This window comes from Hordeum vulgare, chromosome 5H (assembly GCF_904849725.1).
Source record: "Hordeum vulgare subsp. vulgare chromosome 5H, MorexV3_pseudomolecules_assembly, whole genome shotgun sequence".
NCBI lineage: Eukaryota > Viridiplantae > Streptophyta > Magnoliopsida > Poales > Poaceae > Hordeum > Hordeum vulgare.
Window position 1 is genome coordinate 576655054 of NC_058522.1, and position 132482 is coordinate 576787535.

At 45.7% G+C, this 132482-nt stretch overlaps 8 protein-coding genes, 9 non-coding genes and 2 pseudogenes across 19 annotated transcripts; 11 read left to right on the plus strand and 8 right to left on the minus strand.

The window, feature by feature from the left end:
• Positions 1 to 4122: 4122 nt before the first annotated feature.
• On the minus strand, positions 4123 to 4194 carry TRNAC-GCA. The gene has a single exon. It is a non-coding gene; the product is annotated as a tRNA-Cys (tRNA).
• Positions 4195 to 13647: 9453 nt separating this feature from the next.
• Positions 13648 to 13719, minus strand: TRNAC-GCA. Its single transcript has one exon. It is a non-coding gene; the product is annotated as a tRNA-Cys (tRNA).
• Positions 13720 to 16130: 2411 nt separating this feature from the next.
• Positions 16131 to 18718, plus strand: LOC123395045 (putative receptor protein kinase ZmPK1). Its single transcript, XM_045089963.1, has one exon. The coding sequence runs from the start codon at positions 16181 to 16183 to the stop codon at positions 18617 to 18619; it is 2439 nt and encodes an 812-aa protein (XP_044945898.1). The 5' UTR covers positions 16131 to 16180; the 3' UTR covers positions 18620 to 18718.
• A 1479-nt stretch (positions 18719 to 20197) lies between these two features.
• LOC123397395 lies at positions 20198 to 22933 on the minus strand (annotated as a pseudogene).
• A 14687-nt stretch (positions 22934 to 37620) lies between these two features.
• Positions 37621 to 40059, minus strand: LOC123397396 (serine/threonine-protein kinase SAPK4-like). Its single transcript, XM_045091954.1, has 6 exons — positions 39935 to 40059; positions 39800 to 39863; positions 39383 to 39484; positions 39226 to 39279; positions 38983 to 39065; positions 37621 to 37780 (listed from the first exon to the last, which is right to left on the minus strand). The coding sequence occupies exons 1-6, from the start codon at positions 40057 to 40059 to the stop codon at positions 37621 to 37623; spliced, it is 588 nt and encodes a 195-aa protein (XP_044947889.1).
• Positions 40060 to 43635: 3576 nt separating this feature from the next.
• Positions 43636 to 50469, plus strand: LOC123395046 (probable ion channel CASTOR). Of its 2 annotated transcripts, none has more exons than XM_045089964.1 (12): positions 43636 to 44064; positions 44158 to 44229; positions 44312 to 44929; positions 45478 to 45660; positions 45836 to 45895; positions 45966 to 46169; positions 46656 to 46904; positions 47768 to 47866; positions 48638 to 48832; positions 48948 to 49040; positions 49239 to 49505; positions 49855 to 50469. In XM_045089964.1, the coding sequence occupies exons 1-12, from the start codon at positions 43651 to 43653 to the stop codon at positions 50071 to 50073; spliced, it is 2673 nt and encodes an 890-aa protein (XP_044945899.1). In that variant the 5' UTR covers positions 43636 to 43650; the 3' UTR covers positions 50074 to 50469. The 2 variants fall into 2 exon arrangements, with proteins under 2 accessions (XP_044945899.1, XP_044945900.1); XM_045089965.1 differs by lacking the exon at positions 47768 to 47866 and adding an exon at positions 47617 to 47715 and having other exon boundaries at positions 44035 to 44064.
• Positions 50470 to 55186: 4717 nt separating this feature from the next.
• On the plus strand, positions 55187 to 59524 carry LOC123395047 (protein FAR1-RELATED SEQUENCE 6-like). Its single transcript, XM_045089966.1, has 6 exons — positions 55187 to 57518; positions 57604 to 57714; positions 57813 to 57917; positions 58015 to 58083; positions 58190 to 58251; positions 59191 to 59524. The coding sequence occupies exons 1-5, from the start codon at positions 55377 to 55379 to the stop codon at positions 58223 to 58225; spliced, it is 2463 nt and encodes an 820-aa protein (XP_044945901.1). The 5' UTR covers positions 55187 to 55376; the 3' UTR covers positions 58226 to 58251; positions 59191 to 59524.
• Positions 59525 to 74488: 14964 nt separating this feature from the next.
• LOC123400477 lies at positions 74489 to 74591 on the minus strand. Its single transcript, XR_006610740.1, has one exon. It is a non-coding gene; the product is annotated as a U6 spliceosomal RNA (small nuclear RNA).
• A 3417-nt stretch (positions 74592 to 78008) lies between these two features.
• Positions 78009 to 79896, plus strand: LOC123395049 (probable thiol methyltransferase 2). The gene is made up of 7 exons (XM_045089969.1): positions 78009 to 78342; positions 78434 to 78570; positions 78679 to 78863; positions 78950 to 79049; positions 79184 to 79230; positions 79310 to 79388; positions 79597 to 79896. Exons 1-7 carry the CDS (start codon positions 78207 to 78209, stop codon positions 79654 to 79656), a joined length of 744 nt encoding a protein of 247 aa, XP_044945904.1. The 5' UTR covers positions 78009 to 78206; the 3' UTR covers positions 79657 to 79896.
• Positions 78906 to 84310, minus strand: LOC123395048 (poly(ADP-ribose) glycohydrolase 1-like). 2 transcript variants are annotated; one of them, XM_045089968.1, is made up of 10 exons: positions 83773 to 84310; positions 83462 to 83666; positions 82347 to 82451; positions 81843 to 81961; positions 81556 to 81699; positions 81346 to 81415; positions 80866 to 81003; positions 80656 to 80718; positions 80039 to 80217; positions 78906 to 79046 (listed from the first exon to the last, which is right to left on the minus strand). In XM_045089968.1, exons 1-9 carry the CDS (start codon positions 84294 to 84296, stop codon positions 80053 to 80055), a joined length of 1533 nt encoding a protein of 510 aa, XP_044945903.1. In that variant the 5' UTR covers positions 84297 to 84310; the 3' UTR covers positions 78906 to 79046; positions 80039 to 80052. The 2 variants fall into 2 exon arrangements, with proteins under 2 accessions (XP_044945903.1, XP_044945902.1); XM_045089967.1 differs by lacking the exon at positions 78906 to 79046 and having other exon boundaries at positions 79775 to 80217.
• Positions 84311 to 84502: 192 nt separating this feature from the next.
• Positions 84503 to 87565, plus strand: LOC123395052 (pentatricopeptide repeat-containing protein At2g27610-like). Its single transcript, XM_045089971.1, has 3 exons — positions 84503 to 86651; positions 87099 to 87179; positions 87264 to 87565. The coding sequence occupies exon 1, from the start codon at positions 84538 to 84540 to the stop codon at positions 86617 to 86619; it is 2082 nt and encodes a 693-aa protein (XP_044945906.1). The 5' UTR covers positions 84503 to 84537; the 3' UTR covers positions 86620 to 86651; positions 87099 to 87179; positions 87264 to 87565.
• Positions 87566 to 87705: 140 nt separating this feature from the next.
• Positions 87706 to 88400, minus strand: LOC123397397 (annotated as a pseudogene).
• Positions 88401 to 89166: 766 nt separating this feature from the next.
• On the minus strand, positions 89167 to 91805 carry LOC123395051 (putative receptor protein kinase ZmPK1). Its single transcript, XM_045089970.1, is given in 2 exon segments — positions 89167 to 91204; positions 91206 to 91805. Coding segments are annotated over 2 exon segments (2403 nt in total). The 5' UTR covers positions 91760 to 91805; the 3' UTR covers positions 89167 to 89355.
• Positions 91806 to 92737: 932 nt separating this feature from the next.
• Positions 92738 to 92809, plus strand: TRNAC-GCA. The gene has a single exon. It is a non-coding gene; the product is annotated as a tRNA-Cys (tRNA).
• Positions 92810 to 94327: 1518 nt separating this feature from the next.
• TRNAC-GCA lies at positions 94328 to 94399 on the plus strand. The gene has a single exon. It is a non-coding gene; the product is annotated as a tRNA-Cys (tRNA).
• An 863-nt stretch (positions 94400 to 95262) lies between these two features.
• On the plus strand, positions 95263 to 95334 carry TRNAC-GCA. Its single transcript has one exon. It is a non-coding gene; the product is annotated as a tRNA-Cys (tRNA).
• An 864-nt stretch (positions 95335 to 96198) lies between these two features.
• Positions 96199 to 96270, plus strand: TRNAC-GCA. Its single transcript has one exon. It is a non-coding gene; the product is annotated as a tRNA-Cys (tRNA).
• An 862-nt stretch (positions 96271 to 97132) lies between these two features.
• On the plus strand, positions 97133 to 97204 carry TRNAC-GCA. Its single transcript has one exon. It is a non-coding gene; the product is annotated as a tRNA-Cys (tRNA).
• Positions 97205 to 98068: 864 nt separating this feature from the next.
• Positions 98069 to 98139, plus strand: TRNAC-GCA. Its single transcript has one exon. It is a non-coding gene; the product is annotated as a tRNA-Cys (tRNA).
• The last annotated feature ends 34343 nt before the right edge of the window (positions 98140 to 132482 follow it).

The following is a 132482-nucleotide window of genomic DNA, read 5'->3' on the forward strand; positions in this document are numbered from 1 at the left end:
CATTTGCTCATGGATTGCGAGTTCCAGCTTCTATGTAAGATGTTGTTTCCGGGTTATGCCATTCTTAGATTCTTTGGAAGGGGCCTAATTGGAGAAATGTCCTTCTGCATATGTAAAAATGTGTATATCTGTCTATCACGCTCCCCAGAATATACAACACGTGATTACATTAATTTTGAAGTAATTGACAACTATTTCAATAGCGGTGACCATCTATTGTAATAACGATAGTTCTCACGAACAAGAATCAACATGACAAGAAATGCATAACAAATGCAAGAAATATTAGGATAGTGGTGTCCATCTAATGTAAGCATAACAGTTCTCACTTAGAAGAAATGACATCACAAAAAATGCAAAATGAATGAAAAGGGAGGTATTGAGAACTATTTGAATAGAGGTGACCATCTAATGTAAGCATAATAGTTCTCACAAAGAAGAATCGACATGACAAAAATTTGCATAACGGTTGAAAAAAGAATAAAGCTAGATATTGTTAAAACTTGAAAGTGAATACTTGTGATGTAAATGTGACTTGTTGATTTGCAGACAATTGCTCTAACAACAGCAAAATGTGATATGGACCTGTTGTTGTGGTTGTCGTTCGTCATACATATATTGGGTGCTAACGGACTCTTGTCATATTCGAGTCACTTGTTGCGTGTTTTCACTCATATGACTTATAATGTATTGTGTTGCAATCTGCTTGGAAAAATAGTTTCAAATATATGTGTTATCTCTCGTTGCATCTCTTTCCTTTTGCTAACATGATTTTTATTCTGAGTTCTTAGTGATTGCATTTTTATATTTTTCATTAGGCAAACAAAATATTCGAAACCTGCTGATCAACTAGAGCCAGATATTTTCCCTCCCACAATTGATGTCCGAGAGCTATCATTTAAGGACATGAAAGAAAATACCGATAATTTTGGATCGAGTTCTGTGACTGGTGAAGGTTCATACAGACACTGGGCTTGCAATCAAGTTCCAAGTAAACAATCTCGCCCCCTATCCACGTAGACATTGATACCTCCCGCAATCTTGAGGCGATCCTAGGATGCACTGTAGCCGCCTTCCCTCAATCCTAGGTAGGCTTGCCCTTGTCTACTGCCAAGCTAAACATATCTACCTTCTCTTTTCTTATAGACAAAATTGATCTCACGTTGGTGTGTTGGGGGGGGGCTTCATGCTCTGCGTGGCACGTAGGGTCATTCTAGTTCGCGGGGCTCTCCGTGCCCTGCCTATCAATGCTATGAGCGTGTCGCTGCCTGTTGGGACGCTACATCAAATTGACAAACGTTGTCGGGCTTTCTTCTGGCCAGGCAAGATACAACTACGGGAGGGCAATGCAAAGTTGCTTGGGACCTTGTGTGTGCACCATTTTCAAATGGGGGTTTAGGTTTTTCCTCATTGCAGCAAATGAATGTGTGCCTTCTTCTCACACTTGTCTAAACTGCATGATTCTAACGCCGTGTCGGCCTCAACCTACATTGTTAGCAAGTATGGCTGGTCCCCTACGCATACCTAGGCTCGGGTGATACAGCCACAATGCTAGTATGGCACGACAACATAAAACATTTGGACTTCTTCAGATCCATCACCTTGGTTGAACTCAGAAATGGAGCTACCACTTCCTTCTAGAGTGAACTTTGGATTGCCAACCACCAAAGTACTCTCGCTTGCCAATTTCCACTCCAACATGCAACCGACGTCTATTGCTAAGGTGCTGGACTCGCTAGAACCGAACCTCGATCTTACACCCAGACTATCCCATGTGGCAAAAAATGAGCCGGCTAACTATAGTATTATGGCTTCAACTAACTTGGATTTGCAGGTTCCAAATGACATGGTCAGCAGGCGGGAGGGCAAGGCCCTTTCCACGAGTTTGGCTTACAAAGCAATCTGGCATAGCCACCCGACATACCCGATGGCGGTTGCAATATGGAAAAATTATGCACCACCCAACAAGTGCCAAATTTTCATTTGGCTCACACAGAAAGATCGTGTATTCACCAATGAGAGAGATTGCGCAGATCAATCGCTTCCACTCATGCTTGTCGATTATGTGGTGTGTGCGAGAGCATTACACATCTCCATTTTTGTTGCGCCTTGCTCTGCCCATTCTGGGATGTGGATAGCCTCTATGGCGGGGCACCCACCAGCCTACAAGACGTCTGGTTGCAGGCCACGACGGACAAAGTTTGTTCTATAGTTATAATCGCAATCTTCTGGAATACGGAAGCGTCGCGATGCCAAGGTCTTTTGTCATGAGACACTTCACATCCGCTACATTGCTAAGGTGGTGGTTAGCGACCTGAATCTTTGGTCTCAACGATGCAAGAATCCCCAGCATCAAGCGCTACTCCAAGACTGAAGCTCGATGTTGTCACACCTTGCCGCGAGATTGTAACCCTAATGTACACTATTGTTCTTCCCTTTTTCATGACTTGTCTCTCCAACCCCCCTATAAACTGCATCCTAGTAGAAACAGGGCTTTCGTCCTAGCCCCGATTGAGCAATAGTTCGAACGACTAGGAACGGACGGGCGACACTATCATCTTTAGTCCCGGTTGATGTGGGACTTTTAGTCCCGGTTGATGAGGGTTGACCCTTTAGTCCCGGTTGATAACACTAACCCGGACTAAAGGGTCTACCTTTAGTCCCGGTTGATAACACCAACCTGGACTAAAAGTGCTCCATAGGCTAGTTCAAAAGGAAAGCATCACATCCCAAGTCACATGTTCTGTGTAGGTGGGGTGGTAAGCTGCGTAGGGCAATACATATGAGGTCTTGAGTTTGAATCCCTCGAGTTGTATTGGTGGGAGGCATTGTTTTTTAGCCTGGAGTACCTTTACTCCCAGTTGTGACAAACGGAACTAAAGGATCATGCCTTTAGTCCCGAATCCATAGTCCCGCTTGGAAAAACCGGGACTAAAGGGGGTTGGGAACCGGGACTGTATGCCCTTTTTCTATTAGTGAAAGGTTCATAGTGACGAGTATATCATGCTACCATGGATGATGGCAGACAAGCAGCTATTAACAAATTTGATGCATCTGAAAATGAGCCTAGCGATGAATTCTTCAAACAGATGAACATGTGTTGCATATTCAGTTTATTTAATCTTACCTATCTGAATGTTATACCTCGTGTATTGATGATAGTACCAAACCAAAGGAATTAAGCTCTATAGTTTTATATTTTACTAGTAAAAGGGCCCGTGCGTTGCAACGGAAAAAAGAATACCACACACTTTTAATTAACAAAAGGTGGTCTATAATTTGAGCATTTGTAGCTATGATCCAAACAAAGACGATCTTAGCCTACAAAAACATAGTTCAAGATTCCACGGGTCTTTTATTTAAATACGCCTTGGATGTAGATTTAATACGTACAAAGAAATGGTCAAGTGATCTTCAATTTCGTCTCTAATCCTGATTTTGCTGAGTAGTTCAAGATTCCACGGGTCTTTTATTTAAATACGCCTTGAATATAGATTTAATACGTACAAAGAAATGGTCAAGTGATCTTCAATTTCGTCTCTAATCCTGATTTTGCTGAGATGTTCATCCATAATCCAAATTAGTGCCGGTATGAAAGAAAGACGGGTAATGCATTATTGATTAAGATTGCATCCTAGATAATATTTTTAAAATTGTTAACAGGTAAAATAACATTATATTCAGATTCTACATATTTTTCTAATCAAAGTTCATATATAACATGTTAAATTTGGAGTTACGGTTTGGAAGATATGAGTATTTAAAAAAAACATTTAATATGTACTACGGGTTTAATGTTAAAAACATTAATGAATTTTTCATAAAATAGCATGACGGACTAAAAATACCTATTTCCTTTATTAATAGGTATAGATAACTTCAGGTCTCACTTGTATCAGGGCATTCATGTTTCGTGCAGCCAACAAATAAACACTTCAGCATAGTTGTGGGAACCTGCTGACCAACATGACAATTCTCTCAAAGAAAAATGGAGATGCCAAAAAATTAATAACTGACAAAAGAATAAAGCTAGATATGGTAAAAAAGAGGAGTAAATACTTGGGAATAGAGTGTGAGAGGACAAGATAGTAGATGTAGGTAGGAAATAAAAATTTAAAAAATAGGGCCCAACCGGGTTCGAACCGGTGACCTATTGATCTGCAGTCAATTGCTCTACCACTGAGCTATGGACCCTTTGTTGTTTTTTTGTTTTATTTCCGGTATATGTAAAACCATGAGCAAGCTGGATGCTAATGGCCTGGTGTCGTATTCTACTTTTTCTGTTGCACATTTTCACTCATAAGTCTTAACGTATTCTGTTGCAATGTATTTGGAAAATGATTTCAAATTTATGTGTTACTGCTCGTCTCGTCTTGTCTTTTTTGCTGACGTGATTTTTGTTCTGAGTACTTAGTGATTGCATTTTTATGTTTTTCACCAGGCTAACATAAATCTTTGAAACCTGCTCCAGATATTTCCCCTCCCACAGGTGATGTTCTAGAATTTTCATCTGAGGACTTAAAACAGAAGACCAACAATTTTTGGAGGTAATTCTCCGATTGGTGAAGATTTACTCGTACGAGTATATCATGCTATACAATGGACGAAGGCATGCAAGTGTCTGTTAAAAAGTTGCTACGGAACTGCGGTGCACCACCGAAGGTCTATATCTTCACCTGGAAACTCTCCCGAAGGATGAACCTGGCTCGCTTGTGTGGCTCTTAGAACATATCCAATAGGCGTCTAAAAACAGCCCCGCACACTAAAAATCGTCCTTTTTGAACGTCGAACATACTCCAAACAGATGTTGTAAAATAGAAAAAAATAGTGCCTGCGTAAAAATAAAACTTTTTGGATATGTATTAAAAAACGCTATCATGTGCTGCATATTTGAGACGTCGGAACGTGCGCTTTATAATTTACACTGTGTATCTTTTTAGGAACGCATTTTTGGACATGTGGAAAAACAATATTGCCCCCGTCGCGCTAAAAGTATTACAGTCACACGGTGCGTCTGTTGAAGATGTTCTTACAAAACCTAAATAGTAATACTCAACACATGCTCCTCCTCCTTATGGTGTTATGGCAGGTTTGGGCCTTTGGCACGTCCGCAACAAGATCACCCATGACGAGCCATTGATACATGTTGAAGTGTCCAAGAGGTTCCTACTGTTGGAATTATGCCCTAGAGATAATAATAAATATAGTTATTATTATAATTCCTGTATCAAGATAATTGTTTATTATCCATGCTATAATTGTATTGAATGAAGACTCATTTACATGTGTGGATACATAGACAAAACACTATCCCTAGCAAGCCTCTAGTTGGCTAGCCAGTTGATCAAAGATAGTCAGTGTCTTCTGATTATGAACAAGGTGTTGTTGCTTGATAATTGGATCACGTCATTAGGAGAATCACGTGATGGACTAGACCCAAACTAATAGATGTAGCATGTTGATCGTGTCATTTTGTTGCTACTGTTTTCTGCGTGTCAAGTATTTATTCCTATGACCATGAGATCATATAACTCACTAAGACCGGAGAAATACTTTGTGTGTATCAAACGTCGCAACGTAATTGGGTGACTATAAAGATGCTCTACAGGTATCTCCGAAGGTGTTCGTTGAGTTAGTATGGATCAAGACTGGGATTTGTCACTCCGTGTGACGGAGAGGTATCTCGGGGCCCACTCGGTAATACAACATCACACATAAGCCTTGCAAGCAATGTGACGATGTAAGTTGCGGGATCTTGTATTCGGAACAAGTAAAGAGACTTGCCGGTAAACGAGATTGAAATAGGTATGCGGATACTGACGATCGAATCTCGGGCAAGTAACATACCAAGGACAAAGTGAATGACATACGGGATTATATGAATCCTTGGCACTGAGGTTCAAACGATAAGATCTTCGTAGAATATGTAGGATCCAATATGGGCATCCAGGTTCTGCTATTGGATATTGACCGAGGAGTCTCTCGGGTCATGTCTACATAGTTCTCGAACCCGCAGGGTCTGCACACTTAAGGTTCGACGTTGTTTTATGCGTATTTGAGTTATATGGTTGGTTACCGAATGTTGTTCGGAGTCCCGGATGAGATCACGGACGTCACGAGGGTTTCCGGAATGGTCCGGAAACGAAGATTGATATATAGGATGACCTCATTTGATTACCGGAAGGTTTTCGGAGTTACCGGGAATGACGAATGGGTTCCGGGAGTTCACCGGGGGGGGGGGGGGGGGGGAACCCACCCCGAGGAAGCCCATAGGCCTTGAGGGTGGCGCACCAGCCGGTGGGACATCCCAAAAAGGGCCTTATGCGCATTGGAAGAAAAATCAAAGAGAAAAGAAAAAAAAGAGGAGGTGGGAAAGGAAAGGGGGACTCCACCCACCAAACCAAGTAGGACTCGGTTTGGGGGGGAGTCCTTCCCCCCTTTGGCTCGGCCGACCCCCTTGGGACTCCTTGAGCCCCAAGGCAAGGTCCCCTCTCTCCCACCTATATATACGGAGGTTTTAGGGCTGATTTGAGACGGCTTTTCCACGGCAGCCCGACCACATACCTCCACGGTTTTTCCTCTAGATCGCGTTTCTGCGGAGCTCGGGCGGAGCCCTGCTGACACGAGATCATCACCAACCTCCGGAGCGCCGTCACGCTGCCGGAGAACTCTTCTACCTCTTCGTCTCTCTTGCTGGATCAAGAAGGCCGAGATCATCGTCGAGCTGTACGTGTGCTGAACGCGGAGGTGTCGTCCGTTCGGTACTAGATCGTGGGACTGATCGCGGGATTGTTCGTGGGGCGGATCGAGGGACGTGAGGACGTTCCACTACATCAACCGCGTTCACTAACGCTTCTGCTGTACGGTCTACAAGGGTACGTAGATCACTCATCCCCTCTCGTAGATGGACATCACCATGATAGGTCTTCGTGCGCGTAGGAAATTTTTTGTTTCCCATGCGACGTTCCCCAACAGTGGCATCATGAGCTAGGTTAATGCGTAGATGTCTTCTCGAGTAGAACACAAAAGTTTTTGTGGGCGGTGATGTGCGTTTTGCTGCCCTCCTTAGTCTTTTCTTGATTCCGCGGTATTGTTGGATTGAAGCGGCTTGGACCAACATTACTCGTACGCTTACGAGAGACTGGTTTCATCGCTACGAGTAACCCCGTTGCTCAAAGATGACTGGCAAGTGTCGGTTTCTCCAACTTTAGTTGAATCGGATTTGACCGAGGAGGTCCTTGGATGAGGTTAAATAGCAACTCATATATCTCCGTTGTGGTGTTTGCGTTAGTAAGATGCGATCCTACTAGATACCCATGATCACCACGTAAAACATGCAACAACAAAATTAGAGGACGTCTAACTTGTTTTTGCAGGGTATGCTTGTGATGTGATATGGCCAACGATGTGATGTGATATATTGGATGTATGAGATGATCATGTTGTAATAGATAATATCGACTTGCACGTCGATGGTACGGCAACCGGCAGGAGCCATAGGGTTGTCTTTATACTAATGTTTGTGCTTGCAGATGCGTTTACTATTTTGCTAGGATGTAGCTTTAGTAGTAATAGCATGAGTAGCACGACAACCTCGATGGCAACACGTTGATGGAGATCATGGTGTGGCGCCGGTGACAAGAAGATCGTGCCGGTGCTTTGGTGATGGAGATCAAGAAGCACATGATGATGGCCATATCATGTCACTTATGAATTGCATGTGATGTTAATCCTTTTTTGCACCTTATTTTGCTTAGAACGACGGTAGCTTTATGAGGTGATCTCTCACTAAAATTTCAAGACGAAATTGTGTTCTCCCCGACTGTGCACCGTTGCTACAGTTCGTCGTTTCGAGACACCTCCCGGCGGAAGAGGGAGCTCCTCCCGGCGGCGGCGGTGGCCCTCCTCCCGGCGGCGGCACAAGAGGGTGCTCGGACCGGCGGCGGAAGAGGGAGCTCCTCCCGGCGGCGACGGTGGCCCTCCTCCCGTCGGCGGCGGTGGCGTCGATTGCATCGATCTGGCTGAGAGGGCTGAGAGGAAAAATAGATACGGGAGGACGTGGGTGCAGGCACGAGCCTGCATGAATGATACGCCCGATTCCTGCGTTCCTCTCAGCGTGGCTGAGAGGGCTGTTTTTGCATCAGCCGGGCCAGGCCGAGAGGCCCGTGCGGGAAACCAAACAGACTGAATTTTGTATGCCCGATGCGATCCAGGTGCGAGCTACCCAACCAAACACGCCCCTATTGATCTGCAGTCAATTGCTCTACCACTGAGCTATGGACCCATTAATACTTTTGATTTTGACCCTAAGGAATATATCACTCTTTAAGAGGGAACCTCTGGGCGCCATCTCGCAGCATCCACGTGTGCAAGAGCGACTGGAGAGGCCACTGTTTTGTCGGTCGTTCCTTTTCATTAAACGAAGTAAAAAAAAAACTCAACGCACGCGGCCCAGTCCCACACCCCACGCTTTCTCCAACCCCCACGCAACCTCCTCCTCTTCTCGTCTCTTCTTTGCCTCACCGCCGCCGCCAACGCTTCACCCCCTCGCCATCCCATTGCAGAAACAGGGCGCCGACCTACCTGGTCTCCCTTCTGACCTATGCTCTCCACCGTAGTTGCTCTGCCTCATGGGTAGGTATTCTTCGTCTTGGTGTTGAGAGAAGAAGCACAAAGATGGGTGGACCTGGGCGATGGCTACCGTCCAGCTCCCCAAAATGAGGGATTCGTTGTAGTGATCTCCCCACACGACGACTACGAGGAGGACGACTATCTCGTCCACCGCGAGGCACGACCACCCGACACAGGTGAAAACTGCAGCGATTGGCCGTCAGATCCGCCGTCCGCCGTTCTTCCGCTCGAGGCATCCGTCATTCACGTGCTCCTTCTAAAGTTGCTCCTGACCATCACGGGTGGATGCCGGTGAGGCCATCCTTCCCTCCACGCGCAGGTGCTCCCCCGCTCCCCTATCTCTCTTCCCTGACCCTTTCTCTGTTCCTTGCTGGTAGCACATTAGTGGTTCAATAGGTAGATTGGCCAGTTTCTGAAGTTTGTAGTGAAGACTACACCAAATCTTCCCCACGCTAATTCTTTCATTTTTCTTTTTTAATTATTCATCTGTATTTTTAGTCAGTTTAACCATCTTTCTCCATGATGAAATTAGTAACTCTCTTTCCAAGTTCCGAGTTGAGTACTATCAATGGTATGAGCACATAGCTGGACATCAGGATAATAGTCGCGACATAGGCCCTGGGCGGTTGGAGCGTCGGATCTCTCCGTCTCGCGGGCCATGCCTCCCGTCCGCGCCGCAATGCCGCCGGCATGAACGCCCGGGCTCGGGCAGCCGATTGCAGTCCTGCCTCCCTGTAGGAACAAATAAGTTCACCGTAATACTAGTTGATTGTTACTGTATGAATTTTGTTGCGATTTCCTTTAATCAACTTGTTTAACAAGAGCTGCTGACGTTTTGGCTCACCAAAAAAGACCAAATGTTGGCCCATCTATTTACTGTGCGGCTATAGAATTTCTATACATGGAGGATTTGTTAGTTGATCAGTTATGCAATATATAATCCTTCATATACACTGTACTAGGTGCTACTGTTAACTGGATTTAATCATCTCTCTTTCGTTCTTTGATGTATTATGCCAATGACACAATCAGTACTCAAGGTTATTGCTCTACATATCAAATTCCATTCCCTTAGTGATGAGGCTCGGGGCGGTCGTCGCGGTGGCCTCTTTAGCGGCGTCGCCCGACGGCTCCACGCACATGTGGTGGATGCTGGTTCCTGAGGTGAGCGCGATGTCGAGGAGAGATGGCGTCGAGGATGGCATCCAAGGACATCATCACGCTCAACGGCTTCGCCACCATCGTCATCGAGTTCTTTGGTACGCACGCGCCTCCAATAGAGATCCCCTTCCCCTCCACCACTATCTAGTGTTTCATCGAGTGATTCGATGACAGTTACACAACGAACAGGTGCGCGACGGGCCGGCAAACAGCAGTGCCGTCTCTATCCCCGACACTTCATCTTTGTGGGACTAATGTCCCCGCATGCGTTGCGCCCGTAAGTGCCCTGGGCGGTGCGGACTGCAACTGCACGTAGGGCCGCAGCAGTTGCTTGCTCAAGGCGGCGTGCGGACTGCCTGGTAAGCTTCATCAATCCACTCTAAATCTCCCTATTTGGCAATGTTGCTCTATCCAGTATGGGGTTCGTTCTTCAGGGCCGCGTCCAACACTGCTTCAAATATATGTGCCCTTAAGACGTAGTGTCCATGGGATAAAAAACTCAGTTGGGTTTCAAGTGGTAGCTGAACGTCTACCCCTTGAATAAACTTTTCCTTCAGATTTCGCAAGAGATCCTTCTATTCTCCTTTTAGAACTGAATATATTTGATATGTTGTTCAATACCAATGTGGACATATGGACAATGCTTTTTCACTACCAAGCTGTCCTACCTGATGGTGTGATCTTTGTTTTCTTTCCTCCCACATCCCACATAAACGAAACAGCCCACTACTTATTTCCTTTGTTTATTACCACATACATGTTAAGCACCCAACCATTAGACATTTAATTCCATCACTAATAGTAAGATCCACACGAATAATATATGCAGTCAGTTATTCACTGAATTGCTCTAAGATCAAATTGTGCCTCACCGAATTTTCTACAAGTCTTCTATTTATACGCTCATACAAATAAATTGCTATTAATGCATGGCAAATCGCTAATAGTAATAAACATGTTGTCCAACAATATGAAAAGGTTCCCATTCCACTTTATCTGATAATTGTGACTTCCACCGTAAGTGCATTTGATTGGTCTGCTAAGTTTATTTTTACATGGTTTACATCCTTTCAAAAGCACAAATACAGGAACTATTTGATTTCACTATGGCTCAGTTGGAAAGATTTGTTGATTCTCTCTATAATTGGTTCTTATGTATTTAATAGATCATGTGTGTATCGAGAGTAAATTCCTTCTCATTACCTGTACCACTATGTTGGCAGTCTGTCATTGCTGCCTATGTTAATCCATGAACAATTTTGTAACATTAGTCTTGCTATTACTTTATGAAAACCATTGGGGGCATGTGAGATATCTTGGAGCATTTTGAGCATTTTGTATCATTCTGACTATGAGTATATTCAATCTTGTGGTCTGATGCTTTCAATAGATGATAGAAATTAGGGCATGCTGAGATAATTCCTCTTTGTATTGTTATAGCCCGTGAGTGTATGTAATGTTGTAGTTTATTGCTTCTAAGTTTTTGACTGGTTATTTTGCCTATTATGTGTCCAGGTCAAACTTCCATCCTTCACAATGCATTTAGTATTTGCATGATCTATGTGTCTACACATATCACACTTCTGTCCGTCGTGCTAATTTGGTGCTTTATTGGAGGTTTGGGATTGGGCAGTGGTGAGCTTGTCTCTCATACCATTTTACTCCTGTCTGCATTTATCTTGATGTATGCAAGACTTTCTTATCTCAGTGATAACAATCTATCACTATGTCCATGCAGTTCTTGCTCTGTTATTTTCCTTCTCTATGTCCAGTGGTTATCATACATCACCCTTACCTGATGATTTCATTTTATGAATGTCCAGACTTCACTAGCCAGACGACATTGAAGTAAAATGTGTCTGCTGGATTCCGTAGCTGGGCAGAGGTCGCATACGTTATGTGATGTAATTGAAGTACAATTTTCCTTACCATGTAGACCCTCGAGTTTAACCGCCCTCTTAGAGCACGCAATGGAATTACATGAAATGTTAAGGTGACCTCATGTACATAGAATGTTTCGTTTGTTATGTTTATTAATGTACGTATGCCTGTGTTATGTTTATTAATGTATGTATGCCTGCTTACCCTAAAAATATTTAGTTAAAATGTTTCCCTATGAAGTTTCTATGCTATATAAGAAAGTTTGGCCTGCAATATTTAAGGTCATATTTTGTTTTACACGTTACACCTATAGTTGCATAGTTGATTCAGTTATATTAGTTCAAAACAAGTGTTTGTATCTATAACAAAGATGGCATATTCATCTATATTTAAATAACTATAAATAAGTGTCATTAAGAACTATAAGCAAGATAGGTACCGGACCGCCTAAGAGACGCGCCAAGGGCGCGTCCCTACCACTAGTATCATTACATAGTCAATAACATAGACGGTGCACCCATATCCTCATGTTTAAATATTAGTTGGTTCACTCTATATTATGAATGCAAATTGAACATATTTTCTATCCTTACAGATTTACATATTGAATAGAATGCTAGTTAGGAAGTTACACATACTGATTTCAGTTCTATGTGCCATCATAAATTAGGTACATGTACTTCAAGTTCTGCTTTGCCAATTCCTGTTTTTATGTAACATGATATTTTTGGGTTATGCAAACCATTCTTATATTCTTTTGAAGGGGCCTAATTGGAGAAATGTTCTTCCTACGTGTGCAAAAGTACATATATCAGTCTATCATGCTTCACAAAATGTAATACACAATTGCCTTAATTTTCGGAAATTCATTTTGGCACATTTTATGGAAATTCATTCATGGAAAAACATTTTAAAATGTCAAAAAATTCCAAACAAAAATTTGACGAGTATATCTCGATATTCTATGTGTGCACGTCAAGTTTTATGCAAAACCGGAATTTTCTGTGGCTCGTGTAAAAAAGACAAAGAAATGTGTCGTGGAAAGCCATTTTTAACACTGAACTTTGTTTTTTTCACACGCGAAACAAAAATTGGTAGTTTTTTGTGAAATGTCTTTCTGAGTATGTACCAAAAAATATAATACATAATTGCCTTAATTTTCGGAAATTCATTTTGGCACATTTTATGGAAATTCATTCATGGAGAAAACATTTTCAAATGTCAAAAAATTCTGAACAAAATTTTGACGAGTATATCTCGATATTCTATGTGTGCACGTCAAGTTTTATGGAAAACCGGAATTTTCTGTGGCTCGTGTAAAAAAGACAAAGAAATGTATCGTGGAAAGCCATTTTTAACACTGATTTTGTTTTTCACACGCGACACAAAAATTGGCAGTTTTTTGTGAAACGTCTTTCTGAGTACGTACCAAAAAATATAATACATAATTGCCTTAATTTTCAGAAATTCATTTTGGCACATTTTATAGAAATTCATTCATGGAGAAAACATTTTAAAATATCAAAAAATTCCGAACAAAATTTTGACAAGTACATCTCGATATTCTATGTGTGGACGTCAAGTTTTATGGAAAACTGGCATTTTCTGTGGGTCATGTAAAAAAGACAAAGAAATGTGTCGTGAAAAGCCATTTATAACACTGAACTTTGTCTTTTTCACACGCGTCACAAAAATTGGCAATTTTTTGTGAAACAACTTTCTGAGCACGTAGAATTCCGAGATGTACGCGTGATTTTTTTCAAATTTTTTAACATTTCAAAATACATTTTAAAAACTATGCTCCTGTGTGCCAAAACACCCCTCTCCTTAATTTTGAAGTAATTGAGAAGTACGGTGTGACCATCTAATGTAAGCATAACAATTCAAAAAAAAAAAGAGTAAATACTTGTGAAGAAGGTGTGGAAGGCCAAGACAGTAATTGAAAAAGGAAATACAAATAGAAAAGAAAATGAGAGGGCCCAACCGGGTTCGAACCGGTGACCTATTGATCTGCAGTCAATTGCTCTACCACTGAGCTATGGACCCTTTGTTGCTAATGCATTTGACACAAGATATATGTAGAACTAGCTCTTAGAACTCGCCGCTCCGGCAGAACGCCGAGACGAGCGAGGTGTACGCCACGACGTCCGGCGACTCCATCCGAGCCGGCACGGCCTCGGCCGCGCGCGTGGAGCTCGACCAGGCAGCTCCCGACCCACGCGTCCCCAACGAATCCCGCCCGCACGGCGAGCGAGTGCACCTGCTCGCCGGTGCGCAGCGCGCCTGGGCCCGCGGCCGCGCACGCCGCCAGCGCCGCGTTGCAGGCGAAGTCGTTCAGCGCGACGCCGGACTCCACCATGTCTGCGAACATCTCCACCGCGGTCTCGGGGCGCACGTTGCGTGTCAGCCCGGACACGGCCGAGGTCCACGCCACGACGTTCTTGCGCGGCATCCGGTCGAAAAGGTCCAGGGCGTCCGCCACCCTGCCGGCCTTCATGAGCCCGTCCAGCCTCTTGCAGTCGCAAACCACCTCCGCCGTCTCGCGGCGGAGTCTGCCGCGGCGCGGCGACGGGCTTGCTGTTGCCGGGGGGAGCGTGGCGTGCGGCGCGGCCATTGCTCGGCCGTGTCCACTCCCATGACAAAGAGCTTGCCGCCGCACAGGAACCAACGAGCTGGAAACGAAAATTCTAAACATACGGAGTAATACTGTAACCATAACGTCCTCATGTCTATATGTCCATTTTCCGGATTATAATGATAAAAAAAATCATGTGATATGACTGCATCAACCTTTTTTTTGTACCTGCGTCTCCCACCAAAATGGTGAGAATATGTGAAAACAAGGATTTTTTACCATGCACTACCAAATCCTTTACCTTGGACCCATCAGACCTTTGAAATTGTTCCGATATCCCAAAACGGTGTACTATAACTGACGAAAATGGTCACAAAACACGAAAACGGATTGTTTTGACAACATCCTAGTAAGAGCATCTCTAGCGTACCACTTAAAACGCAAAGCTGAAATCCGCATTTTCAGTTCGCAAAAAACGTGTTGTAAGGATCTGTTCGAGCTGCGACCAAACAGATCCCTTAAAGCTAAACTGTAAATTGAATTTTTGCTTACCCACATCTTCTTCTTCCTCTCGACCGAGTCATGGTCAACTAATTTCGTTCTTAAAAGCCGACCGAGAGCGTATGAAACAGCTAAATGCAGAGTCGCTCGCGTCTAGAACGGCTCGCATGAAGCAACCGTCGCCGTAGCTGGCTAGCTCCGGTCCCTGAATCTAGCTATCTAGCTAGCTAGTTCCCGTCCGCGAATCCATCCAGGAGCTAGGAGCTAGCTAGCTAGCTTCCGTCGTCGAATCCGACCAGGACGAGCAGGGCTGCCACCAGGACAGGCGGGGCGGCGCTCGTTGGACGTGGATGTCAGACGTGGAAGCTTCTGTGGCAGTTGGGCTCCCGCCTGCTTTCTCTCGATACACGACATCATAGAAGCGGACGCGAAAACTGTGTTTTTGTAGATCGGGAGGAGCTTTTTACCGTGTCCCTAAAAAAAAATTACAAGCCAGAGTCGTTTACGGGTTCTATTCGGACCGTTTTTTCTGCCTAAAACTATAAACCGAGGGTTATTTTATAATTTCGCGAGTTATACAGGGTCTGCTAGAGATGCTCTAACTCTGTACCCGGATCCACCGGACCTCCCTAACGCGGTAGTGACTAGGATCTGCTGGACCTTGAATGGTTCGAAGATCTCAAAACAATGTGCTATAGTTGATGAAAATGACGCTTACATAGTTATACCTCCTGAAAAGGATGAAACAATACCATTTGTACTGGTAGGAGGATCTTAGGACCAAAGCTGATCCGACTTGAAAAGAAAAGCTTAAGGCCGCGCTTGGGATGGTTGTATTTGAATACAGGGGTATTTAGTTTACACTTGTATTTTACTGGCTGTTGAACAATCTTCAGCTGGAAACAAAATGACGACCCAAGGTCTGTATCTTCTACACGCATATTTGAAATGAAAACGACAATCCAAGCAGAGCTTAAAGTCTTCTCATTTTGATAAGACACGTGACAAAGTAGAGGCAAATGGGCATCTTGGTACCCAAAGTATTTTTGGACTTTCTCAATGCTATTACACGTATTCTAAAAAACAAACAAGTTAACATCACAGTTTTGACTTGATTCTAACTCCTGAAGCCGGGTCAATTCCTTTGAGTGTTCAGTCCAAAAATATCAACATGAAGCACATCAACTTAGCTGTAAATGGACAAGGGACACCCCATCTTGATTGAGAGTTATATAAGCCTGGTACATTGTCTTGATGCATCTGTCCTAGATGTGTCATTCTCCTTGAGGACTTATCATCAAGCTTAAAAGTCGAACTTTTGGTCTACTTGCATTAAAAAGCTCTTGACATGGGTGACACTGAATCCACCTAGAAATGAATGGTCTATAAGTAGTACTTGTGCCGCCATCAGCTGAAACCATCTCTCCAACCATGGCTCCTGCTCTTGCACTTGTGCTTGCAACCACTTCCCTCTTCTGCCTGTCCACTCTGCTTTTAGTTCCAAGAGCTGTAGCATATGATATCCTGCCATTAGGATCCTCTCTAACCGTCGAATCCTTCCAAACTAACATCCTGCAATCACCAGATGGCACCTTCTCCTGCGGCTTCTACAGCATCTACACCAACGCCTTCACATTTTCGATATGGTACTCCAAGGCGGCAAACAAGACCGTCGTCTGGAGTGCAAATCTCGACCGCCCTGTCCATGTCAAAAGGGCAGCCTTCACCTTGCAGAAGGATGGCAACATGGTCCTCAAAGATTATGATGGCGCGGCTGTGTGGAAAGCCGGTGGCAACTCCACAAATGTTCAGCATGCTCAGCTGTTGGATACTGGTAATTTCGTCTTGAAGGATACCGACGGTAAGATAATATGGCAAAGTTTTGATTCGCCCACAGACACTTTCCTGCCAACTCAGCCCATCAAGGTTTCCACAAAGTTAGTGTCTACAACCCGGTCACGTGTTCCTGGCAAATACATCTTCCGTTTCAGTGATCTTTCAATACTGTCACTCATATATGACATTCCTGAAGTTTCGGATATATACTGGCCAGACCCTGATAATTCTCCCTTCCAGAATAATAGAAACCAATATAACAATACTAGATTGGGAATTTTGGACAGTAATGGGAGTTTTGGGTCTAGTGATTTTGCTGATGGTCAGACACTTGTGGCCTCTGATGCAGGGCCAGGGATTAAGAGAAGGCTAACTCTAGATCCCGATGGTAATCTCCGGTTGTATAGCTTGAATGACTCGGATGGGTCATGGTCAGTTTCAATGGTAGCAATGTCCCAACCTTGCAACATCCATGGCGTATGCGGTCCTAATGGGATATGTCACTACTCACCTAAACCTACATGCTCATGTGCACCAGGCTATGTGATGAGCAACCCGGGTAATTGGGGTGAAGGCTGTAGGGCTATTGTCAACATAACATGTGATCACCAGGAACCTCTGAAGTTTGTGAAACTCAAGAACACAGATTTTTGGGGCTCTGATCAGAAACATATTCCCTCGGTTTCTTTTGATGCTTGTAGGAATATCTGCATGGCCGACTGCACCTGCAAAGGATTTCAATACAAGGAAGGTGATGGGTTATGCTACACGAAAGCTAGTCTTTTCAGTGGATGGACCTACCCAATAAACGATCCGCGGACAATATATCTCAAGCTTCCTGCCAGGGTGAATGTTTCAAATACAAATTTTCCTTACTCTGACGTGTTCCATTCTGCACCACCTCATCTTGACTGTAGCCAGATGAACACGCCACCAATTCTAGAAGTGCATAACAGTAACACTGGTGTGGAAGAGTCAAAGTGGTTATACTTCTACGGTTTCATAGTTGCATTTTTCGTTGTTGAAGTTTCTTTTATAGCATTCGCATGGTTCTTTGTTCTAAGAAGAGAGCTTAGGCCATCTGAAGTATGGGCGGCCGAGGAAGGATACAAGGTGATGGCTAGTCATTTTAGAAGATACAGTTACAGAGAACTTGTGAAGGCGACGACGGATTTCAAGGTCGAGCTAGGAAGGGGAAGCTCAGGCGTGGTGTACAAGGGTGTCCTAGAAGATGAAAGACCGGTTGCTCTGAAGAAGCTGAAGCATATAAGTGGTGGCAAAGAAGAGTTCCAGGCTGAGCTGAGTGTGATTGCTAGGATTTACCACATGAATCTAGTGAGAATATGGGGGTTTTGCTCAGAAGGATCCCACAGGCTGTTGGTTTGTGAATATGTCGAGAATGGCTCACTGGCTAGCATTTTATTCGGTGACAAATGCGGCATCTTGCTGGGCTGGAAGCAACGGTTCAATGTTGCATTAGGTGTTGCGAAAGGATTGGCCTATCTTCACCATGAGTGCCTAGAATGGGTCATTCACTGTGATGTGAAACCCGAGAATATACTCTTGGACCAAAACTTTGAGCCTAAGATCACCGACTTTGGGCTGGCAAAGTTACTAAACCGAGGTGGATCCACCCAGAACACGTCTCATGTGCGAGGGACAGCGGGCTACATTGCTCCCGAGTGGATCTCCGGCCGCCCTATCACGTCGAAAGTCGATGTGTACAGCTATGGGGTCGTGCTTCTCGAGCTTTTATCTGGAAGCAGAGTCTCGGAGCTGACCGTTGGTTCAGATGCAGAGGTGCACATGGTGCTCAGGAAGCTTGTCACAATGCTTGCCGATAAACTGGAAGGAAATGATGATTCCTGGATTGATGAATTTGTGGATTGCAAATTGGGCGGGCAGCTCAGCTATGTGCAGGCTAGAACGTTGATCAAAATGGTCGTTTCTTGTTTGGAGGAAGATGCAAGAAAGAGGTCGACTATGGAATCTGTAGTTCAGACTCTCCTATCATCTGATGGCGCTGATAAATAGTAGTAGTAGTAGTTTGATTTTGTTGGTAAATGTTTTAAATAAGGCAACAATATATGATTGTAAGGTCAAGTGTGTATGGATGCAACAATGTGGAAAATCTGTGATCTTTTCTTCTAGTTGTAGTCATTGATAAAACTAGTAAAAGTGCCCGTGCGTTGCACCGGGTTAGATTGTTGATATTTGGATCATGAATTTTGTATTTGAAAAGTCGCGCCCTCGCTCTTTGTCGACATCTACTTCAGCTTCGCACCTTCATTGAAGTGCAAGTAGAGATTCAAACATATGAACTTTCATACAAATGGAGTGAAACTTCACACAGATTGGTCACATAGTTACCACAAGACCATCATCATAGTTTTACTTATTTAATCTCTGCAAACAACATTATTATTTAATCTCTGCAAACAACATGAAGGAAACAATGAGACACACGTTGATGCTGGTTTTTGAAGATCGAGAGTAGCAGCAGTGGCGGTCTACCGAGATCACCATGACAACTATATGGGGAGCTGACCTCCGGTCATTCCAAGTCTGCAAGATGCTAGTACACTTGAGACAATAGCCTGTCGCGAAGCCCTCGCATTGACAGAAGACCTTGGCCTCCAAAACTTCGTCGTGGCATTATACACACAACAAGTGATTAGTGACATATGAAAAGGAAGTTGGGATTGTCATGCAGTCATTATCGAGGAGATTAAAAGCAGAGCAAGTAACTTCTATTATATTTTTTAAGTCGTTTAGGCAATGAGGATGCTCATAATTTAGCTAGATTTTCCTTTTTGTTAGGTCCAGATCACCATATGTGGCTTTTGCAACCCCATGACTCAAATGTAATCCCACTTTTTGTGGTTTTCGATGAATAAAGAGTTGCTTTACCCCTAAAAAAATTATCCTCATCTTCTTCTAAAAAAAGGTTCTCCTCATCTCTTCAATCTGTTCTCACTGCTCCCCCATTCCAATGGTGGCCGCCCCCTCCTTTCCACTCCTTGTGGAGCTGAGCTCTCGATGTACCTCATAGCGACACCCCTTCCTTTTGTCCCCTCCGCTGGCGTGAGGCCCCGCCTGATCTGCTCACTGCCTCCTCTCTCCGACAAGCAATCGCACGCTACCTCCCCCCTGAGCTTGCTTGCCGCTAACCCCGTCGTCGGTTTTCCTTAGATCTACTCTGCCGTCGCGGTCCACATGTCGCAGCGCCGATCAAGATTCAAGCTAGAGGAGCATGTTGTACCCGATGTGGGAGCGGGCAACTCAGAGTTGTCAAGGTTCAGTGCAAGCGCCGCTACCTTCGTCGACGTTCTATCCACCATGCTATCCCCGGCGAGGGAAGGAGGAGGAGGGGGAGGGGAGGGAAGGAGGAGGGGTGGCGCGCAGGCGGAGCGAAGCTGCCCAAGGTTTTTTTATAGAAAGACGAAACAATATTTTCCACTTAAGTTAAGGACTGCGGGTTCAATTATCATAAAACAGAAGGATGTTTTCACAAAGGTGCCGCAACGACAGACAAACAAAAGTTAAAAGTTATCCCTGATTTATTATTAGGTCGAGAATAGAGATAGCCTATCAGAAAAAATATACATTAATTCAAGCATCATACACGTATATTACTTCATCCAAATAAGACAATTCTATGTCATCAGCTATCTCTAACGAGCATCGATTTTTAATCAAGTTCGCGACGTAGTCAGCAACCCAGAAGGATCCAGCCTCCGTGCAGCAATAGCCATGTGTGTGACCCTCTTTCTCCATTGACAGGGCAACTCCCGGAGCATGCCTTGAGATCTGCAATTGAATACTCAAAGAAATATTAACATGAGAAAATATATCCACGATACAGCATACAGACTCACATAATCGGAATAGTCCGTTGGAATAAGAAAATGAGAAATGAACTCTATTCACCTCTTCTAAGTGAGTCAGTGGGCCCCAGTGATCATCCACACCAAACAGAAAAGCAATTTGGTCCTGCTTTGCTCTGATGAAATTCTAGTCTGGTTCTTCATGAAGCTGAAGTACACAAGTCAAATAAGAAACTCTCGTATAGTACTGTTAGTAATGCAACGGTTGCTATGGTACTCTTTTGATCCATAATACAGCTGCATGTAGCATTATCCCCATTTACCTTTAGGAACTCTGTCTTTGCCATGAAAAGCACATTGCTCATCGTGTGGTACTGCACAGTTTGTGAAAATGAGCAAATGACATTTTCAGATAAGAGAAAATATATAATACAAAGGGCCAATTAAATAGAAAGAAGCTCATAACACCTGCAAGAGATGGCTACATCCAACAACGATGGCTGTGGTAGACCACGAAGATCCAAGGAACCTTTTCACAATGCTCCTTGTAACTGAAGCCTGGAGTGAGCCGGTGAAAGACGCAAACAAACTAACCCCTTTACTAAGGAGAGATGACCTGACGTATTCATGTGAGAAGATCGAGTTCAGAGAAACATAATATTCATTTGGGAACGGGCATGATGATCATTTCAACTTTGAAACTCAAAAGTAAGGTACTGATTAACCTCCTACAAGATGATAATTAGGAACAGGAATAGTTACAGCTATATATATATTAGTTGTCTGCCTAGTTGCCTACCATCTAGCATCCTGTATGTGTTGTGTTGCTTGTTTAATAGAACAAAAAATTTAGAAAAAAAATCCCCTATCACGGCTCATGTTATCACATCGCCTTGTTTGAATTATCCAAGTTTTGTGGAGTAGCAAAGCGGTATTGTTGTGTTGATAAATATACATAAAAAAGCAACCAAACTCCAAAGAATTTACTACCTTGCAACATATCCAATTGCTGATTGCTTCATAGCATTCTTGTTCAATGTCAAAAATGGATAAAGCCCCACAAAAGAAATTACCTGTCCAGGAGTGTCAAAAACAAAAGTGAAACAGCAAGTACAGACTTAAGGAGAGGACTTTCAAAGTAGTACCACACTTGGATAAATACTCATACCTTCTTCTGGAATCTTTCGCATATTTCCATACCTATGTAAGCGCCAATAGAATGACCTACCTTCATTTGAAACAGAACTAAGCTCAGGTGCTCTCTTTCACATAGAAGCTAATCACATACTCTTCAGTAAGAAATATTAACAGTTGGACTCAAATGCTACTCCCTTGTCCCAAAATAAATGACTCAACTTTGCACTAACTTTATAAAGTTAGTACAAAGTTGAGTCACTTATTTTGGGATGGAGGGAGTACATAACTACCAGTTTTGTACAGTACTGCAGAAAGAGTAAACAAACCAAGAACTTCACTACTATGATGTCTTCATACGCTAAACCAATTATGTACAATGCTACATAACTAACAGTTGGCAAACGAACTACATATGAAATATATTATGAAGATATTACCCTAAAACAAAATGATCATGGGCCAGCAAGTCAAGCAGCGGTGCAGGCACCTTTCCATAAAATTCACTCAGACTTTCATTTTCCTCTATTCGGCTCCAAAACCCACGCACCCGATCGATACATGTAGCTTGAGGGCCACCTGCAACAAAATAATAACAATTCCATGAGTATCTCTAAACTCCTGAATGCAGTCAGAAATGTAGCAATGGTTAATCCGACTCGACTACATGACTACTACGACTGCCCTTCAACTTGCCCTAGTAGAACCAAATACTTTTAGAGTGAGTGAGGTTACTACCTTTCTTACATCCGAAAGGAAATGCTGGCCTGGCCTATCTTGGATCAAGAAACCCTGACGTCTCTGCCCCTCAAACAGAAAAAACAGAGAAGAGCGTGGAATTGCTGCCGTTGGAGCATTTCAACGAACACCTAGCAGGCGCCCGCGAATCCCACACCTAGACAGGCACCACATCGATCGTGACCGAGGCGGCAGCAAGAATCACAAGGCAGGAGGCAGGGGAGGGAGAGCCGGGTGACTAACTTGGCAACGGTACAGTCCTCGAGGTGCTTCTCGCCGCTGCCGACCCGGTCCATTGCTCGCTTGCGGCGAGGCCCGCTGTCGTGACGCGGCGGCGGATCGGCGTGCGTACGACCGGGCGGCGGACGGAGGAGGCGTGCTGGGGGTACGGAGGACGGAGGTGGCCGAATCTCGGAGGCGGGGCGGGCGCGGCCGCGGCGGAGTGTGGAGGGAGAAGGGTGCTCCTGCAGAGAAAAGAACGAAGAGAGGGAGATGCGTCAGAGAGAGAGAGAGCAGGGGAGTGAAAACGTGTGGAAGGAGAAGTGAAGGGTGCCGGCATGACCTGGTCGCTGCTCCTGGCTGACGTAGTCACAAGGCCGCCGGACCACGCAGCCGCCGATTGGATCTGGCTCCTCGCCTCAGAAAACATATAGGGTCTTAATCATAAAAGTGAAACGTTTTCCTCACTAAAGAAAGGACTACGGGTTTATTAACAGAAAACGGAAGGGCCTTTTTGCAAAAATGCCATGACGGACGACCAGAAACCCAATTTGCTTTATTATTAGGGAGAAAGGAATGAACTCACAAATTCAACTGTTTTCTGTACACGAACAACTCATATTCATCCTGTCTCTAAAAGTACTGTAGCGTGTAAAGAAAATTAAAGCATGTCTTGTTGCATGTTTTGTCTTGAATAAAGGGGTAAATACCCACTCACGTGATTCTACTTTGTAGTTGCATAATATATAGAAAGTGATGACGATCTTAACAATGAAAAGGGAGAGCTACTGAATTAAGTACAAGATTGATTCACAAAACAAAATTAGAAGATTGCATCCGCCCTTTTTGAAAGTTTTTTAACTGAACCTCACAACATAAATTACAAATCTCAAGAGTTAATTGGTCGGCTTTCCTGTTGGAGCTGCAGATAAGAATCAACAAACTCTCTTCTCCCTTGCTTGCACGTACTAAAGCACAGTCGGCCCTACAGAGTTGAGCGCGCGCACTCTCACACCCTATGGGCAGTAGTTCAGCGTCATGGTGCAAGATGGGAGCTATTCTACAAAATCAGGTAGTGGATACTGACCTTAGGCTGGTGGTAAAGATCACAACACCTCCGATAGCTCAGATCAAAAAAAGGCATAGCAAAATCAAAAAGCATGCATATATCACCATGAGCGCCCAGATTTTCTTGGAGCTGTTGTGTCTAGCAAAAAAAGGGCAACACCCAACTGTAACTTCTTTATATATGATTAAAGAAAATTTGTAGATACACATTTGTCAAACAATAGGGGCCAGCATACCCATGTGTCTTGAGACTCCACATGATGTGAACTAATTGGCAAACCATTATATTCTAGTAAACCAGTTAACTCCCATCATCATAGCATTCTTTGAATCATAGCAAAGGAGATTTAGTCTTATGATGTATTCATGTGGGAGTTTACCTCAAAGATCTGGGGCTGAAACTGGCTCAGACAAACACACAAACACCTTGTGTGCAAATATATCTCAGAACATCCACAATCACACGGGCGTCGGAAGTTGAGGTGGAGGGAGGTGCAGAGGGGATGGCGAGGTCACCGGCAAGTGCGACGACGACCGACTCGCGGTGGATCTGGTCGAGCAGCGAACGCGAGCACTCTCGGGCGGCGCACAACGAGGAGCTCGGGTGCGTGTGGGAGAGGAGGATATGTGGCGGGGAACGGTGGTGCACGGTGCTGCGACCACCAGCGTCTGCCGGCGCCGCACCGGATCAAGTCGCGCACGCACCGCCGGCTCCTGGTGGCTGGGATCGGGAGGCCAGGGAGACACCGTCGGCCTAGATCGGGAGGCGAGGGAAAGAGGAGAGCCTGTGTATCTGAAGGACCGCGGGTTGAACATTGAAAATCACAAGGGCTTTTTCGCAAAAATTGTTGGAAATATACCCTAGAGGCAATAATAAATTAGTTATTATTATATTTGTTTGTTCATGATAATCGTTTATTATCCATGCTATAATTGTATTGATTGGAAACATAGTGCATGTGTGGATACATAGACAAAACACTGTCCCTAGTAAGCCTCTAGTTGACTAGCTCGTTGATCAAAGATGGTCAAGGTTTCCTGGCCATAGGCAAGTGTTGTCACTTGATAACGGGATCACATCATTAGGAGAATCATGTGATGGACTAGACCCAAACTAATAGACGTAGCATGTTGATCGTGTCATTTTGTTGCTACTGTTTTCTACGTGTCAAGTATTTGTTCCTATGACCATGAGATCATATAACTCACTGACACCGGAGGAATGCTTTGTGTGTATCAAACGTCGCAACGTAACTGGGTGGCTATAAAGATGCTCTACAGGCATCTCCGAAGGTGTTCGTTGAGTTAGTATGGATTGAGAATGGGATTTGTCACTCTGTGTGACCGAGAGGTATCTCAGGGCCCGCTCGGTAATACAACATCACACACAAGCCTTGCAAGCAATGTGACTTAGTGTAAGTTGCGGGATCTTGTATTACGGAACGAGTAAAGAGACTTGCCGGTAAACGAGATTGAAATAGGTATGCGGATACTGACGATCGAATCTCGGGCAAGTAACATACCGAAGGACAAAGGGAATGACATACGGGATTATATGAATCCTTGGCACTGAGGTTCAAACGATAAGATCTTCGTAGAATATGTGGGATCCAATATGGGCATCCAGGTCCCGCTATTGGATATTGACCAAGGATTCACTCGGGTCATGTCTGCATAGTTCTCGAACCCGCAGGGACTGCACACTTAAGGTTCGACGTTGTTTTATGCGTATTTGAGTTATATGGTTGGTTACCGAATGTTGTTCGGAGTCCCGGATGAGATCACGGACGTCACGAGGGTTTCCGCAATGGTCCGGAAACGAAGATTGATATATAGGATGACCTCATTTGATTATCGGAAGGTTTTCAGAGTTACCGGGAATGTACCGGGAATGACGAATGGGTTCCGGGTGTTCACCGGGGGGGGGGGGGGGGGCAACCCACCCCGGGGAAGCCCATATGCCTTGGGGGTGGCACACCAGCCCTTAGTGGGCTAGTGGGACAGCCCAAGAAGGCCCTATGCGCCAAAGGATAAGGAATCAAAGAGAAAGAAAATAAAAGGAGGAGGTGGGAAAGGAGAGAAGGACTCCACCTTCCAAACCTAGTTGGATTCGGTTTGGAAGGGGAGGACTTCCCCCCCCTTGGCACGGCCGACCCCCTTGGGGCTCCTTGAGCCTCAAGGCAAGGCCCCCCCTCTCCCACCTATATATACGGAGGTTTTAGGGCTGATTTGAGACAACTTTTGCCACGGCAGCCCGACCACATACCTCCATGGTTTTTCCTCTAGATCGCGTTTCTACGGATCTCGGGGGGAGCCCTGCTGAGATAAGATCACCACCAACCTCCGGAGCGCCGTCACGCTGCTAGAGAACTCATCTACCTCTCCGTCTCTTTTGTTGGATCAAGAAGGCCGAGATCATCGTCGAGCTGTACGTGTGCTGAACGTGAAGGTGCCGTCCGTTCGGCACTAGATCGTGGGACTGATCGCGGGACGGTTTGCGGGGCAGATAGAGGGACGTGAGGACGTTCCACTACATCAACCGCGTTCACTAACGCTTCTGCTGTGCGATCTACAAGGGTACGTAGATCGAATATCCCCTCTCGTAGATGGACATCACCATGATAGGTCTTCGTGCGCGTAGGAAATTTTTTGTTTCCCATGCGACGTTCCCCAAGAGTGGTATCAGAGCCATGTTCATGCGTAGATGTCTTCTCGAGTAGAACACAAAAGTTTTTGTGGGCGGTGATGTGCGTTTTGCTGCCCTCCTTAGTCTTTTCTTGATTTTGCGGTATTGTTGGATCGAAGCGGCTTGGACCGACATTACTCGTACGCTTACGAGAGACTGGTTTCATCACTACGAGTAACCCCGTTGCTCAAAGATGACTCGCAAGTGTCGGTTTCTCCAACTTTAGTTGAATCGGATTTGACCGAGGAGGTCCTTGTATAAGGTTAAATAGCAATTCATATATCTCCGTTGTGGTGTTTGCGTAAGTAAGATGCGATCCTACTAGATACCCATGGTCACCACGTAAAACATGCAACAACAAAATTAGAGGACGTCTAACTTGTTTTTGCAGGGTATGCTTGTGATGTGATATGGCCAACGATGTGATGTGATATATTGGATGTATGAGATGATCATGTTGTAATGGTTAATATCGACTTGCACGTCGATGGTACGGCAACCGGCAGGAGCCATAGGGTTGTCTTTAAACTAACGTTTGTGCTTGCAGATGCGTTTACTATATTGCTAGGACGTAGCTTTAGTAGTAATAGCATGAGCAGCACGACAACCCCGATGGCGACATGTTGATGGAGATCATGATGATGGAGATCATGGTGTGACATCGGTGACAAGAAGATCGCGCCGGTGCTTTGGTGATGGAGATCAAGAAGCACATGATGATGGCCATATCATGTCACTTATGAATTGCATGTGATGTTAATCCTTTATGCACCTTATCTTGCTTAGAACGACCGTAGCATTATGAGGTGATCTCTCACTAAAATTTCAAGACGAAATTGTGTTCTCCCCGACTGTGCACCGTTGCGACAGTTCTTCGTTTCGAGACACCACGTGATGATCGGGTGTGATAGACTCAACGTTCACATACAACGGGTGCAAAAACAGTTGCACACGCGGAACACTCGGGTTAAGCTTGACGAGCCTAGCATGTGCAGACATGGCCTCGGAACACATGAGACCGAAAGGTCAAGCATGAATCGTATAGTTGATATGATTAGCATAGAGATGCTTACCAGTGAAACTATTCTCGACTCACGTGATGATCGGACTTGAGATAGTGGATTTGGATCATGTACCACTCAAATGACTAGAGGGATGTACTTTTTGAGTGAGAGTTCTTAAGTAATATGATTAATTGAACTAATTGTCATGAACATAGTCTAATGGTCTTTGCGAATTACGATGTAGCTTGCGCTATAGCTCTACTATTTTCTATATGTTCCTAGAGAAAATTTAGTTGAAAGTTGATAGTAGCAAACTTTGCAGAGGATTGTCCTCGTTGCTGCGCAGAAGGCTTATGTCCTTAATGCACCGCTCGGTGTGCTGCACCTCGAGCGTCGTCTGTGGATGCTGTGAACATCCGACATACACGTTTCTGATGACTACACGATAGTTCAGTGCAAAATACTTAATGGCTTAGAAGCAAGGCGCCGAAGACGTTTTGAAACATCACGGAACATAAGTGATGTTCTAAAGAGATGAAATTGTGATTTCATGCTTGTGCCCATGTTAAGAGGTACGAGACCTCCGACAAGATTCTTTGTCGACAAAGTAAAGGAGAAAAGCTCAATCGTTGAGCGTGTGCTCAGATTGTCTGAGTACGACAATCGCTTAAATCAAGTGGGAGTTAATCTTCCAAATGAGATAGTGATGGTTCTCCAAAGTCACTGCCACCAAGTTGTGAGAGCTTCGTGATGAACTATCAAGGATAGATACAATGATCCTTGAGCGATTCGCGATGTTTGACACTTCGAAAGTAGAAATCAAGAAGGAGCATCAATAGTTGATGGTTAGTAAAACCACTAAGTTTCAAGAAAGGCAAGGGCTAGAAGGGATACTTCGTGAAACGGCAAAACAATTGCTGCACTAATGAAGAGACCCAAGATTAAACCCAAACCCGAGACTAAGTGCTTCTGTAATGAGGGGAACAGTCACTGAGGCGGAGCAACTCTAGATACTTGGTAGATAAGAAGGCTGGCAAAAGTCGAAAGAAGTATATTTGATATACATGATGTTGATGTGTACTTTACTAGTACTCCTAGTAGCACGAGGGTATTGGATACCGGTTCGGTTGCTAAGTGATTAGTAACACGAAATGAAAGCTACGGCATAAACGGAGACTAGCTAAAGGCGAGGTGACGATACGTGTTGGAAGTGTTTCCAAGGTTGATATGATCAAACGTCGCACGCTCCCTCTACCATCGGGATTGGTGTTAAACCTAAATAATTGTTATTTGGTGCTTGCGTTAAGCATGAACATGATTGGATTGTGTTTATTGCAATACGATTATTCATTTGAAGAGAATAATGGTTACTCTATTTGCTTGAATAATCACCTTCAATGGTTTATTGAATCTCGATTGTAGTGTTACACATGTTCATGATATTGGTGCCAAAAGATACGAGGTAATGATGATAGTACCACTTACTTGTGGCACTGCCGCTTGAGTCATGTTGGTATAAATTGCATGAAGAGGCTCCATGCTGATGGATCTTTGTACTCACTTGATTTTGAATCACTAGTGACATGCAAATCATACCACATGAGCAAAGCCTTGTTTTCATTGTGATGAAACAAGATCGTAACTTGTTGGAAGTGATACATTTTGATGTATGCAGTCTAATGGGTGCTGAGGCACGCAGTGGATATCATTATGTTCTTACTTCAATGACGATTTGAGTAGATACAAGAGTATTTACTTAATGAATCACAAGTCTGAAATATTGAAAAGTTCAATTCTGTTTCAGAGTGAAGTTCGTCGTAACAAGAGGATAAACGATCTACGATATGATCATAGAAATGAATATCTGAGTTACGAGTTTTGGTACGCAGTTAAGACAATGTGGAAATTGTTTCGCAGCTCATGCCACCTCGAACATCATAGTGTGATGATGTGTCTGAACGTCATAGCCATGCACTATTTGGTATGGTGCCTGCTATGATGTCTCTTATCGAATTACCACTACCGTTTATGGGTTATGCATTAGAGACAACCGCATTCACTTCAAATAGGGCACCGCGTATTTCCGTTGAGATGACACAGTATAGACTGAGGTTTAGAGAAATCTAAACTGTCGTTTTTTGAAAGTTTGGGGCTTCGACACTTATGTGAAAAAGTTTCAGTCTGATAAGCTCGAACCCAAAGCGGATAAATGCATCTTCATAGGAAACCAAAACAGTTGGGTACATCTCCTATCTCAGATCCGAAAGCAAAGTGTTTGTTTCTAGAAACGGATCCTTTCTCGAGGAAAGGTTTCTCTCGAAAGAATTGAGTGGGAGGGTGGTAGAACTTGATAAGGTTATTGAACCATCACTTCAACCAGTGTGTAGCAGGGCGCAGGAAGTTGTTCCTGTGGCGCCTACACCAATTGAAGTGAAAGCTGATGATGGTAAGCATCGAGCATCGAATCAAGTTACTACAAATCTCGTAGGTTGACAAGGTCGCGTACTACTGCAGAGTGGTACAGTAACCCTGTCTTGGAGGTCATGTTGTTGAGCAACAGTGAACCTACGAGTTATGGAGAAAGCAATGGTGGGCCCGGATTCCGACAAATGGCTGGAAGCCATGAAATCCGAGAGAGGATCCATGTATAAAAACAAAGTGTAGACTTTGGAAGAACTACTTGATGGTCATAGGACTATTGAGTAAAGATGGATCTTTAAAAGGAAGACAGACAATGATGGTGATAAGTCACTATTAAGAAAAGCTCGACTTGTCGCAAAGATGTTTCCGACAAGATCAATCAGTTGACTATGATGAGACTTTCTCACTCGTAGCGATGTTGAAAGTCTGTTAGAGTTGTGTTAGTAGTTGATGCATTATTTATGAAATATTGCACATAGGATGTTAAAACATTGTTTCCTCGACGGTTTCCTTGAGCAAACATTGTATGAGATACAACCATGAGGTTTTGTCGATCCTAAAGATACTAGCAAGTATGCTAGCTCCAGCGATCGTTCAATGGACTGGTGCAAGCATCTCGGAGTTGGAATATACACTTTGATGAGATGATCAAAGATTTTGGGTTTGTACAAGGTTTATGAGAAACTTGTATTTCCAAAGAAGTGAGTGGGAGCACTATAGAATTTCTGATAGTATATGTGGTTGACATATTGTGGATCAGAAGTAATGTAGAATTTCTGTAAAGCATACAAGGTTGTTTGAAAGGAGTTTTCAAAGGAATATCTGGATTGAGCTACTTGAACGTTGAGCATCAAAGATCTATGGAGATAGATCGAAAGCGCTTAATGGAAGTTTCAACAAGATGCATGCCTTGACAAGTTTTTGAAGGAGTTCAAAATAGATCAGCAAAGAAGGAGTTCTTGGTTGCGTTGTAAGGTGTGAATTTGAGTAAGACTCAAAACCCGACCACGGCAGAATAAAGAGAATAGACGAAGGTCGTCTTCTGTGCCTTAGCTGTAGACTCTAAAGTATGACATGCTGAGTACTGCACCTAATGTGTGCCTTGGAGCAAGTCTGTTAAGAGGTACACAGAGTGATCCAGGATTAAATCACTGATCAGTGGTCAAAGTTATCCTTAGTAACTAAATAGACTAAGGAATTTTTCTCGATTATGGAGGTGGTTAAAGAGTTCATCGTAAAGGGTTACGTCGATGCAAGCTTTGACACTAATCCGAATAACTATGAGTAGTGAAATGGATTCCTATAGTAGAGTAGATATTTGGAGCATTTCCGAATAGCACGTAGTAGCAGCATCTATAAGATGACATAAAGATTTGTAAAGAACGCACGGATCAGAAAGTTTCAGAACCGTTGACTAAAACCTCTCTCACGAGCAAGACGTGATCAGACCCCATAACTATATGGGTGTTGGATTCATTGAAATCACATGGTGATGTGAACTAGATTATTGACTCTAGTGCAAGTGGGAGACTGTTGGAAATATGCCCTAGAGGCAATAATAAATTAGTTATTATTATATTTCTTTGTTCATGCTAATCGTTTATTATCCATGCTATAATTGTATTGATTGGAAACACAGTGCATGTGTGGATACGTAGACAAAACATTGTCCCTAGTAAGCCTCTAGTTGACTAGCTCGTTGATCAAAGATGGTCAAGGTTTCCTGGCCATAGGCAAGTGTTGTCACTTGATAACGGGATCACATCATTAGGAGAATCATGTGATGGACTAGACCCAAACAAATAGACGTAGCATGTTGATCGTGTCATTTTGTTGCTACTGTTTTCTGCGTGTCAAGTATTTGTTCCTATGACCATGAGATCATATAACTCACTGACACCGGAGGAATGCTTTGTGTGTATCAAACGTCGCAACGTAACTGGGTGACTATAAAGATGCTCTACAGGCATCTCCGAAGGTGTTCGTTGAGTTAGTATGGATCGAGACTGGGATTTGTCACTCCGTGTGACCGAGAGGTATCTCGGGGCCCACTCGGTAATACAACATCACACACAAGCCTTGCAAGCAATGTGACTTAGTGTAAGTTGCGGGATCTTTGTATTACGGAACGAGTAAAGAGACTTGCCGGTAAACGAGATTGAAATAGGTATGCGGATACTGACGATCGAATCTCGGGCAAGTAACATACCGAAGGACAAAGGGAACGACATACGGGATTATATGAATCCTTGGCAGTGAGGTTCAAACGATAAGATCTTCGTAGAATATGTGGGATCCAATATGGGCATCCAGGTCCCGATATTGGATATTGACCGAGGAGTCACTCGGGTCATGTCTGCATAGTTCTCGAACCCGCAGGGTTTGCACACTTAAGGTTCGACGTTGTTTTATGCGTATTTGAGTTATATGGTTGGTTACCGAATGTTGTTCGGAGTCCCGGATGAGATCACGGAAGTCACGAGTGTTTCCAGAATGGTCCGGAAATGAAGATTGATATATAGGATGACCTCATTTGATTACCGGAAGGTTTTCGGAGTTACCGGGAATGTACCGGGAATGACGAATGGGTTCCGGGTGTTCACCGGGGGGGGGGGGGCAACCCACCCCGGGGAAGCCCATAGGCCTTGGGGGTGGCGCACCAGCCCTTAGTGGGCTAGTGGGACAGCCCAAGAAGGCCCTATGCGCCAAAGGATAAGAAATCAAAGAGAAAGAAAAAAAAAGGAGGAGGTGCGAAAGAAGAGAAGGACTCCACCTTCCAAACTTAGTTGGATTTGGTTTGGAAGGGGAGGACTTCCCCCCCTTGGCTCGGCCGACCCCCTTGGGGCTCCTTGAGCCTCAAGGCAAGGCACCCCTCTCCCACCTATATATACGGAGGTTTTAGGGCTGATTTGAGACAACTTTTGCCACGACAGCCCGACCACATACCTCCATGGTTTTTCCTCTAGATCGCGTTTCTGCGGAGCTCGGGCGGAGCCCTGCTGAGACAAGATCACCACCAACCTCCAGAGCGCCGTCACGCTGCCGGAGAACTCATCTACCTCTCCGTCTCTCTTGCTGGATCAAGAAGGCCGAGATCATCGTCGAGTTGTACGTGTGCTGAACGCGGAGGTGCCGTCCGTTCGGCACTAGATCGTGGGACTGATCGCGGGACGGTTCGCGGGGCGGATCGAGGGACGTGAGGACGTTCCACTACATCAACCGCGTTCACTAACGCTTCTGCTGTGCGATCTACAAGGGTACGTAGATCGAATATCCCCTCTCGTAGATGGACATCACCATGATAGGTCTTCGTGCGCGTAGGAAATTTTTTGTTTCCCATGCGACGTTCCCCAACAAAAATGACATGACGGACGACCAGAAACCCAATTTGCTTTATTATTAGGGAGAGATAACGTAACAGACCGATAAAAAAACAATATTGTGTTAAAGCCATGATAATTAATATGGATCGGACGGAGCAGATTATTTCAAATTGATCTAATGTAGGGATTTGCTAAAAGATCACATCACAGATAAATGTAGTGCTTACGATTATATTGAAGAATATTTTACAGAAAACTATATTAGAATATTTTACAGATCTAATGTAGGGATTTGCTAAAACAATATTGAAGAATATTGAAGAATATCGGACGGAGCTCCACCGTGCGCGCTATGTCAAGCTCTGCAGAGGTGCGATTTGACGACCACAGTCGTGAACTGACCACCACGCGAGCACTTCTCCAGCTCCTCCTGCACGGCCATCTCCTGGCACCCCCCGCCAATCGGGTCACCGGTCGGCCGGTCGCTGCTCTCGGCGGCGGCGGGAGAGCAGGGACCGATTGATGCAGTCCGGATGGAAGACGTGAAGCTCGTCGTTGTTCATGAATTCAGGACAAAGAGCATCCACATCCGGACGGACGTTGTCATGAGAGTAAATTACTCCAAACCATCACATTTATGGCTGAGATACTTCAAAACTATTGTTTTTGTCAAAAATCACAAAAAAACATCATTTCTGCGTCAAGTGACTAACAGATCGCACTAAACCAACTTCGAGGCGCGAATAACCGAAAAACTGACATCCCGGGCCCACCTGTCGGGATGATGTGGCGAAGACTAGTCCTAGTCAATATTTGACCTGCTGAGGTGGACGAAGGTCCCACCTGTTGGGCAATAAGCCACGGCGGGGCTCAGTCGTGTGCGTGTGTGCGCGTGATGGGTGCGTCGGGTCCGAGCCACGGCGGGACTCGGGTGCGTGCGTGTGCGCTCAAGGGTAGGTATGCGTGTGTTAGGCGTGCGTGCGTGCATCGGGTAGCCAGCGCGGTTGTCGGGTTGAGCTGGTTGCGTGCATCGATAGTTGGCCGCGTCGTCCGCATGCGTGCTCCGAACTGCCATAACTTTTACATACGAGCTCCGAACTGCCATAACTTTTACATACGAGCTCCGAACTGAGCAAACTCAAGCTTGTTGGATTCAGAATGACAAGAGTTATCCAACAACAAGAATCATTGGAGGGATTGAGAGTTAGCACCTAGTCCTCTTGAGCTAAATGATGATGATCTTCGCAAACCTATACTTTGCACCTAGTCCTCTTGAGCTAGATGATGATGATCTTGGTTTCCTCAAGATGGACCACCTTTCTTGATTGCGTTGGTTTTGATGAAGACTAGTTCATTGCTCCCCCATACTCACTATGGGTGAGCCACTCTTCAATACATCTTCACAAGTCCATTGACACCACAATGAACGGCAAGCTTCAAGCATGATATTTTCGTGATGCTCCACTTGAACTTGCACACTGCAATCTTGATGACGATCACCACTTGATGTCATCCTTCATAGGTTGAATGAGATCTTACTCTTGACTCAAACCCATGGAAACACACCTAACCCCACATAGAACTCTCACAAAGACCATGGTTTAGTACATAAAAGCGTTATGGACAATGCTTACCATACCATGGGATTACTTGATCCCTTTCGGTACATCTTGTACGCTTTGTGTGTTGATCATCTTGATTTACTCTTTGTCTTAGTCTTGATCAACCTTGTGTCTTTGTGACCATTCTTTGGATAATACTTTGAATTAGGACTCCTTCTCCAATCCCACTTGGATTAGGACTCCTTCCTTATTTTCCCACCTCTTTTGGATTTTCCACTTTTTCCTCATGGGCTTTCCTTGGATGACTGTGTCAGCCCATTATACCTTATTGTACATCCAATAAACCCACGTGGAACCCTTGGGGCGTGGTGGGCCCACCCAGTGGGCCCCCGGAACCCATTCGTCACTCCCAGTATACTGTCGGCAATGCCCGAAAACCTTTCGAAATCCAAACAACAGCTTCCTATATATCAATCTTCGTTTTAGGACCATTCGGGAAACCCTCGTGACGTTCTTGATCTCATCCGGGACTCCGAACAACCTTCGGTCACCAACACATATAACTCAACTATACTAAAACATCATCGAACCTTAAGTGTGCAGACCCTCCGGGTTCGAGAACTATGTAGGCATGACCCGAGACACTTCTCAGTCAATATCCAATAGCGGGACCTGGATGCCCATATTGGATCCTACATATTCTACGAAGATCTCTATCGGTTGAACCTCTATGTCAAGGACTCATATAATCCCGTATGCTATTCCCTTTGTCATTCGGTATGTTACTTGCCCGAGATTCGATCGTCGGTATCTCTATACCTAGTTCAATCTCGTTACGGGCAAGTCTCTTTACTCGTTCCGTAATACAAGATCACGTGACCAACTTCTTAGTCACATTGCTTGCAAGGCTTATTGTGATGTTGTATTACCGAGTGGACCCCGAGATACCTCTCCGTCACACGGAGTGACAAATCCCGGTCTTGATCCATGCCAACCCAACATACACCTTTGGAGATACCTGTAGAGCATCTTTATAGTCAACTAGTTACGTTGCGACGTTTGATAACCCACAAGGTATTCCTCCGGTGTCCGGGAGTTGCATGATCTCATGTTCATAGGAACAGATACATTGACATGCAGAAAACAGTAACAATAATCTGACACGATCATATGCTACGTTTATAGTTTGGGTCTTGTCCATCACATGATTCTCCTAATGATGTGATCCTGTTATCAAGTGACAACACTTGTCTATGGTCAGGAAACCTTGACCATCGTTGATCAACGAGCTAGTCAACTAGAGGCTTACTAGGGACAGTGTTTTGTCTATGTATCCACACATGTATTTGCGTTTCCAATCAATACAATTATAGCATGGATAATAAACGATTATCATGAACTAAGAAATATAATAATAACTAATTTATTATTGCCTCTAGGGCATATTTCCAACATTGCCTAGCCCATTCCATCCGTTCGGATTTTTGGTTGCGTTGGTTAGTGCATTAAACTTAACAGTTTTATGTTGTTGGTTTTCATAAGCTGACTCACTATTACTAATTGGAGATCATTCATTGGCGTTGTAAGTTATAAAGTCAGTAATGTTATTTCATTTGACTAAATGCAATTTATATAAACATTTTCTTCAGGAATTTTTGGACAAATATATATCAAGATATGTGACAAAAAAATAATGACGTAGTCAAGCAAGATAAATTTTTACACTCTTCTCTCTGGATTTTTGTGCCTTTTTCTTGTTGGCACTCATAGTTGAAAGTAAAATCCCATGTTTTTGTCAGTCATATGTAAATTCCAGCTAAATTTTGATCAACGTTGTCATTGAATTATTAACGAATTACTCGATTTTTTTGCAATTTGAATTTTGAACCCAAAACAAAAGTTAGATTTTTTTGAGGGAATACTAAACCTAGAAGTTCTTCTAAAATCATATGTTAATTTTAGTTGGATATGGCCACATTGGTGAGTGAATTATTCCTGATTTACTAGAATTGTTTCAAAAGAATGTGATTTGAATTATGTACCGAAAACCAATCTTAAATTATATGCTTCTCTCAAGACGTTTGTCAATTCTAGCTAAAATTCTACCGATTTCATCATTGAATTAATTTTTGATTTACTTGAATATTTCCAACTTTCTGTAAAACTCATTTTTTCTAAGAAAATCATGGAGAGAGAGAGAGAGAGAGAGAGAGAGAGAGAGAGAGAGAGATTCAATGGGAGTAAACTGAACTAAATCAAAGTTCATGATTATAACTAGTAACTAGAAGGGTTGGACACATTTCACTATGTTGTCGGTGTTTTCATGATTTCATAAATGTTGTTTGCTATTTGGTTTGTCACATGGGGGAAGATGATGCGATATATTTTATCTTTTTTTATAATGAAGTGTCTTGGTTGGCTTTCCTGGCGGTGTGATTCTACGTTATCTACTAATCACTAGTACAAATGCCCGTGCGTTGCACCGGGCTAGAAAAAAAATGCGAAACCTACTTGTTTTGCCATTATGCAGCATTAATTTTAATAAATGTTAATTATAATGTTAAATGTAAGACATCTATTTTTGGACGGAAGTAGTTTCTTTTAAAGTTTTAATTTCTGTGGGATGAGTTACAATGCCCGTGCGTTGCACGGGCTAGAAAAGAAATGCAAAACCTACTTGTTTTGCCATTATGCGGCATTAATTTTGATAAATGATAATTATAATGTTAAATGTAAAACATCTATTTTTGGATGGAAGGAGTTTCTTTAAAAGTTTTAATTTCTGTGGGATGAGTTACAACAGTAACAACAATGAGGGTAGTTCACCCATTTGCATGTGACACCAATACGGCAGTAAACACAATAGCAAAGGAAAACATGACCCTATGAGAAACCGTATTCCATAAGTGGGTATGTTAAACTACAAGCTTTGAGGATAAGAATATACTGCTTTCTTTCCACCTCCGATGAATCATAATGGTGCATCCTCTAAAAACCAGCAACACTCCATGAAAAATCCGACATCAAGCTGGCCATCTAGAAATGATGCGCCTTCAAATCTTGTGATCCATATGGGAATCGAACCATTTGAAGATCTCTTCATTCTCCAGGCTGGTAAATTCATGGTACGCATATGCAATATTCAACTCCTCCGTCACATGCCTCTCCAGCCGGAATCCCTCCTTGTCGTCGGGAATATGATGGGAAGGTGACCTAAAATTAGCACAAAGTTCATTCCAAGCACTGTTTCCTGAAAATATATATGCTAGCATATACCAAAACATGAAAGGGGTTCCCACTGGAACATCAACAGGATAACAGCTATGTCAAGCTATAAGCATTGGGTGAATTGTATCATCATATGTAGATTGGAGGTAGCGACCACAATATGACCACAACCAAATGTTTTTATATAACCCAAAACCATGCACAAGTCGCACGTAAAAAATAGATAGAGATATTCAATCATTTTTCGCTTTATTGTTATTTCACGCCAATCATCAAGCTGCAGCAAATGACAAAGTACCATTTTTCTTGACACAGGTCGTCAAGTTACTATCTTTATTACTGCAACTGCAAGACACTAAGTCTTAATTTTACTGAATTATGAACATGATCACTTTTCAGTTCACATTTAAACTAATTAATAGATAAGTTATGAGATCAAAATGGCAATGCAAACTAGTTCGGCGAGTCAAAATACACAGACAAAGGTAAAAGGACATTATATCTGTGCAACCATACTGTTCATTTCTATCACAATCAAGATACTCATCTTATAATATAGATAAATATAAGGCAGAAAGGATATGAACAGATAGCCGACATAAAAATGTAAGGTAAAGAGACCATCCTCTACATCTATGATGTTCCTTCAAAAGACTTATGTAATTATTTCAGTTTTAGCATATTGTCTTGTGATGTCTCGCTGACACATAGAAATCACGCAAATGTAACTACAATGTACAATGTGGCGAGTGGGGAAATAAGAATGTTGGTTTTACCAAATAGATTGTCAGTTTTGAAGAGAGTTCATCTTAACATAAGTAAAATTCAGCATTTATGATCACGTTAGCTGGAGGCAGATCCTATGTGACTCAGTGGCTGCAATGTGATGAATACCAGTTTTAATAGAAACATTTTACAAGGAAGCGGTTTAAAATTGATGGTAAAGTTGCACTATGAGGGTTACTCACACAGTGAGCTCTGAATAGAGTAGCTTCACTTATTCAAGAACATTAGTTTTCTGGATGTCATATAACAAGTTGATTGTCAAGTAGCAATGAATGGGAATTTTTTGGCTTCATCAGAAATACCAGGTCAATAGTTCGTAATATACTAAGAGATATACTGATATTTACCGTGGTAGGCATGTCGAATCATTAAAGCAAAACGGGCAAAGTAGCACAACAAACCCAAAATCGCATATCTTGAGCCGCGGAGCTGGGCTGCCATCCAAGAGAACATTCTCCAGCTTCAAATCCCTATGGCATATTTGCTGGCAAGCAGTAAAGTGATTGCAAAATTTAGCGTATTTTCAGGTCCCACTCACATTTATTTGAAAAATCAGCGTTGGGACCTTCTACTCAAAGAAAGATGTGAACTGTAACTTGCTTAATGTCCATCTAGTATGAGAGTAATTTATTGCTTCTCCATACCATGTGATGGCAGTAGCTTACGCCGCAGATCAACTGCTGGAAGAAATATGTGGCCTGCAGCAATCAGAGGGGGGAGAACGCTCAACAACAAATTTCACTATGGATTTCGAACTTGTGCTGGGGAAAGAAGATAGAAAGAAGGGTTGTAAATCGTGACCTCCTCCTCGCTGAACCACCCACGATCAACGATTCGATCAAAGAGCTCGCCGCCGGCCGCATACTCCATCACAATTGCAAGATGCGTCGGTGTGAGGATCACCTGTCGAACTTTTCAAGCACTCGCGATTGTCAGTTTGAGATAGGAAAGGAAACACCTTGGTGACGAAGTAGTGGAGAAGAATCGAAATTTTTGCCCCGACAGTTATTCACGCCACCGTCCAAACTCTAATGAAAAAATGTTTCCGTCCAGTAGCAGCGCAGCAGATTAAACACAAAGGGACAAGGCAGATACAGTAGTAAACAATTTACAGCTCGCTGCTCCCTTTCGAGAAGTCCGAAGGGAAGACCGGAAGACGCACCTCTATGAACTGGATGATGTTGGGGTGCCGAAGGGAGGGAAGACCGGAAGACGCACCTCTATGATCTGGATGATGTTGGGGTGCCGAAGGGAGCGGTGGTTGAAGATCAGGACGGATTGGAACGCGAGCCCAAACCAAACCCCGGATCGGAGCAACCACGAATCGATTAATTGTTGAGGAGCAGGAGGAGGCCGACCCGGTGGCCGCGCTCGATGAGCTTGACGACGACGAGCCCGTCGTTCTCGCGGTTGTGCATCAACTGGGCCACCTTGAAGTTTCCCGACCCGATGTCCCGCACCTCCTTGTACTTGTCCATCCCGGCGCGGGCGCCCTCATTCAGGGCCGCAGCCGTCTCCGTCGCCGTGGCAGTCGTTATCGCCGGTCGCCGGTCGCCGACGTGGTGGCCGGCGGGGCTGTGGCCGGGTGCTAGGAGGAGCCGCTCGGTGGAGAGGAGGGGCAGTGGGGCGGAGGAGGCCGGGGGAGGCGCGGGGGTGGCTGGCGCGGGGCGGCCCTGGCGGCGGTGGGGCGGATCTGACCCGGGGGCGAGGAGGGGCAGTGGGGCGGAGGAGGCGCGGGGCGGCCCTGGCGACGGTGGGGCGGATCCGATCTGGGGGCGAGGGGCTTTCTTGCAAATATAAAACATTTTTTCACTTAATCAGGGACTGCGGGTTGAATACTCGGAAACGGAGGGACTTTTTTGCAAGAAAGCCACGATAGATTAATTAGCATATTATACAGAAAGGATAGTGTGCAGGAAGCCCAATGGGTGAAAAGAGGAATTAATTAATTTGCATTTTATATCGCCATCTTAGATCTCTTCTTACTAGCTAGGTTCATGCTTTGATGTGCTGTGTCGCATAAGTTTGTTTCCAATAAGTATTCAGCTACTGTACATTCCACAGGTTTAGGTTGGATTGTTGATTAATTCGACTATGTAGCAAGACGTTTAGGGATGCTCTGTACAATGATTTATTGTTAGCGTTTAGTGCATTTTGTTGCAATCTTTTCACCAGTTTCAGTCAATCTGGAATAAAATCATGTGTGTTACCCTTGTTTTGTGGATGGGTGACTATTTCATATTGATTTCTATGTATTGGTTACTCCTAGGTGTTCTAGGCAGCCATATTCCACATTAGATTTCTAGTATCGTCATCTCTTTGTCAATTTACATAAGTATGTGTCGATTTACTCTCCCTAGGAGAAGAATTGTGTATTCAAATTTGACTTCTTCCTAAAATTTGGACGGCTCGGAGCCAAATACTCACATTACGAATCTGATGCTATAATACACGTTTTTTCGTCGGAGATAACGGGCTATGTGAAGTTAAAGTGTGTTATCCAAATTATGTAATTCGTGCCTGAAAAAGCTTAATTATAATGCAGAGTAATTGATGATGTAGATGTTTCAAGTTTCATGGGTTAATATTCAGTTGTATATGCTGACGCATCTTGATTTATAGGTATTAGTTACTGCTAGATGTTCTAGGCAGGCATGTTTTATATTCAGATGATCTGGAGAGAACGTATATTTCATTTTCTAAAAAAACAAGAGTTCCATCCTTAACGAAACCACTTTCTAGGATCCATTCTTGTGGTACTGAAACAAGAGTTTCCATCCTTAACAAAATAGGATGCTGAAAAATCATTTTAGGGTGTCCCCTAAAACAATTTTGCAGGAAAACGAAGGCTCCGACAGAACAGAACCCGTAAATTGATAACGCAAATTTCAAATTTTCTTCGTACTAAAAGTAGTTCATCACACGACCACATAGCAAATACAAAGTTTGCTATTAATTGCATCTTGGATATCAAACAGATCGATTTATATACTTACCAAAAAGGGATATAGGCTAATCTCTCCATAGTAGCAATGAAAAGAAATGGTAGTTCTGCATGTTGTGCCATTTGATCTTTGTGGAAAGGTCACATGTAGGATGTCTGAATTTGTAGCTTGGTTAAATAGGAAGTGATATTGTGGAAGGACATAATCATGTTTGCATCAAACTTAGCATTGTTTCATGCCACCAATGCTGCATATGTTGCTGAATATTTACAACAGATTCTTGTATCTGTACATAAAGAATCATAAAGAATTCTCTGGAACATCAACTTGACCTTGCTGTCTTAATGAACCTGTAAGTTGGTAAACATGTCATAAAACAGAACCAATGATGGCACAAACAATTATGTTGCTTCTCTCCTTCTAATCCGGCAAGCATTTCTGGTTTGTCCACCACCGGCTGCAGGAGTGGCACAAACTGCTCTGGAGGAGTGGCACGCATGCCTTATTCACTCTATCAGTCATCATCACTCTGATGCTTTTCCTCTAAACACTTTTCAGGAGGAGGTTTGTCCACCACCGGCTGCAGGCTTGATAAAAATAAACGTTGATGCCTCTTCTCAAGTATCTTGGCAATTGCTCCATTGGGTGTCGTGCTGCTCGCCGCCACCGTGCTCTCCTCCAGCCCCTTTGCCGGCTCCGTCGCCTCGCTCGCCGCGCTCCCTGCATGGCGCTTCGCGCGCTTCTGGCTCAGCACCGACCAGCCCCGCACCGGGCTCGCCGTCCTCGCATCCTCCGCCCCCGCGCGCCTCCTCCTCCACCTCGCCGTCCTCGTCTCCTCCGCCGCCTCCATCCTGCAGTGCCGCGGGTTCGTCGACGGCCCCGAGCTGGAGGTCAAGCTGCTGGCCACCGCGGCCGGGCTGCAGCTGCTGGCCTCGTCAACTCCCCATGCCATCCACATCCCCGCGCACGTCCCCGCGTGCCTCGCCGCCGCATCGGAGCGCGCCACCTCTCCTCTGCTCCAGGCCAGCCGCCGCCTCGATCTGGATCGAAGGAGGGCGAGCTCCCTGCTCCGCTCCGCCCGTTTCTTGCGGCAGCCGCCATTGACCTCTGGTCGAGGAGGGCTGTGGATAAGAAGACCTTGACCACGGGAGGGGTGTTTCTATAAAAATGAAACGTTTTTTAACTAAACAAAGGACTGCGGGTTAATTTCTCTGAAATAGAAGGGTTTTTTTGTAAAACCGCCAGCGACGGACGACAGAAGCGCTCCGCGCTTTATTATTAGGTGAGAATCCATATGTAAAAAAAATCATGTCCTCGTGACCACATGTGTTGTATTGGCGGTGAGAGGGTGCGCGTGACATATACATTTTTTATAGGTTGGTTACTTATGATTAATTTGAGAAATTGCTGATCCTGTTAAAATCATGAATCAAATCCAAAACTAAATACCTCAATTGATTGATAGAGTTTTTAATAATCATTTACTAGAGTAAAACCTTGAATCAAATCCAAAATTGAACATCTCAAGAAAAGGGCTCAAAAATCATACTCTCTTTGTTCCGAAATAAGTGTCTCAACTTTATACCAGCACTAATATAAAAATTTGAGACATTTATTTTAAGACAGAAGTCATACACGTGAACCCCAAACATGTTCAAAGGGATAAAACGCACTTCTCTCCTTGGAGCCCACCTTCAATTGTGCTTATATTTCTTCAAGTCACCTTTTCTTACAAAGTTGTTATTCCCTCCTATCTGTTTTGTAATATGGGACAGAGGGAGTATAATATAGGGTTTTGAAGATGGTCACATCATTCAAAGATAAATGTAATGTTTAAACGAGTTTAAGAAAAAGTAGTAAAGTTTAAACACACCATAGACACTGGGTCCAGTTGTTTCGATTGAAAATTTTAGAAGCCAAACCAAAATTCCATTAAAATTATAAAATCTTCTTGCCTGCAAGTCAACGATAGACAAGGGAGAGGAATTATTCCACCCAACGGAACGGAACATGCGGCAACGACATCCCTTTCCATCTCATCATAAAAAAAACCAAGAAAAATTTAAATAATAACGACATCCCTTGCTTGCCTCGCCCCCACTCCTCAGCGCCGGCATACCGAGAATGCCCCTCGACCCGGACCACTCGCCGTCGCCGCCGCCGCCGCCGCACCGCGACTGGTTCTTCCCGCCGGCGCCGCCCTTCCTCCCCTCCTCCAGGTCCTTCGCCCCCAGGGCCCCCTTCCCCTCCACCTCCCGCTCATACAAGCCCTACTCGCCCGCCGACCGCCGCCCGCTCCCGGCCCCGCGCTCCCGCTCCCGCTCCCCGCACCCCTCGCCGGACCAGCAGTCGCCGCAGCCCCCCTCCGCGCCGCGCCTCCGCGGGTGGGACCCCCGGTACGCGGGCGTCCGCCGCGGCGATGCGCGCGCGCCCGCAGCTGCCGCGCCGCCGGCCGCCCCGCGCCCGGCGGCGCCCGACAGGAAGTCGCCGCCCGCGCCGGCGCTCACCCTCCGGTGGTCCGGGATGCTCTCCGCGGCGGTGAGTCACGGCGAACTCGCGGGGTTTGACTTTCGTTGACCGCCTACAGTTGTCTGATCATAGCTGAATGCGATGATGATGCCTCCATTGCAGGCCATACTCCTCTGCTTCGCCTCCCTCCTCCACAGGAACTTCTCCCTGCACGACCAGGTCCACCACTTGCGGGTAAAATCCTAACCCATTTCACCCTCGCGCGCGCTCCATAACAAGGCAGCAGCCTCACCACCGCTCCTTCCGATTCTACCAGGGACAGCTTGGCGCGGCCACCGCGAAGTTGCAGTCATGTATCGTGGTCATGGACTCGTCGCTGGACATGAGCAGCGTGTTCTCGTACCAGAGCGACGACGAGTTTGCGCCCAGCAGAAGCCTGAAGAATTTCTCCCTGCTGCTCTCGCTTGCCGCACTGTATGCGCCCATAGTTATTCTCAAGTACATCGACCTTCTGTCCAAGCTGAGGAGATCGCGGCACTCTGAAGATGTCGCCTTCAACAAGCGGTTGGCGTACAGGGTCGATATATTCTTGTCGCTCCATCCGTATGCTAAACCCTTGGTTCTTCTTGTCGGTACAATGTTGCTTATTGGTCTTGGTGGACTCGCTCTTTATGGTGTCACTGATGATAGCTTGTCGGATTGCCTCTGGTTGTCGTGGACCTTTGTCGCTGATGCGGGGAATCATGCAAATGCCGTGGGCTTTGGACCTAAGTTGGTTTCAGTTTCAATCAGTATTGGTGGGATGTTGGTTTTCGCCATGATGCTTGGGCTTGTGACTGATTCAATCTCAGAGAAGTTTGATTCTTTGAGGAAAGGAAGGAGTGAGGTCATAGAGCAGAGTCATACCCTGATCCTTGGGTGGAGTGACAAGTTGGTAATCTTGGAATCAACGGCCTTTGCTGATTTCTCTCATGCCTTTGCTGATTTCTTTCATGCAACATTTTCTGTTATTTTTCTTGTTATTCAGATATGAGTGCTATATCAATGGCTGATATCCTAACATGAATGATGCCAACTAGGTATATAGTTGCAGTTATTAGATTGCTTCTTATTGCATAAGGACACTCTTTAACTACTTCCTGAAGCTTCAAGTGTAGAAGCATGTATAGAAAGATGGTCAGGTCCCCAGCTTACAGTGTGAATGTGGTCTTTTTAAAATTATTTTCTTCCATCTGATTTGTTATCATTTTGGTGAGGGTCAAAAATTTAAAATAGTTAAACTAGTTATGGACACCGATGGAACCTTTAAATGAAGAGTGGAATGCAGATGTAATATTTCCTCGCACGTTGTGTTTTCCATTGTCAGCTCCTATAAGCAGTATGGTGTGTACTAGATACTGATAGTTAGTTGTATTATGCATATGGTTCTATAGTTGTTTGTTGTGTTTCTCCAGACTAACCTATTTCCCTTTATGGCAATAGGGATCTTTACTGAACCAAATTTGTATTGCTAACGAAAGTTTGGGAGGAGGGACTATCGTAGTGATGGCCGAGAAAGACAAAGAGGAAATGGAAGCAGATATTGCTAAAATGGAGTTTGACTTGAAAGGAACGGCCGTAATATGTAGAAGTGGAAGCCCATTGATTCTGGCTGACTTGAAAAAAGTAAGAAATATGATTACTGATTCAGAGACATACTTTGATTTTCCTCTGTTTGCTACATCTGTTCATGATACTATGGCACCGTGACATCTGTAGATAGGTCGATTACTGTGATGTTAATTAATTTACTCCGTCTGTGTTCTCCTATTTCTGGACTAAACCTACCATATTGCTCAAGGTCTCAGTTTCCAAGGCGCGTGCCATTGTGGTTTTAGCTGAAGAAGGAAATGCTGATCAGGTTTGTTCGGCTGATCAAATCGCACCATTTAATATGAAATCAGTGCTTACATTTGTTGTCCCTTCTCTAGAGTGATGCCCGAGCACTGCGAATAGTCTTGAGTTTAACTGGAGTTAAAGAAGGACTAAGAGGTCACATTGTTGTTGAGCTTAGTGATCTTGACAATGAAGTGCTAGTCAAACTTGTTGGTGGAGACCTCGTGGAAACTGTTGTTGCACATGATGTAATAGGTCGGTTGATGATACAATGCGCTCGTCAGCCGGGCCTTGCTCAGGTATTTTCTAACCAAGAATTCTGAATATATCTCGCTCCTTCAAAGAAACTCCTCTTGAGCATTCTGTTTGGTTCTATTTATTATTGCATTGTAGAATTGCATACCGGAGACCTCTCTAGTACGAAGTCTGTTTTCTTCAGAAACTTTCTTGCACTGAGCTTATGATCTTCACTCAGTTTCAGATGTACAAAAGCTATTGGCTCTGTTTAATTTCACTATGCTGTTCTCCACACTGCCAATTACTGGCTTATTGTCATTTTACTTCCATACTTCATTTTTTAGCTTGAGGTTGCAGATTTTATGAAACTAACGTAGGTGTTTATCCTACACTTGCAACCTGCACACACTAACATGCTTACCTACATCATGCTGATTATGGCTCCCTTGCTGGTTGAGTATTAGATAGACTTCACACTTTAGTAACTACATGCAGTCTTTCTAATTTGTAACTGTACCTTCAAAGACTAATTGAGTATACATTCACAGATATGGGAGGATATCCTTGGCTTTGAGAACTGTGAGTTCTACATTAAAAGATGGCCTCAGTTGGTCGGAATGCAATTCGAAGATGTGCTGATTAGTTTTCCTGATGCTGTTCCATGTGGAATAAAGATGGCATCTTACGGGGGCAAGATTATTTTAAACCCTGATGATTGTTATGTCTTGCAAGAGGGTGATGAGGTGATAGTAATTGCAGAAGATGATGATACATATACCCCAGCACCATTACCCAAGGTAATCTATTTATCTTTATAACCGAGTGCATCAACTGAATTTTGCACATACAGAACTAGCTTCAAAATTTTCCTTTCTAGCTTATGCTTATCAGTATCTGTAGTAGTCCATGGTGTGGTCAGTGCCATCTAACGTCATATTGTGCCCTACTGTATTGAACCTTTTAGATTAATCTTGAAAATTGGATTTTGTCTGAATGTGGGCCACTGAATGTCACATTGTGCCTACTGTATTGAACCTTTTAGATTAATCTTGGAAATTGGATTTTGTCTGAATGTGCGCCACTGAGTGTCACATTGTGCCTACTGTACTGAACCTCAAAAATACCATTTTGTCTGAATGTGGGCTATTAACTTGTGTCATAAAATTTCCTCCAATATTTCGCATAAATTCTTCCTAAGCACCTTCTGAGAATGCTTCCCTCAGAAAAGTTCTTTTATCAGGATACATGAAGTTAAACACAACTTGATTGCTTTTGCATTAAGATTTGAGAAGTACCCCTTCCCCCTTTTGTTCAGTGAGCACCAAACGTGCAACTGCATGATACCATTTAATGCTTTACAGATGTCATCCATGAGTCTTGCCTTCACTTTCTTGAACTATAAAAACTACTTATGTTAGCTTCCTAAGAAAGTGTAGTATTGACACTGCACATATATATAGAACATCCTGTAATGAAGTTTACAAAAACAAAGTCAATTTTATTATTCAGGTTAAAGAAGCTGTTTACATAGACATTGTTCGCCATGAAAGAAACTCCCAGAAGATTCTTCTTTGTGGAATGCGACGGGATATAGATGATATGATTGTGGTAAGCCCTTTCTTCAAGCCCCTAATTACCCTTTCTCTGTAAACTTGTGCAGGTTAGGAGAGGCTACCCGCCTAAAGATTTTGTTGGTCCAAAGTCTCCTGAAAGAATATTATTTTGTGGTTGGCGACGTGATATGGAAGATATGATAATGGTAAATTGATTATGGATACAAACTGGCATCCTCACCCTCTTCTGTAATGCAGTCATTTGGAGCATTTCAAGGAAAAATTTGACCATCCTGAACATTTTGAAACTATGAAAAATATATTAGTTTTCCTGCTCTATACCTTCCTTATGTCTAATTAATGCTATGGCAGCATAGTGGTCAAGTGAGGCACTGATCCTTTGAGGTCTTATGGTGCTCCTTAAATATGTCTTGCCATATCTTTTGAACCCGATGTATTTAGATCATACTGTATTCTCTAACTTTTCATGTACATGGCTAACTCTAGTTGAGCGATTCTCGTGTCTTCTGCATGACTCTTATATGAGATACACTCTAATTTGGCATATATGCAGATATGGGCTACCCTAACATAGGCATAAATTCTTACTGATGGTGTGCTTGGAGCCTCACATTAGTTGTTCATTTAGGCTTGACTTGTACTTTTAACAACAAACTCGTGCATTTAGCAAACAGTTTGTACTTTTCAAGTGTTGGTTGAACAAAATTGTACAGAGAGAAGATAAAACCTGCTAAATTTATACCCTTCTTTCTATTAATGCATCGAGACACAAACTTCTGCATTCTCTCAAGAAAAAGAAGAATAATTGTTTATACATCAGCATATCATGCCATTATTAAACAGTATATGGATATGCACCACATGACCTTTTGTTTGTCTCAATTCCTTGCACAGTGCATTTACTTTTGGTGCACGGCAAGTCAACAGCATATTGTAACTTGGTTTTAGATATTCAGGTACTAGATGCTTTCCTAGCTCCAGGGTCAGAGTTGTGGATGTTCAATGATGTCCCTGAGATAGATAGAGAAAGAAAGCTAATTGATGGAGGTCTGGACTTTAGTCGTCTAGAAAATATTACGTTGGTTCATCGAGAAGGAAATGCTGTTATTCGCCGTCACTTGGAGAGCCTCCCTTTAGAGTCGTTTGATTCCGTAAGTTCTGCGTAAATAAGACTGTTTTCCTGGATAAAAGGAAGTATTGAGCTTCCTGTGAGTTCGATTTCTTGTTTCTTCCATCTGACTGAGTTTCATATGATCTCAATTGTAGATATTGATTTTGGCAGATGAATCTGTAGAAGATTCAGCAATTCAAGCTGATTCGAGGTCTCTTGCGACGCTACTGCTGATCAGAGATATTCAGGTTCTTCTATAAATGAAAAATCATTTGGACTTTTCTTTTGACTCAAGTCCTTATCGCTGCAGATCATGTTGTTTTCTAATAGTGATTATCTTGGTTATGTGCTATTTTGGTTTTTGGTTATCTTTCCTGATGCTATAAACCTATACTAAGATTCTGTACACAAACTTATTATTATTCTTGCACTTCTAACTACTGCAGGCAAAACGGCTTCCATACAAGGAAGCGATTGGTTCAGATGGTTTCCGAAGAAGCTTATCAGAAGGTTCTTGGATGGGAGAGATGCAACAAGCATCCGATAAATCTGTTATAATCAGTGAGATATTGGATCCTAGGACTAAAAATTTGTTGTACATGTCAAAAATAAGTGACTATGTTCTTTCAAATGAACTCGTGAGCATGGCATTGGCAATGGTTGCAGAAGATCGGCAAATAAATTACGTCTTGGAGGAGCTTTTTGCTGAACAGGTATTATTCTTGTATTTATCTCAGATTTTTTTTTCCTCAATGAACTTCAAGCTTTTACAGCCATTATATCACATGTTTCTTCTCAACATATATGTTAATTGATACATACATATACCTGTCGTTGTATAAAGTCTTGGAGTTTTGAATCTGATGTTACCATATATAGAGTACTAAGTTTATCTATAGATCATTACCTACAGAAAAGAGAATTTTGTAAGGATACTTGACAATTTTGCCACATTACACATACGTGTTCTCCTCTGCGTCAAAAAATCTGCAGTAAGCACTCTTGTCAGGTTTCTGCATCACCATCGCTAATCTCTTAGCTTGCATTTGGACTGTTCTGCAGGGGAATGAACTGCAAATACGACAATCTGATCTGTATCTTCGAGAAGACGAAGAGCTAAACTTCTTCGAGGTCATGCTACGAGCTAGGCAGAGGAAAGAGGTTGTCATTGGGTACCGTCTCGAGGATGCCGAGCGTGCCATAATCAATCCACCAGACAAAGTTTCAAGGAGAAGGTGGTCACCCAAGGATGTTTTCGTTGCTATAGCCGAGAAAGAATGAAATATCATCAGATAATAGGTTACAATTAAAATAGACTGCTCGTTGATAACTCTGGACGAAATCGACAGTCACAGCGGGTGGTTATTGCACGGCTAGTCACCACTTCCGGAAGATGAACAAGGGCTGCGTGTGGAGGTAGCAAAGCAGGAAGTAGATACTGGGACAAATCTAGAGTCCAGATACACCAAGCCACCTTTGCATATAGATTCAGTTTATAGTATATTCCCGTGTGAGAAACTTTGGCGGCGTCAACTTCGGCAGCCCCAGTTAAAGGCTACATTGAGATGAACATTCATGTGGCCTGTGGGATCTAGAGTTTTTAGGGGCTGTAGTTTTAATCTGTTGTACTATGGGTACAGACTTCAGTGTTCGATAGACGGACCGGTTGTAATACCAGTTATACTGGTAGGACTAGGGTTCCTACGGGGCTCCGGCGTAGATTGTATGGGCAAGGAGGAGGGGAGCGAGGGCTGGAGCGGGCGCGCCGGCGAGAGGGCGCCGTCGCGGCTAGGGTTGGGCGCGGCGGTGGCTAGGGTTCCGGCTCCTTGGGGAGCCGGGCAACAGAAGATAATATCTTTATTGCTTGATCTCAATTGATGTCTTACAACTAGTATTTATAACTCGAGCCTAAGATAACTTTTCTAAAATAATTTGCCTAAGATAACTTGCGGGCCAAGCCCCTAATATTAACGCCCGGTGGGCCTCTGTCGGCTATAGACCAAGCCGGTCATAACATCTCTCCCCGCCTGCGCAAACAGCTCGTCCTCGAGCTGAAAGTTTGGATAGTGTTGGCGGAATTCCTCACGCTGCTCCCACGTAGCCTCCTCCCCCGGAAGACCCGCCCACTGAACGAGGACGAACCACACTCCACGTCGAAGCTGTACCTGCAACACCTTGGCTGGTTTCGGAAGAATGCGACCATCGGCGGTTGGAGGAAGCGCCGGAGGGGCCGCCGGTGGCTCGCCACGGAAAGGCTTGAGCAGCCCCACATGGAAGACGTCGTGGATACGAGCGCGGTCTGGCAGCTGAAGACGATAGGCCACCTTCCCAATGCGCTCCACGATAGGGAAGGGCCCAGCGTAGCGAGGGCCGAGCTTTCGCTTCGCGCGCGGGTCGAGTGACTGCGTAGAGCGGTGGAGAAGACGCAGCCACACCCAATCACCCACGGCGAATTCCGCCTTGCGATGGTGATCGTCGTAGTAGTGCTTGGCCAGCTGTTGGGCCTGAAGGAGACGCTGACGGACCTCAGCAAGCATCTCGTCACGGGTGCGGATAAGGTCACCCGCAACCTCCGTCCGAGCCGTCTCCGGGTCCATCGGAAGTATAGGCGGGGGTGGACGACCATATACCACCTCAAACGGCGTAGCACGAAGGGCGGAGTGATAGGAGGTGTTGTAGCAGTACTCCGCCCAAGAGAGCCAGTCCACCCAAGCTCGAGGCCGATCACCTGTCACACAACGCAAATACATGGCAATGACCTTGTTATCCACCTCAGACTGACCGTCCGTCTGAGGATGAAATGCCGTACTCAGGCGGAGCTGGACGCCCGCCATCCTGAAGAGGTCGCACCAGACATGTCCCGTGAACACCGAGTCCCGATCACTGACGATCGAAGCTGGGAACCCGTGTAGGCGAACGATGCCGTCGAAGAAGGCCCGGGCCACGGACGCCGCCGTGTACGGATGACCGAGCGCGGTGAAGTGGGCGTACTTAGAAAAGCGGTCGACCACCGTGAGGATGACCGACTTGCCGCCCACCTTGGGGAGGCCCTCGATGAAGTCCATGGAAATATCCGCCTATACCTGAGACGACACCTCCAAGGGCTGAAGTAACCCAGCCGGTCTCAGGGTCTCCGTCTTGTTGCGCTGGCATGTCTGACAAGACCGAACCCAGTCGCGGACCAGGGCGCGATCGCCGGGGATGTAGAAGTCAGCGCGAAGACGATGTAGGGTTTTCTGCACACCCTCATGACCCGCCGAGTGGGCGAGCTGTAACACCTGGTGACGGAGATCATCATGCGCCGGAACAAAGATCCGGCGCCCATGGAGAAGCAGTCCGTCAGCGAAGCGCCAGGGCTCCTCCAGGTCTCCGGCCGTGAGTTGCTGCTGGAGAAGAACGGCGTCGTTGGCTGTTGCAGTTGCGCGGCGAATGTCGGCGAAGAGGCCGAACGTCGGCCCGGAGCGGACGCACAGGGACGCCCCAGCAGACTCGTCGGTGGAAGGAGCGAGATCGGAGTCGTGACGGGACAGCGCGTCGGCCACGGTGTTAAGGCGGCCCGGACGATACTCGACGGAGAAGTCGAAGCCGAAGAGCTTGCTGATCCACTGGTGCTGCGGCACAGTCGACAGCCGTTGGTCCAGTAAGAACTTCAGGCTGTAATGGTCTGTGCGGATGTGGAAGACCCGTCCCCACAAGTACGGCCGCCAATGGCGCACGGCCTGCACCAGGCCAATGAGCTCCCGCTCGTACGCCGCCAGCTTAAGATGGCGCGGAGCAAAAGGCCGGCTGAAGAAAGCAAGGGGCCCCTCGCCCTGATGAAGCACGGCGCCGAAGCCCGCGCCAGAAGCGTCACAGTCCACCACGAACGGGCGGTCGAAGTCGGGCATCTGGAGGACGGGACCCGTCGTGAGGGCCCCTTTGAGGGCCTCGAATGCCGCTGTCGCCTCGTCGTCCCAGGCGAAAGCATCGCGGCAGAGCAGCCGCGTGAGAGGTGCCGTGATGAGCCCGAACTCCCGGATAAATTTTCGGTAGTATCCTGCGAGGCCGAGGAACCCGCGGAGAGCCCACGGCGAGTGAGGCGTCGGCCAGGCGGAGACAGCTGCCACCTTGTCGGCGTCCATAGCCACCCCGTCGGCCGAGATGACATGGCCGAGGTAGGCAACGGTAGGTGTCCCGAACGAGCACTTCGAGCGCTTAAGGTGGAGGTCGTGCGCCCGAAGCTCGTTGAAGACGATGGCGACGTGCTGGAGGTGCTCGCCCCAGGTGGCGCTGAAGATAAGAATATCATCAAAGAAAACAAGCACAAACCGCCGTAAGTAGGGTCGCAGAACGTCGTTCATCAGGGCTTGGAAGGTCGCCGGGGCATTGGCAAGGCCGAAAGGCATCACCAAGAACTCGAAGTGGCCATGGTGGGTGCGAAACGCCGTCTTGGCGATGTCGTCCGGATGCATACGCACCTGGTGATAGCCCGACCGGAGATCGAGTTTGGTGAAGAAGCGCGCCCCATGAAGCTCATCCGAGAGCTCGTCGACCACCGGTATCGGGAACTTGTCCTTGAGCGTGAGCGCGTTCAGGCCGCGGTAGTCGATGCAGAAACGCCACGTGCCGTCTGTCTTGCGGACAAGAAGCACCGGCGCGGAGAAGGGTGACGTCGAGATCCGGATGATGCCCGCTGCGAGCATAAGGGCACACTGTCTCTCCAACTCATCCTTCTGTAGCTGAGGGTAGCGGTAAGGCCGCACCGCCACGGGAGTGGAGCCCGGCACAAGGTGAATGCGATGGTCGTACACCCGAGCAGGTGGAAGTCCCCGTGGCTCGTCGAAGAGGGCGCTATGCTGCTGCAGAAGGGGATCCAGCAGAGGGTGCTCGGCCTCGGAGAATGCGGCGGCCAGCTGGAGATGTGGCACGGCTGGCGTAGCGCCCCCAATGCCGTCCCACCGGATTTTGCGGCCCAGCCGCCAGAATGTCATCGTGAGCGCGTCGAAGTCCCACACGATGGGCCCGAGGGTCCGGAGAAAGTCCACACCGAGGATGAAGTCGAAGCAGCCGAGGTCGATGCCTGCACAGATAATGGAAAAGTGTTCGCCCCCGATGGTGATGGGAACGTTGCAGGCGAGTCCATGACACTGGAGGCGGTCACCGTTGGCCACCGTGATCCGAAGGCGCTCCCCGCCCGTTGTCGGAATAGCTAGACGACGCATGGTTGCCTCGGGCAGGAAGTTATGAGTGGAGCCCGTATCCAGCAGGGCCACCAGCTGCTCGCCATGGAGCGTCACCGGCAGCAACATGGTCCGCTCATGACGGATGCCGGCTAGGGCGTGGAGAGAGACGACGCATGCCGTCGCCGTAGAATCTGCGGCCGTGTCCCCAGTTGCCGCCGGTGGCGGTGGTGCGTCGGTCGTCTCGTCCGCCTCGGTGCTAGTATTATGTATATATGTATATAGCCTACACCCAGGCCGTTGGATTGGATGCACGGTGCTATTACTGCCATGTATGCTTCCCATGAGTGGTGATAGCACATTAATTTGTAAGACTCGAGAGCTACTTTTGTCATTTCCTGTAAACTCTTTCCCTATTTTTTGTTATTTTAATAGAAATAAGTAAATAATATCCTAAGACCCATCAGTAAGTGACATGAATGACAGCCACCGGCCAACGAGGGCGCGTGACAGCCATGGGAGCAACGTCGGAGGCGTTCCCACCATTCGACGAGGTTTTGACGAGGTGATTCCGTTTTGGTGAGGTGCGGTAAAGTTTGAGGCGGTTGCTAGTCCGCCAAAACTTTACGATCTTTCCATAAACTTGAGAGAAGAAAGGGCCAATTTAACAAGATCCTCTAAAGTTATGCCCACTTTACGAGCATGATTCAAAATGTCATTAAGGTCTCAATGAAATTTCTAAAATTTCACATATTTTGGCGGTATCCGAAATTCCCGTCACCCTGAAATTTCGAGCCAGATTTAATGTAAAAATTAAATTTGGTTAAAATTTAATGGATTTTGAAGACTCAAAATCTCAAAGAATTTTTGTAAATCTTTGTTTACGAGAACTATTGGAGAAACCTCTTAGCCTCAACTTTCTACAAACGACAGTTTTGTTTAGACATAAGAAAGGTGTTGGAGATGCACTTATAGTTGATGTCGTCACATAAGCGGCGTAGAGACGGAATAAGAACTACGGAGTAGTATATATTATGTGTGTATATATATATAGCCTACACCCATGCCGTTGGATTGGATGCACGGTGCTGATCGGACGGCTCGGCGCTTGTCCTAGCAATCGCTCCGATCGGCCGTTCGTTATCGAGACTCCAAGAGCTCATTCCCATTTCAGAAAATGCTCCCCAGTTTGCCAAGGAATTACCTCCGCCTGCCACCACCCTCAGCTCAGTCAGCTGGGGGCTAGGTTTCCCCGCCGCCGCAGCCGTCGCCTCCCATCTCCCATCCTCCCCGCCGTCGCCGTCGCCTCCCACCCCCTTTCCCCACCACCGCCGACGTTTCTCGCCCCCTCCCTGAACACGTCCTCCGCCGCCGTCCACGTCTTACCGAGGAAGGTCCGCCCCCGGCAGCAAGGGGCGCGCCGCGATGGCGGACCTGGTTCCGGGGGAGGGGGAGCTGGAGCTGGCTTTCGGCGGAAACCAGGACGACGACGACGCGGAGGACGCCTCGCCGGGCAGCAAGGAGCTGGCCGCCATGGTGGAGGCGGCGGCGGCGGCGAGCGTGGAGCTGGACGCGGCCGCCGACAGGGACGACCGGACGCCGAGGGACGGGATGGTGTTCAAGTCGTACGAGGAGGTGCTCAACTTCTACAAGCGCTACGCCCTGCGCACCGGCTTCGGCGTCTGCGTCAAGAAGTCCTCCTTCACCAAGGCCGGCCTCTGCCGCCGCCTCCTGCTCGTCTGCAACAGGTGGGGGAACGGCAAGGACGACGCCTGCTACCAGGCCAGGCCCACGGCCAAGACCAACTGTCAGGCCACCGTCGTCGCCAGGCTCTGGGGGGACGGCCTGCTGCACCTCACCGACGTCAGCCTCGACCACAACCACCCGCTCAACCCCTCCGCCGCGCGCTTCCTCAGGTGCTACAAGACGCTGCCCAGCGGGATGAGCAAGGACCTGGTGGTCAGGGCCGCCAGAGGCGAATGCTCCACCTCCGACGTCGAGGCCCCCACCATGTTCGATGACTGGGGCCGGCTCAAGATCAGGGAGGGCGATGTTCAGGCCATCAATTGCTTCTTTGCAGAGATGCAGGCCAAGCAGCCAAACTTCTTCTATGTCATGGATTTCTATGTGGAGGGTCACCTGAGGAGCGTTCTTTGGGCCGATTCAAGATCCAGGGAAGCATACCAGTATTTTAGCGACGCCATTTGGGTCGATACAACCTGCTTGAGGAGCAAGTTCAATGTGCCCCTGGTTTTGTTTCTCGGGGTGAACCATCATGGTCAGCTTGTTTTGTTAGGGTGTGGCTTGCTTTCGGATGAGAGCACAGAGAGCTTCCTGTGGCTGTTCAAAGCATGGCTAACTTGTATGAAGGGAAGGCTTCCAGGCGCCATGATTACGGATGAGTCTGTGGCGATAAAAGCTGCGGTTCGAGAAGCGTTCCCCAAAACACGCCATAGGATAAGTGATTGGCATATAGAGACAAGTATTGCAGAAAAGTTAGGAGAGTTGCCAGAATATGAATCGATAAAAGTCCAATTGGAGGCAGTAATATATGGTTCCTTGAAGGAGGATCAGTTTGAGACAAGGTGGAAGAACTTGATCAATAGGTTTGGCCTTCAGGATAATCAGTGGATCATCTTTCTGTATGAAAATCGACACTTGTGGGTCCCTTCCTTCCTGAAAGATGCCTTCTGGGCTGGACTGTCTGTTAACCACCGGGAATCTCCAGGTGCATTCTTTGATGGTTCAGTGAGCCATGAAACCACATTGGTGTCGTTCCTTAGCAACTATATGATTCTTGTACAGGACAAGTACAAAATGGAGCAACAGGATGATTTCGAGTCATTAACCAGCGGCAGGGTCCTTGTATCAAAGTTCCCTATGGAAGAGCAGATATCCAAATTGTACACCCTGAACATGTTTGTGAAATTCCAGGATGAGCTAAATTCAACCCTGCAGTGCCAAGTTCAACAAGTATCGCCGTCTTCTTTTGTAGTTATGGACTTAGCTGAACGAGGCACAGGATTAGTGACTAGAAAGTACGAGGTTGTTCACTGTATGGAGACCAACAGGATGGAATGTAACTGTGGCCTATTTCAGCTTAGTGGAATTGTTTGTCGGCATGCGTTATCGGTGCTTAAATGGCAGCAAGTGTATGATATCCCCCCTTGCTATGTACTTAACAGGTGGAGGAGTGATTTTAAGCAGCTACACGCTCTGGATAATCCACTCAAGGATCCTTTGCTATCGAGCAATCATGTTGAGCGTTATGATCATATTTCCTTGCAGTGCCTCCGTCTTGTTGAGATTGGAATGGTTTCAGATGACAAGTATCAGCATGCATTAAAACTAATAAACGACATGAAAAGGACCCTTCTTGATGATAATTTGTGCCGCGAGTTGGAGCAGAAAATTTCACCTCCTGAACGCACAACTGTTATGAATGGTGATGGCCATGCACAGCCTGGTTCATCTGAGGGGGGTCCAGCCAAAAAACGCCGTGGCCGTCCTTCCAAAAAGAGTAAAGAGATAAGCGCGGAGTCTGTGTCAAATCAATGTGGAAACAAGGTGCCTCCTTATTCATGATTATTCATCGATTCCTTCCATTTGATTTGCTGTTGGTGCTAATCAAGTTCAAATTGTTGCGTCGCAGGAGTCTTTACTGGTATCTTCGGATGTAAGTCAGAAGGGTGCTTTACATTCTTCTTCAACTGCCTCCAACCTTGGTACTCATGTCAGAGCACATGGCATTGATGATCTTATGGTACTGTCTATCATCAATATTTGGTTATTAAATTCCTTATCACTTTATCAGATAGGAGAATCTTGACAATGACCATATTTTAACCGTATAACTTCCAGGAAGAAGTTAATGCTAACGAGGTATCATTTGAGAGCCGTTATGGGGTGCAATCTAGCCATCCAAATCATTATGGTGACGAGCTGCATCCAGGCCACACTTTACAGGTTTTTCTTTTCAGCTACATGACCACATTTTCATTTGCATATTTTTTACCATTTGTAACCAAGGAAAATCTTTTACTGGTTTCTTCATAACGGACAGTTTGGCCAACACATGCCATCCGCAGAGCAATCTAGGGGAGTCGAGTGGGTGTATCCGACTATATATCAGGTGAATGGGTCCTTTGCAGGTGTCTAGTTTTTTTTTCAGAGGGTTTGCGTGAGTCAAGACTCAAGTCGTGATATGCATATGCGCTGATGCATCATAATCAATGTAGGATGATCAGGTGCCTTATGGCAGGCGGACATCTTGAATGCTAGAACAGGAGAATGATTTCAGGTTTATCTCTCACTAAATTTTCTCCGTTTGTGTTACTGAGCTCTAACTTAGAAATAACCCCAGCATCTGAATGGAACACTTTAATGCTAGAACATCTTGAATGATAGAACAGGAGAACGATTTCAGGTTTATCTCTCACTAAATTTTCTCCTTTTGTGTTACTGGGGTCTAACTTAGAAATAACCCCAGCATCAGAAGGGAACACTTTAAACTTTGATGGGCAAAACTTGATAAAATTTGATAAGAAAATTCACAAACACCTTAAAATTTGATGTACAATCACTTTTCTAGTTCCTTGCTGCAGTTGAATCATTTTCACGGTTCGATAGGGAATCTGATAAGCCAATCGAGCACGTACCTGTGCTTTCAGCAAGAGCTTCACCATTGGGAGTTGGTGCCTTTTGAAACACTTTCACGTGTGGACTACCTTCCAAAGCACATACCATTATGGCATGCATTCTGGAATTATCCTTTTTTGGCACTGTCGGATTGGATAATCATGTAGATTGTGGACTTATTTACTGTTGTTAACATTAGGACGCGTTCCTACTTGAATAGCAGTTAATCATAAGAGCATCACAATGCTTAATCACAGCAAGCTCCTCAAAAGACAGAACTTAAGCGTTGAGAATGGGCACTCAACCTGCGCATAATTTATTCCGTCATTTCTTGAACCTTATTAATCGTATTACCTTACTTTTTTGTCATGAATAGTAGCAACACATTACTGTTGAACCATGCTTGTACGCATTAGCACATAGTACATGTATTTTACATATGAAACCAACTACCACTGGCAAGAAATATTAGTCGGAAACTATGTCTTGTTTTGATCGGGAGACATTGCTCCTCCCTGGCACATGTGAACAGTTTGGTCTGTTTCGGAACACGCTCGCTGAGCAGTCCATTCCATAACGCGGTTCGGTCTTATGCTTGCAGGTTCCTGGTGAGATGTACAGAGGGGGTCCGGGAAGCTGCCAGTTGGCGTCGGCCCCAGGATGTGTTAGCTTCATCCATCTAACATCGGAGGCGAGGCGGCGTGATGAGGCGAGGCGGCGTGATGAGAGCGCGTGTCGGCACAAGGCTGGGCATGTGGTTTCTTCCCTGGCCTGCATAGAGACCGGCGGGAACTTGGCAATTTGACTTGGCTGGCCTTGATGGTGCTAGTAGCTGTTAAAATGTACTGTACAAACATAGCTCTCATGAAATCATGCTCTCTTTTTGACTTCTGACACTGACCTATGTGAATATATCGTTCGACTTTTGTCTGAAAGAACGCTGTCGTTTTTTTTTCTCTTGCTTAAATTGCCTTGGTGCATGCATGACGATGTTGCGTCGGTTGGATTATTTATGTTGGGCCGTTGTTGTTGACTGATCGGATTACTTGAGAATGAATGGCTGGTTGGTTGGCTTTTAGGGATGAGACCAGATAGGTCCTGATTTCATCAAGGTTTTTAAGTGCAGACCAGACAGCAACTTTGTCAGGGTTTTTTTAGGCTAGTTTTAAGTTCAGTAGAATAAACCCACGATCTGTGAGCCTGTTCATCGGCGTGGGGCGCAAGTCTTTGCTTTCCTAGAGTTTAGGATCACCACCGAACCCCGTCGTGGGATGGCGCGGCAGCAGGGTCTGTGGCGCGTTTGTAGGATCACGGGAGAGGGACGTTGGGATGGCAACGGCCATGACTCGATTGTGATCCGAGTCTGTAGGTGGTGCTCGGGGTTGTTAGTGCCTCCTGTAATCAGAGTATAAATAAAGCAAGAGAAAAACGAGATAAGCAGCAAGTTTTACGCTGCACAAACCTCTCTCTCTCGAGCTCGTTCTGACGCACTGAGTGTGTTCTTGCGAGGATCAGGAGCGAGCTGACAATTGGCATCAGAGCCTTTCACGATCCGGGAGGCCATGTCGAACGGACGGCAGCGCACGGCGTCGATCCCTCCCAACGGAGGGGAAGGGAACGGCGCACCAGCAGCGGCGGAAGGGGCACCGGCGCCTGCTACCCCGACGCAACCACGGGCGCGGAGCCGTGGACGTAGCGTCGTCAGGAGGGGCGGCAACGAGGTGGTCGTCCACGAACGCGTCGTGTAGGAGCGCACGAACTACGACAGCACGATCGTCTACCCCACGCTCACCGCCACGAACTACGTCGAATGGTCCCTGATCATGCGGATCAATCTTCGCGCCCAAGGCCTCTGGGAGGCCATGTCAGACATGGGTGTACCCTGTGACCGCGAGGACATGGCAGCACTTTCGGCGCTGCTGCGGGCCGTCCCGCCGGAGATGATCCCCATCCTCGCCGTCAAGGAAACCGCGCAGGAGGCGTGGGAGGCCGTCAGGCTCATGCGCATGGGGGTGAGCCGCGTCCGCGGGGCGACCGCGCAACGCCTCCGTAGGGAGTTCGAGCAAATCGCTTTCAAGGAAGGCGAAACCCTCGACGCGCGGACTGCGGATCACCGCCCTCGTGAACAACCTGCGCTCGCTCGGGACACCGTCGACGAGGTAAAGGTAGTCCAGAAGATCCTCAGGGAGGTGCCCAGCCAGTACGTTCAGATCGCATGTTCCATCGAGACACTGTTTGATCTGAACGACCTGACTGTGGAGGAACTAATCGGGCACCTACGTTCGTCTGTCGAGCGGTGCTTCGGCGCCGCGATGGAGAGCGCCGGCGGGCAACTTCTGCTCACAGAGCAGGAGTGGCTGGCGCATGGGAAACAACGCGAGCAAGGACAGGGCTCAGGCACGAACGGAGGGAAAACCAAGCAGAAGGGCAAGCCGCAGGGACGGGGCCGCGACAACGATCGACGCGACTCCGGCGGCAAACGCGACATGTCGCAGGTAAAGTGTTACAACTGCAACAAATACGCCGGGCACATCTCCAGGGACTGCCCGGAACCACGGCACGAACGAAAAGGCCAGCAAGTGAACCTGGCCAAGGTGGAGGAAGACGAGCCAACCCTGCACCTTGCTAGGGCCTGCAGGTTCCACGACGACAACGACGGGCCCGCGCTCCTCATGTCTGTGGCAACCCCTGACGGCGAGGGGAAGACACCGCAGGCGGGAGGTGCCGAGGCCACGCCCACGGCGACCAGCGGTCACGCCAACACCGTGGAACTGGTCGAGGAACGCGTCTTCCTCACCAAGGAGGGCCAACCCGACGACATCTGGTTCCTGGATACGGGCGCGAGCAACCACATGACTGGTTGCGCGTCTGCCTTCGCCGACCTGGACACCGGCGTCACCGGCACGGTGAAGTTCGGAGACGGTTCCGTCGTCGACATAAAAGGGCGAGGAACGATCCTGTTCTCGTGTCAGAACGGAGAGCACCACGCGCTCACCAACGCCTACTACATCCCTCGTCTGCGCAGCAACATCGTCAGCCTCGGCCAGCTCGACGAGAGCGGCTGCAACGTCTTCATCCACGACGGCCTCCTCCACCTCCGGGATCGCCACAACTGTCTACTGGCACGAGTGCCGCGGGCGCGGAACCGGCTGTATGTGGTCACTCTCAAGACCACGCAGCCGGTGTGCCTCGCCGCACGTCACGAGGAGAACGCATGGAGGTGGCATGCCAGGTATGGCCATCTCAACTTCGACGCATTCCGCCGGCTAGCCAGTCGCGGCATGGTGCGTGGCCTTCCGACGATCGAACACGTCGAGCAGTTGTGCGACAGTTGCCTAGCAGGAAAGCAACGTTGAGCCCCCTTTCCGCAAGCCGCCAAGCACCGCGCCGAGGGCATCCTCGACCTCGTGCACGGGGACCTCTGCGGGCCGATCACGCCGGCGACCCCCGCCGGCAAGAGCTACTTCCTGCTGCTCGTCGACGACAAGAGCCGCTACATGTGGCTCACACTGCTCCGGACGAAGGACGAAGCGGCAAACACAATCAAGCAGTTCAAGGCGCACGCGGAGGTTGAGACGGGCCGCAAACTTCGCCTCCTCCGCACGGATCGCGGAGGCGAGTTCAACTCCATCACCTTCGCCTCCTACTGCGCCGATGAGGGAGTGGGGCGCCAGCTGACTGCGCCGTACTCCCGTAGCAAAACGGAGTGGTGGAGCGACGGAACCAGACCATCGTCGCAACGGCGCGGAGCATCATGAAGGCGAAGGGGGTGCTCGCGAGGTTCTGGGGCGAGGCGGTGAGCACGGCGGTGTTCCTGCTGAACCGCTCGCCTACGAAGAGCGTCGACGGTAAGACGTCGTATGAGGTATGGCATGGACACAAACCAAACGTGAGCTACCTTCGTGTTTTTGGCTGTGTCGCCCATGTCAAGACAATGAAACCACACCCGGCCAAGCTGGACGACCGGAGCACTCCTATTGCTTTTCGGGTATGAACCTGGCTCGGCCGCATACCGGGTGTATGATCCATCACGGCAGCGCGTCCATGTCACCAGAGATGTGGTGTTCGACGAACAGGCAAGCTGGAACTGAACGGAGCAGGGAGCAGCGGCCACCAAGGCCCCCTTCACCGTCGACTTCTACACGCATACGATGACGCGCTCGCTGCCATGCGCGGCGAGCCCCGCTGGGACAGGCAGCGCACGCCAAAGCCCCACTGCACCATCGGAACAAGCTCAAGACCCTGGACCGGCGGCTACATCTCCCTCGCCGCCGCCGGCAGCGTCACCACCCCCACCTGAACCTCGGGCGGTGTCGCCAGAAGCAGCACCGACGCCGACGCAGCTCCAACACCCCATGACGACGCGGTCGCGCAACGGCATCGTGCAGCCGAAGTCCTTCGAGGACTACGTGATGGTGCATGAGGACGAGCTCGACCCCGACGCAGTCGAGGAGGAAGAACTCCACCTCGGGGTCATGGGTGAGCCGCTCACGTTCGCCGAAGCCGAGCGCGATGCAAACTGGAGACGCGCCATGGACGAGGGGATGGCGTCGATCATCGACAACGAAACATGGCGCTTCGCCGATCTACCTGCAGGGTTTCGGCCCATCAGACTCAAGTGGGTCTACAAGCTCAAGCGGGACGCAAACGGTGATGTCCAGAAGCATAAAGCCAGGTTCATCGCGAAGGGATACGTCCAGAGGCAGGGAGTGGACTTTGAGGAGGTGTTTGCCCCAGTGGCACGCCTCGAATCTGTCCGCCTACTGCTCGCTATGGAAGCTCAAGAAGGGTGGCCCGTCCACCACATGGACGTCAAAAGCGCTTTCCTCAACGGCGATCTCCACGAGGAGGTGTACGTAGTGCAGCCTCCCGGCTTCATCGTCGCTGGAAAGGAGGGCAAGGTGTTGCGCCTGGACAAGGCGCTCAACGGCCTACGACAGGCACCACGTGCGTGGTACTCCAAGCTCGACAGCTGCCTGGTGGAGCTGGGGTTCAGGAGAAGCGACTCCAAGCACGCCATCTACGGGCGCGGCGCCGGGACAGCAAGGCTGCTCGTCGACGTCTATGTCAACGATCTCGTCATCACGGGCAACGACAAGCTGGAGATCACACGATTCAAGGAGGAGATGAAGAAGCTCTTGTTGGAATTATGCCCTAGAGGCAATAATAAATGTATAGTTATTATTATAATTCCTGTATCAAGATAATAGTTTATTATCCATGCTATAATTGTATTGAATGAAGACTCATTTACATGTGTGGATACATAGACAAAACACCGTCCCTAGCATGCCTCTAGTTGGCTAGTCAGTTGATCGATGATAATCAGTGTCTTCTGATTATGAACAAGGTGTTGTTGCTTGATAACTGGATCACGTCATTAGGAGAATCACGTGATGGACTAAGACCCAAACTAATAGACGTAGCATGTTGATCATGTCATTTTGTTGCTACTGTTTTCTGCGTGTCAAGTATTTATTCCTATGACCATGAGATCATATAACTCACTGACACCGGAGGAATGCTTTATGTGTATCAAACGTCGCAACGTAACTGGGTGACTATAAAGATGCTCTACAGGTATCTCCGAAGGTGTTAGTTGAGTTAGTATGGATCAAGACTGGGATTTGTCACTCCGTGTGACGGAGAGGTATCTCGGGGCCCACTCGGTAATACAACATCACACACAAGCCTTGCAAGCAATGTAACTTAGTGTAAGTTGCGGGATCTTGTATTACGGAACGAGTAAAGAGACTTGCCGGTAAACGAGATTGAAATAGGTATGCGGATACTGACGATCGAATCTCGGGCAAGTAACATACCGAAGGACAAAGGGAATGACATACGGGATTATACGAATCCTTGGCACTGAGGTTCAAACGATAAGATCTTCGTAGAATATGTAGGATCCAATATGGGCATCCAGGTCCCGCTATTGGATACTGACCGAGGAGTCTCTCGGGTCATGTCTACATAGTTCTCGAACCCGCAGGGTCTGCACACTTAAGGTTCGACGTTGTTTTATGCGTATTTGAGTTATATGGTTGGTTACCGAATGTTGTTCGGAGTCCCGGATGAGATCACGGACGTCACGAGGGTTTCCGGAATGGTCCGGAAACGAAGATTGATATATAGGATGACCTCATTTGATTACCGGAAGGTTTTCGGAGTTACCGGGAATGTACCGGGAATGACGAATGGGTTCCGGGAGTTCACCGGAGGGGGGCAACACACTCCGGGGAAGCCCATAGGTATTTGTGGGGGTCACACCAGCCCTTAGTGGGCTGGTGGGACAGCCCACCAAATCCTATGCGCCAAGGAATAAAAATCAAAGGAAGAAAGAAAAAAAAAAGGAAGGAAGTGGGAAGTGGGAAGGACTCCCTCCCACCAAACCAAGTAGGACTCGGTTTGGGGGGGGAGAGTCCTCCCCCCTGGCTCGGCCGACCCCTTGGGGTTCCCTTGGACCCCAAGGCAAGGTCCTCCTCCCTCCTCCTATATATATGGGGCTTTTAGGGCAGATTTGAGACGACTTTCTCACGGCTGCCCGACCACATACCTCCATAGTTTTTCCTCTAGATCGTGTTTCTGCGGAGCTCGGGCGGAGCCCTGCTGAGACAAGATCATCACCAACCTCCGGAGCGCCGTCACGCTGCCGGAGAACTCTTCTACCTCTCCGTCTCTCTTGCTGGATCAAGAAGGCCGAGATCATCGTCGAGCTGTACGTGTGCTGAACGCGGAGGTGCCGTCCGTTCGGTACTAGATCGTGGGACTGATCGCGGGATTGTTCGCGGGGCGGATCGAGGGACGTGAGGACGTTCCACTACATCAACCGCGATCTCTAATCGCTTCTGCTGTACGATCTACAAGGGTACGTAGATCACTCATCCCCTCTCGTAGATGGACATCACCATGATAGGTCTTCGTGCGCGTAGGAAAATTTTTGTTTCCCATGCGACGTTCCCCAACAGTGGCATCATGAGCTAGGTTCATGCGTAGATGTCTTCTCGAGTAGAACACAAAAGGTTTTGTGGGCGGTGATGTGCGTTTTGCTGCCCTCCTTAGTCTTTTCTTGATTCCGCGGTATTGTTGGATTGAAGCGGCTTGGACCGACATTACTCGTACGCTTACAAGAGACTGGTTTCATCGTTACGAGTAACCCCCTTTGCTCAAAGATGACTGGCAAGTGACGGTTTCTCCAACTTTAGTTGAATCGGATTTGACCGAGGAGGTCCTTGGATGAGGTTAAATAGCAACTCATATATCTCCGTTGTGGTGTTTGCGTAAGTAAGATACGATCCTACTAGATACCCTTGGTCACCACGTAAAACATGCAAGAACAAAATTAGAGGACGTCTAACTTGTTTTTGCAGGGTATGATTGTGATGTGATATGGCCAATGATGTGATGTGATATATTGGATGTATGAGATAATCATGTTGTAATAGAAATATCGACTTGCACGTCGATGGTACGGCAACCGGCAGGAGCCATAGGGTTGTCTTTATACTAACATATGTGCTTGCAGATGCGTTTACTATTTTGCTAGGATGTAGCTTTAGTAGTGATAGAATAAGTAGCACGACAACCCCGATGGCGACACGTTGATGGAGATCATGGTGTGGCGCCGGTGACAAGAAGATCGTGCCGGTGCTTTGGTGATGGAGATCAAGAAGCACGTGATGATGGCCATATCATGTCACTTATGAATTGCATGTGATGTTAATCCTTTTATGCACCTTATTTTGCTTAGAACGACGGTAGCATTATGAGGTGATCTCTCACTAAAATTTCAAGACGAAATTGTGTTCTCCCCGACTGTGCACCGTTGCTACAGTTCGTCGTTTCGAGACCCCACGTGATGATCGGGTGTGATAGACTCAACGTTCACATACAACGGGTGCAAAACAGTTGCGCACGCGGAACACTCGGGTTAAGCTTGACGAGCCTAGCATGTGCAGACATGGCCTCGGAACACATGAGACCGAAAGGTCGATCATGAATCATATAGATGATATGATTAGCATAGGGATGCTTACCACTGAAACTATACTCAACTCACGTGATGATTGGACTTGAGCTAGTGTAAGTGGATCATGAACCACTCAAATGACTAGAGAGATGTACTTTTTGAGTGGGAGTTTAGCGAGTAATTTGATTAAGTTAAACTCTAATTATCTTGAACATAGTCTAAGTCCACTTTGAATATATTTGTGTTGTAGATCATGGCTCACGCGACAGTCACCCTGAATTTTAATACGTTCCTAGAGAAAGCTAAGTTGAAAGATGATGGAAGCAACTTTGTAGACTGGGCTCGTAATCTTAAGCTAATCTTACAAGCTGGAAAGAAGGATTATGTCCTTAATGCTGCGCTAGGAGATGAACCACCCGCTACGGCTGATCAGGATGTTAAGAACGCTTGGTTAGCGCGTAAGGAGGACTACTCAATAGTTCAATGTGCAGTCTTGTATGGCTTAGAACCGGGACTTCAACGTCGCTTTGAGCGTCATGGAGCATTTGAGATGTTCCAGGAGTTGAAGTTCATCTTTCAGAAGAACGCCCGGATCGAGAGGTACGAGACCTCCGATAAATTCTATGCTTGCAAGATGGAGGAAAACTCGTCTGTCAGTGAACATGTGCTCAAAATGTCTGGGTACTCAAACCGTCTAGCTGAACTGGGGATTGAACTCCCGCAAGAAGCTATCACTGACAGAATCCTCCAATCACTGCCGCCAAGCTATAAAAGCTTTGTGTTGAACTACAACATGCAAGGGATGAACAAGTCTCCCGGCGAGTTGTTTGCGATGCTGAAAGTCGCAGAGTCTGAACTCCGTAAAGAACATCAAGTGTTGATGGTGAGCAAGACCACTAGTTTCAAGAGAAACGGCAAAGGCAAGAAGGGAAATTCGAAGAAGAGTGGCAAGCCCGTTGCCAATCCGCCAAAGAAACCCAAGGCTGGACCTAAGCCTGAAACAGAGTGCTTCTATTGCAAGGGTATGGGTCACTGGAAGCGCAATTGCCCCAAGTATGTGGCAGATAAGAAGGCGGGCAAAGAAAAATCAGGTATATTTGATATACATGTTATTGATGTGTACTTAACGAGCTCTCGTAGTGGTGCCTGGGTATTCGATACCGGTTCTGTTGCTCACATTTGCAACTCGAAGCAGGAACTGCGGAATAGATGGAGGCTGGCGAAAGACGAAGTGACGATGCGCGTAGGAAACGGTTCCAAGGTTGATGCAATCGCCGTCGGCACCGTGTCACTTCAACTACCATCGGGATTAGTGATGAACTTAAATCATTGTTATTTAGTGCCTGCGTTGAGCATGAACATTATATCTGGATCTTGTTTATTGCGAGACGGTTACTCTTTTAAGTCTGAGAATAATGGTTATTCTATTTCTATGAGTAACATCTTTTATGGTCATGCACCGAATGTGAGAGGATTGTTCATATTGAATCTCGATAGCGATACGCATATACATAACATTGAGACCAAAAGAGTTAGAGTAAACAATGATAGCGCCATATTTTTGTGGCACTGCCGCTTGGGTCATATTGGTGTAAAGCGCATGAAGAAACTCCATGCTGATGGACTTTTGGAGTCACTTGACTTTGATTCACTTGACACGTGCGAACCATGCCTCATGGGCAAGATGACTAAGACTCCGTTCTCCGGAACAATGGAGCGTGCAAGTGACTTGTTGGAAATCATACATACCGATGTGTGTGGTCCAATGAGCATGGAGGCACGCGGCGGATATCGTTATTTTCTCACCTTCACTGACGATTTAAGTAGATATGGTTATGTCTACTTGATGAAGCACAAGTCTGAAACATTTGAAAAGTTCAAGCAATTTCAGAGTGAAGTGGAAAATCATCGTAACAAGAAGATCAAGTTCCTACGGTCTGATCGTGGGGGTGAATATCTGAGTTTCGAGTTTGGTACTCACTTAAGACAATGTGGAATTGTTTCGCAGTTAACACCGCCTGGAACACCAAAGCGTAATGGTGTGTCCGAACGTCGTAATCGTACTTTGTTAGAAATGGTGCGATCTATGATGTCTCTTACTGATTTGCCATTATCATTTTGGGGTTATGCATTAGAAACAGCTGCATTCACTTTAAATAGGGCACCATCGAAATCCGTTGAGACGACACCATACGAACTGTGGTATGGCAAAAGGCCAAAGTTGTCGTTTCTTAAAGTTTGGGGATGTGATGCTTATGTCAAAAAGCTTCAGCCTGAAAAGCTGGAACCCAAAGCGGAAAAGTGCGTCTTCATAGGCTACCCAAAAGAGACAGTTGGGTACACCTTCTATCTCAAAACCGAGGGCAAAGTGTTTGTTGCTAAGAACGGAACTTTTCTCGAGAAGGAGTTTCTCTCGAGAGAATTGAGTGGGAGGAAGATAGAACTTGACGAGGTTATCGAACCTTTCATCCCTCTGGATGGTGGCGCAGGGCAAGGGGAAACCCGTGTGATTGCGACGCCGGTTGAGGAGGAAGTTAATGATGATGATCATGAAACTCCAGTTCAAGTTTCTGTTGAACCACGCAGGTCGATGAGATCACGCGCTGCTCCAGAGTGGTACGGTAATCCCGTCTTGACAATCATGTTGTTAGACAACAATGAACCTGCAAATTATGAAGAAGCAATGGTGGGCCCAGATTCCAACAAATGCCTAGAAGCCATGAAATCCGAGATAGGATCCATGTATGAGAACAAAGTATGGACTTTGGAGATACTACCTGAGGGCCGCAAGGCTATTCAGAACAAATGGATCTTTAAGAAGAAGACGGACGCTGACGGTAATGTGACCGTTTATAAAGCTCGACTTGTGGCAAAGGGTTTTTCACAAGTTCCAGGAATTGACTACGATGAGACTTTCTCTCCCGTAGCGATGCTTAAGTCCGTCAGAATCATGTTAGCAATAGCTGCATTTTTCGATTATGAAATCTGGCAGATGGATGTCAAAACGGCGTTCCTTAACGGTTTCCTTAAGGAAGAGTTGTATATGATGCAACCCGAAGGTTTTGTCGATCCTAAAAATGCTGACAAGGTGTGCAAGCTCCAGCGATCCATTTATGGACTGGTGCAAGCATCTCGGAGTTGGAACAAACGCTTTGATGAGGTGATCAAAGCATTTGGGTTTATACAAGTGGTTGGAGAATCTTGTATTTACAAGAAAGTGAGTGGGAGCTCTGTGGCGTTTCTAATATTATATGTGGATGACATATTACTGATTGGAAACAACGTAGAGCTTTTGGAGAGCATAAAAGGTTACTTGAATAAAAGTTTCTCTATGAAGGACCTAGGAGAAGCTGCTTACATTCTAGGCATTAAGATCTATAGGGATAGATCAAAACGCCTGATAGGACTTTCACAAAGCACATACCTTGATAAAGTTTTGAAGAGGTTCAAAATGGAACAGTCCAAGAAAGGGTTCTTGCCAGTGTTACAAGGTACGAGATTGAGTAAGACTCAGTGCCCAGCAACTGATGAAGATAGAGAGCATATGCGCTCCGTCCCCTATGCTTCAGCCATAGGCTCTATCATGTATGCAATGCTGTGCACTAGACCGGATGTTAGCCTGGCCATAAGTATGGCAGGTAGGTTCCAGAGTAATCTAGGAGTGGATCACTGGACGGCGGTCAAGAATATCCTGAAGTACCTGAAAAGGACTAAGGAGATGTTTCTCGTGTATGGAGGTGACGAAGAGCTCGCCGTAAAAGGTTACGTCGATGCAAGCTTTGACACAGATCCGGACGACTCTAAGTCGCAAACCGGATACGTATTTATTCTTAATGGGGGTGCAGTAAGCTGGTGCAGTTCCAAGCAAAGCGTCGTAGCAGATTCTACATGTGAAGCGGAGTACATGGCTGCCTCGGAGGCGGCTAAGGAGGGTGTCTGGATGAAGCAGTTCATGACGGATCTTGGAGTGGTGCCAAGTGCACTGGATCCAATAACCTTGTTCTGTGACAACACTGGTGCCATTGCCTTAGCAAAGGAACCAAGGTTTCACAAGAAGACCAGACACATCAAACGAGCTTCAACCTCATCCGCGACTACGTCGAGGAGGAGGACGTAAATATATGCAAAGTGCACACGGATCTGAATGTAGCAGACCCGCTGACTAAACCTCTTCCACGGCCAAAACATGATCGACACCAGAACTGTATGGGTGTTAGATTTATTACAATGTAATTCACATGGTGATGTGAGGGCTAGATTATTGACTCTAGTGCAAGTGGGAGACTGTTGGAATTATGCCCTAGAGGCAATAATAAATGTATAGTTATTATTATAATTCCTGTATCAAGATAATAGTTTATTATCCATGCTATAATTGTATTGAATGAAGACTCATTTACATGTGTGGATACATAGACAAAACACCGTCCCTAGCATGCCTCTAGTTGGCTAGTCAGTTGATCGATGATAATCAGTGTCTTCTGATTATGAACAAGGTGTTGTTGCTTGATAACTGGATCACGTCATTAGGAGAATCACGTGATGGACTAAGACCCAAACTAATAGACGTAGCATGTTGATCGTGTCATTTTGTTGCTACTGTTTTTTGCGTGTCAAGTATTTATTCCTATGACCATGAGATCATATAACTCACTGACACCGGAGGAATGCTTTGTGTGTATCAAACGTCGCAACGTAACTGGGTGACTATAAAGATGCTCTACAGGTATCTCCGAAGGTGTTAGTTGAGTTAGTATGGATCAAGACTGGGATTTGTCACTCCGTGTGACGGAGAGGTATCTCGGGGCCCACTCGGTAATACAACATCACACACAAGCCTTGCAAGCAATGTAACTTAGTGTAAGTTGCGGGATCTTGTATTACGGAACGAGTAAAGAGACTTGCCGGTAAACGAGATTGAAATAGGTATGCGGATACTGACGATCGAATCTCGGGCAAGTAACATACCGAAGGACAAAGGGAATGACATACGGGATTATACGAATCCTTGGCACTGAGGTTCAAATGATAAGATCTTCGTAGAATATGTAGGATCCAATATGGGCATCCAGGTCCCGCTATTGGATATTGACCGAGGAGTCTCTCGGGTCATGTCTACATAGTTCTCGAACCCGCAGGGTCTGCACACTTAAGGTTCGACGTTGTTTTATGCGTATTTGAGTTATATGGTTGGTTACCGAATGTTGTTCGGAGTCCCGGATGAGATCACGGACGTCACGAGGGTTTCCGGAATGGTCCGGAAACGAAGATTGATATATAGGATGACCTCATTTGATTACCGGAAGGTTTTCGGAGTTACCGGGAATGTACCGGGAATGACGAATGGGTTCCGGGAGTTCACCGGAGGGGGGCAACACACTCCGGGGAAGCCCATAGGTATTTGTGGGGGTCACACCAGCCCTTAGTGGGCTGGTGGGACAGCCCACCAAATCCTATGCGCCAAGGAATAAAAATCAAAGGAAGAAAGAAAAAAAAAAGGAAGGAAGTGGGAAGGGGGAAGGACTCCCTCCCACCAAACCAAGTAGGACTCGGTTTGGGGGGGGGAGAGTCCTCCCCCCTGGCTCGGCCGACCCCTTGGGGTTCCCTTGGACCCCAAGGCAAGGTCCTCCTCCCTCCTCCTATATATATGGGGCTTTTAGGGCAGATTTGAGACGACTTTCTCACGGCTGCCCGACCACATACCTCCATAGTTTTTCCTCTAGATCGTGTTTCTGCGGAGCTCGGGCGGAGCCCTGCTGAGACAAGATCATCACCAACCTCCGGAGCGCCGTCACGCTGCCGGAGAACTCTTCTACCTCTCCGTCTCTCTTGCTGGATCAAGAAGGCCGAGATCATCGTCGAGCTGTACGTGTGCTGAACGCGGAGGTGCCGTCCGTTCGGCACTAGATCGTGGGACTGATCGCGGGATTGTTCGCGGGGCGGATCGAGGGACGTGAGGACGTTCCACTACATCAACCGCGATCTCTAAACGCTTCTGCTGTACGATCTACAAGGGTACGTAGATCACTCATCCCCTCTCGTAGATGGACATCACCATGATAGGTCTTCGTGCGCGTAGGAAAATTTTTGTTTCCCATGCGACGTTCCCCAACAGCTCTTTCGCATGAGCGATTTGGGGCTGCTCAGCTTCTATCTCGGCATCGAGGTGAAGCAGGAGAAGAATTCCATCACGCTGAGCCAGGCCGGCTACGCCACGAAGATCCTCGACAAGAGCGGCATGGTAGGGTGTAGACCCTGCCCAATGCCCATGCAGCCATGACCCAAGCTCAGCAAGGGAAGCACCGCGCCGTCGACCGACGCAACGGAGTACCGCAGCATCGTCGGGAGTCTGCGGTACTTGGTGCACACACGCCCCGACATCGCCTACTCAGTGGGCTACGTCAGCCGTTTCATGCAGTCCCCCACCACGGAGCACCTGGCAGCCGTCAAGCAAATCCTCTGGTACGTCGCCGGAACACTGCACTTCGGTTGCCGGTACAGGCACGGAGACAAACACGCGACGCTGAACGGGTACAGCGATAGCGATCACGCGGGCGACATAGACACCCGCAAGAGCACCACCGGCGTCTTGTTCTTTCTGGGGTCGAACCTCATCAGTTGGCAATCCCTGAAACAGAAGGTGGTTGCGCTCTCCTCATGCGAGGCAGAGTTCATCGCCGCAACGGCGGCGGCATGCTAGGGCATCTGGCTGGCTCGGCTTCTTGGAGAACTACAGAACAAGAAGGCCGAGAGGATCAAGCTGAAGGTGGACAACAAGTCCGCGATCTCCCTCTGCAAGAACCTCGTTTTTCATGACCGAAGCAAACACATCGACATAAGATATCACTTCATCAGGGAGTGCGTGGAAGACGGGCGCGTGGAGGTCGAGTTCATCGGCAATGACGGACAGCTCATGGACTTGCTGACAAAGGCACTAGGGCGTGTCAAGTTTTAGGAGCTGCGAGCTGCAATCGGCGTCGCTGGGATCAAGTAAACAGCTCAAGGGCTAGGGAGTGATTGTCAGGTAAACCCTGCGCTGTTTTAGGCTAGTTTTAAGTTCAGTAGAATAAACCCACGATCTGTGAGCCTATTCACCGGCGTGGGGCGCAAGTCTTTGCTTTCCTAGAGTTTAGGATCACCACCGAACCCCGTCGTGGGATGGTGCGGCAGCAGGGGTCCGTGGCGCGTTTGTAGGATCACGGGAGAGGGACGTTGGGATGGCAACGACCATGACTTGATCGTGATCCGAGTCTGTAGCTGGTGCTCGGGGTTGTTAGTGCCTCCTGTAACCAGAGTATAAATAAAGCAAGAGAAAAACGAAATAAGCAGCAAGTTTTACGCTGCACAAACCTCTCTCTCTCGAGCTCGTTCTGGCGCCCTGAGTGTGTTCTTGCGAGGATCAGGAGCGAGCTGACAAACTTTATTGTAGTCTTTTGTAACAAGCCTTTGGAATATGCAGCAAGATCCAAAAGGTAATCGTTGTACTATACCCTGTGATAATAGTATTGTGCTTGGGACGATTTGAAGCTAGGTCCAAAAAGTTAGTACGCGCAGTATGTAGGATGTATCTGCAATACCAAAGATCCAAAAAGTTAGTACGCGCAGTATATATATAAGGACGTATCTGCAATACCAAAGAATTGAAGGCCCGTGGCTCCAGGTTTGAAATGGCAGTCCTTTGGCTGGAAATGAAAACCTCCAAGGATCTTTCTGTAAGAGAGAAGAGAAGATAAGAAGGACCCCCAAGGATCTTTCTGTAAGAGAGAAGAGAAGAGAAGAGAAGAAAAGAAGGACCTTTGCGCGAAACCTTAAAAAAAACCTCCAAGGATCTTTCTGTAAGAGAGAAGAGAAGATAAGAAGGACCCCCAAGGATCTTTCTGTAAGAGAGAAGAGAAGAGAAGAAAAGAAGGACCTTTGTGCGAAACCTTAAAAAAATTTGGACCATTTCTCGATTTGTGCGTGTCATCCTTGCGCAGGGGCCATGCTAATCTTCTCTGTATCGTTCCAATTTTATCGGATGTCCCCGATGGGACGATGGTAAGCGCTAACGCGGTACTTATAAACAGGTTCGGTTCGCTCTCGCTGGTCGATGTGGGACTAAAGGAAACTAGCGTCTGTCTTAGGACGCGCTGTCCAGCCGGGAGCCATCGGACGCGCGGTGGGCCGCAAGCAGTAGTAGGCTGGATCTCTCTCTTTCGCGTGGCCCAAATTAATAGTGGAAGAGGGCATTCGATACGTACAAGTAGTGTCTTTTTTTTCTTCTTTCTTTTCTTTTTTTGGTATCTGCAGTGTCAAACCCTAGCTATCAAGCGTAATTACCGGTCTCCCATTTTTTGTTGATATATAGCTTACCAAGTTGTCTAATTACCAGCCTCCCGCTAGTTATCACGTGCCGTAACACCTTATATATGTATGTATATCTCTACAATACTGCATGTTTGGGTGCATCAGCACCGGGGTTTAGTGGACTGGAGTATATACTTCCTCAGTTTTAAAATAAGTGTCTTAACTTTATACTAGCTATAGTATAAAATTATACTAAGCTTGAAACAGTTATTTTGAAACAGAGGGAGTATATGTTAAAAGCACATTCGTCTTAAACTAGCTTGTAATCAGCAGCGGTGATCAGAATACAAACAAACAAATGATCTCCAACTTTAGAGTACAAATACGATCAATGCTGCACTTGGTCTAAATACGTATGCATGAACTTATACGCCGCAAATGATCGGAAGATGCACCATGCAGCCTCAGTCAATAGTACCTATACAAGCCTACAAACCGTATGTGGAATACACACACATAAAGCAGCGCAGCTAATGCACCCCCAACAACAAGGCTTGTGCAGCAGGAAGCACTCCCGGGTTCCGCGACCGAAAGAAGGCCGGCGCCGGGACTGGAAGCATGCTCGGGTCCGGCGAGGCGACGAAGAAGCTCGGGCCGGAGAACATGGGGTCCATGCGCCGCGCCGCTCGGTTCGGAACCATCGCCGTTGTTGTCTCTTCCTCCTTGTGGCTCGTCCAGCTCTCTGCGGCTGCGCTAGCTTGTGCCGGGCGAGGCTTCATCTTGTGCGCGTCCCAGCGACCAGCGGAGGACGCGCCGGGGCTCGTGCCGCTTCGCCGGCTTAAGGAGGAGGAGGAGGACGACGACGTGCGGCTGCTGCCGGAGATCTTCTTGTTTGCGTCCCAACGCTCGCCGCAGGAGGAGGAGGCGCGGCCGGGACTTGAGCTGCTGGAGCTGCACGACGAGGCTGGGCTCTTGGGCATCTCGTCCTTCTTGTGCGCGTCCCACCTCTCGACGGAGTCGGCGCGGCCGGGCTTGGTCTTGGGGTTGGAGGCGAAGGACGCCGGCAGGATGATGAGGCACGGCCGCGTCGGCGGGGTCGGAAGAAGACCCGGGAGAAGCGACGCGGCGGCTTTGGCCATTGCTCGCTCGACGGACGCCATCGGTGGTGATCGATCTCCCTATGTTGGTCCAAGAAACACCAAGCGCTTTGACGCTAAGAGAGGAGGCGCCTTGGCGGCTTGGCCGGAGAAGGAACAGACGATCTGATGGGATGGAGTTGGGTGGGTGGATGCGTGCGCATATATATGGATGGAGGTTGACGTGAAACCGAGTCTGGCTGGCTGCAAGAGAGACATCGATCTTCCGCAGTGACGGACTCCATTCCGAATTAGGGCCAAGACCGTGCGTGTTCGACTGCCAGTCGGCCACCTATGATCGACACTCCATTTCGTATTACTACCTTAGCTAGATGAATGAGTCGCGTCGTCGTACTCGTACCAAGAGTTTTTTCTTTCTTCCTTCCTTTTTTCTCCGCACGTACGCACCAATCGGCAACCGACACGTATAAGTCAGGTTCGAATCGTAGTTTAATTTGAGATTGAGATACTTGGTTCAACATTGTCGCTTATTCGGAATTAATGCTACAAGTGATCTACTACATTTCATTAGTCAGGTGCTAGTCTCTCTCAGATCGATGCTCTTCGTGCAGTATTGTGATTTGTAAGACACAATTGAGCATGAAAAACCCGGGTAAAAAAATCATGCCAATTGTTCAATTTATATTGTAGATCATTCCATAAAGTAGAAGATAACCAGCGCCTTATAGTGGTGCAAAGGCGGGGTGCCTTCTCTCAACGCGACTGGTATTGAACCTAGCACTGGAGTCGATGCTAAACGTCACTAATTGCAAATTCATTTGTAGCGCCGATGCAGTAGCAGATGCCACTAGATATCTCAAATGTTATATTCGATGCAACATTGCACACTGCATGTACGTACGACTCGTGCTTTCACTTCACTTGTGGTACCGTGTCATGTAAAATGGCACCTTGAAGCCTTCTTCTTCTTTTTTCCCGGGCCATGAAATTTGACTTCTTAGAGTTTTTCTAAAAATAATCGAACTTCTTACTATATGAATACGCACTTCGGCTTATTTCAAAAAATATCACTACTTTCTTGTGTAAATGTAAATATCTGTGTTGATGATGAGCACTGGAGGCTTTCCTTTTGTTTTTGGTGAATTCAGAATGTGGCTGGTCATCACGGTGGGCATAAAACCCAAAACACAAAGTCCAAACCCGAAAAACCCGAACCAGAAAAACCCGATCACTGTATCGGGTATCAATTTTAGAAACCCCAATTTAATACGGGTAGTTAGGGTATAAGGTCACGGTACCCAAAGTGTTTGGCAGCGTAGTAAAAGTGCTACACGTATAGAGATGGCCCGGCCGAAAAGCTGCCATCGCTACTCACTTCCCTCAAAACTTACGGTCACTAGTGTCATGCTCAATTCCACCTCCCCTTCTCTAAATGCTCGTGCGCCATTGGGTTGTACGATGATCACTACGATGCATGTTGTCGCTTGGCTCAAATCGCTTCCTCCTCTTCGCGCGCTCCTCCAGACGATCTCGGGTTCAGAGTTCGAACAGTAATGCCCGCGCTGCGCCGGATGGCCTCCCTCGAGCCTTGATGGCGTGCACAAGTGTAGCGTCACGCCAATCCATCTGCCTAGCATCCTCCTGTGATGTGAAGTCTTCTATTTAGGTAATTCGAGAAAAAACGAACCCGGATTTTCGGGTACCCGAAATGTCGGGTTCTTGTGCTTTTGGCTATATTTCGGGTTTTATTTTTCATAACCCGATCTGATTTTTTTCAGTTAACCCGAACTCCCGGCCTGAGCTGGTCAAGTCTGCCCTTCACTCTCTGCTTGTCACTGTTTCATGGATACATACACAAAATGTATGGATCATGATTTTGGCTGCAGTTCTCACTGCAGCACGAATATTTGTGACGATAAATGCATAGTAGTACGTCTGAGGTATCCATTCTGAACTCTGAAGAGGAAGATGGGGCCTGCGGTCACGCATCGGTCGCTCTCTTTCACCCTTCTTTATCTGTTTATATCAAGCCTCGTTATTATTCGGAGTGAATTCGTGGCAAAATGTGGGATTTTCGGCAGAGATTTGTACTGAAAGGAGAAATGAAAACACGTATGCAGTGACGCACGTACTTGAGGGGTGGAGCGGCAGTATTTATACGGTGTATCTCTGGAGCTCTTATGAAGGCAAAACAGTCGTCGGCTCTGTCTGTACGCCTGTTACTATTAGTAGTGTAGCCAGTTTCAGTTAAGGTACGTACGTACAATGGCGTCGACGGCCGTGGCGGACGCGAATGCCGGGGGGTTCGGGGTCGGGGCCGCCGGAGTGGGGCAGGTCCTCGACGGCTCGAACCCGGCCATCGTCCGTCTCCGGCAGCTCGTCGACGGCCCCCAGTCTTCAGGTGGTGGTGGACTGGTGGTAGTGGCAGTTGGGCATGGACGTGCCGTGTGTGGCAGTACTGAGCCTGATGTATATGTTGTTCTTGTATGCAGAGGGGTGGAGGCGGTGCTGGGAGCAGGGCGTGACGCCGTGGGACCTGGGCGAGCCCACGCCGGCCGTCGTCAAGCTGGTGCAGTCCGGCACCCTCCCCGGCGGCGGCGCCACCGTCCTCGTCCCCGGGTGCGGCGGGGTACGTACTAACTAGCTCACGCTCTACTCATGATGAGAGATGTACTAGTAAATGAGATGGTTAATTTGCATGCACTGGCAATCTCATGCACGCGCTCTGGGGCTGCAGGGGTACGACGCGGTGGCCCTGTCCGGCGCCGGCCGCTCCGTGGTGGGCCTCGACGTCTGCGACGCCGTCATCCAGAGGGCCAGGCAGCGATTGTCGTCGGGGTCGACCCCCAACGTGACCTTCGTCACCGCCGACTTCTTCACCTGGGCGCCGCCGGAGCCCTTCCACCTCATCTTCGACTACACGTAGTACCTCCCGAACCTTACAACTAATCAACACCTAACTGATTACCATTTAAAAACACTTAATGATTCCATTAATAATGTTTCAGGTTCTTCTGCGCCCTTGACCCGTCTCTGAGGCCGGCGTGGGCGGCGAGGATGGACGAGCTGCTGCGGCCGGACGGGGAGCTCATCACCCTCATGTACCTGGTAATCACCCACTAATCCTGTCACTAAGAGCATATAAATATATATATACATACATATCCTCAACTATAATTATTTAGGAACCGAGGGAGTAATTATCAACGCTATAATAATAGTCACGCATGGATGCATTTCAGCCTCAAGACCAGGACTCCGGGCCACCATACAACACGACAGTGTTCGAGTAAGCATCACATCCCCGCTAATTTCACTTACTAATACTATAATCCAATTCTTCAGTTTTACTCTTGTCATGTATGCAGCTACGAGGAGGTGCTGAAACCACTGGGTTTCTTCATCGAATCCATCGAGGACAATGACGTGGCGGTCGAGCCGCGCAAGGTATATGCCCAGTCAGAAAATCATACAGGACAGCAGTTTCTATATATTGTTAGTAATTCAGTATACCTGGTAACAATTGCAGGCTGTAGAAAACAGCGTGTGTTAGTTTCAGTCAGTTAGTTCAAAACAAAACATGTCTAGTAGGAGTATATTGTCATCAGGTGACTAACTTCAGGTGTCAGTTTCTAATATGATTAACTATTTTCAGGGGCTGGAGAAGATCGCAAGGTGGAAGAAGACGCCAGCTGGAACGGAAACACCGATATGATATCACTATCAGACTTGCCCTCTGATAATCTCTAGTTTCCTTGAAAGATTCATTTTAAGAGTATTTTTCCTTTAGAAGGTTACAGTGGAGAGGCATGGCATGACATGCAAAATATATCGATGCACACAACACTTTTTATTATAATTATTTACAAGGTCAATGTATTGTTGTCATGTTAATGACACATTTTAAACAACATATGTGTGTTTATTTTCTCTTGAGTAAACTATCCTTCATCGATCCTGAATCATGCGGCCCAGTCATGGAATTTATGAATTGGTCTCACATTGCTAGTTTGTGGTCATGGAAACAAATACCCGAGCGATGTTTTTGCAAAGTTGCGGAGCCACACAAGTACAACACACATCACACAGATGCTAACCTCACGAAACTGGGCTACTCGCACATGTAATCCGCATCATTATTGGCGCTGTCTTCTGGAAGTAACCAAGTCAGGAATCCCTCGAAAGTTTCTCTTTTGAGCCTCTGGGATGAATATTCAACAATCATATGCCACAACTCGCCGACGGTCCATCCGTGCCGTAATACCCACTGGATCACCTGTCACAGTGGAACGATGCAAAGAATATAAGGTGAAGAGAACATAAAAGGGAAACCTGACAGCATGTGATTATGACCGACTCGATTCGGCGGACAAAAGAAAAAGGAGGGTCCCTGCCTCCATCTAGAACCATCCATCACATTTAGTTTTAGGCTTTAGTGTGCGAATAAGTTACTCCCTCCTTTCCGGTTTATTAAGCTCATCTTAGAAATCACATCAACTTCAATCGTTGGTTGATTTCACACTGAAAACCAAAATTTAACAGTCTGTATTTGCTTATTCCCAAGACAATTCAGTGAGTGGCCGTGGAACCATGAACACGACTAGACATGCAAAGCTACTACAACTTCGAAACTCAGCTAAATCTTATTCGTTCTACTTGTGTGCATAACTGCATATGCAAAAAATGTGAAAAGGCTTTCATAGTATTGTGGTACCTCTTCTAGTCTTCTAAGTGACGCATCCTCAAAAGTATAGTAATTAACAAAAGGTCGGTGTGCCTGCAAAATAAGAGCAGCCAAGTATATTTGATCACTCCAACAATGTTGATAGTTGAATTTAGCGGCATAGACATTTAATGGGATCAGACAGATGAACTCCTAATCCTGAAAATTCCACTGTGTAATACAGTAACATTTTTCCTGTACCTGTGATGCAGCAAGCCACTGAATCATGCTCTTAAGTTCAGGGTTTCCACCAAAAGCCCCACAACCCCAGTTTCCGGTTGAAACTCCTATACAGTCAACTGAGTTGACACTTGGACGACTATCCTTGGAATTAGAATCCTGGAACCATGTGTTAAAAGTTCAAAAAAAAAATGATCAAAAGTTCAGAACATATAGACACCATCTTCTAATGACGTGCATGTATTTTAGGTCACTACTTATCATGTTAGACCTCATTTAAAATTATATACACATGCGACAGAAGTTCATTCCGACAGTTTATTACTTTATTCGTCGACGAACAGAAAATAGATGATGGGGGCAAAACTACATGCTATCAAGTCATTCTCTGAACCTTAGCGGAGATGGAGATGACTCATGTTTGTCACTTGTGTTTGAAATTAGGTAATTCATAGAAGGATTCAATTAGCAGCAACTTCACAGGACTCATTAGGTAAACACCTGGAAAGGCTTCACATCAAACTGATGCTTTGATTGATCCAAGAAACCAACAAATGCTTTGTTCACTTCCCTGCAGTGATGTAGTACCAGCAAAAACGAGTTAGGAAAACAAATACAACTATATTTGTTATGAGGATAGCGACCACAACAAGCTACCAATAAATCATGAAATACTGTGATGCATTGAAGTGAAACAAGAACATGGCATACCTTAAAAGACCACTCGTTTCATACTGTAACTTAGTTGGACAGTCCAAGGCATCAATTGCTACAATCCTAGTTTTTCGTCGACCCATTGCATCAAGGGGCTTCGTATCTAAATAATCACCGACAAAGCGGAATGAGGAGCCGTACCTGTAAGAAGCAAATGAAGTGTCCATTTACAATGTAAAAAATCATCCAGTATTATGGAAATGCCATAGCTAATTAGTATTGTCGGACTTTTTCTTTTCATTTATGAACTAAATGAAGCGAAGGGTGGAAAGATTTAAACTAACCCCATATACTGTGAGAACCTTTCTGCACCGACAATTTCTATAGCCTCATTATCTTCCATTGAAGCCATGAAGAGCATGCCTACAATCAGTTCTGGGTTTATCATGAAACGGATCTCTTCCTGTACCATAGAAGAGATATAGAATCCATAAGAGAACCATAAAAAACTTGCATCATTGTAAATTATCTTAACTAATCAACTGGCAAAACATCAAGATGTGCTATCCAGCAGAATTATGACATATCATGAAGGTGCTTCAATTTGCATCAGACCCCATGAAATCAAAACTGGTCTTAAGATAGTGACTGTGACACAACAATAAGTTTCCATGTAGCACAGAAGATGATGGATAAGTGACGTACAATTCATACAAAATGAATGTAGGAATATATTCTAAAACTAGTACTAAGCAAATAACGCCGCATAATTAAGGCAATCCCAAATGGGCACATTTCTTAATAAATCAAACATTGAGGAGGTAATCTACCAATCAGAGAAAAGAGACCTGCACACAACCCCTGGAAAGTGCACCTCCTCCCAGATATTTATTAGCAAAGTCAACCTCGAGGGCTTCTTCTTCCTCATCTTCTATCAAACCCGAGGAAATTACCTACTAATGAAAAGAAAACAAACAATCAGCAGACTTCATAATAGTTGTGAAGAACATGAGGCATTTTGATAACGTTATGATAAAAGATAACCCTAGTTGTTCCTAATATGTATTCCAGTGTCACAGAGTTATCTATTCCTACTACCTTATTTCCATTATCGTGCAATACCAGGATACAGATAATTTATCATGCCCCATAGCCTCATCCAAATATTGATACATTAATAACTCAACATTGCAGCATATAATTCTCCCAGGATGAAGACACATGATGAGGAACAAACAGATGATAACATTAAAAAAGACCAGCACATCTACTTTTCCAGTGTGTCCAATCTCCAAAGTATGTCTGCCAGGTGATGCTAATTTGAAAACAAATGACCGTTGTAAATAGACCTTCATAGAATGACAGAAGATTAGAAAACTCAATTAAATAGTCGTGGCAAATCTCCACAGTACTCCTAAGACATCATTACAGGAAATTACTCCCATCCAATTGAATACACATTCACCCTTATGGTTTAGCTTTAATATATTTTTGACACTTAACCACAGGCACGGTACTATGAGCAAGTTGAACTTCATGTAACATACACCAGTTGCCTGTTTCAAGTTTCCAAATCCCAAAATGCCCCCACATGTCTAAGATAGTAAAATGTCGTTTCTGAGGATGCTTAGGGCAATGGTTATAGACCAAAATATGACTGGAAACGTGAAATATGAAGACAAGTGGCTATTCTATGTTGTTACAAGACCAGATTGTTGTCTTGATATTGCTTGAGCAGCTAAATCTCAGCCACCTGGTCGTACAAAGTCTAGGATGGTTGTTAATAGATATGTACTAGCAATTAATCAACTTCCCGCAAGCTATGCCCCGTAGAGAGGCATATGGTCTGAAACAACGCTAGCTTTGATTTAACTAACGCACGTGAATCCAACTAACTTGCGCACGATATAATTTCAGAGGAGCCCTGCAGAAGGACTAAAATGGAGCATATGAAGCCACTTACCCGGAATGGGCAGAGGGGCACGCTAGATTTCATCCAGGCATCACTGTCAGGGCAGGTAATGCCGCCGGAGACGGAGCCGCGTGAAAGAACCTTGCGCTCAAACGACACAAAACCGGCAGGCATGGAGGCAGTCACCCTCTCGAAATAGTGAGCAATGCACCTCACTTTGTGCTCCTGGCTCTGCCTCGCATTGTTAGTCAGTGCCCTGCCAGACCATAGAAGCATAGGAGATCAAGTAAGAACAGCTAGTCAATTTGAAACTGCAAGGTTTAATTAAACCCTAGGATACCCAAATGAGCCAAGGGGCATACGAGAATAAGGCGTCGAAATTGATGGCCGGTAGTCGGGCCTCGCCGCGGCCGGCGGTGGGGAACAGGCAGAAGAGCGCGCAGGCGAGCAGCGCGGCGGCGAGCTCCTGGCCGAGGAGCACGAAGCCCGCGTCCTGAGGCCCCAGGAGGCGGAGTCCGGTCGCGGCACGGGCGGAGGCGTAGTGGTCCTCGAGCAGCGCGGGGAGGCGGAGGAGGAGGCGCGCGAGGCGGGGGAGCACGTCGGAGAACCAGTCCCGCGCGTGGGCCCGCGAGAGGAGGTCGTCGAAGAAGAGCGCGTAGCCCTCGGCGGCGCGCGCGGGGAGGGCCCGGAGGGCGAGGGCCTGGCGGAGGTCGCTGAGCGCGTCGGCGAGGACGTCGCCGGAGGTGACCCGACTCACGTCTGGGCCGAGGGACAGCGCCCTCAGCTGCTCCTGCGCCGCCGCCGGCCAGAAGAGCGCCCCGCCGCGCAGCACCACCGGCAGCAGCGGCAGGATCGACCGCAGGTCGCCGCGCGCCTCCATCTCCATTGCTGCTGCTGCTCTCTCTCTCTCTCTCTCTCTACAGCTTTCCCTTCTTTCTCTGTAGCTTCGCTTGCGCCGTCGATGGGCCTCGATGTGTATTCTTTTGCTGGGCCAGTTACGGGCTCGTCTCGGCCCATGTAAGCAGCTCGGCCCAGTTGAGACACTGGACCGAAGCTTATCCATTTCCAGCTCGTTGGTTCCTGTGCGGCGGCAAGCTCTTTGTCATGGGAGTGGACACGGCCGAGCAATGGCCGCGCCGCACGCCACGCTCCCCCCGGCAACAGCAAGCCCGTCGCCGCGCCGCGGCAGACTCCGCCGCGAGACGGCGGAGGTGGTGCGCGACTGCAAGAGTCTGGACGGGCTCATGAAGGCCGGCAGGGTGGCGGACGCCCTGGACCTGTTCGACCGGATGCCGCGCAAGAACGTCGTGGCGTGGACCTCGGCCGTGTCCGGGCTGACACGCAACGGGCGCCCCGAGGCCGCGGTGGAGATGTTCGCGGACATGGTGGAGTCTGGCGTCGCGCTGAACGACTTCGCCTGCAACGCGGCGCTGGCGGCGTGCGCGGCCGCGGGCCCGGGCGCGCTGCGCACCGGCGAGCAGGTGCACTCGCTCGCCGTGCGGGCGGGATTCGTTGGGGACGCGTGGGTCGGGAGCTGCCTGGTCGAGCTCTACGCGCGGTGCGGCTCCACGCGCGCGGCCGAGGCCGTGCTGGCCCGGATGGAGTCGCCGGACGTCGTGGCGTACACCTCGCTCGTCTCGGCGTTCTGCCGGAGCGGCGAGTTTGGGCTGGCGGTGGAGGCGCTCGGCCAGATGATGGGGCGGGGGGTGATACCGAACGAGCACACGGTGACGAGCATCCTGGCGGCGGCGTGCTGCCCGCCGGTTCTGGGTGAGCAGATACATGGTTACATTATCAAGGCAACGAGCTCGCCGTCGCAGAGCGTCTACACGTCGAGCACATTGGTCGATTTCTACTCGAGAAATGGCGAGTTCGACATGGCGAAGACTGTGTTCGACAACCTCCAGTGCAAGAACGTGGTGGCCTGGTGCACTATGATGCAGCTGCACATCAGAGATGGAAGGCCGGAGGATGCACTCCAGCTGTTCGACGAAATGATGTCGGAGGGCGTCGTCAGTCCCAACGAGTTCGCGTTCTCAATCGCTCTTGGTGCCTGTGAGTTCATTGCTCTGGGAAGTCAGCTTCACTCTTTGGCCATCAAGCGTGGCCTGGCAAGTGATCTCCGGGTGTCGAATGCCCTGCTCTCCATGTACGGCAGGATCGGCCTCGTCCAACAGCTCGAGGCCATGTTCCGTGGCATCGAGGATCCAGACATTGTCAGCTGGACAGCAGCAATCTCTGCATACTTCCAGAACGGCCATGGTGAGAAGGCCATAGCACTGCTCTCCCGGATGCACTCACAAGGTCTCACGCCAAACGACTATGCCTTCTCCAGCGTGCTAAGCTCCTGTGCTGACCTGGCATTGCTGGACCAAGGGAGGCAGTTCCATTGCCTGGCCCTGAAGCTAGGATGTGACGTGAAGATCTGCACCGGGAATGCGCTGATCAACATGTACTCCAAGTGCGGCCAGATCGTGCCAGCGAGGCTTGCGTTCGACATCATGGATCACTGTGACGTGACGTCCTGGAACTCGCTGATCCACGGGTACGCGCAGCACGGTGAGGTGGACATGGCTTTGAAGGCGTTCAGCGAGATGTGTTCCGATGGCGGTGAGCCCAATGAGTCGACATTGCTGGGAGTACTGGCAGCTTGCAACCACGCCGGGCTGGTGGACGAAGGTGTGGCGTTCTTCAGATCAGCAATGGCCGGCCTGTATGGCACCTTCCTGACACCCTCACACTATGCCTGCGTGGTCGACATGCTGGGCCGTAGTGGCAGGTTCGACGACGCGCTCTGCCTGATCGAGGAGATGCCTTTTGAGCCCGGCGTCCTAGTGTGGAAAACACTGCTGGCGTCATGCAGGCTGCACGGCAACCTGGAGACGGGGAGGCTCGCCGCCAAAAAGCTCGTGGAGCTCTCAGACCAGGACTCGGCAAGCTACGTTCTGATGTCTGGCATACATGCGATGCACGGGGAGTGGCGTGACGCTGACATGGTGCGGCGGAGGATGGACGAGGCTGGGGTGAGGAAGGAGGCCGGGCGCAGCTGGGTGGAGGTCAGGAACGAGGTGCACACCTTCGTAGCCCAGGACGTGTCTCACCCGGAGTCGCCGTCCATCTATCGGATGCTCTGGGAATTGTCTGATGCCATGCGGGATACAGCCTATGACGAAGATGTTGAATTGTTGGATGTACATATGCAGATTTAGATGTGAAAAAAATAGTGCATATCTCTGTCAAGGTAACTGAGTCTTTGTTCTTTTCCTATTGCCACTGGCACTTGCATTACACTTTTGTTTGTAGCTACTGGTATAATAAGCTTACATATATGTGAATGATAGGTGCTGTATGCTATGTTACGGCGCAGAACATTTTCTAGATTCTACAAACCAAATGCAGTATGCATTTTCTCCTGGAAATTGTTAGTATAAAATCATATGCATTCAAGTGCACACCTAGTTTTTGCAGCAATTATATATTTAAATTTATGGAAGTGAGAACTAATGTTCTGGCATTTATACAACACCCAGAGCTTTTAAGGGTTAGATGAATAAAATCAAATTAATCAAATGCTGGCACGCACTCCATTGTTGCTGATAAGGGAAATCAGGAAGCACTGGGTTTCTCTATCTTGAACCAGAAAGTCATGTTAAATGATCTGACATGTTTGCATTCCATACACAAACAGGGAGAAATCAAGGATAGCTTTACAATCAGACAACTGGAGGAAGATCCTCTGCTGGAGCCATTGGACAAAATTATTCCATTGGTTAGTTGTTCTGTGTCCCAGTGGTGCGTTATCAGCTACTATGTTCTTGTAAAAGTGGACTCATGTAACAATCATGTTTTGTAGGGAACTGATATACCACCTGATGCTCAGATCAGGTCATCACCTAGAAAAGAAGTTGAACTGACATTACGAACCCGACTCATTCTTATCATATGTATGGAACTCCACTTATGCATGAGCTTCTCCGCATGGTATCGGGCACACCCACCGATTTGTTCCAGGTGATTTTCCACAACCCAATATTGATATTTATAGCTCAGAGCTAGTTCTACATATATCTTGGGTCAAACGCAATGTCAACAAAGGGTCCATAGAACACACAAGCATAAACTTGATGACACAAAAGAGGACGGCTTGCTAGCATACCATGTCTTGCTGTCTTGCATGCCGATGCCGCTCACGGGGCGGGCCTTGACGCTCTCAAGAGTGGCACAAAACTTGTTGCACTTTTGTTGGATCACCCTCCATCGTTTGAAATGGACATTCACCCGCGCGTGCTTACGATTTAGTACGGCGGAAACTTCTTGCGCTCAAGAAACTCACGGCGGACACGAATCCAAAACGTTGAATGCTTTTGTTCGGCGCCCGTCTTGGGGTCTTGCCCAATGTCTCTCCAACACTCGCAAAGAAGCTTGTCCTCGGCAGTCGTGTATGCCTCCGCTTGCTCTTGCGCTTCGGCTGCTTCGCCCAGTCGGCTTGGTTGGCGAGCTCGTCCTCGAACAAAGGCTCCCCTTTGATGTCGCATTCGTCCTCTTCCTCTTGCCCGTAGTCCTTCGGAAACTCGTGGTCGAGTGGGAAGCCGTCCAGGTCCATGCCGACCTGATCACACATGAAGGCCGCCTGATCTTGATCAAAGGTGGACGGCGTGAACGCCCCTCGGCCCGCCCCTCGGCCGTCCTGACTTTGTGTCTCATCGGGATCGTAGCCAGCGGCCGGCGCACCATCCTCGAAGATCAAGTTCTGCATGTAGTCCTTGTCGCCGGCGGCCGGCATTTCGTCGAACAGGTTGCATGCGCCCGGCAGCACGTCGGCTGGCATCTGTCACGCGCGTTTCCTCGCGCCTCCGGATGATGAGCCATCGGCCACCTGTGTGGTGTTGAGGTCGATGGGCACGGGCGTGGAAGGCGCCACCACGCTCACCTCCGGCGAGCACTCCCCGGAGAGGCGGGAGGCCTGCGAGTAGACGTAGAAGCCGGGCATCGAGGTGCAAGCCGACGCGCAGGGCAAGTCAGGCAGCGCCATCCGAGGGAACGCGGATGAGCCGGTGCTGGCCGCGGCCACGGCGGTGTTGACGAGGCCGTGCTGGTTAGGGTTTAACCCTAGCATATAGAGCGCCTCCCTCGTTGTCGCCGCGACGCGGGCGTTGGTGACCTCCTGCTGCGCGGCGGTGGCAACGGCGGCCGCCGTGGTGGCTTCATCCCTCGCGCGCCGCCGCCCCTTCCTCTTGGCCGACTCCCTTGCGCGTTGTTCGGGCTTCAGCATCTTCTTCGGCTTGGGCGCGGCGGCGGTCTTGCGCTTGCCTTTTCCGGAGGGGCCGGTCGTCATGCCGGACGAGGCGAGGGAGGCGAGGCCGGCGGCGGCGTCAAGGTCGTCGTCCATGGCGGGGGTGGGGAGAGAGCGCGCGCGGGCGGGAGGGTTTTGGGGGGGAATGGAGGGAAATGGTGGAGGCTGCCACCGACCAACGGGCCCGGGGGAAGGAGAAGGCAAGCGCGCGCGCGTCGACCGTCTCGTGTCCGCGCTGACGCAAATCCTGCTCAAAAATGGTCCGGAATGGGTCGGCAGACGGACGCCAAGCGGACGTGCGTCTGTTTGGGTCTGCGCGTTGAGCCGACTTTTGTGTCCGCGCCGACCCAAACGGACGTCAGCGGACGAAATGGATCGTCCCGTTGGAGTTGCTCTAAGCTCTACATTTGTCTTTAGCAAACCCCTACGTTAAGATCAATTTGAAATAATCTGCTCCCTCTGATCCATATTAATTGTCATGGCTTTAACACAATATTTTTTTTATCGGTCTATTACATTATTTTATCAATGACTACAACTAGAAAAAAGATCACAGATTTTCCACATTGTTTCACTCATACATACTTGACCTTAAAATAAACTATTGTTGCCGTATTTAAAACACACCAACAAAATCAAATTACTACTCCTGCTACTTATCAGCTTCATCAGATGATAGGAGAGTCTGAACAACAGATTCCATAGTCGACCTCTTTCTTGCATCTTCCTCCAAACAAGAAACGATCATTTTGATCAATGTTCTAGCCTGCACATAGCTGAACTGCCCACCCAATTTGCAATCCACAAATTCATCAATCCAGGAATCATCATTTCCTTCCAGTTTATCCGCAAGCACTGTGACAAGCTTCCTGAGCACCATGTGCACCTCTGCATCTGAACCAACGGTCAGCTCCGAGACTCTGCTTCCAGATAAAAGCTCGAGAAGCACGACCCCGTAGCTGTACACATCGACTTTCGACGTGATAGGGCGGCCGGAGATCCACTCGGGAGCAATGTAGCCCGCTGTCCCTCGCACATGAGACGTGTTCTCGGTGGATCCACCTCGGTTTAGTAACTTTGCCAACCCAAAGTCGGTGATCTTAGGCTCAAAGTTTTGGTCCAAGAGTATATTCTCGGGTTTCACATCACAGTGAATGACCCATTCTAGGCACTCATGGTGAAGATAGGCCAATCCTTTCGCAACACCTACTGCAACATTGAACCGTTGCTTCCAGTTCAGCAAGATGCTGCTTTTGTCACCGAATAAAATGGTAGCCAGTGAGCCATTCTCGACATATTCACAAACCAACAGCCTGTGGGATCCTTCTGAGCAAAAACCCCATATTCTCACTAGATTCATGTGGTAAATCCTAGCAATCACACTCAGCTCAGCCTGGAACTCTTCTTTGCCACCACTTATATGCTTCAGCTTCTTCAGAGCAACCGGTCTTTCATCTTCTAGGACACCCTTGTACACCACGCCTGAGCTTCCCCTTCCTAGCTCGACCTTGAAATCCGTCGTCGCCTTCACAAGTTCTCTGTAACTGTATCTTCTAAAATGACTAGCCATCACCTTGTATCCTTCCTCGGCTGCCCATACTTCAGATGGCCTAAGCTCTCTTCTTAAAACAAAGAACCATGCGAATGCTATAAAGGAAACTTCAACAACGAAAAATGCAACTATGAAACCGTAGAAGTATAACCACTTTGACTCTTCCACACTGGTGCTATGCACTTCTAGAATTGGTGGTATGCTCATCTGGTTGCAGTCAAGACGAGGTGGTGCAGGATCAAACACGTCGGAGCGAGGGAAAGTTGTATTTGAAACATTTACCCTGGCAGGGAGCTTGAGATATATTGTCCGCACATCGTTTGTTGGGTAGGTCCGTCCACTGAAAAGGCTAGCTTTTGGGTAGCATGACCTTGTATCTTCCTGGTATTGAAAGCCTTTGCAGGTGCAGTCACTCATGCAGGTATTCCTACAATAATAAAAGGAAACCGAGAGCAAATGTTTCTGATCAGAGCCCCAAAAATCTGTATGCTTGAGCTTCACAAACTTCATAGGTTCCTGATGATCACATGTTATGTTGACAATAGCCCTACAGCCTTCAGTCCAATTACCAGGGTTGCTCATCACATAGCCTGGTGCACATGAACATGTAGGTTTAGGTGAGTAGTGACAGATTCCATTAGGACCGCATAAGCCATGGACGTTGCAAGGTTGAGACATTGCTGCCATTGAAACTGACCATGACCCATCTAAGTCATTCAAGCTATACAACCGGAGATTACCATCAGGGTCTAGAGTTAGCCTTCTCTTAATCCCTGGCCCTGCATCACAGGCCACCAGTGGTTGACCATCAGCAAAATCACTCGACCCAAAACTCCCATTACTGTCCAAAATCCCCAATCTAGTGTTGTTATACTGGTTTCTATTATCCTGATAGAGAGTCTGGTCAGGGTCTGGCCAGTATATATCCGAAACTTCAGGAATGTCATATAAGATCACTGAAACGGAATATGTAGCTACCAGAAACATGTGACCGGGTTGTAGGCACTAACTTTGTAGAAGCAGTCATGCGCTGTGTTGGTAGTAAAGTGTCTGTGGGTGAATCAAAACTTTGCCATATTACCTTACCATCGGTATCCTTCAAGACGAAATTACCAGTATCCAACAGCTGAGCATGCTGAACATTTGTGGAGTTGCCACCGGCTTGCCACACAGCCGCGCCATCGTAATCTTTGAGGACCATATTGCCATCCTTCTGCAAGGTGAAGGCTGCCCTTTTGACATGGACAGGGCGGTCGCGATTTGCACTCCAGACGACGGTTTTGTTTGCCGCCTTGGAGTACCATATCGAAAATGTGAAGGCGTTGGTGTAGATGCAGTAGAAGCCGCAGGAGAAGGTGCCATCTGGCGATTGCAGTATGTCGGTTTCGAAGGCTTCGACGGCTAGAGAGGATCCCAATGACAGAGTGTCATGTGCTACAGCTCTTGAAACTAAGAGCAGAGCCATGGAAGTGGTGGCAAGCAGAAGTGAAAGAGTAGGAGTCATTGTTGCAGAGATGGCTTCAACTCATGTTGGCACAAGTATACTACTTATAAACATCGTAAAAAAATCCTTGTTTTCACATATTCACGCCATTTTTGTGGGCGATGCAAGCATACAAAAAAAGGGAGACGCGGTCATATCAGACTAGTTTTTTCACCATTATAATCCGGGAAAAAGACATATAGACATGAGGATGGAGAACAAAAGCAAGAATCAAATCGACGTTGCAGTGATTGCGGAAAGGAACCAAGTGACCCGTGCGTGAGTTGTTCCAAAGGGCCGAGGCCGATCTTCATTAATAAGAGAACAATAAGTCATTCGCGAAAAAAAAATACAGTGGCGCTGAGAGAGACTCATCGAGAGCAAGATGGCGAGAATAATAAGAGCTACAATTAAGCATGACATGGCCATCTGGTTCGTGTCGACTATCGAGGCAGGTTCGCTACCGTTGTGCTTTGTTTGACGAGATAAGAACACCGATTGATTCCCCTTCAGCATGTCCCCCATGTGGGTTCTGTTTGATCATGAACAGTGTTTCCGCATAGCTATGTACTCCCTTCATTCCTAACTACATACGGAGCAAAATGATTGAATCTATACTTTAGAATATGTCTATATACATTCATATGTGGTTCATAGTTGAATCTTTAGAAGGTCTTATATTTAAGAATGAAGGGAATACTTATGAACCTCAACTGTAGGCGGGGAAATATCTAGAGCAGGTCTCAAAGATTTCTGCTTAAAATGCAATCACTAAGGATTCGGAATAAAAATCATGCCAGCAGAAGGACAATATGAGAAGAGCAGTAACATATAAATTTGAAACCATTTTCATATACATTGCAATAGACTACGTGTCTACGTTAAGACATATCAGTGGAAATATGCAATAGAGAAACTCAAATACGACACGAAACAATCAGCTCGCAGTATTGATACTTACAGTCATATAAACTTAAGGTCAAACGGAGTAGCAACAAAGGGTCCATAGCTCAGTGGTAGAGCAATTGACTGCAGATCAATAGGTCACCGGTTCGAACCCGGTTGGGCCCTCTCATTATTTTATTTTTCTATTTATATTTCCTTGTCTTGGCCTTCCACACCTTCCTCAGAAGTGTTTACTCTTTTTTTTTTAGAATTGTTATGCTTACATTAGATGGTCAGACAGTAGTTCTCAGTTACTTCAAAATTAAGGAGACGGGTGTTTTGACACACAGGAGCATAGTTTTTAAAATGTATTTTGAAATGTTAGAAAATTTGAAAAAAAATCACGCGTACATCTCCACATTCTATGTGCTCAGAAAGTTGTTTCACAAAAAACTGCCAATTTTTTTGTCATGTGTGAAAAAGACAAAGTTCAGTGTTATAAATGGCTTTTAACGACACATTTCTTTGTCTTTTTTACACAACCCACAGAAAATGCAAATTTTTCATAAAACTTGACGTGCAAACATAGAATATCGAGATGTACTTGTCAAATTTTTGTTCAAAATTTTTTGACATTTTATAATATTTTTTCCATCAATGAATTTCCATAAAATGTGCCAAAATGAATTTTCGAAAATTAAGGCAATCATGTATTATATTTTTTCGTACGTACTCAGAAAGACATTTCACAAAATACTGCCAAATTTTGTGTCACGTGTGAAAAAGACAAAGTTTAATGTTAAAAATGGCTTTCCACGACACATTTCTTTGTCTTTTTTACACGAGCCACAGAAAATGCCGGTTTTCCATAAAACTTGACATGCACACAAAGAATATCGAGATATACTCGTCAAATTTTAGTTCGGAATTTTTTGACATTTTAAAATGCTTTTTCCATGAATGAATTTCCATAAAATGTGCCAAAATGAATTTTCGAAAATTAAGGCAATTATGTATTATATTTTTTCGTACGTACTCAGAAAGACGTTTCACAAAATACTGCCAAATTTTGTGTCACGTGTGAAAAAGTAAAAGTTTAATGTTAAAAATGGCTTTCCACGACACATTTCTTTGTCTTTTTTACACGAGCCACAGAAAATGCCGGTTTTCCATAAAACTTGACATGCACACGAAGAATATCGAGATATACTCGTCAAATTTTAGTTCGGAATTTTTTGACATTTTAAAATGCTTTTTCCATGAATGAATTTCCATAAAATGTGCCAAAATGAATTTCCGAAAATTAAGGCAATTGTGTATTATATTTTGTGGAGCATGTAGACTTATATATGTACTTTTGCACACGTAGGAAGAACATTTCTCCAATTAGGCCTCTTCAAAAGAATATAAGAATGGTTTGCATGACCCAAAAGTATCATGTTACATAAAAACAGGAATTGGCAAAGCACAACTTGAAGTACATGTACCTAATTTATGATGGCACATAGAACTAAATCAGATGTGTAACTTCCTAACTAGCATTCTAATCTATATGTAAATCTGTAAGGATAGAAAATATGTTCAATTTGCATTCATAATATAGAGTGAACCAATTAATATTTAAACACGGGGATATGGGCGCACCGTCTATGTTATTGATTATGTGATGATATATTCCTTAGGGTCAAAATCAAAAGTATTAATGGGTCCATAGCTCAGTGGTAGAGCAATTGACTGCAGATCAATAGGTCACCTGTTCGAACCCGGTTGGGCCCTATTTGTTTTTTTCCTATTTTGTTCCCTTTTTCAACTACTATCTTAGCCTTCCACTCTTTTTTAACCATATTTAGCTTTATGACTTCCTCATCCATTATGCATTTTTTGGCATGTCGATTATTCTTGGAGAGAATTGTTATCTTTATATTAGATGGTTACCGCTATTTAAATATTTGTTAATTAAAAATTAAGGCAATTATATGTATAGCATGATAGACTGATATACATACTTTTAGACGTCTAGGAAGAACATTTATCTAATTAGGCTCCTTCAAGAGAATCTAATAATAGTTCATTAAGCCCATTTTTTAAAGAAGCCAATTTATGTTTTGTGCATGACTTGCACACCTTATGTGTTATGTGTTGCCTTCCTCATTGTATGTGACTTGCCTATATAAATTTTAAAATGCTTTTTCCATGAATGAATTTCCATAAAATGTGCCAAAATGAATTTCCGAAAATTAAGGCAATTGTGTATTATATTTTGTGGAGCATGTAGACTTATATATGTACTTTTGCACACGTAGGAAGAACATTTCTCCGGTTAGGCCTCTTCAAAAGAATATAAGAATGGTTTGCATGACCCAAAAATAGCATGTTACATAAAAACAGGAATTGGCAAAGCACAACTTGAAGTACATGTACCTAATTTATGATGGCACATAGAACTGAAATCAGATGTGTAACTTCCTAACTAGCATTCTAATCTATATGTAAATCTGTAAGGATAGAAAATATGTTCAATTTGCATTCATAATACAGAGTGAACCAATTAATATTTAAACACGAGGATATGGGCGCACCGTCTATGTTATTGATTAAGTGATGATATATTCCTTAGGGTCAAAATCAAAAGTATTAATGGGTCCATAGCTCAGTGGTAGAGCAATTGACTGCAGATCAATAGGTCACCGGTTCGAACCCGGTTGGGCCCTATTTGTTTTTTTCCTATTTTGTTCCCTTTTTCAACTACTATCTTAGCCTTCCACTCTTTTTTAACCATATTTAGCTTTATGACTTCCTCATCCATTATGCATTTTATGGCATGTCGATTATTCTTGGAGAGAATTGTTATCTTTATATTAGATGGTTACCGCTATTTGAATAGTTGTTAATTAAAAATTAAGGCAATTATATGTATAGCATGATAGACTGATATACATACTTTTAGACGTCTAGGAAGAACATTTATCTAATTAGGCTCCTTCAAGAGAATCTAATAATAGTTCATTAAGCTCATTTTTTAAAGAAGCCAATTTATGTTTTGTGCATGACTTGCACACCTTATGTGTTATGTGTTGCCTTCCTCATTGTATGTGACTTGCCTATATAAATTTTAAAATGCTTTTTCCATGAATGAATTTCCATAAAATGTGCCAAAATGAATTTCCGAAAATTAAGGCAATTGTGTATTATATTTTGTGGAGCATGTAGACTTATGTATGTACTTTTGCACACGTAGGAAGAATATTTCTCCAATTAGGCCTCTTCAAAAGAATATAAGAATGGTTTGCATGACCCATAAGTATCATGTTACATAAAAACAGGAATTGGCAAAGCACAACTTGAAGTACATGTACCTAATTTATGATGGCACATAGAACTGAAATCAGTATGTGTAACTTCCTAACTAGCATTCTAATCAATATGTTAATCTGTAAGGATAGAAAATATGTTCAATTTGCATTCATAATACAGAGTGAACCAATTAATATTTAAACACGAGGATATGGGCGCACCGTCTATGTTATTGATTATGTGATGATATATTCCTTCGGGTCAAAATCAAAAGTATTAATGGGTCCATAGCTCAGTGGTAGAGCAATTGACTGCAGATCAATAGGTCACCGGTTCGAACCCGGTTGGGCCCTATTTGTTTTTTTCCTATTTTGTTCCCTTTTTCAACTACTATCTTAGCCTTCCACTCTTTTTTAACCATATTTAGCTTTATGACTTCCTCATCCATTATGCATTTTTTGGCATGTCGATTATTCTTGGAGAGAATTGTTATCTTTATATTAGATGGTTACCGCTATTTGAATAGTTGTTAATTAAAAATTAAGGCAATTATATGTATAGCATGATAGACTGATATACATACTTTTAGACGTCTAGGAAGAACATTTATCTAATTAGGCTCCTTCAAGAGAATCTAAGAATAGTTCATTAAGCCCATTTTTTAAAGAAGCCAATTTATGTTTTGTGCATGACTTGCACACCTTATGTGTTATGTGTTGCCTTCCTCATTGTATGTGACTTGCCTATATAACTTTTAAAATACGTTTTTGCATGAATGAATTTCCATAAAATGTGCGAAAATGAATTTCCGAGAATTAAGGCAATTGTGTATTATATTTTGTGGAGCATGTAGACTGATATATGTACTTTTGCACACGTAGGAAGAACATTTCTCCAATTAGGCCTCTTCAAAAGAATATAAGAATGGTTTGCATGACCCAAAAATATCATCTTACATAAAAACAGGAATTGGCAAAGCACAACTTGAAGTACATGTACCTAATTTATGATGGCACATAGAACTGAAATCAGTATGTGTAACTTCCTAACTAGCATTCTAATCAATATGTAAAACTGTAAGGATAGAAAATATGTTCAATTTGCATCCATAATATAGTGAACCAATTAATATTTAAACACGAGGATATGGGCGCACCGTCTCTGTTATTGATTACGTGATGATATATTCTTAGGGTCAAAATCAAAAGTATTAATGGGTCCATAGCTCAGTGGTAGAGCAATTGACTGCAGATCAATAGGTCACCGGTTCGAACCCGGTTGGGCCCTATTTGTTCTTTTCCTATTTTATTCTCTTTTTCAACTACTATCTTAGCCTTCCACTCTTTTTTAACCATATTTAGCTTTATGACTTCTTCATCCATTATGCATTTTATGGCATGTCGATTATTCTTGGAGAGAATTGTTATCTTTATATTAGATGGTTACCGCTATTTGAATAGTTGTTAATTAAAAATTAAGGCAATTATATGTATAGCATGATAGACTGATATACATACTTTTAGACGTCTAGGAAGAACATTTATCTAATTAGGCTCCTTCAATAGAATCTAATAATAGTTCATTAAGCCCATTTTTTAAAGAAGCCAATTTATGTTTTGTGCATGACTTGCACACCTTATGTGTTATGTGTTGCCTTCCTCATTGTATGTGACTTGCCTATATAAGTTTTAAAATGCTTTTTCCATGAATGAATTTCCATAAAATGTGCCAAAATGAATTTCCGAAAATTAAGGCAATTGTGTATTATATTTTGTGGAGCATGTAGACTCATATATGTACTTTTGCACACGTAGGAAGAACATTTCTCCAATTAGGCCTCTTCAAAAGAATATAAGAATGGTTTGCATGACCCAAAAATATCATGTTACATAAAAACAGGAATTGGCAAAGCACAACTTGAAGTACATGTACCTAATTTATGATGGCACATAGAACTGAAATCAGTATGTGTAACTTCCTAACTAGCATTCTAATCTATATGTAAATCTGTAAGGATAGAAAATATGTTCAATTTGCATTCATAATACAGACTGAACCAATTAATATTTAAACACGAGGATATGGGCGCACCATCTATGTTATTGATTAAGTGATGATATATTCCTTAGGGTCAAAATCAAAAGTATTAATGGGTCCATAGCTCAGTGGTAGAGCAATTGACTGCAGATCAATAGGTCATCGGTTCGAACCGGTTGGGCCCTATTTGTTTTTTTACTATTTTGTTCCCTTTTTCAACTACTATATTAGCCTTCCACTCTTTTTTAACCATATTTAGCTTTATGACTTCCTCATCCATTATGCATTTTTTGGCATGTCGATTAGTTCTTGGAGAGAATTGTTATCTTTATATTAGATGGTTACCGCTATTTGAATAGTTGTTAATTAAAAATTAAGGCAATTATATGTATAGCACGATAGACTGATTTACATACTTTTAGACGTCTAGGAAGAACATTTATCTAATCAGGCCCCTTCAAGAGAATCTAAGAATAGTTCATTAAGTCCATTTTTTAAAGAAGCCAATTTATGTTTTGTGCATGACTTGCACACCTTATGTGTTATGTGTTGCCTTCCTCATTGTATGTGACTTGCCTATATAAATCGTGTCACTTGTGTTGATATTATGTGGATGACTTGCTTATGTTACGAGTGTGAGTTGCTAGTGTTTCTTTTATTACTGCCTGGAAATAATAATGGTTGTGCTTACCCCCGACAAATGTTTGTATGATTTTGCCGACGCTATGTATGTGAATTGCCCGAGCTACTTTTATGGAGTTGCCATGGTTTGATGCAAAATATGATGTTTAGTAGAAAAACACTTACGTGTAGCTTGTCGTAGTCCCCTGGCCCCTTATTGTCTTTCTTCATGACCTTTGTTATGAGATCAGAATTCCAAATGGATGCTTTTGGTATCGTGCTCATCAACATCCAATGAGTCGATGTACATATATTCATAGTGCGGATTAAAATGAATGGCCTGCATGCATAGACTATAAAAAGGGCTGGCCAATTTTTTTATCGAAAAAGATGTACTTGATATTGTACTTACAACTAGGTGGAATACACAACAAAAAACCATTTTTTCTTTTCCCAAAGGCCCACGAATGCCAACCCTAGCTGATCAACAACAAACTCACATATATTAGTGCCTTTGATAACACTCGTGCACATGACAATGGTGTAGCATCGTGGAGAGATACTTAATCTTGTAATTGTAGCAAGGAAGCATGGTAATGCAACTGCCAACCACTGTTGGCAACCCCTCTCATATATTCAATCATTTTGCACCATGTTGTGAGAGTAGGGGCATTTTGCCTTCGATCTCGCATATACTTTTAAACATACTTTCAGTCATTGTTTGGGAAGCCCCATATCCTCCGAAATGTGGAACATACATATGTTTACTCTTTTCTGCATTGAGAAATTGTACCATTGCATACTACAAAATGAGGCGTACAAAATGGAAGTAAATGCGAAATGCACGTAGTAATTCTATTTTGCACAAATGAAAGTGGAGCATGATATCATCATATATCCATATCACACCTTCTCTACCATTATATCCTTATTCAACTTTTTGCAGAATATAATGAATTGGTACTGACACCAGATGCACTCATTCCACCTAGGTTACCAATACACTTTTGAAGTGTAGCAACACCCATTACCTGAAACAAAACTAAAATATGTACATCAAACACACTGTTTGTCTCCGTGAACTAATACCATAAAATAATATGAACAATTATCCATGGAATAAAGATCAACAATGGATTTCTCCATGGAAAATACAACATGACTTCAAGCAACTCCTCGCATGTACCGGGGTTCATCAACTCTGATTAGCTGCAAGATTCAATCTTCAGCTATTATTGAGTGAGTGCTATTAAGATTGATGCCATTGTTTCATCATGTACCGGGGTTCTCAAAGACAATTGTCAAGTGTGGCACACATGCAAGTCGTCTCCACCGACGCCTCGCCCCCCCCCCCACAATCAATTGTGCATCCTCCAAAGAATCTACCTCACAAATGCAGTTGTAAGACATTGGTTCTCCCACCAAGTTAATAATCTAGTTAAACCTAAAAGGACGTACTTGAGACAATTACAAATTTCATATAGAATTAGCACTTGAATTAACAATCAAAAACAGTAAGAGAATAAGGGATTACTTGTGGAATCTTTGTTAATGCACATTGCTATCCTATCAATGATCACGCCATGGCTTCGTATCATGATGGCAGAGTGTTTTGATGTGCTCCTCGATCTCATAGGGATTCTGTCAAGTACCATGTGTGCAGATTATATGTCGACAACTTCAATATATGGCAGGGGCATAATACACTCACCAGCAATCGGCCTCGTGATTCGTTCATACAACTATAGGAAAATCCTGAGAAAAAGTGACACAAATTAAGCTTACTTCCTCACAAGCAGTGGAGGAGATGGTTGGTAGTTGTCATCATCATCATCATCGATAATCACCTAGGCGAGGTACAAGCTAAAAGGAGTTGCACATGAGCGTGTGATGAGGGGACTTCAAGCATTTAAAAGTGGTGGACAATGTCACTGCGGACCCTATCCTCATGGCAACCCTGTCCTCAAACAATCAATACTTGGATCACAATTAGGCATCCATCTAGTGCAACTCGGAAGCAATCAAAAGTAATAAATTGGTTAGGAAGAAATTTCAGGTGGAAGCGAATCAAATCAATAAGGGGAGCATGTACCCGGTGAAGGCATCGGGGGCATGGTGTACTCACAGATGAGGTTGAAGAAGTGGAACCTGCGGTAGGGACACCGCTGTGAGGAGGAGGAGGAGTGCCATGACTGGGTGTTGGAATTATGCCCTAGAGGCAATAATAAATATAGTTATTATTATAATTCCTGTATCAAGATAATCGTTTATTGTCCATGCTATAATTGTATTGAATGAAGACTCATTTACATGTGTGGATACATAGACAAAACACCATCCCTAGCAAGCCTCTAATTGGCTAGCCAGTTGATCAAAGATAGTCAGTGTCTTCTGATTATGGACAAGGTGTTGTTGCTTGATAACTGGATCACGTCATTAGGAGAATCACGTGATGGACTAGACCCAAACTAATAGACGCAGCATGTTGATCGTGTCATTTTGTTGCTACTGTTTTCTGCGTGTCAAGTATTTATTCCTATGACCATGAGATCATATAACTCACTGACACCGGAGGAATGCTTTGTGTGTATCAAACGTCGCAACGTAACTGGGTGAGTATAAAGATGCTCTACAGGTATCTCCGAAGGTGTTAGTTGAGTTAGTATGGATCAAGACTGGGATTTGTCACTCCGTGTAAACGGAGAGGTATCTCGGGGCCCACTCGGTAATACAACATCACACAAGCCTTGCAAGCAATGTAACTTAGTGTAAGTTGCGGGGTCTTGTATTACGGAACAAGTAAAGAGACTTGCCGGTAAACGAGATTGAAATAGGTATATGGATACTGACGATCGAATCTCGGGCAAGTAACATACCGAAGGACAAAGGGAATGACATACGGGATTATATGAATCCTTGGCACTGAGGTTCAAACGATAAGATCTTCGTAGAATATGTAGGATCCAATATGGGCATCCAGGTCCCGCTATTGGATATTGACCGAGGAGTCTCTCGGGTCATGTCTACATAGTTCTCGAACCCGCAGGGTCTGCACACTTAAGGTTCGGCGTTGTTTTATGCGTATTTGAGTTATATGGTTGGTTACCGAATGTTGCTCGGAGTCTCGGATGAGATCACGGACGTCACGAGGGTTTCCGGAATGGTCCGAAAACGAAGATTGATATATAAGATGACCTCATTTGATTACCGGAAGGTTTTCGGAGTTACCGGGATTGTACGGGGAATGACGAATGGGTTCCGGGAGTTCACCGGGGGGGGGGGGCAACCCACCCCGGGGAAGCCCATAGGCCTTGAGGGTGGCACCCCAGCCCTTAGTGGGCTGGTGGGACAGCCCAAAAGGCTCTATGCGCCAAGGAGAAGAAAATCAAGAGAGAAAGAAAAAAAAGGAGGAGGTGGGAAGGAAGGGGGACTCCCTCCCACCAAACCTAGTCCAACTCGGTTTGGGGGGGGAGAGTCCTCCCCCTTGGACTCGGCCGACCCCCTTGGGGCTCCTTGAGCCCCAAGGCAAGGTCCCCTCCCTCCCACATATATATACGGAGGTTTTAGGGCTGATTTGAGACGACTTTTCCACGGCAGCCCGACCACATACCTCCACGGTTTTTCCTCTAGATCGCGTTTCTGCGGAGCTCGGGCGGAGCCCTGCTGAGACAAGGTCATCACCAACCTCCGGAGCACCGTCACGCTGCCGGAGAACTCTTCTACCTCTCCGTCTCGCTTGCTGGATCAAGAAGGCCGAGATTATCGTCGAGCTGTACGTGTGCTGAACGCGGAGGTGCCGTCCGTTCGGTACTAGATCGTGGGACTGATCGCGGGATTGTTCGCGGGGCGGATCGAGGGACGTGAGGACGTTCCACTACATCAACCGCATTCACTAATGCTTCTGCTGTACGATCTACAAGGGTACGTAGATCACTCATCCCCTCTCGTAGATGGACATCACCATGATAGGTCTTCGTGCGCGTAGGAAATTTTTTGTTTCCCATGCGACGTTCCCCAACAGTGGCATCATGAGCTAGGTTCATGCGTAGATGTCTTCTCGAGTAGATCACAAAAGTTTTTGTGGGCGGTGATGTGCGTTTTGCTGCCCTCCTTAGTCTTTTCTTGATTCCGCGGTATTGTTGGATTGAAGCGGCTTGGACCGACATTACTCGTACGCTTACGAGAGACTGGTTTCATCGTTACGAGTAACCCCCTTTGCTCAAAGATGACTGGCAAGTGTCGGTTTCTCCAACTTTAGTTGAATCGGATTTGACCGAGGAGGTCCTTGGATGAGGTTAAATAGCAACTCATATATCTCCGTTGTGGTGTTTGCGTAAGTAAGATGCGATCCTACTAGATACCCTTGGTCACCACGTAAAACATGCAACAACAAAATTAGAGGACGTCTAACTTGTTTTTGCAGGGTATGCTTGTGATGTGATATGGCCAACGATGTGATGTGATATCTTGGATGTATGAGATGATCATGTTGTAATAGAAATATCGACTTGCACGTCGATGGTACGGCAACCGGCAGGAGCCATAGGGTTGTCTTTATACTAACGTGTGTGCTTGCAGATGCGTTTACTATTTTGCTAGGATGTAGCTTTAGTAGTAATAGCATGAGTAGCACGACAACCCCGATGGCAACACGTTGATGGAGATCATGGTGTGGCGCCGGTGACAAGAAGATCGTGCCGGTGCTTTGGCGATGGAGATCAAGAAGCACGTGATGATGGCCATATCATGTCACTTATGAATTGCATCTGATGTTAATCCTTTTATGCACCTTATTTTGCTTAGAACGACGGTAGCATTATGAGGTGATCTCTCACTAAAATTTCAAGACGAAATTGTGTTCTCCCCGACTGTGCACCGTTGCTACAGTTCGTCGTTTCGAGACACCACGTGATGATCGGGTGTGATAGACTCAACGTTCACATACAACGGGTGCAAAACAGTTGCGCACGCGGAACACTCGGGTTAAGCTTGACGAGCCTAGCATGTGCAGACATGGCCTCGGAACACATGAGACCGAAAGGTCGATCATGAATCATATAGATGATATGATTAGCATAGGGATGCTTACCACTGAAACTATACTCAACTCACGTGATGATCGGACTTGGGATAGTGTAAGTGGATCATGAACCACTCAAATGACTAGAGAGATGTACTTTTTGAGTGGGAGTTTAGCATATAATTTGATTAAGTTAAACTCTAATTATCTTGAACATAGTCTAAAGTCCACTTTGAATATATTTGTGTTGTAGATCATGGCTCACGCGACAGTCATCCTGAATTTTAATACGTTCCTAGAGAAAGCTAAGTTGAAAGATGATGGAAGCAACTTTGTAGACTGGGCTCGTAATCTTAAGCTAATCTTACAAGCTGGGAAGAAGGATTATGTCCTTAATGCTGCGCTAGGAGATGAACCACCCGCTACGGCTGATCAGGATGTTAAGAACGCTTGGTTAGCACGTAAGGATGACTACTCAATAGTTCAATGTGCAGTCTTGTATGGCTTAGAACCGGGACTTCAACGTCGCTTTGAGCGTCATGGAGCATTTGAGATGTTCCAGGAGTTGAAGTTTATCTTTCAGAAGAACGCCCGGATCGAGAGGTATGAGACCTCCGATAAATTCTATGCTTGCAAGATGGAGGAAAACTCGTCTGTCAGTGAACATGTGCTCAAAATGTCTGGGTACTCAAACCGTCTAGCTGAGCTGGGGATTGAACTCCCGCAAGAGGCTATCACTGACAGAATCCTTCAATCACCGCCGCCAAGCTATAAAAGCTTTGTGTTGAACTACAACATGCAAGGGATGAACAAGTCTCCCGGCGAGTTGTTTGCGATGCTGAAAGTCGCAGAGTCTGAACTCCGTAAAGAACATCAAGTGTTGATGGTGAATAAGACCACTAGTTTCAAGAGAAACGGCAAAGGCAAGAAGGGCAATTCGAAGAAGAGCGGCAAGCCTGTTGCCAATCCGCCGAAGAAACCCAAAGCTGGACCTAAGCCTGAAACGGAGTGTTACTATTGCAAGGGTATGGGTCACTGGAAGCGCAATTGCCCCAAGTATCTGGCAGATAAGAAGGCGGGCAAAGAAAAATCAGGTATATTTGATATACATGTTATTGATGTGTACTTAACCGGCTCTCGTAGTAGTGCCTGGGTATTCGATACCGGTTCTGTTGCTCATATTTGCAACTCGAAACAGGAACTGCGGAATAGACGAAGGCTAGCGAAAGATGAAGTGACGATGCACGTAGGAAATGGTTCCAAGGTTGATGCAATCGCCGTCGGCACAGTGTCACTTCAGCTACCGTCGGGATTAGTGATGAACTTAAATCATTGTTATTTAGTGCCTGCGTTGAGCATGAACATTATATGTGGATCTTGTTTATTGCGAGACGGTTACTCTTTTAAGTCAGAGAATAATGGTTGTTCTATTTCTATGAGTAACATCTTTTATGGTCATGCACCGAATGTGAGAGGATTGTTCATATTGAATCTTGATAGCGATACGCATATAAATAACATTGAGACCAAAAGAGTTAGAGTAAACAATGATAGCGCCATATTTTTGTGGCACTGCCGCTTAGGTCATATTGGTGTAAAGCGCATGAAGAAACTCCATGCTGATGGACTTTTGGAGTCACTTGACTTTGACTCACTTGACACGTGCGAACCATGCCTCATGGGCAAGATGACTAAGACTCCGTTCTCCGGAACAATGGAGCGTGCAAGTGACTTATTGGAAATCATACATACCGATGTGTGAGGTCCGATGAGCGTGGAGGCACGCGGCGGATATCGTTATTTTCTCACCTTCACTGACGATTTAAGTAGATATGGTTATGTCTACTTGATGAAGCACAAGTCTGAAACATTTGAAAAGTTCAAGCAATTTCAGAGTGAAGTAGAAAATCATCGTAACAAGAAGATCAAGTTCCTACGGTCTGATCGTGGGGGTGAATATCTGAGTTTCGAGTTTGGTACTCACTTAAGACAATGTGGAATTGTTTTGCAGTTAACACCGCCTGGAACACCACAGCGTAATGGTGTGTCCGAACGTCGTAATCGTACTTTGTTAGAGATGGTGCGATCTATGATGTCTCTTACTGATTTGCCGTTGTCATTTTGGGGTTATGCATTAGAAACAGCTGCATTCACTTTAAATAGGGCACCATCAAAATCCGTTGAGACGACACCATACGAACTGTGGTATGGCAAAAGACCAAAGTTGTCGTTTCTTAAAGTTTGGGGATGTGATGCTTATGTGAAAGTGGTGATCAAACGCTTTGATGAGGTGATCAAAGCATTTATGGACTGGTGCAAGCATCTCGGAGTTGGAACAAACGCTTTGATGAGGTGATCAAAGCATTTGGGTTTATACAAGTGGTTGGAGAATCTTGTATTTACAAGAAAGTGAGTGGGAGCTCTGTGGCGTTTCTAATATTATATGTGGATGACATATTACTGATTCGAAACAACGTAGAGCTTTTGGAGACCATAAAAGGTTACTTGAATAAAAGTTTCTCTATGAAGGACCTAGGAGAAGCTGCTTACATTCTAGGCATTAAAATCTATAGGGATAGATCAAAACGCCTGATAGGACTTTCACAAAGCACATACCTTGATAAAGTTTTGAAGAGGTTCAAAATGGAACAGTCCAAGAAAGGGTTCTTGCCAGTGTTACAAGGTACGAGATTGAGTAAGACTCAGTGCCCAGCAACTGATGAAGATAGAGAGCATATGCGCTCCGTCCCCTATGCTTCAGCCGTAGGCTCTATCATGTATGCAATGTTGTGCACTAGACCGGATGTTAGCCTGGCCATAAGTATGGCAGGTAGGTTCTAGAGTAATCCAGGAGTGGATCACTGGACGGCGGTCAAGAATATCCTGAAGTACCTGAAAAGGACTAAGGAGATGTTTCTCGTGTATGGAGGTGACGAAGAGCTCGCCGTAAAGGGTTACGTCGATGCAAGCTTTGACACAGATCCGGACGACTCTAAGTCGCAAACCGGATACGTATTTATTCTTAATGGGGGTGCAGTAAGCTGGTGCAGTTCCAAGCAAAGCGTCGTAGCAGATTCTACATGTGAAGCGGAGTACATGGCTGCCTCGGAGGCGGCTAAGGAGGGTGTCTGGATGAAGCAGTTCATGACGGATCTTGGAGTGGTGCCAAGCGCACTGAATCCAATAACCTTGTTCTGTGACAACACTGGTGCCATTGCCTTAGCAAAGGAACCTCGGTTTCACAAGAAGACCAGACACATCAAACGACGCTTCAACCTCATCCGCGACTACGTCGAGGAAGAGGACGTAAATATATGCAAAGTGCACACGTATCTGAATGTAGCAGACCCGCTGACTAAATCTCTTCCACGGCCAAAACATGATCGACACCAGAACTGTATGGGTGTTAGATTTATTACAATGTAATTCACATGGTGATGTGAGGGCTAGATTATTGACTCTAGTGCAAGTGGGAGACTGTTGGAATTATGCCCTAGAGGCCAAAATAAATATAGTTATTATTATAATTCCTGTATCAAGATAATCGTTTATTGTCCATGCTATAATTGTATTGAATGAAGACTCATTTACATGTGTGGATACATAGACAAAACACCATCCCTAGCAAGCCTCTAGTTGGTTACCGAATGTTGTTCGGAGTCCCGGATGAGATCACGGACGTCACGAGGGTTTCCGGAATGGTCCGGAAACGAAGATTGATATATAGGATGACCTCATTTGATTACCGGAAGGTTTTCGGAGTTACCGGGAATGACGAATGGGTTCCGGGAGTTCACCGGGGGGGGCAACCCACCCCGGGGAAGACCATAGGCCTTGAGGGTGGCACACCAGCCCTTAGTGGGCTGGTGGGACAGCCCAAAAGGCTCTATGCGCCAAGGAGAAGAAAATCAATAGAGAGAAAAAAAGGAGGAGGTGGGAAGGAAGGGGGACTCCCTCCCACCAAACCTAGTCCAACTCGGTTTGGGGGGGAGAGTCCTCCCCCTTGGACTCGGCCGACCCCCTTGGGGCTCCTTGAGCCCCAAGGCAAGGTCCCCTCCCTCCCACCTATATATACGGAGGTTTTAGGGCTGATTTGAGACGACTTTTCCACGGCAGTCCGACCAGATACCTCCACGGTTTTTCCTCTAGATCGCGTTTCTGCGGAGCTCGGGCGGAGCCCTGCTGAGACAAGGTCATCACCAACCTCCAGAGCGCCGTCACGCTGCCGGAGAACTCTTCTACCTCTCCGTCTCTCTTGCTGGATCAAGAAGGCCGAGATCATCGTCGAGCTGTACGTGTGCTGAACGCGGAGGTGCCGTCCGTTCGGTACTAGATCGTGGGACTGATCGCGGGATTGTTCGCGGGGCGGATCGAGGGACGTGAGGACGTTCCACTACATCAACCGCGTTCACTAACGCTTCTGCTGTACGATCTACAAGGGTACGTAGATCACTCATCCCCTCTCATAGATGGACATCACCATGATAGGTCTTCGTGCGCGTAGGAAATTTTTTGTTTCACATGCGACGTTCCCCAACACTGGGTGGCATGAGGGGGGCATGAGTAGTGATAGGCGGCGTAGCGGACTGACGACTAATGAACGACGGTGGAGTGACGAACGTCTAGAGGAGTGAAGGCACGACATGCAAGGTGGCGGTCACCGTCTGGATGCGCAACGGAGGAGCGGGTGAGATTAGTCATTAGTGGCTTGATGTTTTTCTTCTGCTTACAGTCCGCTCGGCTGTAATTGCTAAGCGCACACTAAACATTGGATTAGATTAATCTTAGTACTCCCTCCGTCCCGATGTATAAGTCATCTTAGGTTGTGCATCGTGATCAAGACGAAGAGGAAAACGAGAGAAATCAATGTTAATTTGCTAATTAATACTATTGCATGCAATGAATTGATCACTGCATGTCACGCCAGTTAGTCTCAAGTCATTAAAAACATACATGTTCCACGTCTTTTATTGGTTGATTCCTTTATTCATGTCAAAAATAAGAAACGAGGTGAAAGTTAATGCACCACGCCTAAGTGTTCTCGTATTATAGCAAAAGAGCATGTGTGTTGCAACGAGAGCAAACCATACAACACATCCTAACCTAATAATCATAACTTGAGACCTTTATTTAAACTCACATATACGTTGTCTCTTTTTTGTGAATACATCTATGCTCTCTCTCTCTCTATAACTCTCTCTCTCTAAGATGAACATCAACTTTTCTGTTTTCATGTAATGTTTTGCCGAGGCATGCATATGCGATTATTGATAGTTTCTTTTGTCTTCAATCTCATTTTGATGAGGTGTTTATTTGCAACACGATAGTTAAATATGTAAAATAACATCATATTTAGATTGTAAGCATCACTATAGATTAAAATTACATTCTAAATAGATTTTTTTTAAATAAAGTAAACTAACATTATATTTTGATTCAACACATTTTTAAAATCAAAGTTCATACATAACAATTTAAAATTAGAGTTACAGTTTAAAAGATATAATTTTTAAAGTATTTGTCAGTTATAATTAAACCACAGATTAATTAATAACATGGATCGGCCTTGGTATGAAAAAATGGATTGTGCGCTATTAATTAAAATTACAGCATAAATATAATTTTAAAATTATTAAATAGGTAAAATAACATCATATTTAGATTGTGCGCATCACTATTGATTAAAAATACATTATAAGCAGAATTTTAAAAAGTTCAGTAGATAAATTAACATTATATTTAGATTCTACATATGTTTCTAATAAAATTTCATATATAATAATTTAAAATTGAAGTTACCGTTTAAAAGATATGATATTTTAAAGTATTTATCACTTATAATTGAACTACAGATTAATTAATATAAAACTGCAGGGGTGTTTCTGGAAACATACGGTTCGTATTTTACTAAAGTATGTACTGTGGGTTTATTTTATGAAAACTGAAGGACGTTTCTATAAAAATTACAAAAAGCGATTTTGTTCTCTCACTTAAATCCTAACTGTGGGTTAATTTCAAAAAATAGTAGGGGGTTGACGTCAGTTGTGCTTCCCTCGCAGTGGCTTCAGAAAAGTGATGATCCTGCAATCTCTAGTGTTAGCTAGACGAATGCTTATGACAACTAACCTTCTCCTGCAACGGCACCAGAAGAATGCTGGTCACTCCCCTGCAATGAAACTGGAAGAATGTTGTTGATGGCCCACCAGCGCGTGGGTTCGCAGCAGTTTTCGAGGGTAGAGTATTCGACCCAAATTTGTAGATCGCCAAAAGGAGGTGAGAGAATACTCTCGAGTATTAGCAGCTGAATTTGTCAGATTCAACCACACCTGAAAGATTAGTATCTGCAAGCACAATAGTAACAACAAAGTAATATGATAACAACGGTGTCAGAAACGATCTGTTGACGGCAGACTATTCCTAACGATTGGATCAATGGCGCTTCCGTTGCCGCGTTGACGGAAGTTGTCAATTCATGTCAACGATCAGGCGAACCAACAGTGTAACGAGCAATAGCAGTGGCAAAGAACAACAGTAGTGACAGCAGTAGCAAGTAGCAACAGTAGCAGTAGAGCAAAATAACTGACAATAGTAGCAACAGTAGTAGCAGCAGCAGTAGAGAAAGACAAGTAACAACAGTAGCAACAGTAGTAGCAGCAGCAGCAGAGCAAGACAAGTAACAGCAGTAGGACAAACTCGTAGGCAATGGGTCGGTGATTTTTTTGGATGATATTCATCATGCAACAGCTATAACACGGAGAGATATGTGGCTAGCTCCCGTTCGTCAATGTGATGTAGGCATGCATTCCGTGTGTCGTCATACGTGCTTAGGAAAAATAACTTGCATGACATCTATTGTCCATCCCTCCCGTGGCAGCGGGGTCCAAAAGGAAACTACGGGATATTAAGGTTCTCCTTTTAATAAAGAACCGGACCAACGCATTAGCACTTGGTGAACACATGAACTCCTCAAACTATGATCATCACCGGGAGTGGTTCCGGTTATTGTCACTCCGGGGTTGCCGGATCATAACACATAGTAGGTAACTACAACTTGCAAGATCGGATCTAAAACACACATATATTGGTGACAACATAATAATTTCAGATCTGAAATCATGGCACTCGGGCCCTAGTGACAAGCATTAAGCATGGCAAAGTAGTAGCAACATCAAATCTCAGAACATAGTGGATACTAGGGATCAATCCCCATAAAAACTAACTCGATTACATGATAGATCTCATCCTACTCATCACCGCCCAGCGAGCCTACGAATAGATTACTCATGAACGATGAAGAGCTTCATGGAATTGGAGAGGGAAGAAGGTTGATGATGACAATGGCGATGATTTCCCCTCTCCGGAGCCCAAGACGGACTCCAGATCTACCCTCCAGATGAAGAACAGGAGGTGGCGGCACCTCCGTATCGAAAACGCGACGAAAATTTCTCTTTTTTATTTTTTCTGGGACGAAAGACAACTTATAGAGCTGGAGTTGGGGGCGCCAGGTGCCTGTGGGCCCCACAAGCCTGCCCACCGCCACCAGGGGGGTGGTGGCGGAGCAGGGGCTTGTGGCCCACTGGCCCACCCCCTGAGGTGGAACTTGGCACAGATATTTTTGATATTTTCCAAAACTGCTCCCCGTAAATTTTCAGGACGTTTGGAGAACTTTGATTTCTGCACAAAAATAACACCAAGGCAATTCTGCTGAAAACAATGTTAGTCCAGGTTAGTTCCATTCAAATCATGCAAATTATAGTCCAAAACAAGGGCAAAAGAGTTTGGAAAAGTAGATACGTTGGAGACGTATCAACTCCCCCAAGCTTAAAACCTTGCTTGTCCTCAAGCAACTCAGTTGACAAACTGAGAGAGAAAGAAAAACTTTGACAAACTCTGTTTGATCTTGTTGTTGCAACTATTTTTAACTCATAACCAGAATTTCAGCAAGATCACAAGTTAACCACATAAGCAAATGACACAAAGGTCTCACGGTAAACTAATATCAATGGCATAATCAGCTAACGAGCAAATAATAATGAGTTTCAAATACCAACACTTCAATCAAAACAAGCATGAAGCAATATGAATAGGTGGTATCTCGCTAGCTCTTTGTGAGACCACAAAACATAAATGGAGAGCACTTTCAAAGATCAAGGGCTGACTAAACATTGTAATTCATAGCAACGAAGATCCAGCCATAGTCATACTCAATATCAATCAAAAGCAAAGCATAAAAATGATAGAGGTGCTCTCTAATTGGTGCTTATATAAGAGGAGGATGACTCGACAGGAAAATAAATAGACAGGCCCTTCGTAGAGGGAAGCATTGATTTGCAGAGGTGCCAGAGCTCAAGCTTTGAAAACAGAGATAATAATTTTGGGTGGCATGCTTTCATTGTCAACGCAATGACCAACAGTTCTCAATATCTTCCATGCTACTCATGCTATAGGCGGTTCCCAAACAGAAAAGTAAAGTTTTAACTCCCCCACCACCAATCAATCACACTCCACGGCTAGCCGAATCCTCGGGTACCGTCCATGCTAACATCAATCCGGGGGAGTCTTGTTTTACAGTAATGTTTTCGATTTAAGCATGGAATTGGGCATCCCAAATACCGGCCCCTTTCTCGTGAAGGACTGTGAATAAACACATGTCGAGGATAACACTCCTAGCATGGAAGATACCAATAGCCCTCTGTCACCACATCAGCGGTTCGGGCATGCAAAACAGATTTATTTCTTGAAGGTTTAGAGAATGGCACATGCAAATTTACTTCGAACGGCAGGTAGATACCGCAAATAGGTAGGTACGGTGGACTCTCATGGAAACACTTTTGGGTTTATGGAAGTGGATGCACAAGCAGCATTCCCGCTTAGTACAAGTGAAGGCTAGCAAAAGACTGGGAAGCGACCAACTAGAGAGCGACAACAGTCATCAAGATGCAATGAGTTTGACTAACATTGAATGCAAGCATGAACAGGATATAAATCACCATGAACACGAACATCATAGAGGCTATGTTGATTTTGTTTCAACTACATGCATGAACATGCGCCAAGTAAAGCCACTTGAAACATTCAAAGGAGAATACCATCCTATCATACTACATCATAGTCATCTCAAAATCTATGTTGGCAATCAAGACAAACCATTATAAGCTCTCAGCTAAATAAGCATGGCATCAGAAACTATGATCTCTAAGTTGTCATTGCAAACATGGTTCTCTCACAACAAAGCTAAATCTGGGTCGACAAGCTAGTCATATTTATAAAAACAAAATAGATAGAGTTCATACCAGCTTTTCAGTCTCAGTCACTTCATCATATATCATCATTGTTGCCTTTCATTTGCACGACCGAACGATGTAAACAATAATAAGCGCATTGGACTAAGCTGAATCTGCAGGCAAACACAAAGGAGAAGACAAAATAATATGGCTCTTTTGAAAGCTAAACAGGTAAGCATGTAAGAACCACTAAGCATTATAGCCAATATCTTCTACCTTGACATAAAGAAAAAGAAAACTATTTACACGGGAAAGCTCCCAACAAGCAAAAGAAGAAAGAAAAATCTTTTTGGGTTTTCTCAAAAGGACAGAAAACAAGAAAACAAAAAGAAACTAGCATGGATGGTACAGTGGCAAAGTGTAAACACCGGCTAACAAAATGAAAGCATAAGCATGAATGTAAAGTCGGTGAGAACACGTACTCCCCCAAGCTTAGGCTTTTGGCCTAGCTTGGTCTACTCCCATGGATGATCCTAGCGAAACCCAAAGTCATAATGGGTGTTATACGGGAGTGTTGCAGCCACTGCCTGAATAGCTGCCCCACGAAGTCGAGCAGCAGTCGCCTCCCTCTCATACTCCTCTGCCTCTCCTATGGTTATGTAGTATCTTCGTTTAACCTGAAAGTCAAAGAAAGCAGGAGCAGGAAGGGTAATATGGAAAACACGTTGCCGGTTAAATATCAAGCGGTATAGGAGAGATCCATGATCTCTCTCAAGGAACTGGTAGCGTGTTAGAGCGACACGATCAAGGTAGGCTGTACGGAGAGGAGGGTCTTCTGGACGGATGGTTACTCCAAGAAAATTTGCTAAGCGTGTAACATAAACTCAACCAAAGAAATCCCCCTCACTAGCATTTTTATTCAGCCTCCTTGCTATAATAGCTCCCATATTGATGCTCCTGTCATCTGTTACTGCGCTCTTAAGGATACTAAGGTCGGAAGCGCATAGGTGACAATGTGCACCCTTGCCGTTAATGCACCTACCTATGAAGAGGGCAAGGTAGTGCAAGGCAGCGAAATGGATGCTTCCTATGGTGGCTTGCGTGATATCTCTGGTTCCTCCCACAGTTATACTGGAGACAAAATCTCTGACCGAAAACTTAGGAGGATCAATAACACTACCTCCATCGGGTATCTTGCAAATCCTATTGAAATCCTCCAGACCCACGGTATAGGATTTATCGTACAGATCAAATAGTATGGATGATTCATGCCCAGCTAAAAGTTTAAATCTACGCACGAAAGAGGCAGTGAGCACAACATACTGTTCACATTTCTCTGAGAGGAATTCTTCTAACCCGGCATTGCAGACAAGTGCATAAAACTCATCCTTGAATCCTGCTTCGATCATGAACTCATCGGAAGGCCATTCACATGGTTGCACCGGTGCATCCCTTAGTTGAAAAGGTTCAGGCTCCCGAAAAGAGATACGAGGACCCTTCTTACTTGAGGAACCACCATGAAACTTTCTCCCGAACATAATTTCCTTATGCTGAAATTTTTGAAGTTGAAGAGAAAAGTGAATAAAGACCCACCACACCTTGTAGCAACTACTCCTACTAGTGCCTAGAGACAATCACGCGCTAAAACTACTTGGGACCAGCTAAAATCAACTTTTCTAGCTCAAGAATAGGGCCACCAAGGTAGCAAGAATCCGCGAAGGATAAAGCACTAGAGCAAAAACTAATTGGACCAATGGAGGAGTCACTTACCAAGGAGTAATTTCCCCCGAAATGGTTCGGAGAATGGTGCTTTGAGCAAGGAGATCGAAAATCACAGCAAAATGAGCAAGAACACGGGTTTGAGCTGCGAAACAATTTTTTCTGGAGGTGGAAGAAGAGGCTGAGAGCTGGAGTGAGTGGAGGGGGTGCCTGTGGGCCCCACAAGCTTGCACCCCGCCACCAGGGGGTAGGTGGCGGTGGGGGGGCTTGTGGCCCACTGGTCAGGCCCCCTGACCAGCTCTCAGGCCCAGAAATTTTAAAAAATTCCAGAAAAAATCATACTAAATTTTCACGACCATCGGAGAACTTTTATTTTCGAGGTATTTTTCTCCGGGACGCTAAAACAAAAAACAGGAAAAGCTAAACTAATTCTATCATTTTTCTTCTAAGCAACAGAAAATGAAGACTCAAAACAGAGGTATGTGACTCTCTGATTCATCCGTTTCATCGTCATTGGAAGAAATCCGTCAATGGGGTTGATCAAATCCTTATGACAAAACCTTCTCGAATCGCAAGAGAGAACAGAGAATTTTCGAATAGCCACTAAGTCACCTCAATGGGGATATGAATCTCCCCAACAAGAAAATCATACTTCATCTTGACATGAGGAATATGGCATTCAAAGCTCCCAATAAGAATCGATGAAGTCTTTTCAATTGCATTGATGCAATGTACTGGATATCGTTTCTTCGGAAAGTGCAATGTGTGCTCGTTACCGTTGACATGGAAAGTGACATTGCCTTTGTTGCAATCTATAACAGCCCCTGCAGTGTTTAAAAAGGGTCTTGCAAGGATGATAGTGTCACGCCCAAGATGCGACCCTATCCTTAATTTGGCATGAAGGCCTCGTCAGGGATAGAAGCGCATCTCGTCGTGTCACAAGAATGGATATCGTTACAAGTACATGTACTGAAAAGATGAGATATAAATAGAATTGGCTTACACTCACCACAAGCTACATGAGAGTCACATCAGTACATTACATAAACATCAAGAGTAAGAGCAGGGTCCAACTACGGACGAAAACAAACGAGAAAAATAAGAACAACGTCCGTCCTTGCTATCCCAGGCTGCCGGCCTGGAACCAATCCTAGATCGATGAAGAAGAAGAAGAAGAAGAAGCAAGTCCAAATGAACAATCAACGCGCTCGCGTCGAGTAACCTTTACCTGTACCTGCAACTGGTGTTGTAGAAATCTGTGAGCCACAGGGGACTCAGCAATCTCATTTCCAAAGGTATCAAGACTAGCAAAGCTTAATGGGTGAGATATGGTTAAGTGGTGAGGCTGCAGCAGCGGCTAAGCATACATTTGGTGGCTAACTTACGAGTACAAGACATAAGAGGGGGAAGATCTACGCATAGCGGACGGGAACTACTGATGATCAAAAGAATGATCCTGAACACCTACCTACGTCAGACATAACCCCACCGTGTCCTCGATCGGAGTAAGAACTCACGAAAGAGACAATCACGGTTACGCACACAGTTGGCATGTTTTAATTAAGTTAACTTCAAGTTATCTAGAACCAGTGTCAAACAAAGTTTCCACGTTGCCACATAACCGCGGGCACGGCTTTCCGAAAGATTTAACCCTGCAGGGGTACTCCAACTAGTCCATCACAAATTACCACAAGCCGCATAGAAATCCTCAATCACGAAGCTCGCGATCTCGTCGGATTCCCTAGTGGAAAACCTCAACTCTGAGATTACCCAAAGCATCACCGGAATCCCGATGTACAAGATATCTCGTCAAAGGTAAAACTAATCCAGCAAGGCCGCCCCGGCGTGTCGATGATCCCGATAGGAGCCGCGTATCTCGTTCTCAGGACACGACGGATAAGCGAAGCGTACGAGTGCCAAACCTCGAGTTTCCTCGCGGTGGCCCCACACGGTGCTCTGTTTTGGACCAGCTCCATCAGCACTGGCCCTACCTGTATTATGTAGAATTACTCCTCGGGTAGCTCTAACTCCCTATGCATTTCAGTGTTATCAAATTATTATGTTGGGCAAATGTAGTACCAATGTTGGGCCTTGCCAGACCAGCTTTAATCTAAAACGAATTATCAAGGGGGTCCCCATAACAACCCCGATCGTGTTAGGAGCGCTCAATTATGGAACATAACACCGGTAGCCGAAACTAAGGGGGCAAAGGTGGAACAAAACACCAGCTAGAAAGGCCGAGCCTTCCACCTTTTACCAAGTATATAGGTGCATTAAAATAAATAACATTTAATAGGGTGATATAACAAGGAACCCATGTTTTCACATGGAAGCAAAGCACCTGCAACTAGCAACGCTATCAACAGGGTTAAGCAAGCAGTAACATAGCCAATCAGTGGTTTGCTAGGTCGAACAGGTTGAAGGTAATCATGGCATTGTTGAGAGGCTGATATTTAACATGTGGTAGGCAACGAGACATAATCGATAGAAGCGATAAAACTAGCATGTCAATGATAGTAATGGTATCTGAGGAAATGATCATCTTGCCTGAGATCCCTCTTGGAAGAAGAATGCCTCCGTGAAGCAGAAGAACCGACGTAGTCGAACGGGTCCTCACATCCGACACGCTTGCGGAACTCTATCGAGACGGGGAAAACCGCAAACAAGCATCAACACACGAAATTCACCACACGATGCCCAACACAAATGATGCATGAGCAGCTGAAAACATGCAAGACACGGCATGACAATTCACGACAAACAAACACTACACATTAGGTGAAGTTCAATATGCAACGGGTTGCATATTGACGAAACTCCACGTTTAATTATTTAGTTCTATCCCGATTAGGTACACGGCAATATTAAATGTGATTAAACATGGCAGGAGGTGAAGCGTAATTAAACTACCTATCTAGGCATTTTAAATGAGGTCGGAAATGACACATAGCATCTCCGAAACGACCTCACATGTTAATTTACAATTATGTACAGATCTGAACTAACACATTCAATTAGTTGTTAAACAGCAAAACAAATAGGTTCACGTGATTCTACGCGTCAAGACAAGCAATCTACACATAAAGAACATCTCCAACGGAGATACGGATCAAAAGTTACAAGCACCGCAAGATATGATGGCATGAATGCAATATGTGTGCAACGGCGGTCACGAGCACCTCAAAACATACTACCAGCAAGAGAAAATGAAACTCCACAAGTTTATAAGCAAGTTTCATGTAGGACACAATCAGAACGGAGCTACGGATCAAAAACTACGAGCAAAACAAGAAATGACTACAATCTGCCAAAATCAGCCACATAGCATCTTCTACACCCCGCAACTACGGGCTACACAACTCCGATAAACTCAAACAAGGCATGGCACGAAAGAGGGCAAGAAGCACTACTACAAACAACTAACAACAACTAGCATGGCAGCAAGGAGCACTAGGAAAAGAAGTCACAAAATGGCTTCCCACACACTATTTCAGACTTAGTGAAAATTACACCTCATGAAAGTGCAGTTTTCGATCTGAAGCAATATTGACAGCAGCAAAACCTTAAGCTACAGGGCTCCAAATGGCATGAAAATTCACAGCATGCTAGAGAAACACAAGGGTACAACTACCTCCATTGGACCAACCTCAAAAGAGCTACAGATCAAAAGACACAAGCAAGACAAGACAGCAACAAAATATAACAGATCTCAGACTTAGAAATATTTCAGCTCCTCCAAATCAGCACTATTTCTAGCAACTTGAGAGCAAGCAAACCACACCTAAACATGCCTTTCTATTGCAACCAAAAATACCAGGGGCTAGTCTAAACACCCAAGAACAACTCCCTAGTTGACAACTCCGTCAAACGACGCACGGAATAAATCCTACGAAATAGACAAAAGGGCAGCACGGTAAAATATCACGCGAACTAACTTGCTCTAATGCTAAAACTAATTGCACAGAAAAATCCCATGGATTTTTCTACCCCGAAAACATATAAAATATGTGGGGTTGCACAACAAAATAATGCCACACGAAAATGCGAGAAAATAACCTATACACGGGAAAATAAACTACCGGAAAACCCTACACGTAAAAATACCAATGACCGCTCTAAAATACATGGCATAATGGTTCCTAAAACATGGGCATTTATACTACGGCATCCGAGCAATCCGGACTTGCGCGAAAATTAAATACGGGACGTATCCTATTAAAACAGCACGTTATTCTAGGCAAACAGTGGGTCAAACCACATCAAACATTTATGCAAGTTGTGAAATCGTGTTCTACTCGCAAAACTACCCCAAAAACATATAAAATACGCCTCGATCCGATTTACGGTTAATAAACTACGGGCGTTTGAAAATCTATATATTTCCTGGAATTAAAACAATTCCGAAAATCCTAATTAATCTAAACGGGCCAAACTGGTGGGCGCAATTTAACTAAGATGCTGCTAGGCGAATATAAAGGGGCTGGGGGATCCTCACCTTGGGCCGAAAAGCTTGTTGGGCCGAGGTAGTTGGGCCGAGGTGGGGCGAGCTGGTGGGCCGCGGCGCTGGCGAGGGTGGCCGGCCCACGTGGTGGGAAGCAGCGCTGGCGGCACGATTCTCCCGATCCGATCTGGATGGGCGACGAGGCGGCGACGGACGCAGCGAGCGCCAGCAGGGGGCTGCGGCCGGTCCGGGCGGCGAAGCGGCGACGGGATCCAGCGTCTCGCGGCCACCGGAGGGCGAGGCAAAGGCCCCGACGAAGCTCGGCGGCGGCTGGCCATGGCGGAGGGCGGAGGTTGCAGGAGGTGGGAACCGGGCAGGCGGCGACGCGCTGGCGGGGCCTCGGCGGCGGGGATCCTGGGCGGCGCACCCGGCGGCGGCTGGTGGCCAGTGGCCGACGGGGAGGCAGCGGCCGGCGAGGGCCTCCGGCGAGGGTGGCGCACAGCAGTGGAGGCGCTCGGGAGGAGATGGGGCGAGGAGGCCGGCCCCGAGGCGGCGGCGGATGGGCTTGGCTGGGCCTGCCTCGGGCCCGAGCGGGCCTCGGCGGCGGCTGAGGGAGAGAGGGGCGCTGGAGAGGAGAGAGAGACCAGGTGGCGGCTAGGGTTTCGGGTAGGTGGCGCGCATAACGAGGCAGGGGGTAGGTTGTCTAAAAAAATGAACTCGGGGTCTATTTATAACAAATGGGGGGGCTAGGTTAGCCGGAATCGCGTTCCTGATCCTACCGCGGGGTCGGATTCGGACGATTTTGAACGCGGGTACGGGTACGCGGCCGTGTAGAGGGGATATCCGGAGATGAGAGGGGAAACGGGCGGCATGGCAATAATTTTTAAAACACCGATGACCGTCCGACGGTAGACCGAATACGGTGCCGCTACGGTCGACCGTTCAGGTACCAAACGAACTCCGATCGCGACGAAATTCGACAGGCGGCCTGGCTATAACTAATCACGACCGCATGCCAAGTTTCACCCCGATCAGAGAAAGTTTTAAATGCACTTTTAAAAACAGGGTTTCGACGGTGTCGCGGGCGCGTGCGAGTGCGGTCAGGCTCAGAACGGACAACGACGAGAACCGGCAACTAACAACGGATGCAAGTTTTGAAAACTGGCGGCACAAAGATACCGATGCAATGCAGATGATGCGCATGATGCGATGAAGATGCGACAAAAAAAATACCCACACGACGGAAACGGAAAGGATAGGGGAATCTTCTGGAACGTCGGCATCGGGCTGTCACAGATAGCCATGGCATCGTCCTCAGGAATATCCAAGATAACAAAGTCTGTTAAGATAGTGGTATTAGAAACCACAACAGGCACATCCTCGCAAATGCCGATAGGGAAAGCAGTTGATTTGTCGGCCATTTGCAGAGAAATTTCAATGGGTGTCAACTTATCCAACTCAAGTCTACGATAAAGAGAGAGTGGCATAACACTAACACCGGCTCCAAGGTCACATAAGGCAATTCTTACGTAGTTTCCTTTAATGGAGCAAGGTATAGTGGGCCCTCCGGGATCACCAAGTTTCTTAGGAGTTCCACCTTTGAAAGTGTAATTGGCAAGCATGGTGGAGATCTCAAGATCTGGTAGCTTCCATTTATTAGTCACGATATCTTTCATGTACTTGGCATACGGAGACATCTTGAGCATATCAGTTAACCGCATCTGCAGAAAGACGGGTCTTATCATCTCAACGAAGCGCTCAAAATCCTCATCATCCTTTTTCTTGGATGGCTTAGGAGGAAAGGGCATAGGTCTCTGAACCCATGGCTCTCTTTCTTTACCATGCTTCCTAGCAGTAAAGTCATTCTTGTCGTATCTATTAGGTTGTGGATTATCAGGATTAACCGTAGGTTCAATCTCCACATCCTCATCATGGCTAGGTTGAGCATTATTATGAACATCACTGTCCACATTGTCACCAGGTTCATGCTCATCACCTGATTGTTTCTGCATCAGGCGCAGAAATATCATTAGGTTCTTCAGGTATGATAGTATTTGGTGAACTGGCGTGCAGGTTTCTATCATCCTTCTTCTTCTCCTTAGGATGACTAGGTGTATCAGCATTGATTCCTTGAGAATCTTGATCAATTCTCTTAGGATGACCTTCAGGATACAAAGGTTCCTGAGTCATTTTGCCTCCTCTAGTAATGACTCTGACAGAGTTGTCATTTAATTCATTGAGCAAGTCATTCTGAGCTTTAAGAACTTGTTCTACCTGAGTAGTAATCATAGAGGCATGTTTACTCAGAAGCTTCAGAGCATTGACATTTCTGTCTACACAAGCACTTAAATGGCTAAGCATACGAGCACTTTGTTCCAAATGTCTGCTAACATAATTATTGAAACTCTGTTGTTTGGCAACAAAGTTATCAAATTCATCAAAGCATAGGCTAGCAGGTTTATCAAAAGGAATATCACTCTTGTCAAACCTACGCAGAGAATTCACTTCTACTACCTGTATCGGGTTATCGAGACCGTGGATCTCTTCGATAGGTGGTAGATTTTTGACATCTTCAGATCTAATGCCTTTCTCTTGCATATATTTCTTGGCTTCTTGCATATCTTCGGGACTGAGGAATAGAATACCTCTTTTCTTAGGAGTTGGCTTAGGAGGTGGTTCGGGAATAGTCCAAGCATTATCGTTGATCAAGAGGTTATTCAGTAGAATCCCAGCTTGTTCTACAGTTCGTTCCCTAAAAATACAACCGGCACAACTATCTAGGTAGTCTCTAGAGGCATCGGTAAGTCCGTTATAGAGGATATCAAGTATCTTGTTCTTCTTAAGAGGGTGATCAGGCAAAGCATTCTGTAGCTGGACGAGCCTCCCCCAAGCTTGTGGAAGACTCTCTTCTTGGAGTTGAGCAAAGTTGTATATTTCCTGCAAGGCAGCTTGCTTCTTTTGGGCAGGGAAATATTTCTCACAGAAGTAATAGACCATCTCCTGGGGGCTATGCACACATCCAGGAGCAAGAGAGGTGAACCAGGCTTTAGCTGTTGGGGAACGTCGCATGGGAAACAAAAATTTTCCTACGCGCACGAAGACCTATCATGGTGATGTCCATCTACGAGAGGGGATGAGTGATCTACGTACCCTTGTAGATCGTACAGTAGAAGCGTTAGAGAACGCGGTTGATGTAGTGGAACGTCCTCACGTCCCTCGATCTGCCCCGCGAACAATCCCGCGATCAGTCCCACGATCTAGTACCGAACGGACGGCACCTCCGCGTTCAGCACACGTACAGCTCGACGATGATCTCGGCCTTCTTGATCCAGCAAGAGAGACGGAGAGGTAGAAGAGTTCTCCGGCAGCGTGACGGCGCTCCGGAGGTTGGTGATGATCTTGTCTCAGCAGGGCTCCGCCTGAGCTCCGCAAAAACACGATCTAGAGGAAAAACTATGGAGGTATGTGGTCGGGCAGCCGTGAGAAAGTCGTCTCAAATCTGCCCTAAAAGCCCCATATATATAGGAGGAGGGAGGGGGACCTTGCCTTGGGGTCCAAGGGACTCCCAAGGGGTCGGCCGAGCCAAGGGGGGGAGGACTCCCCCCCCCAAACCGAGTTGGACTTGGTTTGGTGGGAGGAGTCCCCCTCCCTTCCCACTTCTTCCCTCTTTTTTTTTCTTTTCCTTTGATTTTCTTATCTTGGCGCATAGGCTCCCTTGGGGCTGTCCCACCAGCCCACTAAGGGCTGGTGTGTCCCCCAAAAGCCTATGGGCTTCCCCGGAGTGGGTTGCCCCCCTCCGGTGAACTCCCGGAACCCATTCGTCATTCCCGGTACATTCCCGGTAACTCCGAAAACCTTCCGGTAATCAAATGAGGTCATCCTATATATCAATCTTCGTTTCCGGACCATTCCGGAAACCCTCGTGATGTCCGTGATCTCATCCGGGACTCCGAACAACATTCGGTAACCAACCATATAACTCAAATACGCATAAAACAACGTCGAACCTTAAGTGTGCAGACCCTGCGGGTTCGAGAACTATGTAGACATGACCCGAGAGACTCCTCGGTCAATATCCAATAGCGGGACCTGGATGCCCATATTGGATCCTACATATTCCACGAAGATCTTTATCGTTTGAACCTCAGTGCCAAGGATTCGTATAATCCCGTATGTCATTCTCTTTGTCCTTCGGTATGTTACTTGCCCGAGATTCGATCGTCAGTATCCGTATACCTATTTCAATCTCGTTTACCGGCAAGTCTCTTTACTCGTTCCGTAATACAAGATCCTGCAACTTACACTAAGTTACATTGCTTGCAAGGCTTGTGTGTGATGTTGTATTACCGAGTGGGCCCCGAGATACCTCTCCGTCACACGGAGTGACAAATCCCAGTCTTGATCCATACTAACTCAACTAACACCTTCGGAGATACCTGTAGAGCATCTTTATAGTCACCCAGTTACGTTGCGACGTTTGATACACACAAAGCATTCCTCCGGTGTCAGTGAGTTATATGATCTCATGGTCATAGGAATAAATACTTGACACGCAGAAAACAGTAGCAACAAAATGACACGATCAACATGCTACGTCTATTAGTTTGGGTCTAGTCCATCACGTGATTCTCCTAATGACGTGATCCAGTTATCAAGCAACAACACCTTGTTCATAATCAGAAGACACTGACTATCATTGATCAACTGGCTAGCCAACTAGAGGCATGCTAGGGACGGTGTTTTGTCTATGTATCCACACATGTAAATGAGTCTTCATTCAATACAATTATAGCATGGATAATAAACTATTATCTTGATACAGGAATTATAATAATAACTATACATTTATTATTGCCTCTAGGGCATAATTCCAACAGTCTCCCACTTGCACTAGAGTCAATAATCTAGCCCTCACATCACCATGTGAATTACATTGTAATAAATCTAACACCCATACAGTTCTGGTGTCGATCATGTTTTGGCTGTGGAAGAGGTTTAGTCAGCGGGTCTGCTACATTCAGATCCGTGTGCACTTTGCATATATTTACGTCCTCCTCCTCGACGTAGTCGCGGATGAGGTTGAAGCGTCGTTTGATGTGTCTGGTCTTCTTGTGAAACCTTGGTTCCTTTGCTAAGGCAATGGCACCAGTGTTGTCACAGAACAAAGTTATTGGATTCAGTGCGCTTGGCACCACTCCAAGATCCGTCATGAACTGCTTCATCCAGACACCCACCTTAGCCGCCTCCAAGGCAGCCATGTACTCCGCTTCACATGTAGAATCTGCTACGACGCTTTGCTTGGAACTGCACCAGCTTACTGCACCCCCATTAAGAATAAATACGTATCCGGTTTGCGACTTAGAGTCGTCCGGATCTGTGTCAAAGCTTGCATCGACGTAACCCTTTACGACGAGCTCTTCGTCACCTCCATACACGAGAAACATCTCCTTAGTCCTTTTCAGGTACTTCAGGATATTCTTGACCGCCGTCCAGTGATCCACTCCTGGATTACTCTAGAACCTACCTGCCATACTTATGGCCAGGCTAACATCCGGTCTAGTACACAACATTGCATACATGATAGAGCCTACGGCTGAAGCATAGGGGACGGAGCGCATATGCTCTCTATCTTCATCAGTTGCTGGGCACTGAGTCTTACTCAATCTCGTACCTTGTAACACTGGCAAGAACCCTTTCTTGGACTGTTCCATTTTGAACCTCTTCAAAACTTTATCAAGGTATGTGCTTTGTGAAAGTCCTATCAGGCGTTTTGATCTATCCCTATAGATTTTAATGCCTAGAATGTAAGCAGCTTCTCCTAGGTCCTTCATAGAGAAACTTTTATTCAAGTAACCTTTTATGCTCTCCAAAAGCTCTACGTTGTTTCCAATCAGTAATATGTCATCCACATATAATATTAGAAACGCCACAGAGCTCCCACTCACTTTCTTGTAAATACAAGATTCTCCAACCACTTGTATAAACCCAAATGCTTTGATCACCTCATCAAAGCGCTTGTTCCAACTCCGAGATGCTTGCACCAGTCCATAAATGGATCGCTGGAGCTTGCACACCTTGTCAGCATTTTTAGGATCGACAAAACCTTCGGGTTGCATCATATACAACTCTTCCTTAAGGAAACCATTAAGGAATGCCGTTTTGACATCCATCTGCCAGATTTCATAATCGAAAAATGCAGCTATTGCTAACATGATTCTGACGGACTTAAGCATCGCTACGGGTGAGAAGGTCTCATCGTAGTCAACTCCTGGAACTTGCGAAAAACCCTTTGCCACAAGTCGAGCTTTATAAACGGTCACATTACCGTCACCGTCCGTCTTCTTCTTAAAGATCCATTTGTTCTGAATAGCCTTGCGGCCTTCAGGTAGTATCTCCAAAGTCCACACTTTGTTCTCATACATGGATCCTATCTCGGATTTCATGGCTTCTAGCCATTTGTTGGAATCTGGGCCCACCATTGCTTCTTCATAATTTGCAGGTTTATTGTTGTCTAACAACATGATTGACAAGACGGGATTACCGTACCACTCTGGAGCAGCGCGTGATCTCGTCGACCTGCGTGGTTCAACAGAAACTTGAACTGGAGTTTCATGATCATCATCATTAACTTCCTCCTCAACCGGCGTCGCAATGACAGAGGTTTCCCCTTGCCCTGCGCCACCATCCAGAGGGATAAGAGGTTCGACAACCTCGTCAAGTTCTATCTTCCTCCCACTCAATTCTCTCGAGAGAAACTCCTTCTCGAGAAAAGTTCCGTTTTTAGCAACAAACACTTTGCCCTCGAATTTGAGATAGAAGGTGTACCCAACTGTCTCCTTTGGGTAACCTATGAAGACGCACTTTTCCGCTTTGGGTTCCAGCTTTTCAGGCTGAAGCTTTTTCACATAAGCATCACATCCCCAAACTTTAAGAAACGACAACTTTGGTCTTTTGCCATACCACAGTTCGTATGGTGTCGTCTCAACGGATTTTGATGGTGCCCTATTTAAAGTGAATGCAGCTGTTTCTAATGCATAACCCCAAAATGACAACGGCAAATCAGTAAGAGACATCATAGATCGCACCATCTCTAACAAAGTACGATTACGACGTTCGGACACACCATTACGCTGTGGTGTTCCAGGCGGTGTTAACTGCAAAACAATTCCACATTGTCTTAAGTGAGTACCAAACTCGAAACTCAGATATTCACCCCCACGATCAGACCGTAGGAACTTGATCTTCTTGTTACGATGATTTTCTACTTCACTCTGAAATTGCTTGAACTTTTCAAATGTTTCAGACTTGTGCTTCATCAAGTAGACATAACCATATCTACTTAAATCGTCAGTGAAGGTGAGAAAATAACGATATCCGCCGCGTGCCTCCACGCTCATCGGACCACACACATCGGTATGTATGATTTCCAACAAGTCACTTGCACGCTCCATTGTTCCGGAGAACGGAGTTTTAGTCATCTTGCCCATGAGGCATGGTTCGCACGTGTCAAGTGAATCAAAGTCAAGTGACTCCAAAAGTCCATCAGCATGGAGTTTCTTCATGCGCTTTACACCAATATGACCCAAGCAGCAGTGCCACAAAAATATGGCGCTATCATTGTTTACTCTAACTCTTTTGGTCTCAATGTTATGTATATGCGTATCGCTATCGAGATTCAATATGAACAATCCTCTCACATTCGGTGCATGACCATAAAAGATGTTACTCATAGAAATAGAACAACCATTATGCTCAGACTTAAAAGAGTAACCGTCTCGCAATAAACAAGATCCAGATATAATGTTCATGCTCAACGCAGGCACTAAATAACAATGATTTAAGTTCATCACTAATCCCGATGGTAGTTGAAGTGACACGGTGCCGACGGCGATTGCATCAACCTTGGAACCGTTTCCTACGCGCATCGTCACTTCGTCTTTCGCCAGCCTTCGTCTATTTCGCAGTTCCTGCTTCGAGTTGCAAATGTGAGCAACAAAACTGGTATCGAATACCCACGCACTACTACGAGAGCCGGTTAAGTACACATCAATAAAATGTATATCAAATATACCTGATTTTTCTTTGCCCGCCTTCTTATCTGCCAGATACTTGGGGCAATTGCGCTTCAAGTGACCCATACCCTTGCAATAGAAGCACTCTGTTTCAGGCTTAGGTCCAGCCTTGGGTTTCTTCGGTGGATTGGCAACAGGCTTGCCGCTCTTCTTCGAATTGCCCTTCTTGCCTTTGCCGTTTCTCTTGAAACTAGTGGTCTTGCTCACCATCAACACTTGATGCTCTTTACGGAGTTCAGACTCTGCGACTTTCAGCATCGCAAACAACTCGCCGGGAGACTTGTTCATCCCTTGCATGTTGTAGTTCAACACAAAGCCTTTATAGCTTGGCGGCAGTGATTGGAGGATTCTGTCAGTGATAGCTTCTTGCGGGAGTTCAATCCCCAGTTCAGCTAGATGGTTTGAGTACCCAGACATTTTGAGCACATGTTCACTGACAGACGAGTTTTCCTCCATCTTGCAAGCATAGAATTTATCGGAGGTCTCATACCTCTCGGTCCGGGCGTTCTTCTGAAAGATAAACTTCAACTCCTGGAACATCTCAAATGCTCCATGACGCTCAAAGCGACGTTGAAGTCCCGGCTCTAAGCCATACAAGACTGCACATTGAACTATTGAGTAGTCCTCCTTACGTGCTAACCAAGCGTTCTTAACATCCTGATCAGCCGTAGCGGGTGGTTCATCTCCTAGCGCAGCATTCAGGACATAATCCTTCTTTCCAGCTTGTAAGATTAGCTTAAGATTACGAGCCCAGTCTACAAAGTTGCTTCCATCATCTTTCAACTTAGCTTTCTCTAGGAACGTATTAAAATTCAGGATGACACTTGCGTGAGCCATGATCTACAACACAAATATATTCAAAGTGGACTTAGACTATGTTCAAGATAATTAGAGTTCAACTTAATCAAATTATATGCTAAACTCCCAATCAAAAAGTACATCTCTCTAGTCATTTGAGTGGTTCATGATCTACTTACACTATCCCAAGTCCGATCATCACGTGAGTCGAGAGTAGTTTCAGTGGTAAGCATCCCTATGCTAATCATATCAACTATATGATTCATGATCGACCTTTCGGTCTCATGTGTTCCGAGGCCATGTCTGCACATGCTAGGCTCGTCAAGCTTAACCCGAGTGTTCCGCGTGCGCAACTGTTTTGCACCCGTTGTATGTGAACGTTGAGTCTATCACACCCGATCATCACGTGGTGTCTCGAAACGACGAACTGTAGCAACGGTGCACAGTCGGGGAGAACACAATTTCGTCTTGAAATTTTAGTGAGAGGTCACCTCATAATGCTACCGTCGTTCTAAGCAAAATAAGGTGCATAAAAGGATTAACATCACATGCAATTTCATAAGTGACATGATATGGCCATCATTACGTGCTTCTTGATCTCCATCACCAAAGCACCGGCACGATCTTCTTGTCACCGGCGCCACATCATGATCATCCATCAACGTGTTGCCATCGGGGTTGTCGTGCTACTTATGCTATTACTACTAAAGCTACATCCTAGCAAAATAGTAAACGCATCTGCAAGCACAAACATGTTAGTATAAAGACAACCCTATGGCTCCTGCCGGTTGTCGTACCATCGACGTGCAAGTCGATATTTCTATTACAACATGATCATCTCATACATCCAATATATCACATCACATCATTGGCCATATCACATCACAATCATACCCTGCAAAAACAAGTTAGACGTCCTCTAATTTTGTTGTTGCATGTTTTACGTGGTGACCAAGGGTATCTAGTAGATCGCATCTTACTTACGCAAACACCACAACGGAGATCTATGAGTTGCTATTTAACCTCATCCAAGGACCTCCTCGGTCAAATCCGAGTCAACTAAAGTTGGAGAAACCGTCACTTGCCAGTCATCTTTGAGCAAAGGGGGTTACTCGTAACGATGAAACCAGTCTCTCGTAAGCGTACGAGTAATGTCGGTCCAAGCCGCTTCAATCCAACAATACCGCGGAATCAAGAAAAGACTAAGGAGGGCAGCAAAACGCACATCACCGCCCACAAAACCTTTTGTGTTCTACTCGAGAAGACATCTACGCATGAACCTAGCTCATGATGCCACTGTTGGGGAACGTCGCATGGGAAACAAAAATTTTCCTACGCGCACGAAGACCTATCATGGTGATGTCCATCTACGAGAGGGGATGAGTGATCTACGTACCCTTGTAGATCGTACAGCAGAAGCGTTAGAGAACGCGGTTGATGTAGTGGAACGTCCTCACGTCCCTCGATCTGCCCCGCGAACAATCCCGCGATCAGTCCCACGATCTAGTACCGAACGGACGGCACCTCCGCGTTCAGCACACGTACAGCTCGACGATGATCTCGGCCTTCTTGATCCAGCAAGAGAGACGGAGAGGTAGAAGAGTTCTCCGGCAACGTGACGGCGCTCCGGAGGTTGGTGATGATCTTGTCTCAGCAGGGCTCCGCCCGAGCTCCGCAAAAACACGATCTAGAGGAAAAACTATGGAGGTATGTGGTCGGGCAGCCGTGAGAAAGTCGTCTCAAATCTGCCCTAAAAGCCCCATATATATAGGAGGAGGGAGGGGGACCTTGCCTTGGGGTCCAAGGGACTCCCAAGGGGTCGGCCGAGCCAAGGGGGGGAGGACTCCCCCCCCAAACCGAGTTGGACTTGGTTTGGTGGGAGGAGTCCCCCTCCCTTCCCACTTCTTCCCCCTTTTTTTTTCTTTTCCTTTGATTTTCTTATCTTGGCGCATAGGCTCCCTTGGGGCTGTCCCACCAGCCCACTAAGGGCTGGTGTGTCCCCCAAAATCCTATGGGCTTCCCCGGAGTGGGTTGCCCCCCTCCGGTGAACTCCCGGAACCCATTCGTCATTCCCGGTACATTCCCGGTAACTCCGAAAACCTTCCGGTAATCAAATGAGGTCATCCTATATATCAATCTTCGTTTCCGGACCATTCCGGAAACCCTCGTGACGTCCGTGATCTCATCCGGGACTCCGAACAACATTCGGTAACCAACCATATAACTCAAATACGCATAAAACAACGTCGAACCTTAAGTGTGCAGACCCTGCGGGTTCGAGAACTATGTAGACATGACCCGAGAGACTCCTCGGTCAATATCCAATAGCGGGACCTGGATGCCCATATTGGATCCTACATATTCCACGAAGATCTTTATCGTTTGAACCTCAGTGCCAAGGATTCGTATAATCCCGTATGTCATTCCCTTTGTCCTTCGGTATGTTACTTGCCCGAGATTCGATCGTCAGTATTCGTATACCTATTTCAATCTCGTTTACCGGCAAGTCTCTTTACTCATTCCGTAATACAAGATCCCGCAACTTACACTAAGTTACATTGCTTGCAAGGCTTGTGTGTGATGTTGTATTACCGAGTGGGCCCCGAGATACCTCTCCGTCACACGGAGTGACAAATCCCAGTCTTGATCCATACTAACTCAACTAACACCTTCGGAGATACCTGTAGAGCATCTTTATAGTCACCCAGTTACGTTGCAACGTTTGATACACACAAAGCATTCCTCCGGTGTCAGTGAGTTATATGATCTCATGGTCATAGGAATAAATACTTGACACGCAGAAAACAGTAGCAACAAAATGACACGATCAACATGCTACGTCTATTAGTTTGGGTCTAGTCCATCACGTGATTCTCCTAATGACGTGATCCAGTTATCAAGCAACAACACCTTGTTCATAATCAGAAGACACTGACTATCATCGATCAACTGGCTAGCCAACTAGAGGCATGCTAGGGACGGTGTTTTGTCTATGTATCCACACATGTAAATGAGTCTTCATTCAATACAATTATAGCATGGATAATAAACTATTATCTTGATACAGGAATTATAATAATAACTATACATTTATTATTGCCTCTAGGGCATAATTCCAACATACTTGTCGTACCTGAAGAACTCCACCAGGGCCAATCTTGACAGTACCATCTGCATTCACCATTGGGAGATTAGGACTAGGGATCGAGTGATTTCCCACATGTTTCTTGAGCTGGCTAACATGGAATACTGGGTGAATCTTGACATGCTCTGGAAATTGTAATTTGTAAGCAGATTTGCCAATCTTTTGTATGATAATAAAAGGACCATAAAATTTGTTCTGTAGTTTGAGAGCTCCTCTGAAACCAAATGTTGCCAATTTATAAGGTGCCATTTTCAAATAGACCAGATCTCCTACTTGAAAAGATATTTCCACTCTTTTTAAATCAACATATTTCTTCATCCTATTCTGGGCCACCACTAGATTGTGTCTGAGTTGTTCCAACATCTGTTGCTTAACTCTAAGAAAATTCTATGCTTCCTCATCATCTGGTCCATGTATGGCTAGTTCATTTATCATTGGGGGAGGATAACCATATAATGCTTGAAATGGAGGCATTTTTAAGCTTGTATGATATGTGGAATTGTACCAGAATTCTGCTAAAGACAGCCATGAAAACCATTTACTAGGAGCAGTAGTAGTCGTGCATCTGAGATATGTTTCTAAACATTGGTTGATCCTCTCTGTTTGTCCATCAGTTTGGGGATGGTAAGTTGTACTGTATCTCAATTCCACTTTCAATGCAGCAAAAATATCCTTCCAAAGTTTGCTGGTGAATATCCTGTCCCTATCTGATATGATCAGCTTGGGAGGGCCATGTAACCTGATTATTTGATCTACAAATGCTTGGGCCACACTCAAAACAGTGTAAGGGCGTGATAATGGAATAAAATGTGCATATTTAGTGAATCTATCCACCACTACCATAATGACATCATACCCTTTTGATACTGGTAATCCCTCCACAAAATCCATGGAAATGTGTTGCCAAGCTAAGTCTGCTACAGGTAGAGGGTCTAACAATCCTAGTTGAAGACAATTTTCATGCTTAGCCCTTTGGCAAATAGGACAGGAAGCAATGAAATCCTCCACTGATTTCTTTAAGCCAGGCCAATAAAATATATTCTTAACTCTTTGATAGGTGGCTCTATTCCCAGAGTGCCCCCCTACTGGTGAGCTATGTAAAGCTGAAAGTATGCCTTAATGCATGGATGTTACCTACCAAAATTTTGCCCTTGTACCTGATGATGCCTGAATGAAGTGTGTAGTCAGACTCTGTTTGATCTTTCTGTAACAGTAATCTTTCCAATAGCACCTTACTGTCTTTGTCTTGTTGATAGCTTTCCACTAATTCTTCTGCCCAAGTAGGAGTGGCTACTCATATTGCCATACAGCCAGGAAGTACTCTAGACAGAGCATCAGCCACCTTGTTGTAAACTCCTTTCTTATATTGAATGGTGAAGTTGAATTCTAACAATTTCATCATCAATTTATGTTGTATGCCATCAGTTAACTTTTGATCAGTGATGAACTTCAGTGATTGTTGATCAGTCTTGATTGTCAGATCATTGC

What these genes read in the sequence shown, in the direction of transcription:
- LOC123395046 (XM_045089964.1), top strand. Translation starts at nt 43,651, where the DNA reads ATGCCCCTCGACCCGGACCACTCGCCGTCGCCGCCGCCGCCGCCGCAC. An exon ending in CCGGGATGCTCTCCGCGGCG is followed by an intron (nt 44,065 to 44,157) that starts GTGAGTCACGGC and finishes CCTCCATTGCAG; the next exon opens with GCCATACTCCTCTGCTTCGC. An exon ending in CCCCAGCACCATTACCCAAG is followed by an intron (nt 46,905 to 47,767) that starts GTAATCTATTTA and finishes AAACTTGTGCAG; the next exon opens with GTTAGGAGAGGCTACCCGCC.
- LOC123395045 (XM_045089963.1), top strand. Translation starts at nt 16,181, where the DNA reads ATGGCTCCTGCTCTTGCACTTGTGCTTGCAACCACTTCCCTCTTCTGC.
- LOC123395047 (XM_045089966.1), top strand. Translation starts at nt 55,377, where the DNA reads ATGGCGGACCTGGTTCCGGGGGAGGGGGAGCTGGAGCTGGCTTTCGGC. An exon ending in CAAATCAATGTGGAAACAAG is followed by an intron (nt 57,519 to 57,603) that starts GTGCCTCCTTAT and finishes GTTGCGTCGCAG; the next exon opens with GAGTCTTTACTGGTATCTTC. An exon ending in TGTATCCGACTATATATCAG is followed by an intron (nt 58,084 to 58,189) that starts GTGAATGGGTCC and finishes TAATCAATGTAG; the next exon opens with GATGATCAGGTGCCTTATGG.
- LOC123395049 (XM_045089969.1), top strand. Translation starts at nt 78,207, where the DNA reads ATGGCGTCGACGGCCGTGGCGGACGCGAATGCCGGGGGGTTCGGGGTC. An exon ending in TCGTCCCCGGGTGCGGCGGG is followed by an intron (nt 78,571 to 78,678) that starts GTACGTACTAAC and finishes CTGGGGCTGCAG; the next exon opens with GGGTACGACGCGGTGGCCCT. An exon ending in CACCTCATCTTCGACTACAC is followed by an intron (nt 78,864 to 78,949) that starts GTAGTACCTCCC and finishes ATAATGTTTCAG; the next exon opens with GTTCTTCTGCGCCCTTGACC.
- LOC123397396 (XM_045091954.1), bottom strand. Translation starts at nt 40,059, where the DNA reads ATGGACAAGTACAAGGAGGTGCGGGACATCGGGTCGGGAAACTTCAAG. An exon ending in GAGCGCGGCCACCGGGTCGG is followed by an intron (nt 39,864 to 39,934) that starts CCTCCTCCTGCT and finishes TGGGCTCGCGTT; the next exon opens with CCAATCCGTCCTGATCTTCA. An exon ending in GGTGGTTCAGCGAGGAGGAG is followed by an intron (nt 39,280 to 39,382) that starts GTCACGATTTAC and finishes TGATTGCTGCAG; the next exon opens with GCCACATATTTCTTCCAGCA.
- LOC123395048 (XM_045089968.1), bottom strand. Translation starts at nt 84,296, where the DNA reads ATGGAGATGGAGGCGCGCGGCGACCTGCGGTCGATCCTGCCGCTGCTG. An exon ending in AATTTCGACGCCTTATTCTC is followed by an intron (nt 83,667 to 83,772) that starts GTATGCCCCTTG and finishes ATGGTCTGGCAG; the next exon opens with GGCACTGACTAACAATGCGA. An exon ending in TTTCCAGGGGTTGTGTGCAG is followed by an intron (nt 81,962 to 82,346) that starts GTCTCTTTTCTC and finishes TCTATGGTACAG; the next exon opens with GAAGAGATCCGTTTCATGAT.
- LOC123395052 (XM_045089971.1), top strand. Translation starts at nt 84,538, where the DNA reads ATGGCCGCGCCGCACGCCACGCTCCCCCCGGCAACAGCAAGCCCGTCG.